This window comes from Anomalospiza imberbis, chromosome 12, assembly GCF_031753505.1.
Source record: "Anomalospiza imberbis isolate Cuckoo-Finch-1a 21T00152 chromosome 12, ASM3175350v1, whole genome shotgun sequence".
Classification (NCBI taxonomy): Eukaryota; Metazoa; Chordata; class Aves; order Passeriformes; family Viduidae; genus Anomalospiza; species Anomalospiza imberbis.
Window position 1 is genome coordinate 9,315,694 of NC_089692.1, and position 114,628 is coordinate 9,430,321.

The 114,628-nt window shown below is 38.2% G+C and overlaps 2 protein-coding genes and 3 long non-coding RNA genes across 8 annotated transcripts in view; 1 reads left to right on the forward strand and 4 right to left on the reverse strand.

Annotated features, from left to right (window-relative positions):
• SALL1 (spalt like transcription factor 1) overlaps positions 1-5,772 on the reverse strand; it is a 24,894-nt gene extending 19,122 nt beyond the window's left edge. Inside the window, exons 1-2 of the mRNA XM_068202689.1 lie at positions 5,506-5,772; positions 4,773-4,923 (exon numbers count right to left, since the gene is read on the reverse strand). The gene's annotated coding sequence lies outside the window, so the exon portion shown is untranslated. The remainder of the gene's footprint in view (positions 1-4,772; positions 4,924-5,505) is intronic.
• Positions 5,773-9,481: 3,709 nt separating this feature from the next.
• LOC137481167 (uncharacterized) lies at positions 9,482-22,653 on the reverse strand. Of its 2 annotated transcripts, XR_011003363.1 has the most exons (6): positions 22,586-22,653; positions 20,573-20,848; positions 18,993-19,170; positions 17,411-17,547; positions 13,473-14,923; positions 9,482-10,098 (listed from the first exon to the last, which is right to left on the reverse strand). It is a non-coding gene; the product is annotated as an uncharacterized lncRNA (long non-coding RNA). The 2 variants fall into 2 exon arrangements; XR_011003364.1 differs by lacking the exons at positions 20,573-20,848; positions 22,586-22,653 and adding an exon at positions 20,276-20,373.
• A 2,169-nt stretch (positions 22,654-24,822) lies between these two features.
• On the reverse strand, positions 24,823-88,273 carry LOC137481169 (uncharacterized). Of its 3 annotated transcripts, XR_011003367.1 has the most exons (6): positions 80,544-81,082; positions 79,077-79,208; positions 48,133-48,267; positions 30,097-31,300; positions 29,486-29,630; positions 24,823-24,989 (listed from the first exon to the last, which is right to left on the reverse strand). It is a non-coding gene; the product is annotated as an uncharacterized lncRNA (long non-coding RNA). The 3 variants fall into 3 exon arrangements; XR_011003366.1 differs by lacking the exons at positions 79,077-79,208; positions 80,544-81,082 and adding an exon at positions 87,773-88,273 and having other exon boundaries at positions 31,129-31,300; XR_011003365.1 differs by lacking the exons at positions 30,097-31,300; positions 79,077-79,208; positions 80,544-81,082 and adding an exon at positions 87,773-88,255.
• A 2,563-nt stretch (positions 88,274-90,836) lies between these two features.
• On the reverse strand, positions 90,837-96,967 carry LOC137481170 (uncharacterized). The gene is made up of 3 exons (XR_011003368.1): positions 96,836-96,967; positions 92,744-92,859; positions 90,837-92,218 (listed from the first exon to the last, which is right to left on the reverse strand). It is a non-coding gene; the product is annotated as an uncharacterized lncRNA (long non-coding RNA).
• A 7,648-nt stretch (positions 96,968-104,615) lies between these two features.
• On the forward strand, positions 104,616-108,335 carry LOC137481173 (uncharacterized). Its single transcript, XM_068202702.1, has 2 exons — positions 104,616-104,695; positions 107,129-108,335. The coding sequence occupies exons 1-2, from the start codon at positions 104,616-104,618 to the stop codon at positions 108,333-108,335; spliced, it is 1,287 nt and encodes a 428-aa protein (XP_068058803.1).
• The last annotated feature ends 6,293 nt before the right edge of the window (positions 108,336-114,628 follow it).

Consider the following 114,628-nt stretch of genomic DNA (forward strand, 5'->3'; position numbering starts at 1 on the left):
GCTGCACGATCCCCTCGTAGTTACAAAACATCTTCAATAACTATCGAGGGGTGCGGGTGGGGGGGAGGAAATCCAATTGATTTCACGTTTTGCGGCCATGACCCCCGAGCCCCTCGGGCCGGGCGGCGCGGGGCGGGCGCGGCTCCGCGGCGGCGGCAGCCGAGGGTCGGGGCAGCCCAACCTGCGGCTCCGCGCCGGCCCCGCTGCCCCGCACGGCAAAGCGCTGCCCCGCACGGCAAAGCGCTGCCCCGCTGCGCTCGCACGTTCACCCTGCCAAAATACCCGCTTCCCGCTTAGCAGGGTGCTTGGGCTTCTATTTATGGAGCTTTTCCCCTTCCTTCTCTTCCTCCTCCGTTTTCTATGTTCTCTGTTTGCCTCTATTTTAACTGAAAAAGCCACACTTCGCTGGAGTTCCGAACGGCGCTCCAGCTGACCTCGCAAGTTCGCCGTTTGTCAGCTAACACAGGTTACATATATTTTAGAAATGTGGGTAATTAGGGGCTTCCAGATGCTGCAGTCAGCTGGGAACTTGGCTTTATGCTCCGATGTATAATAAACTTTTGAGACAGTCCTGGGGCGCAGCTACCCCGGGGCAGCGAGCACCAGCTCTCCGGAATTGTTTCATTATCAATAGCCCGGATCACGCTATTCACCATGGACACTGCAAACCCTGTGACTGTGTGGGTTTAGGTGCGACTGCTTTTGTGGGCATGCTGTCAGCTTCCCCCTTCTTTGCTTTCTTCTGCCTTTTTTTTTTTTTTTTTTTTTTTAATTAAAAAAAAATTCTAATAGTGATTCTCCAGGGGGAAGAAAGAGAAAAAAAGGGAAAAAAAGAAAAAAAAAAGAAGAGGAGGGGGCACCAGAATTGAATCCCTCGCCATTATTACTGACAACTAATAATTGATCATTGCTCACAAACATAAGCTTTTACCCGCATAATTGAATCGTAAGCAATACGGGTTTAGTCAAAGGAAAAAAAATTAGAGGGAAAGAATCTCTCCCTTTTTCTCCCCTAAATCCCAGAGAATCTCAGTGATGAGGACTCCTCCACCCCCGAGATAAAAATGACTAATGCCATAACCAGCCAAGGTGGGATTATTCAATTCAATTCTTTCTTTACACTTTTGCTGCCTTTTGTTTGACCTGATGGCTGGCAAATTTTTACACCTAGCTGTCCCTTTTGAGTTTATTGATGAAGGTGCTTCTGAAATGATTATCAGGAGATTTACAGCCATCACTACCCACCTACGGGAAAAGTAGTAAAATCAATCCCTCAATCAATCAGACCCCTCTGTGCATATCTTTTTAATCTGCTCTTTTAGCTGTTTTATTACAACGCGAGCATTAAATATGTTTGTTTCAAATTTAACACGAATGCCTCCGAAGGACTCTGTCAATTTAGACGTAAATCATGAAGTAAACAAGCTGGATGGAAAATTCTCTCACTCGGGCAAGAATGTTAAAAAACAAGGAGTAAAAAAAATCTCTCGTGCATCAGTGTATGGGCAATTCTTTTGTATGTACAGTCCACAAGGCAGGAAAACAACAAACAGAAAGATAAATATGCAACACTGCAAAAGATTTCCATGCACTTTTACAGGACTAGAGAGTGCTAGTAATTACAAATACTTTCACACCCTCAAGTCTATCATTATTTCCTCTGATATCATTATACATATATATCAGAATATCTTATTTCCTGTGCTAAAAAAAATAACTTTTTTAAATTAAATACCTTATAGTTGAGAAAGTATCTTGATTCTTGATTACAACCTTATTATCGATCCCAAGGTATCACTCTATTCTTTATAAGCCTTTTTTGGGGGTTAAAAAATAAATTAGAGGGTATTTCAGGTAGGCTGCTAAGGTCAGTGATTTGTTACACAGCGGTCATCAGACAGAGTGAATCTATAAGTTCTATAGAGAACCAAGATTTTTATTTGATGCCACAGGGGAAGTTTTCTCTGCAAGCCACATGCCTTTGCGTCCCGGTTTAATTTTTGTTTTAATATCCTAGTGTATCGCAGCCATATAAAGCCACCATGTGGCTCCATCAGAAAACCAGAAGTTTAGAAATGAAGTGACAGAGATTTCTCCAGCTGTAGATTAAAAAAAAAAAATCCATTCTGAGCTACAAAGACATTTTTCAAATACATATTGTAATGTCTCAGCATAGGAAAAACTCTGGATAGGACAAGGGAAAAAAAAGACAATGAAATATGAATTCTGTACATGACAAAAGAAGAGTCATGAATAATTACATCTGATATCAGATGAGATGTAACCTGCAATATCAGCCAACAATTCCTCCACACATCTTGTTTTATGGAAAGTGCCTTTATGCAGTAGGAAAACTTCACAGTTTCTGTCACTGTTCATCTGTATATCTATTAATGGGAGCCTTAGTGTCAATTTTTAATAAAATATTATAGTTATAATTTCTTTATCAAAGTACTACTTAAAATAGTATAAAATATGGAAATGGGAGTAATTTAAAAACAAATTAAGGAGCAGGACCAAGGGATGTATTTTCCAGGATATTTAGGGAAATACATATGTTCTTAACAAGATGTTCCCTTAGGATCTGCTTACCTTTAAATTAAAATTACACAAAAATTCTGTACTCTGTCAAAATATAAACACGAGGACAAAATTTTACAGGAATATTTTATCTGAAATAGAACTTAGAGAAGATTTCTACAGGGTAGTCATCTAATGAAGTAAGACCTGTTGTCACGAAAAGATTTGCACTTCAAATCAGAGTTAAAAAGTACACGTGTTTATTTACATTTTAATGTTTCATTTTAAACTGGAGAATATGTAGTGATTAAAGACTAAACATGCTTCAAACCTCAGGGGAAGTGTTGCCTGTAGAGTCCCGAATTTCTTGCCTAATGAAATGAACCTGACAACCGCTCTCCTTTTCATGACATATTTTTGATTTGAATACAGTGGAAGTATTTGTAAGTACATACATTTTGTTTGCATAATATTGAGATGCCCTGATTAATGCATGGTGTTTACAACGTGAAAATTGTTGTGCTCTCTGCATCAACACAAGGAGCTGGCCTGGCAGCAGCTAGTTGCAATAAAGTAAATGCCTCATGAATAATGTTCTGCTTTCCATGCCTGAGCTAAGCAGAATCCTCCCCATCCACCTTTTGCCCCCAGTTTGAGCCAGCCTGTTAGGAGAACTGGTCTGCAATGGTGCTATGTAGAACACAGCTCTCTGAGTACAAATATGTTTGCTCACAGACCTGCACATGCACTATCTGGGTCCTGTGGGGAGCCCATTTCCTCATGGAGCAATGTGATCCCCAGCCACATTTTTGCAGTTTTCTTCCTATAAATGATCATATAATGTTCAGATGGCAACAACAGCCATTACCTACCTCAAAAGATAACTCCAGGAGTTTCTGATTTCTTAGAAAAATTCCTCAGAAGAAAAGAAAGAGTTGAGCACTGAGCTGCCAGCCAGCTCTACTGAACTATCAGCAGATACTACATCAGTGACCCAGAAACAGCCTTGAAAAGTACTGCTTCATAAACCCAAGATCACACAGTTATCACCCAGAAAATGAGACTCACAGTTTCCTTCCTTACGTAAGAAAAGCTCAAGTAACAGGATTCAAAAAGCAATCCTCACAAAGAGACTTAAAAGACCCTTCCTCAGAAATCCAGAAACCAGATTTGGGGTTAGAAAAATTGTTTCCATCCTTCATATGCTTTATATAGTAAGCCTGGACTTTCATCCTGCTGTACAAGCCATGTCTTGAATCTCACCCTGAGTTACGTATTCTGTGTTTCAGTCCTTCTTCACAGAACTTCAAATTCCCTCTCAAATGCAGTGTCCAGGGCCGCAGAACATGTCTATTTACATCCTTAAGCAGCTTTCTGCAGACTAGCTGGCTCTCCCCAGGACTGTACACAATCATTAAGCTCATCTGAGCTTGCTCCTAGCCACTGACACCCTAGAAGTACTACCTGAATGAGAATTTAAAGCTTGAGTAGGTTTTAGATAATACTAAAGCTATGTGGTGCTAAAATCATACGTGCAAAGACAAATGTAGCCCCAGTCTGTAATGGTTCAGCAATTCAACTGCTCGTCATGTACTGCAACGGGCAAAAAAAGGAGGGAGAATTGTACTTGAATATAAGACAACATGGCACATTTAGGAATTACACCAAACAGCAGTGTTTATTCTACTTCTATTTGTAAAGAAGGATACATCATTTACTCACTTCTGAGACCATGAAAAGACACTTTTCTTTTCCCCAGAAGCTTGCAATGTAAGAGCCGAATCCTAAACATCATCAATGTCACTCATCCTTGTGCAGGAAGCAGAGCATTGACAGCACAGCATGAGCAGTGTTTCAGTCTAGACCTGCACATGAGTGAATTTGGAGCAGGGACTAGCTGTGGTGATCAGACCTGTTCCTGACCACGGTTCCTCCCTGCCCCATGCCTGGATGGCCCTGTCCCACCAGGCTGTGCTGCTCTGGCATTGGCACAAACGTCTGCATGACATGGAAATCTCCTGCATGGGGCAACAATGCGTGGTACAGTAACTTCTTAAGCTGTTCCAGCTGTTTGCAAATAAAATATGCGTCTAAGCCCCCAGTCTATACAAACTGATTTCCAAGAGGAGCTGTATTTGTGTGACTGTGCCAGATCAGGGCCATTACTAACTGCAGAGGAGCATAAACATCTGTAGAGAGAGAAAAGACTTAGAGAAGGCACCAGTGACAATGATGGCACGTAAATCCCATACCTCTTAGTGAGAACTCTCTTGTTAACATGTTTAGTTGACAGTCACACACCTTTGCACTCCCATATATTTTAAGGTTTGAAGTCACTTGTTCTGTCTCTCAAGTTTACTCAGCCTGGCTTCTTGTGCAGTTGAAGCAGCTTCCATTTTCATGCTGCGCAAAAACACAAGCAATACCATAATACATAAGAATAACAGTTTAATGGAAACATAGAGCCAAATGCTAAATGTATTGAATTAAGTGGAATTAAAGAAAGGATAAATATGGTCCATTCCCTCCTCCAGCTTCAGTACTGTCCTCTCCAACACTGTACATATAATCTCACAACACAATAACATTGCTGTACTCACTCTGTGCAAGCAGGATCATTCACTTACTCTTTGTTTCACTCCTACAATTTTCAAATAGCCAAATTCAGTTTCAGGCAGTGCTGTTCTCAAAGGGCTGCCAGACCCTGCTACTCCTTTGCCCCACTGCTGACAGATTGCTCTACAGTGGGACAAGACCTGCCCATGTCCAGCGATGCTCACACTGAGCAGAAGCAATAATTAAACCCTTTTACCTTAATAAAGGTAAAAAGCAAGATGGATGTGAGCCTAATGGGGGAGAGACAGGTACATCTGCATCCCCAGCCAGTGCTGCCACCACCAGCCCCCAGAGCAGCAGCTGCCCAGGGCTGCAGAGTGTTCAGTAACACTTTCTTGCGCTAGAGACTGTGCCTTGTGAGGGGCCTACCTTTAATGTTTTGCCTAGAGCAACACAATCCATAACGGGTGCTGGTTGCCACATTCAGGGGAGCCTGCAGGAACTGCTTGCTGCTGACTGGGAAAGCACTCACTGCTTCTCAAAGCAAAACTACTGTGACACTTTAGGAGTACAGCCCTTTAAACCACCTGTTCAAATCTGCTAATCACAGGTAATCTTGGCTCTTCGAGGGGATTACTCAAAGACAATAAAACCACTAAAAAACCAAAGACAAAAACTGCTACTGGTAATTTGCATCAATTTTTTGTGATGTTATGCTATAATTTTTGCAATAATTGTAACCAGTAACATACTATGTAAAGTTCTCAAGGGATTGACTCCCTGTTCAGAAATTAACTGTAGAATATGCTTTGCATTTCTTATTATTCTGCAAATTAACTGTAGAATATGCTTTGCATTTCTTATTATTCTGCTTTCTTATTGTCATTCTCATAAAATCAAGCAAAGTGATAAATGGAATGTCTAAAAACCAGGATTCTAGAAGCCAGAATTTAATCTGGTCAAATTACACAAAATATATCTGTCCTGGAAGCATATCTGCTTTTAAGGAGTTATATACCATCACAGAGAATACAAAATTCTGCACCTGAAGCGTTGGCACATATCTACAAGATTATATTAATTCCAGTGTAGAAAGCTGACATTGTTGGATACTGCTTGGAAATGTGCATGTTGTAAAACTGGGAAAAAAAGCTACAAAATTTGAACTTAATTGGAAATATTTTCATTTTATAGTAAAGCATGTTGTAGATGTTTACATAGTATTCAATAAATATTAGCCATAAAGCCTAATTTAACCCCAGATTTTGTTAGGTTCAAGATTTTTGAAAAAACCAGTTGTCATCCCAAACTTTGTACCCTTGTAACCGCCAATCCCAGCCCCCATTTAGGTAGGCAAGTCCTCGGTGGTGTGGCCACACAGTCAAGGGCCAAAACTGCCTTGGAGGCACTTGGCCTCAGTGTGTGTCCCTGCTCTGTTTTGCCTCTGGATCCCATGGTTTCAGGATCAGGGGGTTTGTGTGTAAAGCTTGTAAAATCTTAGAAGAATACAAAGGATATTTTGTAAAGTTTCCCTAGAAACATCTTTTTCAAGCCATGTGGTGTTGCTGGGTAGGGATTTAGTCTATCCAAATAAAACCAGTAGCACTTTTCAATGCATAGAGCACAAATTCATCAAGTGGCTCAGTTGCAATATGTTCTAGGTTCCTGGAAAATGGAAGGTTGGATCAAATGCTCTTTTGAGGTCTCTCCAGGCCATTCTATGATTCCATGACAGGGCAACATGATTTTACATGGAACTATATTATTCACATTCTTGATGCTTTATTATACCTTTCAAAATCAAATAATCAATATAATTTGGGTTTTATTGCTGAAAGAATGAAATTGCTTGATTGACACATGATAGTGAACTAATGACATTAGAAGCCCTGGCTCTTTTATTTCTCTTTCGCTCAGAAAAGAGCAAAAAATTCTGGATTTGTTCTGAACAAAATTGCAATACTGCAGGCTAAAACTTTACTTCTCAATCTAAAAACTTTCCTTCTCAATTTAAATTCATTTTAAATTGTTATGCTTTACAAACTTCCAAATGGGATTCTAATTGTTGACAGACATTTTACATTACATGTGTCTATCACTTTGATTTAATATGCATTTTCAATGAAATTTAAAAAAGGCCTCTAAGGTGGCAATTTAACAGCAAGACATGCTGTGAATTTTAGATATAAAAAATATCTAGTTTTCAAGGGTTTTTTGTACATGTGAAAATGGCCCTCCAGAAAAAAAAAAAATCAGAGAATGTCTGTATGGCTGAGTTATCAGAAGCTAATATATCTCCAAGAACATTACCTACTGTTTTAATCAATCACAGTCATCAGAGGCAAACCAGGTTTTACATTTATGCAGCTTTTCAGTAGTACACTTCAAAAAGTATTAACCATAAAAGAAATAGAATGTATTTGGAAATCCTATGTCTGGTTTATTACATCTCATGACCTGATTTAATTTTCTTCTACAGAAAACCCACATTGAAATGTCTGTAAGTAATAGGTACTTGTTGTCAACTTTGATAAGAGACATTTGAAAGGAATGCCAAATGTATTGTGAAAGATAAGGGAACAGCAGCTTTTCTGTGTCCCTAAAAGAGTGGAAACCAGACTTAGGAGAGCACACAACTACAGAACAGACCTGTTCTATATCATGCCTACTTTTGAAATCCTCAGAATTGTAGTTAATGTTTAACCCTAAGCTATAGACATTGACAGCACAGTGGGAACAATTCTCTATCTTTAACCTAAAATTTTTAAACCAAAATATTCACGACTTTTAAATTCTTGCATTTTCTTCATAACATCAATAAAAACACCTTAGGCTGGCTTATTTTATATAAATAGCTTTAGATATCTTATTTAAGAGGTCCTGCAGGGTGTCCCAAAACCTACACTTGATGGCAAGAATAAACATTCATTAAACTTCAAAGGCTGCCAAAAAGTCTAGTTATTTTGATTTAGGGGAATCATTTAAATTAATCCCTCAGCCTGTGTAGAAAATATATAATGTAATCCATTTCTCTGTCTCTAGCTTCAAGTCACACTGGAAAAAAAATACTGCTTTACCAATGTTTTCTGCTTTGAAAAACTGGGGAAAAATTAAGACTTCATATATTTTTGAACAATTCTGGCTTAGTGTCATTAAGAAACAAATATTATAATACACAACTGTGTACTTACATCTCTGGGTAACTGCTGTTAAACCTACGCATACAATGGAGTTCTTCAGTGGGAGCAGTAAAACCAGATTTTATGTTTGTGTGCAAGTGTATATATGTTTCTGTAATTTTTTTTTAACAAAAGAATCAATTTTTTGGAATGGCTTTCTGCCTTACCACCTCAACTCAACTGAGTGCTGCTGTGCTACAGATCTGTTTCTGTAACAGATCTTTTTTTGCTGAGGCCCCCTTAAAATTTGGAAAAAAATTTAGTATGGTGAAGAGCTTGGTTTAAAATTATTTTTTGCTTTAAAATGAATACACTCTTCTTCTGAAAGAAGCATGTAGGGTGTACCGTGTCAAATGCACCGAGGAAAAAAATGAAAGTAGGGAGAAGCTCAGCTATTGTAAATCACTGTAATGCCACTGAGGCCAATTCAGACAAGCTGAGGTTGTGGCCTAATATTTGTGCTGAAATGTTGCAGCTATAGCTGTATCCCTGAGCTGTATAAATATTTGTTGAAAGCTGACTGTTAGGGTGCAAGGGTGGATTGCTCATCAGCAAATAGTGAGGGCCCTTGTCTTTTCACCTTTCTTAAGGAAACCTTCTCTTTTTGAGGGCTGGGAATTTTGACTGAGTACATGTATGATCTTTCTTACTTTGTGCATGGATTGTTCCATGTGCAGTGGAACAGGAATTTCCATCTGGACTTTTGAACTTGCACCCGCCTCAGTGTCCGGCGCTGATTCATGCCATGCACTGTACATGAATGACCAGCAATGTTTACAAAATGAATTAGCTTGACTCCAACTCTCCAGCCAGAAAGTAATCAAAGTGAAGAGCCAAGCTATTTCTGAAATTCCAGCTTCCCTAGCTAGAAACTGCGTGCTCTGTCTTGCTAGTCAGAGTAGTAAAGCAAAATGTACATGTTCTATACTGGAGGACAATTAATAACAGCAGTGATTCTGAGCAGTCGACAGACATTAACTATTCCACCCCCAAACTGCTCTTGTGTGGTAGGCAAGTCTGACTGCAGCACATGGTACAGAGAAAAAAAAAATAAAAAGTGAAAATATCTATATCAGTAAGTGATTATTCTGTGAGTTGTAATATGTTCTTTTTGATCTTTTCTTCTCTCAAATTAAATTTCAGTTAACATTTTACTTCACTTTTGAATGAATACATGTATTCATTGACATATTCAGGAATCTTCTTATGCAAATATTTTTATTAGGGCTACTCATAACTGGTATCCCTAAAATCTTGGAAGTTTGATTTATTTTCTCATCAACCATCCTAATTTAAGCATTTAGGAACAACAGAACTATCTTCAGAATAATCTCATCCTGTAAAATACATTAGCCTTTTCTAAATTTAATATAAAACATAGCTATGAAAGATGACAATGTTACATGATACATTTTGTTTAAGATGGTCTGAAACTCAAAATGTACCACCGAAATTTTCCTCTGACAAAAAAAACCTCCTGAACTGAAAAGCCCACACCCTATAAAGCTGGAGATGTCTCAGAGCCAAATTGTTTGCTCCTGTAAATGGTTAGAGATCCACAGAGGGGGGATATGAAATAAGGCTCTGTTGATTTTACAGCAGAGCATCTGAACCATTTCCCCTGCCCAAGTCAGTTTAAAGCAAAATTAAAAGAAAAATAAACCCCAATTAGCATGTGAGCTCTTCGTTGACAAATTGGCATAACTCCACTGGATATCTGACTTAGGCAGGGTTTTCAGGACTTACCACCGAGATCTCAGCCATGGTATTTTAATGGTGATTTCATGTGGCTGGGTATGAACCTGATTCTTCATCCTTATTCAGGCTGAAAACCAGGAATGCACTACAGAGACATAGATCAGTTGAGAAAATTATTGTTTTCGGGGAGGGAGGGTAAAGTGGTTCAGTTATTCCAAAATTAGCAACTGCTAGTGTGATGTATAGCTCAGGCCAAATGACAAGTGAATGATGCTGCCCAAAACCTCCCCATCTATATCATACCTGCATCCAGCCCCTGGTGACTTTTATTTCCAGAATGAACTAGCAAATCCAGGACTGATAAATGAATGATATCTGAATAAAATAGCTTGGCAGGATATCTTTAACATTACCTAAAAATCAGAGGTTAATAAATAGTTAAATTTAGCTGTAGCTTCTCTTAAGTGGTTTGAACATAAGTCAATATTTTCGTCTTTTGTTGTCTCAGGGTTTCTAAAGGAGCAGAGAGAATTTCATCAATGATTTTTCTACACTTAATAGCATTATACCTTTGTACTATTATCCATCTGTATCCTTATCTAACATGTTATCAACTGTATGAAAATAAGTAGCAGTCCCTTCAGCCCACAGCAAGTATCAATAGGAAGAATGACAGTGGCTAGTTTGCACACTTGAAATGGTTTATTTGTTGCAATCCTGTGCACAAGATGTTTATCAGTAAGCACCAGACAGCCATGCAGAAGAAGGAGCCTTAATTCTGTCTGAGACAGCCTCTTATTGCTATTGATAGTTAGCATCAGTGTCCAGTCTGAGAAATGGAAGTGCTGCAGGCAACTTCAGTCAAGACACCCTATTGATCTACTGCTTCCTCTGCATCCCTGAAGCTAGAGAAGAAAAATAAAAAGGGGAGGAAAAGCCTGCTGTAAAAGGGGCAATGCAGCAGTCTGTGTCTTGCCATCATTCAAAGGGGTGTGTATGTGCATGGATATTCCTGATATTCAGTACCTTAGACAACTGTAAATCACACGCACAGCCATGATAAATATAAATGTCAATGTGTTGGAAATGTCCTTTATATAAGAGGTGTCACTAGAACTACATTTTTAGCATGAAACATTTTTTCTGCTTTTTATTTTTCATTGACTTATTGTGCTTCTGTTATATCCTGTCTAACACAATCAATCTAAAGCATAATATCTGAGAGTCCTATTCATAAATAATACATATTTGGGTCATTTTCATTTGTATCCTACAATGAAGATTTACAAGCCAGAAACAAAACAAGCAACAATGTGTGGAATGCTCTTATTCACTGGATAAGAATATATTACTGTGATCAATTAATCTGCTTTTCTCTGCATTAGGTGGACATCTTTATGGTACATCCATAAGGGTTTATAACTTGGGAGAGACAGAATCAGCTCTAAGGCTCTAACATAAAATGCCTGTACTCAGAAAAGAGAAACTTTTCCAAAGTTTTTTTGCTTGGTTGAGCCATTTTTTTAAAATTTTTGTTGTTTTCCAATAGTAAATGTGTTAATTTTGGCAAACTCAACCACAGCAGTAACTTATCCATCAATGTAGTGTGTTACTCTGCCCTATATTCTACCTCTCATGTTAAATGAAATGACAAATTGACTACAGTAAATCTGGGAATTTTCATAGTGCTATTCATTCAAAGATAGTCTCATTTTACTACAAACCACACAATTCATTCTACAGGAGGGAAGATTGACACACAGAAAGGTCCCAGCTCTGTTTTTAGGGCCAAAAATTACTAGGCAAAATTAAGTAAAAAAGAAATAAAATCTGTGCATAGACATTGCAGGGGAACGAGACAGGTGAAAGGGAGATTCCAGTCGGTTTTAGTTTGCAGTTTAAGAACCTGCAGCCCCTGATGCAGTCACCAGGAGGGCAGGTGCTCTGATCTTGGACCATGTCAGAGGAGCAGCAGTAATGGCCCAACTGGTTATCAATTTTGCCTGCACAGAAAAGAGCAAAAGTGGTGAGTTAAAATCAGCCAGAGCTACTTTAGGAAGCAAAGCCAGAACATACAAGAACTTTGCAAGCAATATAAAGTGTTGGGGAAAAGTGGGGGTGAAAGGTGGGAATGGGAACAAGGCTGCTCACTGTCACAGTCCCCCATTTGCCTCGGAGATGCAGCCCAGGCTCTGCTTAGACTCTGGGCCTCAGAGTGGGTTATTGCATTAGTTTTTCAAATCTGGAAATTTGCTACAAGTGCATCTCAGATAAAAATTGAAATGAGTTTTGCAACTATGGCAAAAAAAGCAATTTTACATTTCATAGACCTTTTAAAACCCTTTTCAATAGAAAATAAAAATAACAGTAAGGGGAAAAAAAGGCTACATTTCCATTCCCGTTTTTATAGTTTGACGTTGCAGATGTTTCTGGGTCAGAGGTGAACATGTCTTTAGGTGTCAAAAGATGCAATAACCTGAGTCAAAAATGGCCCAGTCCCCAGAACCGTGACTGTGTGCCAGAATATCCCCACCTCAGAAGCTTGCTGGCAGCAATGTGCTCCAGGTGTCTTACACTATACAGACCTGGTAGTCATTTTAATATTTTCCATGCTCATGTAAATGGACTTGATGTGTGTTCATCAAATGTGGGAAAATCCCACAGAATTGTGTGCCATCTGTTTATAGGTAAAAGGTCTGCTTTGCTGACAATCCAATGCAAAATCAAAACACAGAATGAAAGCAAGTATGCTTTTGTTTTGTTCTGGTTTGGTTTTATAAATCTGAGGCTTAACGTCATATTAAAAGCCTAACAAAGTTCAAAGGTTCATTCTGTTTGGATAGCAGCACTGTCCTCAGATGTGTGGATATGACCTGAGCTACACAGAGCCCTTAAAGCTGCACCACGTGGCTACAACTTGCAACCCAATGAAACCCTGAGCACACCCAGGAGTCAGCACGACCTACAAGGGGAGGGTGCAAGGGCCACAGCTTGGGTAGCTGGGTGCCCTGATGCCCTGAACCAGAATCCTCTGTGAAACACTAGCTGACAGCATTTCAACACGTGTGCTTGGCCTCAAGTGAGAAACTCAAGCTGAAGCAAAAACGGTAAGGCTCATTCTGAAAAAGCATCACCTTATTTTACATATTACCCAATGCTGCATTTGGTTTTTTGTTAGAATTAAAGCCAGGTTTAATTCAATTAATATGGTAGACGCCAATCAAAGTGTCCAAGTGTTATCTTGGTCTGTTTTATGCAAGACTGTTGGACAAAGGCAGTTATTTCTGAGCTATGACATTAAAGTAAGGCTGTGGTCACAGATATCTTCAACATCAATTGATAGTCATCAACCAGTCAACAGAAGAGGAATTGGAGACCTTTCTTGTCCATGTGGAACACATGCTCACACTTTTCTACAGAGAACTTATAACCAGACCTGGGAAATTTATAGCTGAATATGAGGCAGATGTCAGAAGATGATGTCAAAGTGTTTCAAAGGAGTATTTTCATTACACTAACCAAAGAGTGAGTCTTGGGTGAAAGAAGAGTTAATGCAGCTGGCAGAGGAGAAAAACATCAGAGGAAAATAAACTGATAAAACTGATCAAATCCAGACATATTCAATCTAAAATATCAAATGGAATTCAAGGTGTGCTGGAAGGATGCTAGAGTATTAAATGCTGTTAAACCACCCACTACCTGAGAAGAAGACAAAACAAAATCTCTGTAGAGAGATGCTCTGGCTACTCACTCAGCAAGGTAGGTCGGTGTATCTCCACTGAGATAGGCACCACTGCTTTTCACTGGCTTAACCCTGCCCCTACCGGCCCAAACCAGATATTTTAACATTGCCACCAGCATTGTACTGATATGTAGAAGTTGAGAAAGAGACTTTGAAAGTGCCTGTGGTCAGCTAATTGAGAAAACAACCAGTTCCCCACAGTATAATCTACCCCATTGGCCAGAAGAGACAAGTTTTATATGTTCAATCAGAAAACTGCAACTCCTCCAGTAATGTGGCTGAGATATTTACTTTGAATACTGAGGAATCTTATTTTCAAGGTCAAGTTGAGGTTTCCTGGGTTCAGACTAAAATACTTAGTAGGGCCAAAGAAATATTTACTAGGTTCTAGGGAGCAGGGAGTAGATGTGTAATTTGAACATATTTCAAGTCATCCTGGGAGGTCTTTTTGTTTTTACGTATTTGTGTCTCCTCAGACAACCTTTTTATTTTTTTCCCCCAAAGAAATTGGAAGGGAATAAAATTATGACATTTTTTGCCACTACATTTCAGTTGGGCAATTTCCTGCATTGAACCAGAAAACTTGCTTTATTTGCACCCTTTCCAGTGCATCATATGAAACCATATAGATAAATTTTGTGCAAGGACTGCCATTCCTTGTGTTAAACTAGGAGGAATTTCTGTATGAAGCAATGATTTTTTAAATGTGACCTTTGACAGTGGGAGTGTTGAATGGTCAGTGGTAGGTGGGGCTTCACAAGCAGTTATAAATTAAGCATCAGCATTTTGCAAATGAACTCCATAATAAGTAAATGATTGGAAGATGTGCTAGTGCATGCTGGAGATTAACATCTGAACACAAAAACTACCAGCTAGCCCAGGAATGGCAGTAAAAGGTTAAAAGAAATATTCAATATTATCAATCATATTAAAAAGAAAAAGAGAGAACTTCTTACAGCTGACAAAGGAGCTTGGGAGAATTAATGTGTTGGTGTCAAAAAGACTGAGAAGGAGTGAAATAGGACTACAGTGATTGCCAGAATCTTACTTGCCTGGAGAGATAACATTGGACATTCAGTTTAACTAGGCAGGTGCCAAGAATCCTCTTGTGGGTGCTGTGGAGTGGCTTTCAGATATCAGAATGTACACTGACCCTCATCTTCTGGTACTTCCTATGGTTTCAGAATTGCTCATTAAGCCAGGGAAGCCTTCAGTGAGGTGTGATGGCCTGAAAACAGACAGGAACTAAAGAATCAATGTTTTAAGTAAAACAGCAATTATAATAAGATCTACAGCTCTTTCCATGTAATCAAGTAAATTAGCAGGAGTGGCATAAAGCACCTAAATTGGAGAAAGAGTGGAGAAAGGGGGAGTGGGGGAAAAAGAAGGTCCCTTGGGAGATATATGATAGGATGCTTAGTCTGTGTAGAGGGCAAAAGGTTAAGTGAAAATGAGATGAAGGAATGATCAGATATAGTCAGATCAGAGACAGTTAAATAAAGGAAAGTGCTAACCTAAGATAAATGTGAAGAAACGCTCTTGTGCTGAGTGTGTTGATGTGGCTGTTCTTCAGCAGCTCAGGAACAGGAGAGGAGGAGTTGCCAGTTCCCAACCCACACCAGTCCTATTTGAAGCACTTCCCAGCAAAGAAACAGAAGGGATAAGGACATAAGCTAATGATTCCTGTCTGCTACTCCAATAGCGTGAAAGGATATTAAAGGGCTTCTAATTACATCCACACACTTTTTTCAGGTACCTTTTTACTGCTGGTCTGATATAAATTATCCTTAATGATGAGAACGTCAGGCCTGTGCCGTCTGTGGTTTTGGTCACCGAGAAAGATGTACAAAAATATCAAAACAAAAATACTGAGAATTACTTGAAAGCTCCAAACTTTGTTTGTTGGCTAATGCTTTCCTGGATCAAATAGCTTTCACTAGAAGGGGTTTCCATAATAACAAAATAAAATCAGGTTGAAAAAGGTGCAAACAAATATAGCAAACAAATACTTGGAATATATTCTATATGAACCTTTATCAACTATCTTGGTAGATTATTCTTCGAATACTCAGCAAAAAGGACCTGAGATAAAATATTGCACCACGAAGCTCAAGAAATATCTGTAGTGACCAAGTCTGGAAATGACCACAAGTATTTTGTTCAAAAGCCTTTGGTGGCTTATAGCCTTAGATTTCTAAATGTCAGGAGGAAAATTCAAACTCTTAGAGACATAATTTAGAGTTCAGTCCTTTTTTTTTTGTTGTTGTTTTTGTTTCCTCAGGAGCTTAATTAACATATACAAATAGACCTGGGAATTAGGAAGCTAGAGCTTGAGCTCAACTGCTAGATGCTAATACCTGGGGGTACCCAAACAGAATTCCTGAAAAAAAAATTTTGTACTCTCCACAATTTGGTGCTACAATATTTTGAGGTGATAGAAATTGTGTGTTCTTCACAAAGAGTTTGTTTAATCCCAGAATTCCCTAAATCCAGATGGACAGCCGCTGAGGAATGCTGCTGGTCCAGGTAGCCCGGCTCACAAACTGGAGATTGAGAGGCAGATTGAGCTGTGGGTGGGAGCCCGAGACAAGAGGCCGTGAAGTGCCAACCCTAGGGATAACAAAGGCATGAAGATGGGGGATGCCAGCCATGTGAATGGACACTGAGAGACACAGCAGGAGCCATGAATCGCCGATATTATGGGTAACAAAGGAGACGAGCGACGCCAGCGAGATGATGGACACGGAGAGCGGAGAGCGGGGCAGGAGCCGAAGAGCGAGACTTGCCTTGGGAGACAAGGGGAGAGGATAAAAGGAATAAAAGGTATAAAAGGTATAAAAGGTATAAAAGGTATAAAAGGAATAAAAGGGCGGGGGTTCTTGGCTGGTGTCCTCCTTGGAGGCGCCAGCTCGGGCTGCTCCTGTGTCGCTGTGCCGGGAACAAGTGGTGATATGCAAGGAGACATCTGAGACTGCTATGGGAAACCTGGCGGCACTGAGAGTGGGTGTGCAGGGAGCGGGACCCGCCGGTCACTGTGGCTGCTGCTGGGAAGGGGCTTCGGTGGCAGCAGTGACAGTCTCTGTCCTTGGCAGTGTGGCTGCCAGGGGGTCTCCTGAGTGGTCACACTGGGAAGTTTCCTTAACACTTCTCATTTTTCAGACTAACACAGACCCCACACATATTTGTCAACTCTAAGCCACAATGAAAGAAGTCTGAGTCTGTAAATGAGGAGTTTCAAATGAAAGAGGTGGTTGAGGCATTTTGACCCTAATTCAGTCAAGGTCTGGTTTCCTCTGAATTATACCTGTTTCCTTGTCTAACATCTTAGACACCTCCCAAGTGTCTATCGACAGAGTTTATAAGTGGCATTACACAATGAAGAAGAAAGCAAGCTGCTTACAACTCCCTCTTTCCCCATGTGTCACAAAGCAGAGTTCCAGAGGAAGAGACAAAAGAGTGTTTGGGTCCCAGTTGTGTGCCTATGGGAAAGGAGTGGTGAAAAGAGGCCAGCAGCTCCTAGAAACAGGGAGGGAAGGGAAGAGCACAAATCTTTATGAGCCAGCAAATGATGGATGGCTAAATGCCAACTTGCAGCAATACACAGAATGGGGTTTGCATTGTTGCAATTATTAAAGGTTATTTTACTTTTAATTTTTTGTGGTAGGTGTCCTTACCTCTTCCTTACAGAAACACTTGATTTTCACTTGCTATATACTTAGATGTGCTTGTCATGCCCACAAGGTGATTTCAGTTCTTGATGCCAGGAAACCTCTTTGCTGATCAAAACACAGCTGCACAGACTCACTGGATCTATTCATGGGTGCCACACGACTGGGGTACGTCTGTCTATACCTGTGAAAATAGATGTAATTAATATAACAGATATAATACATGCATGCAAATCCAGATGCTAAAAATGACTTATATAGTAAGAGAAGGTTTTCATTTGCCAAATCATATCAAAGTATCTGAATCATTTAAGCAATATACAATCTACACTTGGACTACTGCTGCAGTACTGACATTGGCACACTCTTAGTCATTTTTTTTTACAATTGAGCTTGTTTTTAGTGAAAGATCCTAAGGAACACAATTTTAAAACATTCTTTAATTAGCTTTTTCCAGGCTGTCACCTCTCTGTGGCATTTAAAAAGCTCTTTCCATCACTTCCCATAAGTTGATTGGACATAGGATGTCAGATCATAAAACTACCCGAATTGCTATTCACTGGACACTGATCTTATGATTAGAACAATGAAGGAGCATCTCTCTATACATTTGATATAAAATTCCCTTAGTGTAAGCAAGAGAACAGAACTTTTTCTTATAGATAACCTTTTTGTTCATTACAGAAATGCATATCAACTCCTCTAGTAACAAATAACAGACAGTTTCTTCAGAATGCTTTATTAATAGATTTTGTATTACAATTTTACCTTCTTCATTTTGACATTTATTTCTCCTTTAATGAGTCAAAATGCCTAGCCAAGAGCTCTTGGCTTTAAGTATGTTCTTAACATCAGCACATTAACTGCCACATTCAGGCTAAAAGGCTTAACTTATCTCTTTGAGATCTTTGTGGAAAAAGAACCAAACACCCCAATTTTTAAAAATTTATGTAAATGGAAACTTCAACTTTAGTGGCATTGGAAGACAATAATGCTTCCTCATCATCATCTGAACATTCAGTATTATAGTTTTACTGCCAAATATCCCAAATATCTGTGATAAGTGCCTCTTCTTGTAATAAAAGATACTGAACAAAAAGCAGTTCAACTGAGATTTTGAAGTCTTGATTTGCAACAGTCCATTCTGAACCCTTCATTTTATTTCCTTTTGTATTGTGCAGGAAAACAATAGTAGTAGCTTTCGTCATGAGCTCAAGCAATACATTTTAGCAGACTGAGCTTAAGCACATGCAGATGGGTGTAACATCATTTTTTTAAAGGATATTATAAATCCATCTGCAAGCAAATTAATGTAAGAACAAAAGAGCATTTTTTCATAATTGTGGGTAATTCTGAACAAAGTTTCAATGGTTCCTCCCAGAAATCTAGATGAAGCAATTGCAGGTTTTGATTATTTTTTAATTCTGACTCTTAAATCACACCAGTACGAGTCCCATTATCAATGCAAGGCAAGAACAACTGCAATAGATTTTCTGTAAATACCCTGACTTTGTCTGCTAGCAGAGGGGTCCATACACAGGTTATGTGTGGATTTACTCTTTGCTCATTGATGACTGAAGGGCCATTTTTATCCTTCTCAGTGTCACAGGGCCAAAGCTCACAGTTCACTTGAGTGTGCCTTGCTGGCTCACAGATACCTGTGTCAGAGAGACTGAATGCACCCCTGAAGACTGGGTCCACCAAAGTAAAGTGTTTCTTTATTCAAGATATCTTTTAGTGGTTATGATATTTCTGACTTTTTTTCTTGCGAAACCAGTAGATAGAATTGGCTTGCTTTCCTGCTTGCCTGTGTAAGGAAGCAAGAGAAAAAATTATAAATTAGTTTAAGAGCAAATGAAATAATTCCATCTGCCCACCTGATTTGACATTTTCAACTCAGTTTCTCTTGTGTATGATCCAGCTCTTCCCAGGAATATGCACTGCTTAAATGGTGGACATATGCTACAATAATAACAATTACAAATAATTACTCTAATGGGATGAATGAGTAATGCCAATTAGTTGATGTGATGACATTTCCATGACAAACTCCAGCTTTATGGAGTTGTTCATTTTAAAATCTAACAGCTTTCTGATATCCTTTGTCAGGCAACAGTGTGACTTTAACACCTCAATTCATAAATCTGTCCTGATACATGCATAAAGTCATGGACTGTGCTCCTACTTAAATCAAAATTTCAACCAACACCTAATGCAGAACTAAGTTTAGGCTTAACTGTAAAGACATAGTCATAATAAAGCAGATGTCCTGATGAATACTTATTAAATAATTGTATTGCCTATTTCCTGAGGAAACTCTAAAATAGAAATGTTGGTATGCACATGTACTTTGTTACACATTGTCAAATCAAACTCTGGTTCAGGACAACACTTTAGCCTGTTAACCTCATTAACCTCAGACATCAAATACAATGGACTCGCAGACATGTCTAAACTTAAACTTAACTATTATTCAGAATAGAAATGTTTTACTGAATTGAGGGTTAAACTGAAGACATGCTCTCAATAGACAGAGGACAGAGCTTCTTGCTGAAGTAATATGTACATGATACTGTGTGCATGAGATTAAAATACTTGGTGTCATAATGCTACTCTTGGAATTAAATATCTGTAAACCTATTTCTTAATGCTCTTTGTTTTTAAATTTTGCATTTGATTTTCTTTCTTTCTGCAACATGACTGTAGAGAGAAAAGAATTCAAAAACTATGCAGCAGACCAGTAGTACAATTTTCATGTTTGCTGACGAAAAAGATTCACAGGCCCACTGAAATAACAGGCACCAACAAGTTTCTGCTGATTCACATACATATATACCATATTCTGTTAGGAGGCATGGATGATTTTCATCTACTGTGGTCTAAAGACACATCAATATTAAATCTGGGCTTACCCCACAACTTGCTGCCACACTTTCCACTCTGCAGTTGACCTGTGATAACCCTTTGCTCACAGAGAGAGGAAGTCAGAAGCAGTAATGGTCCAGAAATCTTCCAGACCTCCTGCAGGGGCAATGTTTCCACAGTCACAGCTTTTCAGAGGAGACAGATCAGTGCTTTGTTAAATTAGGGACTTAACACAGGAAAATGTCTGAGGAAGTCACAAACCAAAAGCATGGCTAGTTTTTGTACAACTCCCAGCCAGACACAACCACCAAGTGACCAGAGTTCTGTACTGGATGTTCACTTACCAACTTGTTTCTCCATGCACATTTACTGCTTCTTGAGCCCATGAAGATTTTCTGGGGGAGCAGCCTCCCCAGCCATTGATGTCTTGGCCAGCCTTGAAGGCCTGGCTGTATCAAGGTGCTCTCTGCTCTACAGTTTTTCCTGCTGCCTGATGTTGCTGTGACAGGCACTTCAGTGCAGCTGCTCAGGCTCACAACTGTCCCACTTGCTCAGAGAGATTCTTCACTCATGTTTGAGCAACAGTGATATCACTGCCAGAGAATGTCAGTCACTGACATCTTGGAAACAGAGGAGGAAAGGAGACAGGCTGGAAACGCCAAGATTAAATAAAACCAATATGAAAATTCTTATCACCTTTTGACAAAAGGCTACAGGAATTTGGAAATAAAGTGTTGTGCAGCTCCACTGATTTGGTAGCTCAGTGAGTAATATCAGTATAAATGGTGTCTTGGAGTATTAAAAAAGGCATCAGACTGGTAACTTCTAGTTAAGTACTGATAGTTAGGTCAGAGAATAGAGCCCTGTATGTATTTCAGAGAGTAAAAAAATTTACCCAGTTAATACATACTGCATAAATTATTGGGCTTTTAAATGGTGAGATTTTTCTGTTTTGTTTTCAGACTCAAATTTTCAAATATTTGACAAGTTCCTAAACCTGCTTGTAAAAATCCCCAAGTTATGAGCCGGTCGGATAAAAATCTGTTCATTGTAAAAAGGGAAGGGGGAAGGGTAGGGAAGGAAAGGTTTGTTGATAAGTTTGCTGCACTATTAAAACATTTAACCACAGCCTGGAGCTCAAATCAGCATTCATGTGAAGCTCCTATTTGTTAGAGTATATGAAAAGTATTAATCAAAATCATGTCTTGTTTTTGAAAGAGATGCACCCCAGTAATTATGGTGTAAGACTAGATCCATTTCTTGAGAATATGGAAAGGTAAGTGATAAACACTATCAGGACCAGTCCTCTGGCTCATTTAAGGAACACACGTCTATTCAAAATAAACATTAAAATAACAGTAGAGAATGGATGAGGGAGAAATCACAGAGGCATTTATCATGCTGAATCTCGGCCCATGTTGACTTGTCTAAATCTATATAAAGAAATAGGCCTGCAAGTGGCTTTGAAAGTGATGGGAACCCATGCTTCAAACACATGTCTTGAAAGAATGTCAGAAACATTGTTCCCCTTTTGGCTGCGGTTACAGATGCTTTCTTGGGACTGCGGGCTCACCAGTTTCACTTGTCTGGAGCACTCAAAAATACATTTTTCCCTGGAAGACAGTCTGCATATGCTTACAATAAACATTAACCAAATCAAATGACTTTCACTTCGGGATAAATACTTTCAAGTAAGTCTGTAAGTGACACTCATAGTAAATTGCTAATAGTTTTTCCAATCTCCTTGGGTTGTACTAACAAACACAATCACTCCTAACATATTTAGATGCAGCATAAATCCTGCCTCCCTCTATATGCCCGTGGAAGGCCCAAGGTTAAATGGATATATTCTGCTGCAGGAACACACGAGAGCCCCTCTAGGTCAGGTGGGTGATGCTACTGGTTTTGTGTCTCTGAACTCTGCTGGCTGGGCAAGAGCCAGGAGAAGCCACCTGCTCACCCTGGACATCTGCCCTGCTGCTGGGGCTGGAGCAGGGCAAAGTTTGCAGCTTTCGGGTCACAAAATATGTAAGTTACAAAACATGGAAACTCTCAGCTCTGCAAAGCCAATGAAACCACATTTTCCTATAACTGTGGCTTCCCCTTTTTGCAGGCTACTCGCTCTTAATGGTTTGTTGTAAATTACACAGTGGTATCTCTAGAGATGGGAAATTCTTTTTTTATGCTTGTGAACGTAACCCATCATGAAGTGATCGTCTAATGGGCCATTTCAGGGTCTTACTGGAAGGACAAGAGTCATACCAATACCTCTCAGCACCCTTCTGCTAAGCCAAAATACAGAAGTATGAATTAGAATTGTGTCTATATCACAATTAAATTAACCCCAAATGTGTTACCTTCAGCAATTTGGTTACTGGAAAATCCCTAGATACAGCTGAGCAAAGCTCCCAGTGGTTTGCTCCACAAGTCCCGAATAGTACTGAAATGTAATCCAATCATTATTAGAAATTATCTGGTCTATTTTTGTGCAATTTTCTTAACAACTCTGAATACCTAAAGAAGTACTGCAGCAGACCGTAAGACCCAGCTCTGTCTGAGAAATCTGCATGTGTTGCATAAAATGTATGATTCTACAACTCATTAAGTCTAATTTATGGCATATGTAATTAAGCACCTTTGAATTGAACCTAGGTCTCTAGAGATAATAACACTTAGAACTTATATAGGGCTTTTCATCTTCAAAGTGCTTTACAAACATTAACTAATTAACAACATAATAAGACATGAAAGACGAAAGTATTTACCCATAGTGCTGCATAGCCTCTGTGTAATTCAGATTTTGATGTTTTTCAGTGTAAGACCCAGTCTGGGTGCACAGAGAGGATTTACCAGTGGTCCCCTTCAGAATCAGAAAAGGACTTTGTGCACATAATATCTCTGAATTCCCAGAGTCCATCCTTTCTTTGCTATTTATTGCTGAGTCAGAAGAAACAGCTTCCAAATGTGAAGGAAGGCATGGAAAATGACAATTCACAGCAGCTGGAGGGTGTACGAGTTTTCAGGACTTTGGAGGCAGAGTAATGGAGTATAATGTAGAAAGGGACTCCTGGACAATTCACTGTACAAAATTTCTGGTATCACCTAAGTCCATATCCTTCCCAAAGGAAATCTAATAATGACACAAAATCTCTAGAGATTGGCTAAAAGACTGGGGAGAAGGCCTTACTTCAGCTCAAATACATTTTTCTATAAACCCTACAATTTTTTCCCCTTTATTTCTGCTCTTCTGAAAAGTCTGAACTATCTAGCCAGTGTACTTGTTAGTTTTTGGTGTTTTTTTATCACTTGGTCTAATTTACACATGGTCTCTTGAGACAGTGTATCTTGAGACAGCCTTATTATCTGAATGAATGTTTTCTTGATGATAGCAATGTTGCAGATGTTATATCAGGTTACTTTAATCCCCCCTGAACATTCCTAATGCAGAAAGATGACAGATAAAATAAAAGGGGAGCAAAGAATGCTGATAGTTTTAGTGACCTATCCTTCAGACATCAGCCTGTGTCAGTGATCATTTTCCTGAGCTCAGAATGCTGCCCATTGTCTGTGCACATGCTGTGCTTGAGCATCACCTGTTCACAGCAAGGATAATGGTTATGGTGGCAGGATCTGCCCAGACAATGCTTGCCTCTGTCCCCACGGGGATTCTACAGTGCCCCAAAAACTGAGAGCTTGAGGACCAGTTGAAGAACATGACAAGCATATAAGGCAGAACAATGCACACGTACCTGCCTAACTCTGCACACCAAAAATATCTCAGACAAACACAGATGACTCAGCAGCAGCAAAGCAGGTGAAGGCCCATCAGAAATTAAAGAAAATGAGACATACCATGGAGCAGCAAATAACATGTCTGTGGAACCAGCAGGCTTTTGTGCTCCCCCACAGATACAGTCCAGAACAAATCCTGAAAGGTAACAATCTCACAGTAGCAATGCCTACAAGAGATCCTACAATAAACATAGGCTTTAATCAAATGCATCACGATTTTTAAATGCAAATGCAGAATAGAACTGTCAAAATGTTTTATCCTTAAATTGTGAATGCTAACCTTCCCATACTTATTATATAGCAGCACATTTTAATTTGCCTGGAGCAGAGTTGAATAAAGCAAGCATCACAAACACAATCAAATGGATATTTGAAAGAACTGCTCTTCACAATAGCTGTGTGTCTGAGCCAAGCTTCAAATGTTGATCAATTGATTACCAAAATCAAAGAATACATTTCCCAAATGAGCTTCTGTGAAGCACTCAAGAGGACCAGAGAAAAGCAGCATAAAGTTCCATAGAACAGCAGTTTTCTCTAAAATATTTACAGGTGCAACTTTCTACTGCTTTCCAGGTTTATAACTTAGATCTGCACAGATCTAGAATGAGGAATAAAACACTTCTGATAAATCAATGGTTTGATTCAATTTCAGTGTGGCAAATTCATTCAAATAAAGACAGAAAACCACAATTTGAAATTATCCAAAGTTATACTTTAAATCTTATATCAAATCATAGTCTCATTGGTACAATTACTCAAATGATATTTTAAATCTTTAATGAACAAAATAATGGAAAAAAAAGTAAAATTAAGCATAAATACTAGTGTTCTGTCCATCTGCCATCTCCAATGAGCTGGTTTCTGCTGTGCCATGCTGCTAATGCTTGTGTTTTTGCCTTTCTTCTGTCAGTCATCTTTGCAGAACCACCGTCCACCAAATGCACATGGTTTTTGCTCACTGACTTTAACCTGAAAAATGGGATGAAAAAAGGAAAACTAACTTTCAATCAGAAACAAACTTATTATTTGCTTGAGCTTTCTTATATTTTATCCTCCTTCTAAAGGCAAGTTTTCCTGTACCACCTCTTGCAGTAGCTTAATCTTATACTGTGCTGTCTTCACCATGATAAAACTTGAGCTGGGGTGAAAATTCTTCAATAGAGCAAAATTTTGCTCTGTAGAGTAAAATTCAGGGTTGTTCATGAGCAATGAAGTTCTCAGCACAATTGTCTTTTCTACCCTGTCTTTGGAAGAGGCATTTGTCCTGAAGAACATGATGGGATTTTGACCCTGTCATGTGGCTGCTGTCTGGAAGTTTATAAGGGAAAAACCTGAAGGATCAAGCCCATGCTTTTGACTGAAATAAAAATTTTGCTCAGCAACAACTTGAAATATCAGTTGAAAAGCCTCAACCTTCAGAATTTCTGACATTTGATATTGAGGTTCTGACTCTTCTAGGATGCAGATTTTATAGCATTTAGTCTTTCCTAGGAGCTGCTGCTTTACTAAGGAGAAAAACCCCACCCACCCACACCACACTACACTCAGTAATTCCTAGAGTAACAGAGATCACACTGATCTACAGGATTTTTCTCTTTTCTAAACAAATAGCTTTCTGGAGCAAGCCTCTGCTGAAATCCTCTTGGATAAACAGAGAGCACTCCAGGACTTACTGCATCTTAAGCAAGTGAACAAATATTTAGCCTTATGATGCTTAGGTGGTTGATTCTCTATCTGTACCTTTCTTTCATCTTCCACCTGGAAAAAAAAAGCGTGGCTGAAGGAACCTGACAGGAAAAGCAGGGGAAAAAAAGAGAAGAGGACAGAAATGGTGGCTGGCCAATGTTAATAGAGAAACCAGAAATGTTGGAGATCAACAAATTATAGGGAAGGGATATTTCGTCTCTCCTTATACTTTTGCAGATCATTTCAACAGAGCTTTTTTTCACTTTAACAAAACAGGATTTAGCTCCTATTGCTCTGTGCAGTGAAGTAAGGAGGACTTTCAAGGATGACAAAGACAACACAGAAAACTTCCCATCATTCTGTATGTCCTCAAGGTGCCAAGGGAGAGGCCCCAGTTTCTGTCTCCCACTGGTATTTGCTATTTTCCCAGACTGTAACTAGAAACACTCTTAAAGCAGCAGGGAGAATAACATTTTATTCTACTCTATCCTTGTTTGCCAGTTAACAAATGACTTTGTGGGGTAAAAACCAGATTTTTTTTTTCTTCCAGTACTGTTATTCCCATAATGCACATGGAGTTTTTGATCCTTCACCTCTGTATCATGTCTCCTTTAGTATCTCAGTCAGCTCCTAATCTCAGGAGGAAACAGCAGCAATTTTGCCTCTGGGTCTTATTCTCATGTAGGTCTGCTAATCACATGAATATCCTTAGCCTTACAACAGGTGATTTAATGGTGTCATAAATCCCATTTAATTCTAAAGAACTGAGGCACAAAGTAATTGCTTGGACAGGAGGCTGGGCACCAAATTCAGATTTCTTGTTAAACTCTTCCAGTATCCCTTTATTTTCTGATACTTCATTTTTTTCTCTTTGCTATAAAGTATTTGCAGAACAGGTACAAAAGGTATCAAAGCAAAAAAAACAAGTCGATGAGAGCAATTAAATGAAAATATTTAAATAGTTAATGGTTTTTCTTCTTCCATATGACTCTTTCTATACAAGAAAGTGAGATGAGATTCTTCCTGTGCTAGCAGATAGCTGCAACTCTGCAGGGTTACTGAAGTGCTAATATTGATCAGACAAGATGGAACATGTTACTGAGGCAATTGGTCAGGCTAAAGCAGTGATGGCAGCACATGGCATGTTATGGATAGCTGAAGTAGCTGAGGATATCTATCTTTCTGTCTATCTACCTGTTTTCCAAGATGTCTATCATCATTGAACTTTGCTACCAAGGAACAAGGGCAGCACTTAATCATCAATAGATAAATACTGTTTATGCCATTAATTGGGGACTGGGTCAGATTTTCCTTGTTTGTACCTTTGCTGCCTTTTCTTTTTTTTTTTTTTTTTTTTTTAGCTCCATAGTTGTGAGACAGTAGCATTTTCTCACAGTCTGCATGTGTTGTTTTGGGACTCGTGTCAGTAGCAACAGCACAGCTCTGTGAGTCTGCCAGGGCTTATTCAAAGGAGCTCCTTTCCAGAAAAACAAAATAGCCAACAGATGAGGGTTACAAAATTTCAAACCCAGTGCCTTTTCATAATATCTGACCCATGGCTTGGAAGCAGCAACAGTGTGAGCAGTCTCTGCACCTGCCCCACCACAGCCACAAGTGTCTGAATAGCAAAGGGAGTTTCCCAGGTTATACCTGCTGCAAACCCACAACTCCTGTGGCTGCATTTTCTCTATAGTTAGTATTCAGCAACGACACTGCAACAGTGCAGGGCTGTGTGTTTGCTGGCATTTTTCTTGTTCAAAGCTTTTGAGAACACTTTACCGAGGCATATAATGCTGCCTTGAAATTGGCTTCTAAACCACATTTTGAGAAGATGAAACACAGGCTCTTGGCTGGGTGTTTTTGCCCTGTGCCATGCCTTGCTTGAGGCAGAAAAGCACCCCATCTCCCCCTTCCAAATCTCTCAGCTCAAGTCTCATCAGTCTGGCTCTGATCATGAGATTCCTCTCTAATGTAGCAGTTTCTCTCTTCCTTCCCCCCCTCTGCCCCCTTAGTTTTTACATTACTTATTACAAGTACATAGATTTAGCCCTCTAATATGGTTTTAAACTCCAAGGAGAATTCATTTATCATTACAGATTCTTACATTAAAGACCATCTTGCTGGGGCAATGTTGGGAATAATCATTGTGCCTTCTTGTTTTTATCTGAAGTATTCCAAAAGGAGAGGTAGTTAGTCTAAATTAGGCAACAGAGTTTTTGCCTTGACATTTGGGAGGTCAAATTTTGCCTGTGACTGTCAACCTCTCAGAAGAGGAGATGGCATTTGGAGTAATCCAAAACTCCTGCAGAGTTACATTACTGTGGCAGCCAGATGAGTAAATCTAGGCTGAAGATCTATTGGTTCAATTACTGCTTGGGGTCAGGACATGCCATAAATTATTAGATATGCAAATGGAAAACTCTGACTGTTGATGAAAGAAAGATGGATGGGTTTCTTAAATACTCATAATTAGTGCAAAGACTAAGTATATAAACTGATGTATAGTTATTTGCTTGTTAAAAACTTCTGTTTTTAAATGTTACCTGTGTGCAGGTAAAAATAATTACTTTTTTAATGTGCATGTCATATTTTAAAAATAAATTTAGGAAATCATTTGAAGGTGTTTTGGACTTCTTCTGCAATGCCCCTTGATTTTTAAAAGCAGTTTCAGAACAGTTCAGAAGATGGTAATTCTCATTCTGTTCTCACTTGCTGTGGGGTAAATCTGCAGCACTGCCCTGTGCTCTGTGAACACACACTGACAATGTATTTGGCAGGAGAACTAATCCTTTGCCTGTGGAGGTAGAGTGTGGAAAGAATGCCACAAACTAGCTCAGGTTTGTGTATCTGCTGGAGAGTGAATGAGCTGGCACACGATAACCTGACCTTATCACAACATGAACTCTGTGGCGTTTCAAGAGATTTTTGTGGATAGGAAAATAAAATGCAATTAAGAAATTGCTCTACCACACCTGTTTTTGCTGTTGCTTAAATACATTATTTATAGTCTTATTCTCAGTGTGATTAAAGTTGGAAGAACTTATCCCTACTTTAGTCATGTAGGAAATCTGCTCCATCTATAAAAACTTGTTGAATTTCTCTTGCAGATTCTCTCTTTTGGGAGAGAAGTTTTTACTACATGTAAGACAAAATGATTGTGAGAGTGAGAATAACGTGAGCTGTTCAACGCCACCTGCTGCTGCAAGGGGAAATATATTCCCAGAGGCACCTTGGCTGAGCAGGAGCAGATGCAGAACCACTGGAAAGCTTGTTCTGCTCCAGAGTAAGTTTGCAGAAATACATCACAATGCATGAAGGAATGCACTTCCCAGAACTGATGCTGACATTCCCAAGCAGTCTGTGGAAGCCCAGGGAGTTTCTAAAGGATCTAAAGCATCACTCCCTGGTTGGTAACTTCCAAATAATTTTCATTTCTGTGACTCTGGATAGAATGTTTTTCAAAACTACTATAGGCTTTCTGAAAGCTCCTATTCACTGCCTAAATATTAATTTCTTGACCACAGCTCTTGCTGTCATTATTATTATTTTAATGAGGTCACATGGTGGGGTTTGAAAACTAGACAGCAAATTAAAAGTTACTCAAGTATTCAAGTAGAGATCAGAAATTAGCTCCTAACATGCAGTTTATGTAACTGATAAAAAAGTAGGAAATACATTTCAGCTATCTATAATATACACCAGTTTGAGACAGAAATATTCTGTGTTTATGCAGGTATAGAACTACCAGAAGCAATGGAAGGTAAGAACCTGCGGCTCACCGTTTGTACCTTAGAGAGTGGTAGAAGCCAGTGATGTTTTGTGGGTAAGAGTGATGTCTTGAGTGGTGGTTGAACTGAGATGATCTCATTCCAGCATGACACCAATGTAATTTGGGAACAACCCCTTGAAGGCAACAAAAGGGTACTGGGAGATCAATAAAAATGAGAGCAAACAATCAGTTTTTAAATCTTTACCTATAAAATTCTGACAATCATTTTAAGTTTGTAAGAAGGCTACAAGAAACACCTCAAAATGTATAATTCATAATTTCTGTGTAGAAACACTAGTAATAAGGAAAAAATATAACTTTTAATTTATTCAAAAGATGTTTTATTTAAAATGTTATTGTTAAAAATTATTTTTTAATATTCATTTTAATCTTATTAGTTCTACTCTGAATCAATCATTAAAGTATCAAAGTTCAACTAACGTTCCATTAACCAGATAAAGTACTCAAAAATGGGTAAAATTTAAGAGAAATACCTGAAATAAAGAAGAAAATTAAGAAAAGCACAAGCAATAACAAATATCATACCTTAGTTTATATTTAAAAAAAAATCCTGTATGTGGATGACATAATTTGTAAAAATGGAATCAAGGAAAAATCCACTTTGAGGAAGTGAAGAACTGAATACATTTAACTTTTTGTGCAATTTCTAAACAAGTGTAAAGTCTCCTTATTGCTGTTCAAGTCTTCAGTGTTCAAATGAGCCTGGTCACTTGGCACAGATTTGTGTCTCTTTCTGGAGGCTGAGAGGTTTCAGGAAAGAATAATGCTAGTTTTACAGAAACATTGCTTTAAACTTACAAGAAAGAAAGATGCTGTAGAAGTTTAGCAGCATATTTGTATTCTTTAGTGTTCTTTATTTCTATACCCCCATTTTCCTGTTGTGACACTCATTTAATACATTTCAGTTAGGTTTGCTATATATAACTGCAATTTTGCAACAATAAAAAAGCATATTTTTCAGCAGATACAATAATCTGTGGAAGAAAAAGTTCTCTTCTAAACATTCTGGACTTGCATAAAAATGTGGCTTATTGATTAGCTGGCAAATATTTTTAAATTTTATCATGATTTAATTTTTATGAAATGGTACAATGGGCCCATTCAACCAACTTTAGTCTCATTCATGTACAGATTTTTTTTTAGATGGACTCAGAAAGGGAATTCTTTACAGCTAACTCAAAGTACATTTTACTGTCTGGTCCCCTCCCCTCAGTGTGCTTATAGCCAATGACAAACTAGTTACAATGTATTGGATGTGCTGTCTCTTCTTTTATTGCTTTCTTCTTTACTGCCTTAACAGAAAGTTTGTAGTTAAAACAATTTTTACAGCTTTAAAGAATGGAAGTAAATTCATATTTTTAGAACTTCAGCCAGAAGTAACCATATTTTCAGCAGCTGAATTTTCATTAAAATTTACAAAAGACCTCTGCCTTCACTGATTTATTGTTGCATTAGGTAAAACTACCCAGAGTGTATAAAATACTGTGTTACTCCACTTGTTGTCTGATCTAACATGTTATCAGTGATTGCAAGTACATTTTATAACCCCGGCTGCTGAATCGAAAAAAAGGTGATACAAGCATCAATCTCCAGGATAAAATCAGAGCTCTTTCTAGCACGGTTTGACCTTACTGATGCCTTTGGATAGTCTTACTTGTCTAAGTCCTTGCAACAATTACCAGGGGACGGTTAGAAAACGCAGCTTTAATGGTGCAGATTGAAATTGTTAACAGCGTCAAAGCCGCGCACACCAACCCCAGAGGTTTTCAAGCACAGGAAAAATTTGAGGAAACTCTTGATACCACTGGAGGAAAGAAATGGAACAGGGCTGTAGACACGAGGCACAGATTTTATTTGCACTCTTTATTGTCTGCATCCCTGAACTCCACAGTATCATTAGCAAATACAAAAAGCTATAAATAAAAGACTTAGACCTCAAGATACAGTTTACTCCAGCTGTAGCTGCCAAATCTTATTTATAGCATGAGGAGACACAGTTAATTACAGGTCACAAAAATGTTAATTTCTGTCATAATGCAAGTAATAGTCTAAGCATGAAAAAGCTTCTTTTTGGACTAAAATGGTTTCTTCTAATAGAAGTCTGTTAATTTGAAATACCATTTCTGTTTATAGAATACAGAACAGGCAAAGAAAGGGTAAATGTGCTTTATTAACCTATTTCATGGTTCTAAGTATAATAAAATTCAAATTAAAATACTAAATCCCATCAATTTTTCCAAAGGCAAATTACTGTAGTTAAATAAGAATTAGAGATGAACAGAAAAGGCTATTTTGAGCAGTTTGGCTATTTGAGTTGTAGCTGCTTATTATTAACATTAAAACAATTTTGAATCAGTGTTTTTAAAATGCTAAATCTTCATGACCCAAAAGTGAATAAAAAGGCCCACCTTATGAACAAACTTAACTGTTTTTGCCCAAGCAAAGAACCACTAATAATTTCAATGATTCTGAAGTACCTGGGATAAGTATTAAGACAAATATTATGTGAAGGATGGGGTTAATTATGCTGCATATAATCCGACTCTGGTCACTCCACAAGTTGTAATTTATTTTCCCCTTATTTGCATTTAACTTCAAAGGTATTTCAGGAAATTTAAAATAACATGATTTGAGCAGTTACAAAGATGATACACATTTAACTTCAAAACTCTGTTTCAAACTCTTAAAAATAAATTACATACAATTTCAGGAAATAACACACCATCCTCATACAACCTGTAATTGTTGCCTCAAAAATAGTAAACTCATTTTTGTAGGGGAAATATCACAATTTAGGGCAACAGTATCCATTTAGCAGGTCTTATAGAGAAACAAGGAAACAGTTGGGTAATTTGCATCAATATGCTAATCTAAATTCATAGTAGAGTCTATCTGGTCAAAATGGTCATATGACTACAACTTTATATGGAAAATTAGCAGACTGGTTTGAAATAATTTCCAACCGCTACTGTAGAGTAGACAGTCTCTTCACTAAAACAGGGGGTGCTTCTGCCTTCTACAGCTTGTATTTATCATCACAACTTTGTTTGTTTGTTTTTTTTTAATTTTTAAATTTATTTTGAAGTGAGATTCTTTTGAGTTTGAGTACTTAGGACAGGCTTATGATCCCTGTGCATATGAACATATCAAAAAATTCCAGCATCTAGGTCAGTACTGAGCTTTTTAAATACTTAACAAACATCTTTTTGTATCCCTTCATGTCAGATTTAATTGTCCATGGTGAAAGGAAACGCTAATCAGAATTCAAGAGAAGTACTCTAAGACATGTATCTTTCAATCCTGGGAAAGGAATGATCCTGGGAAAAGCATATAAAGAAAAAAGCAAGTTTTCATCTTATTTAAAACATCAAAACAAATTGAATGATTTAAAATTTTCATTATTAACTAATGTATGGCTTTTATACACCAGCTCTAAAAGACTGAGGTGCACCGAGGGAAAAGCTCACTTCACAAATACCTTGTTCCTTTCAGAGTCTGGCCTGGGAGGATGGTATTTGAGAAGTATTAAATCATACACTGTTTTCACTACTTTATTCTAGTAGCTTTGAAAAAGATCTCTTTTCTATTCTCTGTTCCATGGTTTCCCCAAATATTCCTAATATCTGTTCACTCTCTGTAGTTGCCCACCAGAGCAGCTCTTACAGGGCTGAGAGGAGCACAGACTTGCTGTGCACTGGTTTATGCTGCTCCTTCCAGCAGCAGCATGCCCAGAGTAACTCCAGTTGTGGCAGCTTGCCACACTGATACCAGCTGAAAACCAGCAAAGATCCACACCCTCAGCTGAGAAGGTGCCTGCAGCTACCAATACCTTTGGGGTAACTTACACTGGGACAAACCACATCAGAGTCACACCCTGAGCTCTTCCTAAGCTGGTGTCTTCCTTGGGGCGGCTTCCTTCTGGGATCCATTCCTGGCTGCACGCAAGTTACAATTAGTCCAAGTCCAAGCTGAGTGTAAGCACCTCTGAAAACCATCCAGGAAAGCCTGGGCCCACTGAAGCCAGCAGAAGCTTTCCAGTTGTTTCAAAGGTGCTCTGATGTCCCCAGAGGGAACAGTTCTTTGCATGCTTCTCAAGTCCACATTTAATATGCAAAACAGATTCTTTGCAACTGAGGTATCTCTTAATTTGTTTTTGTGTGGCCCTATCTAAACAATGATGATGCAATCCCAACTGAATATTATTTGCTATTACCTGTCATATGAAAAGTATTAGTTTTTTTTCATAGCTGATGTAAGCTTTCATCTGAAAATAGAGACCTTTAAGAACATTTTCTGCACAAAATGCACTAGGATATTTGAAAAGTTCTGTAAAAGTGCACATGTAATGTGTAAAATTATGGCAGATTTTGTTTAGAGCAGTCTTGCAAGCAGAAGGCTCGTGGCCCTGCATTTGCAGCAGTGCTGGCTGTGCTGGTTGGCGCAGCTGGGCAAGGACACAGGAAGGCAAGGTCCTTGCCTGGCAGAGCTGACAGCTTCAGTCAGGGTGACAGTCTAACTCAAAGTGACAGTGGGGGCGTTCAGAGGCTAGGAAGGGCAACAGCAGACCAAGATCAGGGTAAAAGTGATTTGCAAGAGCACTGTTTTGAAGGGACCCGGATGAGCACACTGTTGTGATACCTTAAGGTTGGTCTGTTTGCTTTTTAATTTCAGGAGTGTCAGATTCCAGTGTGACTGCCCAGTTTTCAGCAAGCTGATGCAAAGAATAAGAATTTTAGTTTGGAATGGAAAATGACAGAGCAGGAGGACAGGAAGAGCATCTGGTAGGAAAAGCATAGGGAGGAAGTACCTAGAACAGCAGCATTTCTTCCCAGGTTTGGTTACATCTGTAAAATATCAAAGCATCCTAAATAAAGTGTTGTTGGGCAAGTGCTTGGGAGTGACAGGGATGGGCAGGAATGGCAGCAGTACAAGTGCATACCTATCTTAATGAAGTCTTACACCATGTTTGCAACAGCCCTTTAGAGAAATCATAGCACACCATTCTTAGAGAGCCAGTTTGGCACAGCCTCTCCTTATGTAGGAAACCACTCCTACGATCTCCTGCAGGTATAGGAGTGAAATTATCTGCTGCAGTAAATTCACAAGTTTAGCATTCCTTGCTACTGTGACCGAAGGTTAATGTTTTGCTGCTTGACTGAATCAAAATCACCAGTTGCCTATTACATATTTTTGTAGTCTTGCTCACACATTTGACTTCAGCAGACATTGAGTACTCTAATTCCCTGAGTGGTAAATGAAAGCCATGTATGTAAGAGATTAAGTTTTGTTACTGCAGAACAAAGCAATTCCACAAATGGTTTTCTCTTGCAGCTGATTGGGTCACTGAGGGTAGCTCCAGGCAGCACAGGCAGCTTCTGGCTGCAAACATGCTGGGTGACCATCAGCCTGGTGAAAACACAGAGAAGGAGGGACTGCAGCAGTCTGGAACAATTACCTGACTGCAGGGCTACGGCTTCTTTTGGCACAGATGGCTGTGTGCAGCAGATATCACAACATGTGGTGCTGAGCAGTAGCCATTCCTGACACAGATGAACACAGAATAAGAAAAGACTTTTGGAGCGAAGAAGAGGTTTGGAATATTATCTCATTTCAATCCACTTTCAAAAACTACAGAAAATTAATACTATTTTTGGAAAAAAACCTCTAATCCAGATGCTCAATAACATTCCACAAAACTTTATTTTTAATACTCCATAAGACTTGAATGGAGGTCCCTTTTCAAAAATGAGAGCAAAAACCTGAAATTCTTTAAACTGATAGTCTAGTGTATGGCCATGCTCCTATTCAGAATAACTAATTGGATAATTTAGCCATAGCACTGACCTGAACAATGCTACTCTTTTGAAAGTTCACCTTTCTGCCAAGTTGGCAGTGAGTGAATTTGAATGATTTGAAACTGTCCTTGCAAAGTCGTGCCTGAGCAGGGTCATGGAAAGCATCTGTGTGAGGCACGGGGTGGAAGTGTTAACCAGAGATGTTCCATTTGAGAGCACAGGGCTGCAAGCTTCCCACTGAACTATAATGTACTATGCAAATGCCAAAATAAAAAGAGCTAAGGTTCTTTACTGAAAATATGGTGACACCGTGCTGGTTCTAGAAGACGGAAAATAGGAGTCACTGAGGATGAGGAGGTGCACTGTAAGTGCCAGAAAGCAAGCCTGAAAGGTAGAGGGAGCAGGCTATTTCTCTTTGTTATCGAGTGAAATGACTCCACAAATATGACAATAAATCACTGCAGGAATCAATCTGAGTGGAGGCAACTGCTCCATGCTGATAATGCATCAATCAATATTTAATGTTTACACTTTAATTAATCTGCACGTAGGAAGCATTCTTTCAGTGACAAAAAAGTGATGAGAAATAAAACACCTTTTATATCAAACAGGGACGAATGGCTGCCTATCTGTGAGGCTTTGATTGGGCCCTCAATTGATCATTGCAGCCTCTTTCGATTGCACCAGTGTGCAATGTCACATTTGGGTATAGAGCAAACACCGTCTCTTTGAGGGAAGGAGGGGGAGCTTCTGAATCTGCTTTTGAGTGATTACAACTTAATCAGAACAAAGAAAGACTGATAGCAAGGTGAGTTCTTTGGAAAGACTGGGCAGAAGCAATTACACAAAAAGATTTTCAACATCTGCATCAATGACACATATCTGAACAGATTTTTACCGTGTATTACAAATATTGATACCTGCTAAGGCTTTGCACAGAAAACCAATTCAGATGTTGACTGGTAAAACTGCCTTCCCTTATCAGAGCTAACAGTGGAGACTGAGAATTGGTCATTTTGTCACTGTTCTGAATGTCAGGGAAGGGCCAGGTGCTGTGGGGACACCGGAGAAGTCACAATTCCTGCCTCAGAGTGTTTTTCCTCACTGCTCTGTTTAACCCTTGTAAACTCTAGTTCCTTCTTTTTAAAGGGCCTGATTCATTGTTCATTGAAGTCAACTGAATGACTTCTATTGACTTTGGCAGGCATTGCATTAGTCCATAGATGAATGGTATTGAAAGGCACAGTGATGAAAGACAAATGAAAAGACAGTGATACTAGACCAGTAATGTTCAATTATTCCTTTAAAAAAAGGAATACTACAGCAGTACAATCTCCATACATAACTAAAGCTTTCCTATGCTTATGTCTAAAACAATTGTTTGAAATGTACAGACTTTTCACATAATAAATGCAACAGTAGCTATTCAAAATGCAGAGGGATTATCACTCTGGAATTTAGCTCAATTAAAAATATTAGAGATCTGAATCCAGACACAAAATTCCCATATCCTTACAGCAGGTAAAACCCAGGGAAATTTTATGCTATTTTGTGTGTCAAATTTGAGTTATTTTGCAAAGCCTATCATGAAGTTAGGATCGGGCAAGGGACCTATGCAAATATCAAATAATTTTAAGCTTTTAAGTAGACCTGCCACTAATTAAAAGCAATTATAATTTTGGTTTGTTTTCACTGAAGAACTTTTGTTGTTTTACTAGTAAACAAACAGGAGGATTGCACTTAGGATCCAGTCAAAACATGTTGCCAAAATGCCTGCCCAGATTTGGGACTTCTCAGTTTAGGGTGCTCAGACTGCTGGCTTAGCCAACACTTGAACAAAACCAGAAATTATATTATGGTATATAGTAATATATTAGAAGGAATTTCAAAATTATAATCCTCAGTCCTGTAAGTTTTTATTTCACTACTACTGGACAATATTTTTCTGTGGTTCACTGAATTTTTCTGTCTATTCCAAAAGTCTAGAACACTCAGAAACACACCCTGGCATTTTGGAATATCAGGAGCAGCAAAGCATGAATGACATCATAAGACTTTCCTTTGTTGGCAAGAAAGTTTTAAAATACAGTAGCATACAAACATGGGAGGAAGTGTTCACTGAGGACATAAAAGATGAATATGACATTTAGAATGCAATAGTAGGACTGAAGCTAACTTTTTACTTCTGATGTTTCCTCGCCATTCTCACATTTTTTTCCCACAGAACTTTGTACATAGATAGACAAAACCCCAAAGATTTCATAATCTTCATAAGAATGGAGACAATGCCTTCTCACCAAAACCCATAAACAGCTTTTCAGCAGATTTACTACATACACACATATCTACATACAGATTTACGTCTGCAGTTTATCTTTTCCATAAAAACTTCTTCCCCCTTCTGTGCAAATAAGTTGAACAAACTAAAAATATAAAAGGGCAAAGTCAAAAGAGAGGAATGCTCTATTGTAATGCATGGTCAACTACAAATATTTATAGAAAGATGAAAACACTACTCTGAGCACTTCAGGGTTGCCCTAGGACGGCTATAACATGCATAGTTAATGTCTATGGAACAAAAGCAACTTACTGAATGTGAAATCTTCATTTTCCTCATTAGCACCCAAACTAAAGGTAAACCCACAAAAAAACGTCCAAAAAAGAAAACAAAACAAAAAGGAGAAATTTTCACTTGATAAAACCCTGAAGCAACAATGCAAAAGCACTTAATGTTGTCACTCAAAGGCAGAAAAACTGAACAGAAAAAGTGGCATTTTCTGATTTTCTGATGATACCTCTTGCTGCACACAGCTGGAATAGCAGCCCAACCCAGAAATCCCAATCCCAGCCCCCATGAACTACAGTTTCTGTGGAGCTCCAGAGATGCATGGGTTGGTTTGCAGCAACAACCCTGACATGCAGGGACACAGGTCACATACTGTGGCTTTGAAACCCCATCCCTGAAACTTCTGGGGACACCAGTCCCTAAGGTTCTTTGCCACACTTCTGGAACTTTTCCTTTAGTAAAGGAGATACTTCCCAGCCCTGGACCCTCCTGTAAGGGCTACACTACAGCCAGTTCCCAGGCATAATCACTGTCTCAGTTTCAAGCCTAAGCACCAGGGCACTCTCCAGCATCACTTCTGCCTACAGAAGCTGGCATTAGTCCAAATACTTCCACCTTAGTTATACAAATAAGGAGCACCCAGTGAGATCTAAGACTACCAGTCCCTATTTAGCACCAGGACTTAGGCTAGTTTTCCATCTCAGCTTGTCACAGCTGTCTGCTGCATAAAAAGAGTCTGAAATGTACTAAAAAACCCTGGAAACTAATAATTCATTAAGATGACAAATGAAAAGTAAGTCCTATCGATCAAGAGTAGAACTTCTTGGTTATAAAGGAAGCATATATTATTCTGACAGTATTTTCACAAGATAAGCTGAAGTTACAAAGAAGACAACCAATTTGATTCAAATAACTGTCTCTCCTCAGAAACATTCATGATTGCAGTCATCAGGCACAAGTTGGTAGGGTAGTATTACTACTGCCTTTTTGAAAAATTTGGATAACTGCATAATATCCAGGAAACAGGACTATAGCACTAACACAGGCTTTCTGAGAGCTGATCCTATGGAAAATGGTAAGCAAAGGTCTGACACTGAATCCCAGCTCTACTAAATAGCAGCGTGGAAGGATGTGCAATCACACACACACACACACAAGATTATCTCTCCTCCATCACCAGCACTGAAAAGCTCAGGGCTTATTGCACAGCTAATGAGAACAAAAACATTTGCAGCTGGCCTTCCACCACCTGCACAAGGTGAAAATCAGCCAAAAGCCTACAAGACTCTCCAGTTGTGATGAATGGGTGGAAACCAAAGTGTGGCTCAGATTCAAGCCCTAGACTAGTTACTGCACTGTTATACTGTGCCAACAGACCCACTTAGAAGAGGAGGGCCCAGAGTGAGAGGCAGTCTCTGGTATTCTGTGAGGGTAAAATATATTAGGGCAGGCATCAATTTACCTTGGTTAGTTATGTTCTTAGTTATGCTGTATTTTTGTGCTCAGGGGCCTAATTTATAATTGTAATAATAAAATGTATTATGAAGTATAAGCCAAGCACATGCAGGTTCTAATTCTATTTCCTCTCAAAGGAAAGAGCTAAGCTGTTAAGCTCCAGGTTCTTTCAACATTTCCTATTTGCGACAAACACAAAAATCTGAAATCAGAGATGTACCACTGCAAGGCTTTTACAAAGTTCAGGTTAAGCAAGATAAACGTCTGCTTTTTTTTTTTTTTTTTTTTAAATGCTAAAATGATATTTCTAGTTCCTCAGTGTCAGAGCTGTAGCAATGCCTCATTCTGCAGGTAAACTGAAGTTACAGTTACCAATCCAGTTCAGACACTTTCCCCACAAAAGAAAAGTTACCATCCCAAAGCTTCCAGGGTAGCATTTCTACCTACATTCTTACAGAGAGAATTTATGGGTCATTTGAGAGACCTCCCCAGTTCCTCAGGATGGGGACAGCTTGAATTCTCTTAGGAAAATAGCTCTTACTCTGGCTTGGTTGGAGAACTCAATGAACAGCCCAGCTGTTAATGATATATTAATTTTGCCCTTGATTGCACATGAGAACTGGAGGAGAATGTTCCATTATCTCCTTCCCTCTTGACTGGAGCATCCTGTTCCAGGCCCCAGCAGGTGACTGGGCCCAACTCTCCAGGTCCCTCTTACTGGGACACATTTAGAACAGCAGGAAAACAATTTGTATGTCTGTGAGAACAATGTAATGTTAATAGAAAACTATGTTTAATTATTCAGATTGTCAGTAAGTTATTAAAAAATATGTTGTTGAAGAGCAAGACTAGCAACTGTACCATTAATCTACTATTTTTACAGTATATAGTATTTATGCTGTAACAAAAGTTTTAATAACTGAAAAAGAAAATTACTGCAGTCATTTTTACTGTAGTTCCCACTGATAAATGCTGATATCAACAACATATTAATATTGCTCAGCTTATTTAAGCTGAATAACTAATGAGGAAGAGTTAATAAGAATACAACTACCAAACATAATCATGGTCCTTAATCTTATGAAATTGTTCTTTCCTCACATGAGCAGTTAGTCTCACTAATGTCAGTGGCCCAAATTTTGCAGTCCTTAATCACATACTGTTACCTTCAGTACTGTTGTTCTCAATTTAGGATCAAAGCCCATAGTTTGCCGGGGCCATGCTTTCAAGGGAGGATTGGGCCCAGACTTTTAATAAGGGGTTTGGTGGCTTACAAAGAGGTGATTAAGATCTTCCTTTGAAAAAACAGAAAAAGTAGAGTTCTTCTTTTGGATTATAACAGCACAGATAGCCGTAGCTTGCGGATTTCAGAGTATTAACTACTAATCCACAAGTGAACTGAAAGGTTTTTGTTTGTTTGTTTTGCTATTACAGTATTTAAACTTGTCAACCTTCAGTTCTCAGTAAGTCATACTTAAGTTTTTTAGCAAAATATTTTATCACATCTCTGCGAGCATGCCTAAGAGTTTGAGAGATCTCCTGGTTAGAGGCAAAACCCAGGGTAGTTTTCTTTGTTTGATTTGGTTTTACTTAATGAATATCTTGTACTTATTTCTGAGAACTCAAACCATGAAGTTTTGGAAACTAAGCCACAATATAAAAGTTTCTATTTTCCTTAAGTGACATTCAAGTATTGTTTGTCAGCAACAAACAGAAAGTACTTAGTATAATTATTATAGCACCTCAGTAAAAATCAGACTCTAGCCGTAGGTGATTGCAGCTATAAAGTTTCCAGAATAGGAACAATGAGCCCTATGAAACTAATGAAAAAAATCGCCAACTTCCTCACTCCAAAGTCTGATTTTTACAAGGACTCCATTTCTTCCTGGTTGCCAAAAATGAACAGTTTATTTGAATCTAGCTTAGGTCTCCAGGAAAACAATTTTAATGTAAAATTGAATAATGTTGCACCAGTGACAGGATAATAAAGTGGTTTCAAAACGGAGTAATATTTGGGTAGTGTGCCCCACTAATGAAAATGCAGAAATCATATTTTAATGATAGCATAACTAAGATGATAAATATCCATATATAACCTTTGCTGTACCACTGTACTGTAATCAAATAAATTAGAAATCTAATGACTGCTTTGACACAAACAGGTATTTAATGTGCTGAAAATGTACCAGATTTCCCCCCTCAAGTATTAGTAAAATCCCCAAGAAAATTAAAATCCAGGTCATAGCTAAATTCCTTTGAAACTGGGATTTAAATAAAAAAAAAGAAAAAATAAAGAAAAAAATAGAAAAAAATGTTTAGTCACTGTAAGAATTCTTTGTGCTGTTACATTTTTATAAGGTTAAAGCTAAAAATAACATAAAAATCTTTTTAGAGGTTACATTAAAAAATCGACCAGGTATGTTCAGAAACCCATCACACATCTGCCTGTTAAACAGATGTCAACCAATAAATTAATTAAAGCTACTCTCCTCTCAAAATAGAAAAGAGGAAAGAGCTGTTAGGGATATTTATGGGGTGACGTTTGCATGACTGACAAGTTTTTCATTCTTGGCCTCTATTGTACAAACCTCTGATACTTCTCAAACATTTTCTGAAAGGAAAATTAAATCCCTGTGAGAAAGAGAATTTAGTAACCTGTTTCAGGGCAGTCAGATTGATGCTAGAGATATGGCATGACTGTTCATCAGCTGGGAGAAGTGAATTAAGGAAATGAGGTTTCAACAGGGACCTGATAAAAATCCTTGCTAATAACCCCAGCCATCACACTGAGGAAATCAGAGTTTGCATGTGAAATATCTCACTATCCTTTGTATGCTGTACTTCTTTGTCACAATTAGCACCTCAGCTGATCAAGTGAGAAACTTTCTTGGGCTGATCTTAAATCCTACTATACTTATAGAACCTGGAAAAATAAATAGAAAGGCCTTTGAGGAACAGTGAACAGTCCTGAAACGACAATGCAATTCCTTGAAACATAAACATTTCTTGGACTTTAAGGACAAACATTAATTTCTACATTTCTTCTTCCAATTATACAAATTCAATTTTTTTCTGGAAACTACACAATTGCTGCAAAAGGAATTAGTGGATGTAAGGGGTTATTAAACATGGCATTCACCCACTGCTCTTACACGGAAAAGGCAGCTCTCAAAAAACCAAAGCTGATTAATATGAAAGGCAGCTAACCTAAAAACTAAAACTCGAACTGAATGGTGTGTGCTAATCTTTCTCAAATACACTTATGAAAGCTAAATTTGCTGGTATTTGCCATTGCTATGCAGGCTAAATGTTCATGTGAATGATATCTCCACAGTTCTGAGCAAACCAGTAAAAATAGAGAGTTTTGTCCTCACTGGTAATTTTCTCAGTCTCCTGTTCATCCCCAGCCGCCTGAATAGTGAACACTTCACAATCCAGTGTCATTTGTGATAAACTTTGTTTAAAAGCTGCCATTCATCACAGGTAATTTCCTTAACCCTCAAGTCTCTTGTAAGGAAAAGATAGAAATTCTGTGTTATATATTTGCTCTACAGGGTCTTAAAAAAAAACCTCAACATGTTAGCCACATTAATAAAATACTAACCAGATCAAACTCTTAATAGCCAGCCTTAGACTCTCCATTGTTTAGTGATGTTTGTTTGCCAGCCTATCTGGAGACACAGGGAAAATCTTAATAGCTCTGGCCACTCATTAGCAAAGTACCGTGGAGTCCTAATCCCATAAAGATATTAAACTATTTTTCCTTACAATAGCAACAAATGGAGGGAACTCTCATTACTTATTAAGATGTGGTACATTCTTTGCATATTGAGTTTCCTCTCCTACTTTGAACTCTTATCCCCTATCACTCTGTTTCTGAGGCTGAGATCAAAGTAGGTCGGCCTTACAGAGCTGCAGATGAGTGGCCGCCTTTCAGAGAATATTAATGCCCTCCTGAAGGGCCCAGCTGGGGAGGAGGTGGGTTCCCCTGATGGGAGAGCCCTGCCAGCCCAGCCACACCAGGCCACCACTGGGGACACAGCACAGCCCTGCCGAGGGGAGCTGCTCAGCCCAGCTTAACTACGTGGCCCAAATCTCAAAGTAATACTGAGCCCAGGTCTCTTTTGGAACTAGAGAACGGTATAAATCTGAATTCTGGCAGACTGGCACAGAGCAATTTGTTTTATAGCAGGAAAATATGTGACCAATTTTGTATTTTGCATTGAAAAAAAAATTCTGGTCTTTCTGGTTCCCCCTTTTGACTTCTCCAGTTTTACTTTTTACTTCTCTCTACCTCAAGGACTGGTGTTATCAGTGAATTCATGGGCAGCTGGCAAGACAGTGTCCCCCTCCAATCTTTCACCTCCAGCAGGGATCCTGCCATACAGGGTTTCTTTCTTGCCTTCAAATTTGCTTGCAAGACTTTTAAAGGGGAATAACTTTAGAGCTTGTTAAAGGTAAGAGTAAACATGCTAAGTACTGAGACATTCAGTGGGTATCGGAAAAGAAGAAATGTTATATTCATTACAGAGGAAAATCTAGTAATAAAAAGTATTACCTGCATTTATAGCCCTTGTAACCTAATTTTTGTGACAAAGCAAAGAAGTAAAAACATTCCTTTCTGCCTTTCAGTGACCCCTATAAGAAACCCCCCATGGAGTCATTTAGGATAGTAATTTGAGTGAAAATATATGCAGCCTTTACTTTGCTTGCTCTTCTTAAATTAATAACCCTTACTAATAATTAATCTAAAAGTTTCTAAAGGTATTTGCAAAAATGCCCTCAAATTAGTAAGCACTTAAAAGAAATAAAAAATTAAAAGACATTATCCACAACATAAAAGAGTAACAGAACATGGAGCTGCGTTGTTCAAATGTTAAAACTGTACATAAAATACTCCTTCAATATACACTGCCAGTAAAAACCAAAGCAAAGCAGGTCATTAAAATGTCAGGCTTGGGGCAGAGTGGAAAAAATGCTGTGTTTAAAAGAAACACGTAGACCTTTTATAATTATTTCCCCTTAAAGTTAACTGTTAAAAAAAAAAAAAAAAAAAAAAAAAAACAAACCAACAACAAGTGAACCAAAACAAACTAAAAGTAACCCCCAAACAAACAACCGTAGTAGCATCAGAATACAGTCAACTCTAGTCTTAGTCTGGTTCCTAAGCAAGCCTAAGGACACTTTTTGAGTCTTTCTGCAGCTGGATGTCAGCTTTGTTTGTGAAATGTCATTTTCCTTCTTTTCTAAAGCAAAAGCAGAGTGGTGAGTTCAAGCCACTGATATCCTTGTGATGAGTCTGCTACAGCTGAGCAGCAGTAACAGGAGCAGCAAAAACCTTGGGAGCTCCATGTGCATCTGGGGAATCCTTGAGAAGATGCTGAGCTTCCATGCACAGCCCTGTGCTGACTGGTGGACTTTCACATTCACTGTTGTGGTGGTGTTGAGTCCATGCAGAATTTTAGCACTCTGTAAAGAGCTCACAGTAGAAAACCTCAATCCCTTCTCACGTGAATTAAAACTACCCACTGAAACTGGCAAAAGATTGTCAGGACAAAGGAGATGTTGTGGTAGTTACTGGGCAGCTGAAAGGCACATTAATGACACTTATTTGAATTAACCTTTTCTGCATTGGAGTCCAGATGAATCAAGACAGTAGAAGAAAAGCCAAAGTCTGTCTCTTCAGACACAAACTATGCTGCAGTACTGAAAATAAAATGTTGTGTATTGGTGTCACTTTTTTTACTCCTAAGATTTTTGAGCCAGTAACAAAGACTAATGTCCTTCTGACTCTTCAGAATTTAAGGTTTCCATTTCCCTTCTACTGGAAATAAGTGCATCATGGCCCCAAAGCAAAAAAAAAAAATCCATCTCATTAATTTTGTGTATTTTCAGCAAAGTGTTTGCATATGAAGTCAGTACATAATCTTCACTGAACTGAGTTCCTAAACTGTGTCTAAAAGGTGACAATGCCCTAGGAACAGCTCTGTCCAGCAGGTACAATGCCATATTAACTGGGCTAGTGTATGAACAACACCTGATGCACACAGCTAATCCAGATTAATTTTGTTTTCACTAAAGTAGTTGGCTCATAAAGCAGAGATAAATTTGATGATCAAAAAACAAAAAAGTTGTACCCTCAGGCAGAGTCTGGGACTCCCACTGAAGTCCATGCAAGAATACAGGTAACTTATTTTGTCCTCTAATATCTCTGTAGCTCTGTTCCCTGAAGCTAACAAACACCACTGCTGAAAGTACAGGTTGTCACATTTACAATCAGCAATTAAAACCAACATTCTTTTGGTTTCCATCTGATAAGAGCAGTGCTCAAAGTGGAGAGACAATGGAGAAACACATAATAGCACCAAGAAATTCAAATTGTGTTTAACTACTCCTTTTTCTTCAAATCAACTTCTGCAATGCAAATATTGGTAAGTTGGGAAAAAAAGCCTGTAATCATGTTTGATACATGTTATACTCAAAATACAAAGACCATGGGTGAATTTTAACTTTCATACTTCTGAAGTTTCTTTTTCTATTTTCTGGCATTTTATGTGTTATGATCAAATATACCAGGAGGAGACAGAGCAGTGGACACAGTTTTAGACTGGTATAATTGACTCAGCAGGAAAACAAGGACATCCTTAGGCAGCTGTGGTTCCATGACTGTTTACAACCGGTCTGCTATGCCCAATATTCCTCACTAGGTATGATCACTAATTCTTAGTCATAGGCTTACAGTGACAATGAAAACAGCAAAAGCATACTGTATATGTATTTTTGACAGCTCTATGATTTTCTTCTATGATTAAAATGATGAGTAATATTTAAAAAGGATTAAAATTAAATGTTGGAAAGTTGGTTTCTAGCCCCACACAAAGTCTTCAAGCAAAAAGTCAAAATTACACAAATTTTGAATCAGCAGGGTGACTTTCGAGCACTTCAATACTTCCTATAGTTTCACCAAACTATTTTGATCCTGTACCAGGAGCCTAGAGCCAGGCTGAAAGCACCATAGAAGCCATGGCTTGTGACCTATGGCTTTGATGAAGGCAGCACACCATGACCCTGGAGGGCTGGTATTTAGTTATAATGATAGGTTTGAACACTATTTCCTTTCTTATTGTCTACAGGTATTCAGGATGATAATCCCAGTTTAAACAGATTTTCTAGTCTCATGACATCTCTGGAAGTTCTAATTTCCTTAAAGACAAGCAAAAATGTTAATTTTACATGTAATCTTTATGCAAAATCAACTACTATCAACAGTGGAGATTCCAGAGCCTGGAAAGAGGGTTCATTTTGCATTCTTCAACCCAGATAAAAAGAATGAAATAACTTTCTCTGAAAATATTAGCTTGCTTGCAGTTAGTTCATTGTGAAGATGTCAGGAGCTTGCTCTTTACTGATTTATTATATAACTACTGTTACTGTCTTCCTGGCCACAGGCTAACACAGTGGCCAGTTCTCCATTACAAAACTGCCCAAAAATGCAGTTTGAAAGTTCACATTAAATATTTCAAATATTTTCATCAAAAAGACTTATCACAGATCTTCTGAAATCATGTGCCATATTCCAAGAAAATTCCTTAGAAAAGATGATTTTCATGAGCACTTGGCATTGATTGTTCAGGAATTTAAAGAAACTGGCATTTATAGAGCACAGGCTCAATTGTCACCCAAATGCAGGCAATCTGCATTAAGCCATCATTTCTCCACAAACCTCATTTCTAGATATTGAGCAGGAAAGATACAGCTCTACAAATACCACCTACTTACATATTAAGAGCACATCATGCACATATCATTAAATAATACCCGCTCTCCACAAACAGCCTTCCTTCAGGGTTCCAGTCTGCTGTAATTCAGCCTGAGTGTGAACTTGAACAAGTCATGACCATCAAGCTACTTTGATGTTTTTATAATTTCAGAGTCTTTTTTAGAGATCTAATCAGCAAAGTCTCTAGGATTCTTCTCCTGAAACTTCCATTTCCCAGAAGTCCTTATTCTCATTCTCTATTCTAGTCAACTCTGAATATTGTAGGCCTATTTTTTAAATTGAATCACACCTACCTTGCCGGCAGGTATTGTTCCCCCAGTGCTGCCCACTGTGCTGGAAGGGCAGACATTCCTATGGCAATGTGGTTAATTCAAGCCACTGGCTATTTCAGTTTAAAAATGAAACAAAAAGCCAAAAACCAAAACGAAAGGGGGAAAACAAGAAGGTGACTCAGTATAAGCTCTTGGATCAGAGAGTGGGCAGGGAAAGCTGCAGCAAAGGAAGGTAGTGCAAGGCCAAGGCACCTGTGCTCACTGCCCTTGGAACCCAGCACAGCCTGCCTGCCCAGAGCCACCTGTAACCTGTCTGATTTCCCTCCACTGCAGGAAGGGATAGATTAGGAATAGTTCAAATGAACTGGTCAGCTAGTAGGACTGGAGGAATTACAAGCTTCTACCAAAGGATGGTGATAAAACATTTTCAATCAGAACAGCTGCTTTCAGATGTAATGTTTGGCATTAGGAAAAGATGACTTGAGCCAATGCAGGCTACCTGCTGTATTTCAGAAAACGTGCACATGCTCATTTTTGCCAGAGGGCATAGCGTATTATATCTCTACGATGAGTAGTTCATCTTTAACTGGCACAGTTATACCCGGAAAATTGGGCGATTCACACCTTTACTTTCTATTCTGTTACTCCGTGCTGGAGACAACCCATCTTACAAAATAGCCCTGGACCCTGATATAAATGCTATGCTGAGATACAGATCTATAGATGCCTTAGAGAGCATTTTCTAAAAACCATAAGGATCTGATTTACCTTCATTTATGCTGTCATTATAGCACTCCAGTCTGAAATCAGTGTTTTGAGGCAATGGTTAGAAATCTAGCAGCATTTCTGTATGAGCTGTCATCACCATCTGCACCACCACTGACTTTTTCTTAACTGATCCAGCTGAAAAAGAAAGAAAAAAATTGTTAGATCAGTTTGAGTCCAATTCCCTGTGCCTGTGCAAATGCTTCTCTTGGAACAGGGCAGGAGAAGCAGCAGGGGCCAAAGCTGCTGCAGAAACGCAAGTGCAGCCACATTCCTCGATATTGGCGTAGAGAGCCAGACTGACTCAGAGTGAAATATCTTTAGGTGCATTCTAGTCTTTTTTATGATCATCAATTTTTTTTCACATTCCAGATAGAATCCATCCACAGACCTGGTGTTTTTCCGGTGGATTTGTTCACACAATACTTTATGTTGGCAGCTCATTTCTGTCTTAGTCATGTTTTCGTTTTTTTCTTTTGCAGATGTTTACAATTACTCCTTAAAATGTTTCCATTTTCTCTGATCACTGAATGTGAATGAGGTGACATTTTTAAAAATAATTGTAGCTTTTTCTGGCCAGAAACCATGTTCTTAGATTCAAATAGTCTTTGTCTTTTAAACTGTGGTAAAGGTCTTATATCTTTGTAACAGCAGCATCTGCACTACTTTGCCTGTTCCTTTTTTGACAAAATCCAAGTGTTATTTGTCATTATCTGACTGTATCTTCTGTCTGGCAATCAGATGTTTATATGGCTTTTATTTAACCTTAAAGACATGAGGCCTATTCTCCTGGATTTGTGTTGGAAGGACTGCAGAATAAAAGGTACTGCAGCAGCCTAAGCTTCTGAAATGCAGAGGAAGGTTTCTCTGCTCTTCTTTCAATCAAGTTTTTTCCCAATTGTTTTTATTGACTAAAATTTAGATCAAAGTTCTTACAAACAAATGCCTCATTTCCAACACCTGCAATTATATTGCAATGTTTGTAATGCTTCAGTTGTTTTCAGAGCCCCATGTCTGGGAGTCCTCCATGCTTTTGAGAAAATTCAGCTGTTTCTTCTTTTTTCTGCTTTTGTTTTGAAAAAATAATATTTTAATTTGCAGAAAAAGTATAAAAATGTGCCATCAGTTTACCACAAAGGCTTGAACAAGAGAATCACGTAGATATTTTAAAAGATTTTTTTTTTATGTAGTCTCGTGACTTTTGGAGTGCTGAGTCATGGTTTTTGCATGCTTGACATCAGCAATACCACAACTGAGAGAAAATCTTTGTGAAAGATTCCTTTCTAGTCCTCTTGAGACAAAGGGATCCTCCAGGAAAAGACACAGAGAAACAACTGTTTCTTATTCATTATAGTTCCCAGTTAAAAACAAGCTCAAAACCCAACTTTAAAGCAAACGATCTAAAATATCTGCCAAACTATCCCTGCTTCTTTCTTTCACCATAAGGAAAGGTATAAACACATTTTTTTCTTTGCTTTGTTAGGATTATAAAATCATACAATGTATGAAAATGAATCTTGTAGTACAATTTAATATTTTTCAATAAACAGCTTCTTTTCTTGCCAGTTTTCTCCCTCCTTCTTGTCAAGCAAGAAGTCTGGCATTAGGGACAGAAAATTACTTTTTTCATTAATGATCATATGTAACTTTGTGTGTATTTTTTTAGCTTTCATGAAAAAAAATGTACCAATTTTATGATTACTCTCATTCCACTTCATTAAAAAATGTTTTCCCTTAGTAGGAATCAAGTATTCTGAGAGACACGTGGAAATGTCACTTGAAAAAAAATTTAGAACCATTTTGCTCTTAAATGAGAATTTTGGCCCAAGAGTTAGTGCATTTTCACTGCAAGCTGATGCATGACCTCAAGTTTCTACCTGTGTAAAACAATTACAAATATTCCCTACTCCTAATAAAAGAGAAGGAAAATAGGGGCTATCCTTAACTTTACTGATATCAGTAGTAGAGAAATATGATAATATATTATACTAAGTGCAAAAAAATTGATTCTGGAGCTGGGTGGTTTGGCAACCAAAACTAGACTCTTTCTTGAGCAAAACTTCCTATTCATTCCAAATAGTTTTCCTACACTAAGACTTGAGGATAAATTGCTTGTGGGCTTGATAAAAATAGTCAGTATGTGTCTGTATTAAAGTATTTTTGGCATAAACTACTTCAGAGGCAAATCAGGTCAAATTTACACAGCTGTTGTTGTCATGTGGCATTAATTCGATACCTCACTTCAACTGATAGTTGGACTTGCTGGTTTTTATATATTTACCAGATTTTTAATTAATAGTGCCAAGCTGAAAGCCACCAAAAAAATTGGGCTGAAAACAAAACTGAATGCCAGCAAAGGTACAAGCATCCAGATAAATTCACACTATTACCAAGTCTAAATCTGTACTGTGCTATGAATTACCTAATTACATCATCAGAATCACCATTCATGGAGGGCTGCTCAGCAGAGAATATAAAACCTCCAGCACCACAAATCACTCCTTTTCTCCTACCTGTTTGTTGTACATGCACCTGAACAACATGGTCACTACTTCTAAGTATTTCTAATATTTCTAACACCATTACTACTAAAAAAGTACTTTTCATAGACAATTTAAGTACCCATTCACAAATTTGGTTCTACAGAACACAAGACTCTAAAATATGTGATTTGATCTATGCTGCTCCAGTCCTTCAGCTGATCACAAAACTCATGCTGCATCTCCAAACATCAGTAAGCACAAGACTAATTTAAGGATGGCAGAGCATCACTTCATAACTGCTCCTTAAGCATAGTATCCAATATTTATAGTAACTCTTTGTAACCCATGACTTATCCAGAAACTCTTTTTATTACTCTGCTAAACTCAGTTTTTAAAAAAATACACTATATTTTAATTCTATCACAGTAGAAGTATAGTTAATAGAAAATATTTCCATTTTTATGCTCATTTGGACAGGTGGAATTAAGACACCACATGCTGCAAATATACTAATACTAAATAAAGACCTCCTTCTTCTCTCACCCAAATGTGCACATACACATAATGATGATGTTTTACTTGATCAAGATGGGGGAAAAGAGATTATCTAGAGCATTTCAACACTCCTGAAGTGGTTTAAGTTTGCCTATATGAAATCTCTTTTGGGACTACTCTTCCCCAGAATCAAATCCTATTTTAAGTGCCCAAGCCATCAGCCTTTCCCTTCTTCCCAATAAAAAAAAAAAAATAATTCCCTAGAACCCAAAAAAAAAACTTTCAAGTCCTCAGCTCACCTTCTTCTTTGGCTTTATAATGCATCTCGCAAATAATGTACAAAATCTCAAAGGGCGACAAAATTATGTCTGTATATATATCACTTGGTTAAAAAATGCATGTTTAATATAATTTCTGAAAAGAACTCTATGCCTGAAATCAGGATAAACCTGGTATTAAAAATAAATTGTAATATGAGTTCTTGGCTACACAGCTTGTTGTTGTAGATACGTGGTGGTTGGACTGAAAGGACTGTTTGTTGACTGTTTCTCTCTGACACAGTATATTAATCCCATTCCAAGGTGGTCTGCTGGTTGCCTGCAGTGCAGGAGAAAATACAGTTTCCCTTTTGAGGTACAATTTGCTTTCCTTAGAGCACTGATGACTGAACATGACTGGAGCTGGTAGAGGATGTCAGACTGAAATGCTGCTGCTCTTACTCTACCAGAGTACCCAGCTGGGGTGTCTTCTTTATATTAAATCAAGCCTCACATGTGAGGTCAATGAAGCATTTCCCCCAAATCAGATTAGTATGAACCATCAATTTTTTTTTCAGGTTTTTGTTTAGTTTTTAATTTTTTTTAAATTATCTTAAGTAATTAGAAAATTTTGAAACCATTACCACATAATTATAAATATAAGAGAAGCAACTCTGTCACTTGGTGACTGAACATAATACTTTAGTTTGTTATTTACAGCCAGGTCTGTTTGGCCAGTACCTGTCTGGAAAAAAGTTGTCACTCTTGCCAAAAGATGTCCAAGACTTAGACTATATTTCATTGGAGAAAGCAATGTCAAATTAATAGACTGACACAGCTGTAACTTGTTTTGTCAAGTTGAAAAAGAGCAAGAAAATAACTATCTGAATGTGTATAAATAAACAGCTTGCCAACAAACTGGCATTTCACAGATTCTGTTATGTTCTCAAGAAATGGATGAAAGAGTCATGATGAAATGTCAATAGAAATATTGGCAGATCAGAGCTTGGTGAATAGGCAAGGAATGATATCCATGTTAGCCAACATTAATTCTTCAGAAATCCAGTTTTCCCTTTCATCTACCATTGGAGGGACTAAAAGAAAGATTTTATTAATCAATAAAATCTTATGTTGGAGGCTAAGTAAAAAAAAATATTTTCATGTCTCCAAAACATACATACTTATTTGAAAGTTTGGGCAAAGCAGCATCTGCATAGAAATTATGTAAATTGGTCTTCACTTTCTGCACAGATAAGCCCTTAGAAAAAAAATGTTATGTCAGGATAAGGAGTACATAAATTCTAAAAGCTTATCTTTCAAAAACTGATGGCAATCTCATGCATTATCTAATACAGATTTCCTGTTTCATTCAAATGTTAATATATACAAAAAAATTAGGATTACAGGGGCCACAGGAGGCCCTGTGGTTAATTACAAAGCAAGCAATGTCCTTTTTTCATACAGGCAGCCCTTTGGGCAACAGGAAAAAGACAAGTTATTGTTGCTTGTAATGGGTTTTGTACTGTTACATTATTGGGGAAGGTTCTAGAAAAAAACCCTGTGGTTAAAAATGCACCCTGGTCTATACCATGGGAGTTTCCTTGTGGTCAGTTGTGCTAGGATGGAAACAGTCCCTATTTCCTACTTGCTACCTTTTGGGCATTATGCTGGAAAGACAAATTAGTGCAGCTCCTGAGCTCACCAAAGCTGGCTTTTCATTCAGAGGCAAGAGAAAACTTACCATGAGTGTTTTTCCTCACTGAAGATCATGCAATGCTTCCCATCTAACACCTGGTCTAATTTACACTCATTTATATTTAAGGTCATAAGCAAAGAAGGTTGGAACTACTAGAGCCAAACACACTAATGTGAGTTTGGATTTTGTTTTGTTTCTGTTGATTCTCTGATCACTACATCACAAATGTAGTGATTAGCAATAATGTTTTAGGAACCTGCTTTGGTGAGTCTTGACAGCCAGCCTACCTGTTTGGGGTTCTTCTGGAAGAAATGACTGAATGTTTCAACAAACAAAGTTAAAACCCTCTTAAAATTGCATAAGATTTTTATCTGTGAAGACTTGGTTTGGTCAGGGACTTCTGCTTCCCTGTCACAAGGCCACTGATTAATATGAAATTAACTCCATCTATAACTACATCTATTTTTTCTGTCTAGCTAAGGTGGCAAGTTGCTGTATGAAGAACAGTGTCTGCAAGGCCCTGGCAGACAGTACTTCATGTAACTTTCATGACTGCATTTACTTTTAATTGATTCTGCAGTACTGTGCCCCTTATGGAGTGTTTTAAATCAATGTCAACCATAAAGGGGTACTAAACTGTACAAGATCCTTTTTTGGTTGCAGTTAAAGAAAACTTATTTACGAGGACATGAATAAAACTCTAAGTGTGTGAATGTAAATATGTCCAAAACTTTCAGAACTCTTTTCCTTTATTTCATAGATTGGAAAATGTCAGGCATGGATTTTTTTTCCCTTTTCCATCATGAAAAATTCAACAGGGCCCTTTGAATGTTTTCTCTCCCCTTGTGTTTTTCTCCCTCCCAGTATTAACTGCATATGACATTCGAAGTTCTGTTCTCCAATAAGAAAATCAAAGCAAGTAGAAGAGAGGCTCTTTCAAAATTGGCAGTGATCTGGTATTCTCCCAGAACTTTCATGCTAAGGAAACAAGCCCTTGACAAGCTCAGACACGTGTGATTCTCACTAGAAATGAGCAAATCTCAGTCCCTGTGTGCCAGCATGGACATTACGCCTGAAAGCAGTTGTTTCAGAAGAGCTATTCCTTAGTAACTTCATTTACAAATGTTTTTAATTCATTTGCACTTTTTAGTAAGAAAAACAGCTATGGGAATGACTGCCTCACTCCATCAACAAGATGTCTTTATTTTGGGATTGCCCCATCAAGCACTTTTCACAGCCTGAAGTACCTCCCCAGTATCACACTAAACAAGAGGTTTGTTCTTATTACAGAAGAGAAGCAGCAAATAGTCCAAAATCCTTGCCCAACCTGCTATGCTTACTGTATGCAGGTAGTTACAGGACATTAATTTCTCAGTAAAGGGAGGAGAACCCAGGCAGGAATTAGTGAAGTTGCACTGTTTGGTTTCTCAGAAGAGTCTCATACTGCCTGAGTATTGCTGACATAGAACAGATGAATGCACAGCAATGAAGTACAGAATGAGAATGTCACTTGATCTTTATATATTACACTTTTCCTTTCAGATCCTCATAGAAATTAGAAGTGAGTCAGTATGGGAGAAATCTCACCAAGATCAATACAAAAGAAATTAAAGATGGTGAATTAACTATAAAGACTATTAGTACTTATGAGTTATATTGAAGGTAAAAAAGTACACTGAAATGGAAATTAAAGGGATAAACAAAGACAGCTCATTACCTTACTTAATTTTCCCTTTTATGGATATACTTTTAGAAGTTTGGTGGTTTCTTTCCAGTCAAAGCATACGTTCTATAGCTCACTCAGAACTAGAATTTTAATTCTGTAGAAAACTTCAAAGCTCCACATATTATATATATGGCATATCATTCCACTGGCATGAAACAATTTTCCTCTGAGAATGTAGCAGAGAATAAACAACTCAGAAATAACATATTCCTCAACCCTGAGTTTAACATGAATCTTCAATGAATGTTCAATTACACCTGCTCAGAATCCAAAATCAATTGTGATGTCTTTAAAATCTCCATCCTGTATTGGACAGTGCGACTCCATTGCTTGGAGATTTTTCTACAACTGTCCTCTGAAGGGTAAATCCCACTGAACAGGCAGCCTAGGAAGGAAAGTTAATATCACCACAGTACTTGTCTGGCCGTGAAGGGATGGTGCACAGGGACCCTGCTGTGCTACAGCAGCAACAGAGCCAAAAAATCCTACTGTGTTTGCAAAAATAACTGGCTTATTTTTGAGCCAGAGTTGGTTTTTTTATGTCCTGACTCAAAATGAAACAAATCTTTATAACAGTTTGTTGCTGTTGTGTTGGTTTTTTTTTTTTTTGGTGTTTTTTTTTTTTTTTTTTGGTTTTTTTTTTGTTTTATAATAATAACAGAAGTTTTTGTAAACTATTTAGAAGAACGATACCAGTTTTGGCCCCAGCCCAGCAAAGCACATGTTTAACCTTCTGCATGTCACTAGTTTCTGAAATCAATGGGACTGCTTGCAGCCTGAGAGTAAATCATGTGCTTCAGTGCTCCACCACAATAAGACCTTTACAATTGTTTTCTTCAGTACAGATAATTCTAGGAACCCTCAGAGAGCCTCAATGACTTTCACAGATGAAGAAGAATCTCTGCTATAGGTAGGAGGAAACTTTGCTAAACACCTTTTTTCAGCCTTATAGCCTTATGTCCCATTTCTTTGTTAACCTGGTACCAGAAAATAAATCTTGTTGGAGACACAGTTTAGCTAGGAGCAGAGGGACTTGGATGCATTTGTAAAAGGGAGGCCTTTCCAGGCAAACAAAGAAAGGAAGTTGAACATATATAATAAAATAATTGTAGATATGTAAATTCTAAGTGCAACAAATGAAGGGCTCCTTTAGCTTTGATGCTAAAAACAGTTTGGGTTGTTTTTTCCTAAAGAGCAAAAGACTTGCATTGCTGCAAGACTGTCTTCAAAGAAAGTGTTGGGGTACAGGGTTCCATCATGAAAGTTTCATTGAACACTTTTATTTGCTCTGCAAACCATAAGCAACTCTTCAGAGATCAAGCACTGTGGAAAGCTTGGAGCAGGGTGCAGCTTGACTGTTTGCATGGGGTGGGTGATTAACAGTTTGACTTGGAATACTGCAAGTACCCCAAATTACTGCAAACACCTTTGGAACACCAGGACCTATATCACTAAGGCTGATAGCTTTACAAAATAATCATCTCCGTTTTCTCCAGGAGAAAAACCACTAAAATTTGGATAGACTCAGTCTTAAAAGCACACAGGCTCAAGAAACTTTTGAACAGAAGATAGAAATGAAATTGGCAAATTTTTTTCCTAAATATTCTTTATGACTTGCCCAGCCAATACCTAACAAATGGCTTCAGTTTAGCAAGAAATATTAGCCTTCCTCTTCTGAAAAACAAACAATATTTTGTCTTTTTGTGCAACAAAACCCAGAGATTCAGACCTACTTGTTACTGGCAGAAGAGCCCTCTCCTACAAGAAATTAATTTCTGATGAAACCTGTTATGTAAATTTAAGGTGAGAAACCACTCTCAGCTTCGCCTCAGGATGCTGAAGTGTTTTATGAGCTGGTGCTTGCGGTGTCAGCAAAAATACTACTCAACATTTTTCCCCAAAAAACCCACACACACACACACATACACACTCACGCTCTTAGCCATAGAGCAAATCATCCCAGAGTTTTGCAGTGGAGAGCGGAGCAGGTTTCTGCTGAGCACTGGCTGGATTTGTACCTGTGATCTCATTCTTTTCCAGTCACACCTGCATGCACACAGCAGCTCCTGCCAGGCTGCGGGTGAGACTCAGCGCAGGTGAGAGCCCTCCCTGACTCCTCCTTACCTGCAATGCCTTGAGACGGGCTGCAAAAGGGCAAATCTTTAACAGTGCCGAGCTTAACTAATTTACCTCCATGTGTGGGCAGGGCTGCTGCTCCTTTAGCATGGTGTAAACGCCCTGTGCCCTTCCATCTGCAGCTGGGAAGCACCTTGCCCTGCTGCCAGGCTGAGGAAGAATTTGTGAAAAGAACATTGCCTGGATATGCTGATAAAAATGAAGCAGTGCTCAGGGTACTTTGCCTCTGGTGTTTGATTTGTCTGCTTCACTCTGCATCCTTTCTTGAGCAACAACACTGGAGGCTTATCCACACTAACTTCTCCATCTACACTGCTTTTTTTGAAGGGGAGAGATGCCTTGAATTCACTATGAGAGGTAAAAAACTAATTCCTAGCACCCACACCTGCCTGACTTCAGTGATGTATTTCAGCCCTGCACATCTGACATGCAGTAAAATATCAGCATCTTACAGTACCAGATACTAATTAGAAAAAGAAATGTGTTAGATGTCAGGCCTCAAGAAAGCAAACTTAACATTCTGACAGCAGCTGGAGAGTGATAGCCATAATCAAGCATTGTCCCTGCTTAGATCTGTGCCAAACAACCTCGCTTACTTCCAGCTAATTCTCCATCTGAGACGATCTTTCTTTACGATTCCAAAGAAACATGTTGTCAGTTCCCACCTGCTGGCACTGCTAGAAATAAAACCCCAGTTGATCGGATGCAATAGGTCAGCAGAATAGTGCATTGAACTGTTGTTTGTGCTTCCAAGCTGTGTTTCGGGGGATTCACTAACATTTATTAACCCTTTCGCAAATAATGGCTTTTGGTATGCTTTTATAAAGCAGGAAGGTTTCAAGGAGGAAAACACATCTTTTTAGGAATTTCAAAGGAAGCAAAATTTGGGCTTCCTGCCAGGCTAAAAGTTAGATATCATTTGAAAACCAAAATATATTAGAGAAGAAAGAAAATGCAGATGTCAGCCTAGTGACACAGAGTAATCTATTTGCTCAGTGCTTGTATTTTCCTACCAATTTTGTATTTTTCAAAAAGGACAATAAAAGAATTGTGCTCACTGCTAATTAATGACAAGCTGGTAAAAGCATCTATCCATTGTTCCATTTATTTCTTCATTTCCAGCAGTTAACAGCCCTGTTCTGAAATGAATCAATGTCGTTTACACAATGTTGTCACCCCTATTGTTTCTTTATCATCCTTGCATTTTCATAAATTGGAGGTGTTAATGGCTTCTCACAGAGCTCTAAAATGTATGCAAAATGGTAATCCATCCCCTAAACAATTCACATTTAGGCAGGCACCCTCTTAAATACGTTTACTATTAAAATGAATCCTTTGTTTGGATCTAACCCTATCTGTTTGTTTTCTAAACACTGAATCGTAGCAGGTATGCAGAGTCCCATTTTAAGTAGGGACTATCAAGTAACCCTGTCCTTTCAGAAACCTGGTGATTTGTCTATAGAGATGAAAGAGTTTTGGGGTTTTTCTTAAGGAGTCCTATTATGTATCTATGAATTTGCCTGTCAGGTTTTGAGGGAAAAATCAAGGGTTTGGTGCAAAGATTACTAATGCAAGGAAAAGACATTTACTGCCCTTAGTGGTCTTTGGTCTGGGCCTGAGGAACAGCACTGTGTGCTCTCTCAGAGACTGGAAAGGAAACCATAACATTTATCCAGCATGCTTTAAATGCAGCAAACTGTCTTTGCTGATAGCTTTAATATCTTTGTTATTCAGAAGTGCAATAGAGTTAGTGCTTAAGTCTTTGCACGATTGGGACTGTAAAGTTTGTGGGACAGGCTGCACCATATTGTCTATGCAGAGATCTGCACAGGCACCTGGACAGCTGCTTACAACCTTTTGTAGTTTGTATCAACTTAAACGTGCTTGCTTTTAATTATCTTTTAAAAGCTTTATAAGCTTTTTAAAGGAAATTCTGCTCAGCTTAATAGCTTCATCCCTCTGAAATATTTTTTCAATTTCTTTTTGAAAAAGTCACTATCAATGCTAATACTTGACATGCACTTTCCTGAGCCTGATTCAAAGTCATTTAAATCATTGCGTTTCACTTCACTGCTATTATTTCCTTTAGATCAGCACCAGAATGAACTGCATCAAAACAACTTTCTAGGAATTACATGCAGTTAAAGGATAATTTCCAGAATCAAGGTGCAAACCTCTTAAAATGAGATTTCAAACATATTCTGATCTGAGTAAGGTACAGTTTGATGAGCTATTATGCTGGCATAAGGACCAAGATGAAAAAGAAAACATCCAGAACGTTAAAACTGAAATATCTGACAAATAGATGGGGAAGCGTTTCAATAACTTAAAGAAAAAGAGAGCATTGGTGGCAACAGAAGCAGCAATCTGAATTAAAAACTAAACCAAAAACAGTAGTTAAAACATCGTTTGTGTATTTCTGTTTAATTCACTTTTGTTTCAAGTTGCAGAATCTGTATTGCTTAGAAGTGACACTGAAGTTCTCCAACAATGTATGATTGTGTGATCTGTGCTGCTTAAAGGATGGATCTTTGGAGTACTGACACAGAGAGAGAAGATCAAGGCTTGGCAGTGACCGTAACATGCTGCTACACAGCAGGCAAACACTGGAGTCGAGCAGCTGCACCAAGGCGGGTTGTGCTGCCTTTTTCCTTTATGCTCTTGTTTTGACTTGTGTTAATCACCCATTGTTCTAGGTGGGAGAGCTAAATTAAAGGACAGGGCGATCGAATAGAGCTCCCATTCAATTAGAGGAAGCAGGTCACCGCAAATTCTGCTGCACAACGAGGTGATAAGCAGGAATTAGAAGCATACCTGGAGAGGTGTACTATTTAGAAGTACAACAGCCTAATTTTAACTAAGGTTAAATGAAAATACTTTGTAGTCTTCCCAAATATTCAACATCTCTTAGCACTAAACAATGTAAATCTCTGAAGTTTTCCTTTTGCTATCAAGTTACAACATCAATTTTTTAAGGGTAGAAGTGTAGCCTAATGGGAAGATAAAAAAGATAAATAGGAACAAATGGAAAAAAAAACCACCTTGATATTTTGTGCACACTTTTGGGGTAATCTTCAGTGTATTTATGGCAGCCAAATTAGATTGCTATTTTATAAATAAGCACGGAGAGAAGTCTGACTCTGTAGAACTTCCAGCCTGACATGTGGGATGCTGGGGTCCCCCAGTGAGGGAAATCACTGAGAATCATGGCTGTATTTAGACATACTTTCTGTCAAATAAAAAATGGCAGGTTTCAGACACTTCTTATCCATTCTCATAAGATTTCAAACCAAATGCTCTTGGCCATGGAAGTTTTGAATAGACTTTGAATGTGAATTTAAAACTGTCACATCCTCAGCACTCCCGAGAGTTTGCCAAGCATTCTTCATTAGCTTTGCCTAAACTCTGTGGGATCTGGGGATAGCAGCATACACTTGTCTTCTAGCTAGGTGGGCTAGGATTATTTGATCCACAATCATAGAATCCCTAGGTTGGCACAGACCTTTAAGATCATCGAGTCCAACCCAAATCTACTCAATTATGTGAGCTCTTGAGCTAAATTAGTGGTTATACCTTTTAAGGAGTCTTATGGACACATCTGCACTCTGGGGACATCTCTCAGGCTTTTTATTTGATAAATGTACCAGGAAATCCCTATGTGGGGTGTGGAGTACACCTTTCCTGGCTAGAACAACACAGATTGAAGGATAAAGGGTCAGTGTCATAGCCATGTTGGAGTTAATTTCTCTTGATGTGATGATATTAAAGTGAATCTTCACAAGATGTGATTTGGAAACAGATATCAGCAGTTCTCCAAAGAGCAATAATGCACACAGTCCAGGGATACAAATAAATTAGAAGTACTATTCTCCAACTATAGCTAGAAATGACACAGTTATTTGTGTATAAACCTGTCCTCTTCCTGTGGCATAATGCAATTTTTGAGGCTTTCAGGCTCCTACACTGCCATATCCTCTATTTGCCATACTTTGTCCTGGGACAGATCCCTGTGTTTTGTGGTGCATGTGAAGAGTGGACATTTTTGATCGAAGCAAGTACTGACAAATTGTATGTCAATTAGTGAAAGGAGGAAAGAGGCAGATCTGGAGCTGGTTTCTATAGATTTCATCTTACATATTTTAAATTCATAGAAATGGACAATATAGTTTTATGTGTGTTCCTTTTTTAATCCAATGAGCATAACCATCAAAGATAACCTAAAAAATCAGGATTTCCTATTACCTCACTTAAATATGATAGAATTCTCTCTACAACAAAGCAAGCACCAGCATTTCTCTGTTCTGAGACTGTTCTAAGTCATAGACAGGAGGCAAAACAATCAAATATACATTGTTGTTTGCCAAAAGAGTCCTCAAGTATTCTGCAACATATATTTTTCAGAGGTATCACCTGAAAAATTCATCTTTGAATAAGATTGAAATGTGAGGTCTAGCAAGGTATTCTGAGTCTGGATTTTTAAAATCTAATTCTGTTGCAAATGTAAGTACTCTGATTGTTTTGATTTAATCAAAACTGGCTGTTAAATCTCTAATTCTAATGTCTTTTCAATCTTTGCTCAAAGTGACACATATGTACTCCGTGACTGTGCATTGTGAAGGTAACAACTTGTTATTTGGCCTATCAGTTGTTGAATATTCAGCCCCTTGTTGGAATTGTTCAAAATGTAAAACTATTTCTGCCTTTATCATTCCTGTCTCTCAATTCATCCTTAGAGATCTTTTCCAGAAAACAATTAAGAAAAATACAGAGATGTTGTATTTTTAACTTCTGAGGCTGAAGGTTTCCAGACTTGCTTTGTAGTTGATGGAAAAAAAGAATAAGGAGGAGGAAGAATAAAGTATATATTTTATCTTCTAATGATAAGCCAATATTAAAATATACCTGTTTTTAAATACTTAGTCAACAGCTTAATACAGAAATAAAATAGTCCAGGTGTATTAAGATAACCACAGGAGTTACCAATTCCATTTTTTATGAGTACTTGATATTCTCTGAAAAATGAAAAATTAATTAAACCTCACAAAAATTACTTCTTTTTTTTTTTTTTTTAAGCAAACATCTAAGTTCATCTTGTCTTTAGACCTCAGCATAATCAGAAGAAACAATTTTAGTTGGTGAACTCTCTTCAACTCATTGGGGAAAAAAATATCCCTATTTACACAAGCCAGTTAAGGCTTATACTTAAAAGAATCACCAAGAAACTAACACTAAAATTTCATAATAAGCATTAAGATTTTCAAGTAAGGCTATCAAATACAAAATCAGACCATTGTAAATAAGGCCATCTTAGCAATTTTTCAGAAATAATTGCCAACCCTCACATATGTCACATCCAGCCATCTACATGCATGGCCAGAGTGAATTGGGACCGTGTCAGCTGATTATTTCTGTAATCAAACACCCCTTTGATTAAATGAAGCATTGCTTGAATATCATTGAATGGAATTAAACAGAGAGTATTTATTAAATTGTTTCTAGCTACCATCACTGTTGGGAACATTTAAAGCAAGTCTTATTCATATTTGTTTGGGGGTTTTTTTCATTTATCATTGACAGCAGCTGTCATGACTGGACAAGTCAGTATTTTTATGTCATTTGTGTACGGAAAAATACTTGAGCTCTTTGCCTAACAAATCCTTAACCTCTCACTGATAAATTATCTACAGAACTTAGCCACAGTTTATTCACAGTAAGTTTCATATTCTATCCAGCAAACTAGAATAAAACATTCTTAGCCAAAGGATGAAGAGCTCTGTGCATCTGGTCTAAATCTCACTGAAATCAGTAGAGACTCTTCCAGACTTTGGTAGGCTCTGAATGGAGTTCAAGGTGTACGCTAGCTTTAGGGACACATTCTTTTGGTGTTATTTTTGTGGTCTTGTGCCACCTACCCAATAGGTTTGTTTGCACTTTCTGGGCTGGGATGGGCTGTGACTCCAATGAAAGGATCATGTCTACTCTTATTTAGGTTTGATTAACATCATTAACCTATCATGCACTGGAGCAACTTGCAGAGCAAATTGGCCAATTTCAGCAAGCCACATAAAGAAAAGAACAGCTTGGATTGTCAGATAAACATACCCAGAGGTGCAGTTAGGATCCTGAAATTATTAGGTGAATGATAGGAAGCCAAAAAATCAGTGAGCCACTTGAGCAGAGAGTATAAACATAAATATCCAAAAGCATGCCACAGTACATGTGTATTTTATGTTGATGTGCCAATACATTATCTGCTAAGGGTTTATTTAAACCATTTTTGTATTCTCTGCAATTCATTTATCTGCATAAAGAAGAGCCACTAACAGGACAGTGCCTTATGAACAAGCAACCCTGTATGTTTTCCACTGCTGTTTATAATTCTTCATGCTCATATCTACAATTCATGAGCAAATTGGCTCGTGAATGTTTCCATAAAGGTTGAACAAAGTATGGTGCTGTTAACACTCGCACTGTCATGCACAGAATCAAAATGCGCCCACTCTCATTCTATTCATCACAGCTCAAAGACATTTTGGCAATGATATTATCCAAATATTATTAAAACTTTGAACCCTGTCCCCATAAATTATAGCAAAATGGCTTCAGAGCCATTAGGCAAGGAGGATGTATGGGCTCCAGTTGCTTTGGAGTAATTATGTGCTTAAAAGGAAGCGTGGCTAAGCATTCTACCAGTAAAACGAGAAAAGCTATGATCATTTGTTACTGTTTCAGTGCTGTACACAGTATTGCTCACACAGGTCAAGCCAACCTTACAGCAGGACAATTATCTGCCTAGAGAGACCAAACATCTGTTATTAAGTACGCAGAGGCACCACTGCAGCATGCTAGAAATCTTGTCCACTTCATTGGTTTGGCTTACGGTAATGTACTTCAAACACTTGGCTAACTCTGTACAACATCCCCCCTTTCTTATTGTTACTGCAACAGTTCAGCTTTGAAATATGCAGTACCTTCACTCCCCCATTACTTCCTTTAATATGTGCACAGCTGTTAAAGATGATGGTGTAACTTAAGATGAGTCGCTCTTTCTCTTCTCTTTTTTACCTCTCTCTCGCCCCCTCTTCTTTCTTCAAAATGTGTTCTGAACATTCCTGTACATTTTTAAGTTACCCACTGAGAGTCACTGTGGAGAATACAAGCGATGCAAAAGTGCAGGGATACACAGTTTTTACATTATAAAACAAAAGCTTCTTGATTTCAAACATTCCCTAAGCTGGCTGAAGAGTCAAAGGACTCCTTTTTACACAATGGTTATGAAATAATGTGTTTAAAACAAACAACAGCACAAGGAACAGACACTACCTCCGTGCACTCACTGACAAATGGGTAGAACGATCCTCTCCTGCCAGGCTGATTATTCACCTGAAGTGAGGAGATTCTGAATTTGACACAATTTGCTCCACTTTTTAAAAGCTCTGATGTTAATATACAACTATTTTCCCCCTCTGATAGAAATTGGAGATGTAAGTGACACATTTGCTTTCACAGGGCATAGCAAGAAATGTAAAAGAGTAATGAATGGGTGGCAGAGATGTCAGGGTTAGACATTAGATCTATCTTATCTGTCTTGGGTTTTTCTGAGCAGCCTATCACAGTGTGATAATCAAAACTTTGAAGGAGATTTTAGGTGGGAGAACTACAGAAATCAAAGATCCTAGAATGTTTTTCCATGCTTTGAGGAAAGCTGTACTGCTTCTGCATTTGCTCTATGCACACTGTACTATAGAAAGAGGAGCTGATACAACTGACAGATTTATGCCATCCTGAGATTCTATCAGCACACACTTATCTTTAAAGAAACCCAGATTTCCTTATGTTAAAAGCAAATGTGAATAATACTCTGGGGTGAAAAACACAGGTCCACACTTCTGCATACATAGGTAGAAAAGCTGAACATGATCACAAGAGCTTAAAACAAGCCTATGTGAAAGATGACATTATTGTGTAATCCAGATTATTTTGTCCCTTAGAGAAAAAAGCTCTGGAGGAAAAGGCATACCTCATCACTATGATGTGTGGCTCACTTCAGCCATTCCCATCTACATTATGCTCCCTTTTCATTGTCTGTTCCTGGGAATAAAAGGCCAGTTAGGCAGAGAGTTTGAAATTGGATCAGCAAAGTATGTCTTCTGTCTGAGCTTTATATTCACTCATGCCTAGCCTCAAAGGAATTGCAGAATCAATTCAAAACATAAAAATATTCTAATTAGCTTTTTTATCATATTTAGGATTTTGAAACTCAAATATATAAGGTAATTTTAGAAATACATTCTTTAAGATTTAGACACATTTTCCATGAATATTTATCTGATTTAACTTTGAATCACTTGATTACATCCTTCTGAGTCCCTAAAGGCAATAAATAAACATGATAGGGCAGAAAAATGACATTTAAAAATTTAGAGTCCCACAGAAATCAATGGGAGCTTTGTTTAAAAACAACAGAAGCCTCTGGTTATGATATAAATAGTTTTCTGTCTCAAATCACTACAGTTTATAAGTACTCATGATAATCCAGGTGTTTGTTTTCAAAATGGGGCCATGAATTTACTGATAAGACTCATCCAAAAGAAGAGTTTATACATGTCCCATACATATTTACTTCTTTACAAAATGGCCATTTACACAGTGCAGATGTATAAATTAAAGATGCATCAAACTCAGCTTTATGGAATATATCAAACCAAGCTCATGAACTCAGTTTTTTCTAATTCATTTAAATACCATTTGCAACCAAGCCGGATAATTTAAACCCAACTGTAAAATAACACTGTCAATATGTTCACAAATAGAGGTGCCTAACTTTCGTGTCAGTGTAAGAGAAGTGACAATAGCTGGATTAGAATCACTGAATTGTTTCATTTGGACAAAATCTCTCAGATTATCGAGTCCAATCAGCACTGCCAAGGCCACCACTGAACCATGTCCCTAAATGCCACATCCACATGTCTTTTAAAAATGTCCAGGGATGGTGACTCCACCACATAACTGGGTTCTTCCAATGTTTGCAACCCTTTCAGTGAATTTGGGGTCTAGAACTAGAAAATGAAACAGGAGAGAAGAAACTAGGGCTGTTCTACAAACTCCTACATTTTTTTGGAAGACATGCCTTCTGAAGAATGAGACAATCAGTTGTTTGGAGTCTGTTTCTGGATCGGTGAAGGCACACTGGTTGCACTTACATTGAAGGTTACTTTGAATTCTCTGGGCTACTCAGTGGGCACCAGTATTCACCTGGTGATGCCTCACCTGCCAGCTGCAAGTGTACCACCTGTGAGGAACTAATCAGCATGAGTAAAGGCTTCAAAAGAAGTTCCTTGAGATCACTGGATAAAAGAAATTCTGTAAATGCAAAGGTGGATAGAAAGAAATCCCATGCAAAGAAAATTTCATAAATATTCAACCCTGATGGGTGCTGCACACAGTGCATATTAATTAATGCAGTCTTGCAACTCCCTGCACTCTTTCTATGTAACTATTGCCAATTATCACAGCACTTCATAAAGCAGACACCATGTTAGCCTCTTGCACAGCTCTCCATGTAGCCTAGTGCTTAACTGAGAAAGTCTGCCCATTCAATCTTTGTGCTCAATTATACCATTTTTCTTTATTCTCTTTTGGAAGGCAAATTACACACACCCGGTCACTTTATATTTTTTGTACTGTGATCAAAGGTTTTTATAAGAAATATTGCATTCTATGTAATATATTAAAAAATACAACCTGGGGTATGAGAGAAATCTGTGATAGCATTTCAGGGTAGAGATCAGAGTTTATACAGCAATAGTTCCTCAAAGAACCTTCTTCTACCTGACTAACTTGCCCAATGCCAGCCTCAACACTCTTGCCATGCTCCCAAACTTCTCTAACAGGCTAGTGGAACTTTATTCCATCCCTCAGTTTTTTTTTTAAATTCCATTTCCGTATTTCATTTAAATACTGATTGCCCCAGAGATATAGAGCTACTGAAATATATTTCAAGCAAAGTTTTCTTTATCTCAACAAGTCTCCAGGAAAAGAGGAGAAACCCAATAAAAAAAAAAAAACAGGTTAAAAAGGAGAAGCGTGGGAATGAGCTTGTCAAAGAGGGTTTTTGATCTGTCTCACAAAATATTTGACTATGTGAGGAGACAAGTACAAGTAGATGAAATTTTCTGTATAAGAAAACTCCTCCACAGTCTAGTTTCAAAACAAAGAAGTACACACATTAATGTCAGCCGTTCTGTGCCAACTGATTAATTTTTGTAATCTTGTTTTAGGTTTCCTCTTCAATTGTCAGTTGTAGTTTCTTAAGAAATCTGCACGCAGCTGCATTTTTAAGCACTCTCTCTACTCAAATGAACTAATCTCTTATATTGTACTTGTCAAAAAAAAAAAAAAAACCCTTTCAGTATTCTTTTCCCCTCAGAAGGAATAATTTATGGCAAAGAACATTTTCTCAAGACCTTTCCTCATCAGGAGGACATATGTGAAACTGTGGGCATAATTTTGCACTATCTGTTGCCTTCTTGATAACAGTTTGTGTTACTAAAGCACTTCTTTATGCAGGTGGATGATAAAACCATCCTTCAACCTGAAGGAAAATATTTCCTCATGCAGCTAGGATTGCACTTCCAAACTGCTCAGAAGAACAGATATTTTTGCAAACTTCTTTTAAAGCCTTCCTATGTTGATATGACAAAGTCACTGCTTCCTGGGAGCAGCTGCCTGGTACTGCATAAGGTATAGCCACTTTCAGTTTTTGTATGTAAAAAAAGGTTCTCCTGTGACATAAAAAATTACTCCAGGTTTCAAGTAATTTCAAAGCCTCCCTGAGAAATCTGAATATTCTTTTTGCTGTGGCAGCTGTTTTTTCTCAGTGCTGGATGGTAGTGGAGTTGGAAAATAACCTAAACAGTTAACATGCAATGAAACTTCAGTAGCCTACAGGGAAAAATCTTTCAGCCCATTTTTGAGAAGACAAACATCCAACCAAAACATTAACAGTTTCAGTAAGCAATAATCACCCTGGTTAGCAATCTAAGCAGGGCTTGTACAGACATGGTGATGAAGCTAAAATCGAATATTACTATGGGCTTTCTAAGTTTAGTTGGTAGATTGAATCAGGAAAAGTGCCTTGTCTAGACAGCCTCAGCTTTGTAAATAGAGGAAAGACCCCATTCCCTGTTTATCCAGTCCTTTTATGTGTTCACCTGAAGACACAGACACACACACACATTCAAGTTCACTCCAAGGTTTAAGAAAAGCAATATATTCCTTTCACAAAATATATTAGACCCTTGGATTCAAAATTATAGAGATTTTCTGTTGGGCCTTACAGCAATTCTTGTAGTGTTTATATAAGAGTGCTTCTGACACTAAATTATTTGCAAATGTTCCTCTTTTTGGGGGGGATTTGGAGCCAAATCATAATAAGCAAGAGCAGATTGACCCAGATTAAAAGATACAATTAGTCTGTCTGATTAGTAAACCTAAAAAGTACTACTTACACTAAGTTATTGTTTTTATGACAAAAGAAGACATCCTGGCAGAACAATAAAGTCAGTGCCATGGAGAAGAACCTTGCAATTTACTCCAAACAGTTTAAAAAATTCAGTTTAGAGATACAGCAATTCAGTAGTGCTGAAATATTATTATGCCAAAGGTAAGTAATGACACAAGTAAATACATTGTAACTGTATATGCCTGACTCCTTTTCATACTGAAGCCATTTTTTCTTCTGGCATGGGTGAAAGTTTAATAATATGCAAAATCCCACTGAATAGATTAGGCTCTTACAAAAAATTGGGGTTTTTCCCTGTCAGCATTCAGGTCCAAACCAACTTCACTTTATAGCTCGTGTGGGACCTGTCTTGGTATAAATTGAAATGAAAATTAGGTCTTTATGTGTGTAAATATATACACATGTATATTTTTATTTACACAGATGCAGAATTATAAAGTTATTCCTTTAGGGACCCAACCTTAAAATATTATATATTGGCTAAATTTAATGACAAACAATGCACCAGTCACTGCTTGTGGAATGGAGGAAGGAAGAACTGAATCCATTTGCTATCCTATAAACCGCTATGATTAATTTAAAAAATACAGTAAAAGTATTATACTCTGTAAGATATTGTAATCTGAACTACTTCCATTCAAGCACCCCATAGTAAAGCATCATTCCCCTTTCTCCTGAGCCTGAAAGGTGTGTGTTTTTTGTGTGAACCTGTCACTTGGCTTAGCTCTGGTTGCACACAACAGTCAGTAAAGTGAATTGTGGTCACTAAGCATGGGCATCAATGCTGGACAACGAGGCATCTTCAGCAAGAATTCTTCCAAACGTGGAAAAGCTGGTGGTCATTGCGACCTGAAAAGGGTGTACCCTGATAGGTTACATTTCATCAACCAGCTCAAAGCTGGCAGTTCCACTATTTGGTGCTTCCAAGTCTGCTGAGCCACTTGCACACCAATGCTTCTGGTTTTACACACTGGCTTCCCAAATTGTTTATAAAATACAGGTCACAGCTAGAAGCCATGTCCTGTTTCCCCTTACAGCAGATCTCTTGAGTCCATAAAAAAAAAAAAAGGTAGTGGGTTTGTTGGATTTTTTCCTAGCTACACTGCAGGAACTTTGAAGAGAGGCCATCATCTGATTTTGAATGACTCAGAATAGCAGAATCTCCTGAACAGCTCTCTCAAGTGGGAAACAACAAATTTTGTTCCAATCTCTCTCCCATATATGCTGATTTTCCCTCATTCTGGGAGGCAGTTTCCCATCTGCTGCTGAGTGCTATGGTGCTATAACTGTGCCCATACTCTAAGCAGTTTCAGGATGACTGAGAAATGTGCATTTTTAAGACTAAAGGGAGAAGGAAAAGCCTGATGTCGAGACAGGAAGCTGATGAGTCTTATAATAGCTGACTCTGCTATACACTGTTTTTGTGAGAACAGTAGATGAGCAAAAAAATGACCTGCAAGAGATAGGAAGAAGCCCTGGGAAGTGGTTGCTGAATATTTTGAGTCAGAGTTAAGTCTGATGCAAAAAAACCCCTTATTTTGGGCTACTATATTCATGCTTCCAGTTTAGGATTATTTGTGAATGTCTGTCTGTATAGGCACATATTATGGCACATCATGTGTACAGGTAGCTATGTGAGAAATCAATCCTGCCCTGTGTGTCCATCATCAATACTTCATGTGGGTTTTTTGTTACAGAGTACATTTAGATTTATTAAGTGCATGCCCAGATATTATGGCAAATGACATCAGGGCATTAGAATGAATTGATGACTCAAAATCATGACTGCAAAGACAACTTTGATGAGTTTAAAATAAGTAATAATAAACCGAATTGAAGACCAGGAGCGTAAAAGGTTTTGCCTTCACTCAGTGAAGTTTCACAGGGCAGCTGAACTAATGTAATTATCAGCTTCAGAAGAGTGGGTTTGCTCCATCCCACCTAACCAACCTCAGCTGAACATCCAGTTAGACACTTATTCAAACCTTGCAATGAGAAGTTTTAATTTCTGCAAGCTATAAATTACTGTAAATGATCCACAAGGCAGAAACAACACACTCAGACCAGAAGAGTACTTATATGATAAGTCCCAAAATCTAGCTCTCTTGTTCAGAAAGTCCAGTGAGCCCAGGTAGTCATGATTCATCTTTCCAGACTGCATTCAACATGAATAATGATCACACAACCCTCTGAAAAATAAGTATTATTAATAATGGTATTGATATGTGTGCCATTTCTGGCACTGTGAGCTGGGCTGATGCTCCTGAGCCTTCCCAGACAGCAGTTCTGCCTCTCTTGAATTTTCCTGAACCATAAAATTCCATCTCTAAACAGATCATCCTTTGAAATCTACCATCTACTTTTCAGTTTTCCCCTCCTGTGTTTGTAGGACTTTTCTTGTCCTGGTTCAAGTAGCTGTAGAGGAAGCTTCATAGCTGATAGAACTTTCTTAAATTATTCTTAATGGTGTGCCAAGAAGTTTCAACTTGGGCCATTCCTTCTCCTTATACTTCCCCCTTTCAAATCCTCCATTAAGTGAAAACAATGTATTTTACAATAAACATATCACTAAACACATCCATATATAGACTGATTTGATTATTATTGCAGAGCAGCTCTGATTTTTCCAAAGCAACTTATCTTAGTCATCGCTATACAACACAGAAAAAGTCATAAAAATGAGAAAGTAATAAAGAAACTCAAAACCATCTCTTTAACATTCCTCATTGACAACATCTTCTTTATGTATTCTACTTTGTCCTAAGTGTTCCTCTAATGCTTTAGTAACTTGCTATCCTCTGCCTACCACTGTAAGTGAGCCAAACAGGGCACATGCTTAGCAGGGCAGATTTTTTATGCAATAAAGGAAGTAAAGTATCCCCTGTGAACTTAAACTGCAGGCTTTGGGAGATAGGAGAAAAGTCTGGGAAAGTGAAATGAGAATATGCTTGAAACACAGAGTGAATATCCATACTACAAAATGACTATAGAATATATAATTAAAAGTTCTTGGCTGCTTGTCTCATCCCCCTTGAAAGCTGCATTGTGACACAGGAGCCAGCAGCAACTCTAATTGTGTCACCAGTAACAATGACAGTTATTATTATTTTTTATTATATGCAAATTCTCCATTTGTTCCTGCAGCTAATATGTCCTTTGGTACAGCATAGGTGAATTCTGTTTTTACTGGCAACAACATATTCCCTGCTGGGAAAATATGACCCATCATGGAAAAGGCTTAATCTTGAAATTCAGCTATTTTTTGTTTCTTGGTGGCCTCTAATTGCAAGCTTGAGGCAGTGCACAATAATTATCAGTCTGCAAGCATGAAAAGGAGTAAATGCCATTCAGGCTATATGGTTGCTTTGTGCACACAACGTGTAAAGAACTCTGCCATGTCAGTGGTGGGCTGGCAGCTTTCTTCTTCAGTGTAATGGCAGTGATTCAGCTGGTAAGTGGATGAAAAATTGCAGCAGGTTTCCCTGTTATGATTCTTTCATGCATCTCTGTCAATGACAGTTTACATTCTGGGATTGAGATCATTTGTTTCCTGTTTGCTCACAGCTTCAGGCTTTTCTTGTTTGCCACCATGGATTTACAGCCCTCCCCCCCAGAAAACCACATCTAAGGGGTTGAGGGATTACAAGGCTTAATACTTTACAGCTCAGCACATGTACAGAAAGTTGGAACTACTGTAAAAGGAATGATGACTAGATATTCCTGTGAAATAGATACATACATGTGTGCAAATATGTATGTCTATGTAGAGAGAAGCCCACAGAACAGCCCACAGAGTAGTGAGATGCTAGACTAAAAGGTTCATTAGCAGGCTGTCTTCTCATAAACTAGCAGGCTAAACCTCAGAAAGAAAAAAATTAATACAAATAACCTTTTTAATATGTTAATATGTTTTTCCCCTAATGCTACTTGGAAAATGATAGCAAAGTAAAGTGCACACTTCAGAAGACTTCAAAAAGTCAGACCTTTCTGTACTTTGATGAAAAAGATTTTGCTTTAGATCCATAAAAAAAAAAAAAAAAAGAGGGCATAGGCACAAGCATGAACAACCTGACACAGTGCTAATCATACCTGCCTAGTAGGAGAGACCCCATGTGCCAGATCTGAAATATTTTGCTCCCATGCTTCTCTACCATGGACCCTCCCAATGCCCATCTGAAGCAGGGAACTGCTACTACCTCCATGAACCAATGTGCAAATATGAGCACAGACAGGAATGCTAGGGCTTGCATTTAACTCCTGCTAAGATTAACTGGAGTTGATTTCAGCCTTGAAAAATACAACCCTAAGATGGGTACCCTCAGAAAAAAACATGAGGGTAAAGCAGTGAGACTAGAACAGAGTGGTGAGTGTGTAATTAAATGGAGACCTGAATACAAGTTGCACAGAATAGCATCTTTCTTTTTCTTTATCTACGAAAGGAAATGTTTGTCTTTATCAATCTTGTCATGGTCAGCAAAACTGGGTGAAATGCAGAGTTTATTTGGTAAATGTCACCTGTTTTTTGGTTTTTTTTTTTTTTTTTTTTTTAATTCACTAGCTGCTCAGAAGCAGTTCAGCTTTTCCTTGAAAGAGTATTTGTATTCAGAGAATTATTTGTGGTTGCCAGCTTATTCTCAAGCAGCTCATTACAAGCATTCACTCTGTAAGTACTTGGTTAATTTTGATTAGATAAATGGCTATAGGGTATGTTTCTGTCCCTGACTAAATCTCTAAGTGTTCAGTTTCTTGATTAAGTACTCTTTGTAAACTTAATGTTTAGAAATTTACAACTCTGCTTCTAAGACTGTTCTTAAATATTTATTTAATATACAGTCTTTCAAACACTACTGCCATAAGAAAATAAGCTTTGTAACAGCAGTTCTAGCAACAGTCTCTGGTGAGTGAAGTTTCACAAGGGGCATTACTTGTTTGAGAGAGTACAACTGATGTCATCCTACTTGAAAAGGCAAACATGATGTATTATACAGGCTAGCTGTAAGAAAACCAGTCTTATAGTCACAATGTATGATATGAACCCCTCTGAACTCAGTAGAATATTTTAAAATAAAATAGCATAGTCAGATTTTTATAAATGTTTCTGGATATAGACCACAGAATCAAATCCACTGACCTGTCCTTGATCCTTTGCATGGTTCCAGAGTTGCAAAACAGTTGTGAAACTGTGTTCATCAGTGAGTTTACTACTGCTTACGCCATCAGAATGGTTCAAAGAAGCTTTTTAGAAGTAGTCCTAGGGACCTAACTGAGACAAACCACTGCTATATTAGCCCCTTGTTTCCATCACATTCACCCACATTTACTGTCAGTTGTATATAGGAATTCTAAGAAGGAAGATGTGACCTTTGGGGGAAACACTATTAAAAGATCTCAGAATCAAGTACTGAATTAAATTGGACTTTAAGTATCAGTTCTTTATGTCAGATGAAATTGAGTAGAAGAACCAGAAGGAGGCAAAGGCCAAGCTATAGCCTAGCAGAGGTGGGCCAGCAGAGGCAGCCAGGGAACACAAGTGGCAAGAAAGGAAACTAAACTCCTTCACAGCAACTGTGTTAAAGTCACTGTTTGAAATGCCCACCCTGAGCAGATTCTCCTGAAAAGAAAGGCAGGAAAAGGATAACCCACTTTGCCAACTGAGTCAAGCCACAGTCTCCATGCAAAACTGACACTAAGTATTTTACTCTTTACAAATAGTCTTTATAATTGGGATTTTTAAATAATCCTTCTTAAAAGGGATTGCAGCTGTAATCAATTTGTGGAGGGCTGTTTTAATAAGAAGCTGCTCGAATAGGATTAACTATGAGACCCTAGACCTCTTTCCTCCAGTCCTTAAACTCCTATTTGAAACATTTAGATACCCCATAAATTATTTATTGGTCTTACAAGGTGTCATCAAGCTAAGAAAATGATGCTTGACAAGTTGAAAACCGTAACCATTTCCACCAATTTGTTAACAGCCTCTCCCACATGGCATGTAATGTCTCACTTCTGCCTTGTCTTACAGGAACAGTAGTTACATTCACCCATTGCACCAAAAGCACATGTGGAGAGCTGTCAGACCTTGTGCATTCTGTTTATTTCAGGAAATGTTCCAGAAAATAATTTATAGATAGCTTGAAAATAGAATGTCAAAGTGAATTTCCTTTTTCTTGTAAGGTTCTTAAACAACAAGGGAACAGAAAAAACAGAGTTTTTCACTGCCTCTGTCTACCAAAAAAACTCCCTCTGTGATTTCTGAGGTGTACAGATCAACACACATATAGGCATGCTATAGAAAGAAATACAGGGAAAATCTATGAGGGCTTTTGCCAAGAAAAGAGGACTCATCCCTTCACATCTCTCAACAGCACTGTCAGCTAAGGTTGGAAAAAAGGCTACTGGAAATTTTTTTTGTTTTTTTTTTTTTTTTTTGCAGGGCTTCTCCAGCAACACTAGTTAGTGATGACTGTTAAAAAGACAATGAGATGAAGACATATCTTTTCTGCAAGGGATCTGGCTTAAGGATCACTTCAAGCATGGGGCAATCTGCATTTAGCAAATATCATCTTAAATCAGTCTTTAAAATTCTGATTATCTGAGAAGGATAGAAACTCACTGCACCTGAAAATAGGTTTCTGCTCATCACTGCTTGTTGTGGGAATGTAATACAAGGTTTCATGCTTGCTTTCCTCCGTAGGGTCTTAAAACACTAACTCCCATGCTGGCAATGTTCAATCATTAGTTACAGCAGTTTTGTGGGGATCCTAGGCCATAAGCACTTTGTTTAAATAGTTCGTTAGTTTGTTTTACTTGTTTGTATTTATTTAGGTATTTACTTTTTACAACCAGCATGAGATTATAGATTTGATCCATGGTGCAACCAATCTTTGTACCATGTGCCAGTGTATCACATAAAGCAATTTAAAAACTGGTTAAACAAAGACTTCAAAGTGAGGAGCTCTAATTTATTACATGCTGTTTATTTACTGTATTATTCTACTAATACCTGATCAGTCAGCCTTCCACAGCAATCATAAAACTGTCCATGGGACCAAGGCTCATGGGGGAGTGACCTGTAGTCTTGCAAGTGTACAATTTCCACAGACAGAATATCTGAAACTAAATCCACTTAAAAGCACAGAACTGGGGAAATTACAGATGCACACAAATAAGGTTTTGTCTGATCTACTTCCTGATATAATTTCAAGTTCACTGAACTTCTTTGATGTTTGCTCATTTTAAGAGACAGTGACTGCTGAAAGCTTCTCTTCCGTTCAGTCGTGGTACATGGACACAAAGGACAGCAACAACTGCCACCATTACTTATGGACAATCATGTACATCTGACTGTATCAGCTATTTAAACATTGGGAATGGGTGTGGTCATTTAACGGAAAATCCCTCTGTGTCTTAAAAAGGGAGAAAACAGAATATGAAGTGAAAAAGGAAAAAAAATATTTTTACTTTCAAAAATATTTAAGCTGTTTGTTTCTGACTCCTTATAGACACCATGAGATTGTGGTTTGATTCTTTGTACAACCCATCTGTTTAGTATGAAGCAGTGTTAGTGTATCATGTAAAGCAATTAGACAAACTGGCTAAACAATGACTTCAAAATGTGAAGTGTCTGGCAGTCCTGGCTAAAATATTTAAAATACAATACAGTGCCTTTTCCACAAACTGCTCTATGAAATAGATAACTCCCAGCAGACTGAAAACATTAACAGAGACGTCACTGAAAACACAAGCTTAGATTTAATGCAAGAAAATTGCTGCTGTCTTCCATCTGATTTTTAGATGCTTATATATGATTTTTAAGCCACTTTAGCACTTTAAAAAGATGTACTTCCACTTCATATTTACAAACTTGGGCATGATTACCTCAGATATCGGGTGAAAGCAAATAGTGTTTTCCCATTTTCCTTTGAAAATCTCGACTTTGACTGTTAAAGCACGCTGTCAGCCATATAGCTACTGTAAATCACAAAAGGAAAGCACAACTTTTTAAAGCTGCACTTTACAGGTGTGAAACATTTTATAAGAAATGTTTGAATATGCAGAAATATTTGAATATGAGTTTTTCCTTCTTCAAGCTAATTTGTAGAGCCTTTATGATTGTACAGCCCTGCTCATTCATGAACAACTACGTTTGTAGTTTTAGGCAGATGCACAGAAGCAAATTAGTTTAAAAGACATAATTTAGCAAGGGGAAAATGAAGAAATTCTTGAGCTGCTAATAGAAAAGCACATTGGCCTAGAAACCCCTTTTTGTTTATAATTTCATAAACGGAGTCAGTAGCCTGAGACAAGCCTGTCACATCTTTGGCACTGAACAAGGGTCGGTGATGGATAACTGACCTCCTTTCTCACTTTTATCAACAAATGTCAAAAAAGGCAAACAACAGCAATGACATCCTGCCCAAACAGCCAAGAGTGTTTCATTTTCTTTGCACTTCTGTTTCCTCTGTGCCTTTAATCAGGGCTGGGGGATGTAATTGCTCTGTCTGGGCACAGCTTAAGGCATGCTGTGCAACTAACAATTAGTTTAGAGACTGAGATCTATAAATTTTGAGAAAAGAGTAAGAGGATTTGGTGTGCTTGAGCTATCCTTTCTAATGAAGAAAAATATCACACCGGAAGGGACCCAGAGTGTTATCAAAGCAACTTAATATCATCTGGTAGTGATTTGTAGGCCCTCATAATCTATTGTGATCATGTTGAAGGGGGAGGAAAAACTCCACGTGTTCCACTATTTATGAGATTTCCCAAACGATGGCCGCCATCTGTGCAAACGGCACTAATCTCAGCCACCGTCTTCATGGCAAATGGCAAATGGGATTGTCCGAGGGAAGGGAAACACTGCAGGAATGTTGGGCTATTTATTGTTTATAAAAATAAACCAAGGGGACTAAGACATATGCGAGGAATTTATATCACACAGCTGCAAAAGCAAGTTGCCTCAATAGGCAGGGTGCATCGATGATGCAATGGGACCACACCGAAAGATTTTCCAATTAATCTTAGAATATACATGGCATGCTTGAGATACTGATTTGTCCCCATCTACACCCAGACTCACCTTACATGGATATTCTTAAAGTAATTTCTGAAAACAGTTTATGTAGACAGAAACTGTTTTATTATGTGAGTTTATTAACTAAATAAATATAAACAATGTCTAAGGACAGTCTGTCCCCAGAGAATCTTACCTCTCTCAAACATTCCCTCATTACTCTCTGAGCTAAGCAAGCACAATGCAGATACTAATACTCAGTGTTAGTGAACCATGCACACCAAGTTCCTAAGATTTGAAAATTCCTTGTTTTATGGTTAGCAGTCTAACCCCACTAAAGCCCTTTCCTAATTTCTTAATGAAGAAGACCAAATCCATCACAACGAGAAACAACACTCAGCGAGCACAGAGTCAAGGAGTAACTAGATAACACCAAAATGACAAATGGTGTCAGAGCAACCCCACAATGTACAGTATTTTAGTGTTGAGCCTGCACGACAGCATCAGACAAAGGGGAAAAGAGAGCTGATCAGAGACAAGCTTCTTGCTTTTGTCAAGCTGGTTTAGCAGACATGCTTGACACTGGAGAGACTCTTACTTTTTTAACTGTTAATGGGTTAATATATGTACAGCAGCCTCGGGGAAATTCTCTTTCTAGGTTTACATGCTTGGAAACAGCTATCTTCACTTTTCATTAAAACTGCATGCACTTTGAAACACCTGCCTTCAGGAAAACTCCCAAGCTGATTGACTCTAACATGAGAATTAATTCAGGTTGCTTCAGTGTGTGGACAAGGCTACACAGAACAGTGTGTCAGAACTAGGCTTTTCCATAATACAAACTGGCAAGGATTGCTCTTTTGGGAGTCCTGCTCAGCTGGAATTCAAGCACTTTGTTTGACAACAGATTTTCAAGGTGTGTGTCCTTTTTTTAAACAAACACAGGATGCTTGAAAGCCAAGGTACAACAGTGCATATATACATATATATGAATGAGAAAAGGACAATTCCTTAGAAATCCTTTGCTGTAACTTGTGAGTGTTACTTACCCATGCTAATGCCAGAATTTTCCAGCTAGAAAGAAGGAAAAATGTTTTGTTTGATCAATATATTTCAAAAGAGTGATCATAAATGCCACTAGTAGATACCAATTGCATTCCCTGACTTCTGGGAGACTCTAGAATTTGGGTCTTTTCTTGGGGGGAAAACATCTCTACACAGTCATGAGATGTTCTAGGTCAGACACTGTTAATGTATGAGGTACACATTTTTTAATCAAAAAACCCACCCCCAAATGGCACTCTTCACTCCAAAACAAAAGGCTTTAACCACTCAAAGAACAGTTTCTGTGCTACAGGCACACTGTGCATTGATAGCACTGTGTCAGTGAATGATTTTGCTGAAGCCCAGGCCCCAGCACTCTCACTGGTTAAGGTCCCAGCTTTCCTGCAGTTATAGCTGATCTATAAAACAGCATAAAGACTGTTTAAAGTCATTAGCGAATCTGACAATAAACTCACTCTTTTACAGGCAAGAGACAGTTGAAAAACAAATTCAAAGATATCTGTTGTCTTAATAATCACTGAAATGCAATCTTGGTGTTGCTCAAGGTGTAATTACCTGACATTTTTCTCTGACAGTAAGGCACAGAAGTTCTTGTATTTCCTTTAAACACTGACTGTTCATTTCTGTTCCTGTTCTGCAGTTAGTCCTCTTCTGTGTTAAAATCTACAGAAGTGGCCTCACAAAAATCTGTAGAAGCACAGTAAAGTCAGGGAACCTTCACAGTTGCCACCACCTCTAGAGAAAATAGAACTGCATCAAAAACAGGCTTCATTTCTGATCAGATTCTAAACCAATTTTAGTTAGAGTACATGTAAATTCCTAAAGCTTACATTAGGAAAATTCCTATTTCAAAGAATGCTAAATCTATCTTGTCCAGTAATATAGCCTGAAAAATTAAGCTGGGAACATTTGAATATGCCTGTCTTAGAACTGGACTGAGTCATTTCACACGAGCATGTGAAATGATCAGTATTAAAACAATGTGCCTGGTAGAATTTCCTTGTGTCAATGTCTTGTCCTTGACTATTTCCTTGTCTCCCTCCTTGCCAGTATGTGATCACCTGTTTGAATACAGAGATATAATTTTAGGTTTGTTACCAAACACATAGTTGTTCCTAACACAGGTAGGATTGGTATGCATGGACATTCATGGTTGTCTAGCAGATCAACCAAAGATCAATGTGCATGAGAGAACCCATGTTCAGCCTGCAGGTAGGTGCTCTTATGCACCAGCCCATGGTCCAACACGGCAGAAACAGCTCCAGCATCCTTCCTCTGTTTCTGCTGGCAGTGGAAGTAACCGACCGGATGAGTGGGAGCCCACCTTAGCTCAACCTCTCAAAAGGAAGTCTCCTGTATTGGGACACTGCTCCCATCTCCTGCTGCAATTTACTTCATTCTGGAACTGTTTATGAAGTCATACTATAAAGTTTGTTGTAAACTGATCTGGGTTCAAAAGGTTTTATAAAATGCTGGTGGCAGATGTGAGGTTGGCAACAGTCTCCTAAATCAGTTGTGCTACATGAGAGATAGAGAAACTTTATCTAAGGTTTTCTTTTCCCCACCAGCTTTTGTGTATCTTATGTCACTAAATTCACAATCATGTCACAGAAGTGATGGGAAAAGAGTTGCAGAGCTTGAACCTTACCAGTGAACACTCTTTCCAGAAGGAAACTTTACACTGGCATTCGTTTGTAAAAATGTATGCAGATGACCCAGGTAAACCTAAGTCCCTAGTTTTCAAAGACAGAAACAAAAATAATTTGTGTCCTTGTTTAAATGCATGTCAGGAAAGTACAGTCATGAGGATTGAAATGATGCCTGGTTTTTGCTCCCACTCTCTCAAGCACAAAACAATCAGAAAATAAAATTCACTAATGGATTGCTTTTGAGGTTTCATTTAAAACATCTTTATAACTCCAGTGTACTTCCTACTCCTACTTACTCCTGCATCATCAGTCATGCACAGTACTTTATAATACCATGTTTGTCACTCTTCTGAAATGTAAAGGTATATGCTACCTGAGAGTTTTTTCGGGCCTGCTGAGTGATTTATACTATGATGAAGTCTTACTATGATGGGAGGACAACAGGCCATTCAGTAACTAAGTTTTTCACTAGTTATTTATCAATCTTTCAACACATTACCACATTTTTCCTATTAAAACACACAGAACTATCACCCAGGAGCTAGCAAAAATGGTGACATTTTGCTTCTGCTCACAAAATGTGTTCTAAAGTACCTGCAACCTAGAAATATAAAATGCTTTTTACTGCACATAGTAAGCATAAAGAGTTTCAGACTGCAAGATGCACAATTGCTTCATCACAAAATGAGTAGAAACATTTAATTTCTGCAGAGCCTAGTCATTATTTGTGAGCTGTGTAACATGAGGAGACCTACACAGAATTTCCCCCAAATTAGCAACTATGTATGTCCAAGTCAATCGAGAAATAGGACTTAGAAAGCCTTAAAAACATATTATTTGCAGTACTATCATTCCCCCTGTTTTAATCAGGAAAAGATTAGGCTAAGAGACACATGTACACAATGGGGATCTTACCTTTTACTTATCTGCCTGGATGCACAATTTGAGAAGCCATCTGTCCCGTAAGACAACAAGCAAATATCTTCACTGGTTTTATGCTGACAATTTATTTTTGTGATCCTAGAGATCCTCTTTTTTCCATTGGGTATTAAATAAAGCACTTTCTGAGGAAGGTGAAGGTTCTAGTCAGGCTCTTATAGGCTGAACAGGAATTGCAGTTTAAGCAGGGCAAAGGCAGAGCTTGAAGTTTACCTACATTTCTATTACACACTTCTATAAAACAGGGGCAGTCTTCTATTTCTTTATAGAAGTATATCTGTATATCTTTAGATATTCTGTATTTGCTAAACACATATGATTCACTCATGAAAAGGACAGTTTTCAAGCCCTGGAATCGGACTTGTTTTCTTTTTTTAAATCTGATATGTTACGGGCTAAGCTGTTGTAAGGAAGCATGAAGGAGCTATATTTATTTGCACCAGCTAAATATCTCATTTGTCAGCATTCTGAACAGGACCAGGCTGCAGATCCCCTCCATATTCACAAAATGAAAATTAATTGTCCCTCCCTCCAAGCCCCCTGTAGCATCACAAGCCAATACTCCTCAAAGGCCACGTGAGTACCATCAATGTCCTACGATGCAATTTAAGTAAAACACCAATGGACAAGATCTACATCTTCACAGAAAATCTCATGAGAAAGGAATTTATTTTTATAAATTAAAGCACATCATTTAGCATTTTTTATAAGCTACATGGTTTTCTTTTTTTAGTTATATAATTTTGGGTTATATGACTAGCTAAAAAAAAGTCTATAATGAAGATTAACCTGGAATAGACAAGATAAAATTTTTGACTGTTTTGTATCAAAGCCACTTGAATCCAATGGAAACTTGAGGAGTAAACAAAAAAACTTAGTCTAAACATTAGAGAGACTGAAATTTAAACATGATATAAACTCATGTTACCTGTAAAAGTCCTGCAATGGATAACAAAGGTATTTTTATGCACCAATCATCCTCAGGTGTTGCTTTGATCTTTAATATGCTCCCCTCTCATTCCTACAATCTGATACCTAAAAAACAACAAAACCAGTGGTGGGGAGGGAAGTGGAATTGCTGCCACAAACCTAAAAATTTAATAAATGAAAAAGCATTTTGAGATTTAAGATAATCTTAACAATATGACCACAATATATCATCACATATAATGACAGACTAGAGTCAGGGGTCTGTGTCATCCCAATAGGGGAGAGGAGGATCCTGCAGGGACGAGCTTTGTCCCAGGAGCTGCTGCACTCCCAGAGGAGGTGGCTGTCCAGACAGCTGCTCTGGTTGTGGGGCTTCCTCAGAGTCCAAAACTCTGTGGCATTTGTCCCGAGAATGGTGAAGTGTGGTTAGAAGCTAAAGCTACTTTACCCTTCTGAGGACAATATTTTCTGCTGGGTTTCACACTCACTGTGGAAGGGATTGCTTTACAAAATCACCTTTCCCTTACATTGATTTTCTGGTTGCTTTGCCTTCCTGAGGTTTTGTGGAGTAGAAAGGATCATGTAGTATTGAGCTTACAATAAACAAGACCTGGAAAAGGACTCTGTATGACATTAGGAGGAAGAACATAAGCTGATTTTTTAGATCAGGCAGTAAAATTTAAAAAATAGCAGATTAGCCTGATGAAGTGTCTTTTTGTTCATATTTTCCTATTCTTAAAAAATAAAACTATTTTTCAGGTTTCAGAAAAGAAGGAAAAATATCAAAGTAAGGAATGTTCTCAGCATTCTTGAAGCAAGTGATTCTTAATATTACTACTTTTTATGGGAGTGACTGTCAATCATCAATCTTCAAAACTGTCATAAACACCCACACATGCTATTTCAAAGATACCTAATGTAGGATATATAATACCATATTTCAAGCTGGATTCAAAGCTTTTCATCTATCTAATAGTTAGGAACAAGGAAAAACACAAACATCAAATGAAATGAAATGTATTTGTTGATGCTAACTGCAAATGTTCATTTTATAAAAATTAAGTCTATTACACATCCATTTAAAAATAATTTTTCATGTCTGAATGATGATAGGGATCCTGAAATGACTGCATCCATAGAGAACCACTGATCCAAGCAGCTGATCTGCCAGACAGGACCAATATTAAAGTGCATGTCATGGCTTACAAATTTCCTCATTTCTTAAAGAAATCAATAAACTTTCACAGATTTCATCCCTTTGTGACCTGATCTCAGATACCCATCAAGAATTTATAATCCACAGAAGCAGGGAGGGGAAATTCCATAAACTCCTATTTGTGGTAGGCACCCCTCCTCCAAAACAACAGAAATAGTCACCACAGTTTCTAGACCTTTCCATATTCTGTTAGCTAGGTATATTGAGGACAGAAAAGATGCACATGACAGATTTTTACCATTTTTAAATTATTAGGAAAAATAGTCAGAAATGATGTATTGGAGGTGCACAAGGCAATAAATTATAGCTTGTTCATGCTGCAATTGAACCAAGAGAGAAACACTGGGCAAGCAAGGGATGGTTGTAAGCAAGGTCTTCATGATCCCAGGATGATTGCTTGGAAAGAACTGCAAAGGAACATGGACAGAATGAAGTAAGGAGAAATTATTAGGACAGAAAACTTTTAAGTGCTTTGCTCCTTGATCATCTTGGATGCTTAGAGAACCATATAGAGTTTCAGCCAATCCAGAAACTTTACACACTACTGCAGTGACTGTTGATTGACAACCAAAGGGACAACACCTATGTATGTAAAGTTCATCAAACAGCCCAAGGACATGGCCACAGGACACTGAAAGTGTTCAGAGGTTCCCTAGAGGGACTGGTGATCTCTCACTGAGCTTTGTTCCATCAGGCCAAGAACCTCACAGCATACAACCAAACCTGAGGTAAGCGTGGATGCTAAATAAAAGGTGTTGCAGCAAATGTCACAGTCAAGATGGCCACAATACACGACACAATTTCAGAAAGCTTTAAGCATTCCCCCAAACAGAGGAACACCATATCACATCAGAAGGCTTCAGCTGTCTGCCCATACAGAACAACATCATGTCACTTTAGAAGGTTGCAAACACCTGCTCCTCTTTTCTTTAGCTCAACCTTTTATCCCCTCACGTTCATGCATGGCACCTGTGTGCCCTCTGCTCCCTTTGGTGGTTGCTCAGAGCACCTGGGCGCTCCATGGCTCATTGCTGTCAGTGCTGCTCACCTGCTTCTCACAGCTGTGCCCACTGGGGATGAGGCTCACCCAACCCCATCCCAATCACCACAAACTGTGTGCCTACAAAAAGGAAACACATTCAAACAAATTTCAACCTAACATTCTCATTTTATCACATCCCTTAGGCTGAAAAAGTTTAACAGTGGCTGGAGAGCACAGGAATTGCCAGCAAAAATGTGGGAGGAGCAGCTGGGCTTGCCTCCCTGTGGCTGGGGCAGGTGGCAGGGCCACACTGGCATTAAGTGCATCTCCCTGCATGGCAGGGAGCTGGTACATTAATGGAATTTCAGGCCCACTAAAAATACTGGATATATTTCTCAGTCTCAACTCCGGCTTTCAAATGAGTGCATTATTTATTCATTAGTACTACATTCAAAGTGCTGTTTCCCTTGTTACTTGGTGAAATAAATGAAAGAATAGTGATATCACTCTAAATCCCAATTTACAGCTCTTGCAAGCCCCAGATGACTGTATCATAAAATTCTCCTTACCCTCCCCCTCTCCACTCCTTTCTGTCTTGCATCTCAGAGAAGAACTGCCCACTGCAAGGAGCTGAAGGCTGACCTGGTGGCCTAACCTAAGCAAGGAAAATATAATAATGATCAACAGATTCCAAATGGGAGTAAGGGCAGGCCTAGACTCAACACTTGGATCAGAGGATTGGGTTCTACATGTAAGGTGCACATGCAGATAGATTTTTTTCCTCTGGACCTTACAGACACAGTGCACATATGTGGAGAATATTTTAAATTCCTTGTTTGCTCACTTGTCTTATGAAAAACAAAATATATATCTAAAATATGTAGACTTGATTAATTTCTAAATCTTGATTTTGATTTTTTTCATTGGAAGACACACCAAAATATCTTTGGTTCTCATGTGCTGAGCTCCTCATGACTAACACACAGCTCAGGTTTCATAAGCTTCCTCTGGCCAAACTTGCAAACCTGCTGTTATAAGAAATTGAGCAAAATACAGGGAGATTAAATAGTGGGAGGTTTTCAAATCTGATAGGTTTAGATCAAGCTTCAAATTTTATATTCAGGTACTGGCCTTTTATAATTATGGGAGAATTCTAGCTTTGGCTAGAATTCAGCTCACACTGGCTTTGGGATCCTAATCCTGCTACTTTTGACACATCATACTTGTAAGGAGAATCTTAACCCCAAATGCTTAATATAGCAGACTAACAAGATTTCAAAAGTTTCCTAAAAATCTATGATTTAAAAAACTATTTTAAACCTCATCTGGTGATTCTCAGTATCCTGTCTGTTTCACACTTGGGACACAGCAATGTGGAGGTATGGGGGTGTAATTTTTCAAAGGGCTGTAGCTGTTAAGCATCCACTTCTGACCAATTTCCATAGTCACTTAAACTCCAAGGAGCCCTGAGTGTCATGGGAGAACAATTCTTAAAGGCAATATTATCTATCACCTCTCACCTTTCAGTTCCCTTGGAGCTGCTGTTGACTGCCAAGACATTCGAGTTACTTTAGTACCAGGAAACTTGAATTTTTATCTCCCCAAATATCCAGGCTCCCAGGAAACAGCAGATACTTGTCCCACACAGATGTGTATGTTTGTAAGGGTATGGGAAAGAGGGAGTGCAGATTTGTGTAAGGCTGTGACAGACTGGAGATGGCTCCTGCCGTTCACTGAGCTGTCTAAACACACCCAGCTGCCTTCAAACAGGCAGGAAAATACCAGCACTACCTGCTCAGGAGAGGCAGACACGTCACTGTGACTTGAGAAGAGGATCTAGTGGGACAAAAGCAAATTTAGTCCTTTCTGTCTGAAGAGGTAACTCAAAAGAGGCTAAAGTAGGCAGAGTTAAATTAAACCAAGGTCAGAATGTAACCATTCCTAAGACAGATTTAGGCAGCAAATCCCAAACTGCTTGAGGACACAAAAACTGGTACTTTATCTTGAAATCTATCATGCACTATCTGGCACAGCGTTGTTCCAATTATGAAACAATTCACATCTCAGCTGACACATGTAATGAAGCTTGCTACTTGCCTAGTATATCATTTAAGTAAAAGAAAATAGGGTATGTTTTATCATGGTCTTTCATATCTTTGTCTATTGTTCTGCAATACATTTGCATACCTAAAGGGCCTTTTTAATTTCTTTCCCCTCTCCTAATCATCTGAGGCCTATTTAGAAGTGTTCTGTATCCTGTAATCAGGCAATTTATACAGTGTGCACCCTTAGGCTACAGCCATTACAAACAAGCTGAAAAACTCCTTTACAATAAATGATTTAGCATGGGAAGACACCATTCATAATTAATTTTTTTCAGTTTGCATTGGCAGATGGTCTCAGACATTGAAACATGGCCTATTGCCCACATCTTTATTCCAAAGAGAAAAGGGCAGCCTTGGAAGAAAAAGAAAAATGCCTGTAAGACTGCTTCACTTTGGGAATAAACATGCTCCCCACTTTTCATGAATTTGTGCATGCTAAAGACTGGATTCAAAGATTGTGAAAGTCAAAGGAAAATAAATCCCATTAGCTTCTGACCAGGACCTGAATTAAAATCACAAGGAAAATATTGACTTGAAGGACAGTGTGACTTTTTTTCATTATTTTCCATAAGGGTTATTTTTGAGGCAGCTTAAACAGACATATTGTGAGGGTGGACTTGAAAATGATCAGCTTTGGATTTCTGCAAGCTGGGTACTCACTGAGGCTACTAGGCACATTTTTAAACATGCGTTTTCATGCTTCCACAGAAGGACAGCTGATGACAACTTCTTTCTCCATTTACTCATGTTTTTGCTCACTGTTTACATGCTGCTTTTCAGTACTTTAAAACAACTTCTGATGCACTTCTGACTTGCTGGCATCACTGCAAACTCCCCTGTGCTACCACGCTCCCCCAGACTGAGATCCAGCCAAGGAGACTGTCATTTTAGTGGCCCGCACCAGTGTTTTGCTGATGGTGATAGGATAGTCCAAACCACTGCACAGCAAATCCCTAATTTAAGAGGAAATAGACTTTTCTGTGTCATGACTCAGAGTACTCCGACCCTCTCTTTGGCTCTGAAAGAAAAGAGCAAGCTGCATTTCTATATGTGATCTCTAGAATGTGATCTAATCAAGTCTCACTGAACTCTGCAATGTGTTGAGTGCTGGTAGGACACCCAAAGCCACTGACTGCCCATTCAGGATGGTCTGGCTTGATTTACACACACACACAAAGGCAAAGTCCCTGGATGAGCTTGGAGCCATAGCACAGGGATTACAAGATGCTACCTGAAAATGCAGTTAGCTTTAACTGCATCTCATATTTGTATCTAGTCATGCCTTTGCTTGCTGGGAGGACACATTTACCACAACCTCCTAGGGCCAGCATCAGATAACGCAGGAGAGCTGACCTTGCCAAGAGGTGACACGATGTACTTTAGGCAGGGGCACTGCAAGGAGTGCCTATACACAGCCAGATGCTGCTCACCAGGTCTCCACAGGCCTCATGAAGTTTTTGCTGTTGACCTCAGGTAATCTTTCTCCAAAAATGTAAGAATCAGCTGGTACTAGCACCTACAGGCATTACATGTTTACCCATTACAGTTTCCAAAGGAAAATGAAAATGGTAGCATCCCATCTCCAAACACTTTCCTGCCCTCTGGATGTGATCCTCAGCATTGCCCGACCTCGGAGGGCAGAGCCAGGCCCAGGGATCAGCCGGGGCCCTGCAGCACACACAGGCACCTCCAGGCAGCACGGGTAGGGGAAAGAAATCTATACACACTTTCCACTGTGCTAAATCTTACTGACTTCGGCTTTAATAGGGTTTTGGGGATCACCAGAGTTGCTTAATGTTGCTCGGGTCTTCTCTTTTTCCCACTGTGCCAAAGCTGGCTTGCCTGACAGATGTGTTGAAATGCCAGTGGGAAAGCTGTTTTCACTCTAGTTTCAACCTGGCTCAAACCATCAGTTTCACCACCACACCACAAGGATTTGTGAAAGTCAAAAAGTTTCATCTGATTTAGAAAAAATAAAGACTTTGAGTTTTCAAGTTTTGTCATTTATCACGTGTCCTAACTATCAGTCCTATGTCAGCCGAGAACTGAGGAAAAAGCTCCTTGAAAATCTCTAATTCTGAAGAAATAATCAACTGTTGTTAAAATGGTATTGTTCTCTCTGCAATGCAGAACCATCTGGATTCTAAGAGAGAACTAGGAGGCACTGGATATGCCACTGGCCCAGGGAAAAGTACGTTCATAAAACCAATCTGCTTCCTTCACATGAATACATTGCTCTCACTGTTTCTTGCAGTTGATGCAATACATGTTTCTGCCTCTCTATGAAATTTCAGCAATACCTGTATTCATAATAATTGACTGCTACTGATCTTCAGAATGAAAGCATGTTTATTTTATTAATCAGACCAAGTCTTGAGGCCATTAAAAGGTTGTTTTCTTAGCACTTCATTATGTATTCAATAGAGATGGTAGCCAAGGTGTACTTTTCCCTTTCTGCCACAGAATAGGAGCATTCTCTTTTCCCACTTTCTCTCACTGATAGACACTTAAAATTCAAATTACAATTATACTAGACCATAAAAATATACAGGTAAGGCAGATGTTGTGAGCAAGCTACTTGACAGAACCTCTTTATTTGTTTGGATGACTTAATAAACTGCAGAAGCTGAGGTCATCAAAAGCTCTCAATCATGTTGCAGTCTAGTGCCAAAAGCTGTAACAAAAACTGATGATGTAAAACATGTTAAACATGCCAAACCCAAATTTCAGACAAGCCAGTCTGTAATAAGACTATTTTCTTCTTGAACATTACATGGCAGTGTGCTCAGGTTTATTTATGCTGTTCTTAATAGGAATAACCAGAAAGCCGGTTTCACTTGCTCAAGGCTGAATGCAAAGACTGTTTTGTCATGAAACAGCTTGAGATCTATATTGTTTTCAGATCCGGTTAGGCAGAACACAGGTATTAAAATTGGATTTTAGAAATTCAGTTTCATCAGTTGTAGAAAAAAAAATCTTTTCTTAATAAAAAATCCTAATTGTTACAATATTGGGGTGAGAAAGAAAAAGTACATTTATAGCCTTCACCATTTTTTGCCTCTTACTTTAAAGCCCTATTACAATTAGTCAAGAATTCAATAAAGAAAGCATGAAAGCATTAATTGTACAAAGAAAACCAAAAATATCAAAATTGGTTGATCAGATAAAATAAAAAGGTCTTAGTCAGGATTTCAGATTGTGAAGAACAATCTACAGGCAGAACATGTACAAATTGCTACATAGGTAAACTATATTGCAGAATATTAGGGAAAGAAAGTAAATAGAAAGGAGAGTAGAGGCAACTCTACATGGTTTTCCTGGGACACCACTGTGGCAAAGCCGAAGGGTCAGATTCCAACATCTAACACACAGCACGTACTGCCACACAAGTCTAAAAAATTCTGCTGACACTCGTAAATTGCCACATGTTTGGATTTCCAACAAGATCACACAACAAGCTGTGTTACTGCAAGTCATTATTTCCTTTGGGGGAAAAAATGTCTCTAGTGATGTTAAAAGTCGTGGCAGGATGTGCTATAGTGTCAGGAGAGCTCACCAGGGAGCATTCCTGCCTCAAGGCCAGGAGGTTGGATATAAATTCTGCACCTGGTTAGGGGCTGGGGGGAATGGGCTAAAGTTTATCTCAAAACTCTAGAGAGTCAGTGGCTGTGGACAATGCCCCACTGGCAAATCCAGAGAGTAAAGGCAGGCAGGAGCAGTGCAAGATTCTCATGGCTTGCACATTTCCAAACTCTCCTGTATGGAGAGTGCATCTGAAAGATGCTTATGTAGCACTTGCATTTTCAAAGGTACACACTAAGCTATAATGAGCTTTAGAGATTTTTCTGTCAGAGTGAGACCCATGTTAATTAGCTGGTCGACATTCCCCAAAATCTGAGACCAAAGAACTGTGTCTAATATTTTCCCATAAATACATGGTTTGTATCTGTTGGGTTTTTCTGGAATAAGGAAACAGAGGAAAATGACCAGAAACACTGAGTCAGCTTGCTATTTTTTTTTCCAAACTGATTCAAAAGATGCTTTATATTTTAAGATGTTAAATAAAAATATTATTCTTCCTATACACATAAAAAAATACAAGATATTAATCTGGAATGGCTTAAAACAAAATATTGATGGCCTGCACATAGTTAATATCTTGCCTGTTTGTCTATGATATTGGCTTAAAAACACGTGGATTTGAGACATATTTTAGTTTTTCACTTCCTGTTGATGCATTGCTTCAATGGCCTAAGGTTAGCAGGCAGCATACAAGACTGTTACTGAATTTTCCCAGATTTGAACACAGAGAAAAGGGGAAAAGTTTGACTTTATCAACTTATCAGTGCCTAGGATAGGTAAGAAGGGACTGAGTTTCTTATGTGAAACGGTTTTTGAGTTCCTTAATAGAGTCAAAATGAAACATCTTACTCTCCTGAAGTGATTTTTTGTCTCTGTAACTGCTGAGAGGCAGGAAAGTGCGGTCCTGGGGGGAGCTCACAGTCACCAAAGTCTCCTGCCATGGACACACTGGCTGACCCAGCTAAACCCAAGCAGATCTGAGTCCCAGCCCTGTAGCCCAAGTTCTGCCAACTCACATGAGGCCAGTGCTCACACCTGCAGGTGAGGACTGACTCAAGGACGGGCAAGAGGCACCATGGACAGGTTTGAGCAATCACTGCAACAGCCAGTAGCACACTGCACTAAAATCCATGGAAAGAGAGTTAAAAAGCCCCCAAATCACACTGAGCTTCTCAAATAATGTCCATACATAAATCATTGCAAATCAAACAATTAATACTGTCTTCCATCACCCCTAACACATCTTATTAAAATAAAGTCTTATACACTGACTTGTGACTTCAAGTGGAAGTAGAAGAAATACTATGAAAATAATGCCATGATCCTCAAGATACATCTTAATTTTAAGAGTACTGCTTATTTCAGTCACATGATCTTATTGAAGTTTAAAAAAAATATTGTCACAAAATCCACTAAAAAGCAACAATAAAGTCATTAATGAAAAAACAAGAGAAATTTAAATTAATACTTTGGTTATGAATCATATGTTATCTTCTCATAAAATGTCAAAGTTGACATATATTTATGCATAATATTTACAACGCAAAACTGAGTTGAACAAAGAGTTGTACTAAAAATAAAGTCTTAGCTTCATTTCTTAAATTCTTAATTGTGCAACCGGTAATGGGACATAATTTAACAGGACTGTCTCAGTCCAAAAAACTAAAATTATATACTTGGCTAATAAAAACCAGTTTTCCCTAAACAGGCATTCAGAGGTTTGACCTTTAACTACATTGAAAGTAATCCAAAGTATTCTGAATTTATTGGACTTTGGAAGAGCAGTTAAGAGGTCCTGATTTAGAAAAGCCCATTTTAATCTTAATTTGAACCATGATACATATTTAAAATTTAATCAGGCAAAAGTACAATGCAACCATCAATGGGGTTGAAAATAGGAGGATTTTTGACTCTTAGTGGCGTGGCCAGCTCTTCACAGCCTGATGCACCATGGTTACTCTGATTTAGTGGTATTTCACACATAGTTCCTCAGCAGATGGAAATGATGAGAAGAAAAGACAAAGGACACAGTCTAACATTTTATGAAGTAACCTTATGAAAGTCTTGAAGAACATTTTGGAAAATAAGCATGCACTCTTTTTGTTTTCATAAAAGTGATAATGGCTTTGCAATGGGGGAATCTTTTTAAAAGAGGAAGGGAGGACACGGTAGATTAGCAATATTGTGAAATAATCTGAAATAATACATACCTAAATTCCTCATTTTTTATGAAGCCCATAAAATATTGATGACAAAAGTTTTGACTTGAGCCCTGCAGATGTAGATGATGACACCTGTAAAAAGAAGTTAAATAAGATTCTTATAATGGTCTTATGTTCACAGGAACTAGTGACATGATTATATAATTGTTTGAATGAAGACTAATATAATTTCTTTAAGTTTGCTTGGGTTTTCTTATCTTCCTTAATTGAGAGGTGGAAAGAAAACATGCTTTTTAACAATAATCCTTGCACAAAGCCACACACAACTTACACGCAAATATACATAGAACAAATATTATTATTTTGCAAAATGTACCAGACTTACAATCCTAGATCTCAGTCTTCCAGAAACTTACAACCTAAATTACCTTATGTTCATGAATATGAACTTAGTCAATTAAAGTAGTTATGTCTTTTTTAAAAAAGCAGATGCATGGGAGCAAGTAAGGACTTAGTAAAATCACTGGGGGGAACCCCAAACCCAGCAGCACATCTAATCTTAATTTAACTAATAGGAGTCAAAATACTGTGAGTCAACTCCCTGCTCAGTATAAAACAGCACACCTTCCTGATGTGAATGGAGCTATGTCGACTTACACCTACTGACACAGTAACCCAAAAGATGTAAAGGGAAATTCTGATCCTTAACACATTCCAGCAACTTCCATCACTCCAACTCACTGTAATATTGTGATTTCTGAAAATGTAACCATCTGGGGCAGGAATGTGAAAATACTGATTATTTTTTCCTGTCGGATAACTTGTTCAAAACACAGACGTTGCAAAAAATTTCTCCATATAAAGGAAGTTTATTTTGGAGAAATTAAGAAAGAGAAAGAAATGATTAGGCACCTAAGGATTTTTACTCAATGATATTCTAAAAGTAGTTTATGACTGCTTTTGTTGTCTTCAACAAATAACATTTAAATACTTCACGCGAAAGAGAAGCCTAAGGATGTTTCACCACAAAGTAGCTGATGCTGTGGGGTAACACAGCTCCTTGAGACATCAGAGTCCTCAGTTCAGCCTCTGCTGAATTCAGTGCATGGGCAAAGATCTGGGCTCTTCTGGCATATGGTTTAACTCCTGTGATGTGAGGATTCCGCCTATACTCAATGACATACAAGTTGACCATGCAAAGTGAAACATTTGTCAGGATAAGAATCAGAGCACACATCATCTGGTAGAAGGGCGAGGGCACTCTTGAAAGGCAGGGAGACTGAGATGTGCTTGAGCCAAGGCATCTCCTGGCATTTATTTGGTAAAAGTCCTCAAGTAGCAGGGTGAACTTAGCCTTTTATTTCCTCGGCTTCCATTACAATGCACAGGCCCAAAACATTTTGAAATATCAAACCAGTTCATTTGACATTTTCAAAAGTAAGCATTTCAACATTGCATTGAAAACATTTTTGAGTTTTGTTTCTACTCAGACTACTTGTCAAATAGTTTCAACCACTCTGAGCCTTTTCTCAGCAATAAACATTACCCTGATTTCCCCCAACTCCTTAGCTTTGCTTTTCAAATGGCCAAGCCACAGCCCTACTGATACTTGGTAAAATTTTTGTTCTGTTTTATTTCAAATGGTAATTTAAGTACAAGGCTTCCTGTAATCTGCAATGCAACAGACTGCTTAGTCAACACCAACCCTGTGAATGCTTAGGAGACCCTATGGTGTTTAGAAGGAAACAGGATATGTAACATTCTGCTAATTGAATAAGACAGCTTTTATTACTAAGCAGCGTCTTTCCATTTCCCACTGAAGTCAAGATATTTACATACACCTAATACTTCAATTTACAGGCTATAAACAGCCAAGTCATTGCAATGCAATTATTAATTGTTAGTGTATTTGCATGGAAATTATTAAGCAGGTAATATTTTAAAGGAAAGAGCAGCAGCTAGTTTTGGCCTCACAAGACAATTTGTTCAGTGATTTATTTCCTAGACCTCAGAAATATCAGACACATCAGGTTTACACTGGTATAAGATGACTAAAATCCAGAACAATAAGTTATTTCTATATGTTTAGATGTGTAATTTATATGACCCTTAGCTGCAGGTTTGAAAGGACACTAGAAAAGCATGCTGAAATGAAATGCCTGGATCATTCAGACCCACTGAAATGGACAATACAAGTTTCAAGGAATCTCTGTGATCTTTTAGTCAGTGTTTTCATTTAGAGACATAGCAGGAAGGCCAGTGTTGTACCATAAAACAGCAGGCAAATTGCTCTAAAATGTATATTTTGGGTTATTATCCTGTTTTGAATGTGTTGAAGATGTAATGATATCAAAATATATCTTTCAAGTTTCACTGAAATCTCAGAATGCTGTGTAAAAAAAAAAAAAAAAGGCAGACTCAATATAAATGATGACATAGGAGTACATATATTTAGGCCATGTAACTAGCTGGAAAGACAAATTAAAACTTATCCTGACTTAAATGCTCTCCTGAGCTTAAGGGGAAAGTTTTAGCTAAGCTCAAACACCTGCTTCTAAACATAGAGCTGACTATTTCTGCCTTTTGCCAAATGTAAACATTATACCATGTACTAACTGTAGTAGAAATGAAAGTGCATGTATTTTTGACTTGTAAACAGAAATGGCATTGATAGCTCTTTAAAGAAATAACCTATGTAAAACTATGAAAATTTTAAACCAAAATCTGTCTTTCTAGGGAATAAAATAAAGAGGTCATCATTACCTGTCATCATAGGTGTGTGCTAAAGCCAAGTGAAATCAAAAGGCAATTTCACAGTGTTCAAAGAACTGGATATTTCAAATCCTAAACTTCAGTAACAGTAGCAATTCCCTATCATCTGCCTAAGCCTGAGTGCTTCACAGGGGTAAGGAAAATACATTTAATCACATTTACTTTGTTAGTTACCATGCATTTTATTGACATTTTTATGCTCAAATCCTATGATCTATCCTGGAAGGAAATATTGCAAATATGAATTGTGCCTGGAAGTCACTGAAGAATACATGAGAAATGGTCATAAAATCTGATTCTACAAAGGCTCAGCCCCAGGTTACAGTCAACAGGCTTGGAGACCTCACCAGGGACTGCAAATGGGGAGGAAGACATTTTTATGGCTGAATTGTACAGAAACATTGTGATTCTCAAGGTCAGTGTGATTACTCCAGAACTTCAGTGAGGCACACAGTCTTAGCTGTTTGTGGGATCAAGACCTGACATTGCCACTGGCATATTCTCCAGAAATTTACACTGCTATGGGTGCTCTAAAATCATTATTCAGAATATGCACTTTGAAAATAAAATTCAATTTGCTAACAAATTTCAAGGGCCTGTTAGATACTCTCCTAAAGTTTCTATCTTCAAAGAAAAGAACTATAAAGTTCAAAGATTACAAAGAAAGGAAACAAGTTACATTTCAAACTACTTGTGAATGAAATTTAAAGCTTGTTGTTTTTAAGTTTTTCTTGTCATCATTCATTAACTCATTTGCTCATTCAAATCCTCAAGAGAATAAAACTCAAATCCTGACAAAGTCACCACACCAAACATTATTTTAAATTTTGCATGTGCTGCTCAAAGCCTTGTGCTCAGAGCTACAGGAATATGTCTAATCTCAGAGTCAAACACGGCGCAGCTCCTACCTTGACTGGTAACTGTTAGTAATACGAGCAAAAGACATTGCACTGCTGGTGCCAAAGCTTTGAACAAAATTACTTCCTTTAACACACCACCACCTTAATTACGTGCTGGGGAACATAAAGCAGGTCAGACAATTTGTACTGGGACATCATAATTCCATCAGTATAATGCTGACATTGCTAAAGATTTATGAACGGAATGTCGCAATTATTTTTTTACTAAACATATCAAGTTTCACTAATGGGGGGGCTGGAAGTACTAATTAGCTTTTGTTTTGGGTGGGTTTTTTTTGCAGTGTATCATATAAGATGTGGGGAGCAGAGGGTGGAAGGGAAGGATCTGTGACAAAAACAAGCACACACAATTTACGTATGGCCTGTAATTCAAGCAGACGTTCTTACATAGGGGCTGCAGGGATTAAAGCCTTTCTGCACATAATTCTATTTGCTAACTAGCTTCTTTCTGCACAAAACTTCCAGCCTATGACAGAATTTTGTTAAGCTACATTTCTTTAAACATGAAAAGGAACAGTAGACAAACAATCTTAAAAAATTCTGTTGTTAAGTCTTAGGGTTTGGCACTTTGACTGGCTTTAAGCAGTTTGACTGGCTTTAAGCTTTAAGCAGCTGGGGGATTCCATTGGAATTATTGTAACTGCATCCAACAACAATAACCTTGGTTGGCAGAGTTTCCTTTGGATATTCATTCAAACCAGCACTTAACTACTGTTGGCACATATGCATTGGTACTGCAGGAAGAAATTATACTCATGCTAAATCTGAAGGATTGATATTTAAATAATATCCAGACACCCTCCCTTAGTGACCACGCTCAAACATTTGTCAAGATAAATAGACAGCTCTAGAGAGAAAGAGGTAAAACCAGCTGAGTGTTCAGTATTGTAATTCTATAATATGGCAATATCACAATATGATGGCAATACTGCAGGCTGGGGGCAGAACATTGCAAAATTAATGGTTTAACACTTGCCTGATGGACACACTGCCTCCAGAATAAAAGAACTGGTGGAACCATTGAAGAATTCTAAAACTTTCACTGACAATTATTTACCCGTATCTAAAGAAAACAGTTGCCCAAGCCCATTTTCTCAGACACATCAGTGCAATTCCATTGCGACACCACTGTGGCGACTCAGCATTGGCACCAAGCAATGTCCAAGTGTGTCTTCAGGAAAAATCTTTTCTGCAAGGAAATATAATAGACAAGGATAATTTTTGTAGCAAGTAACTGTTCAAAAGCAGATCTCTGTCTTCCTGCTCTTTCTTGAAAACCTGTGTGGTTCATCTCTAGCTAGACTTAAAACCACAACACAAGTATGGAAGGAGAAACAACCATGAACTAATTTTTCTAATACTCTGTCATTCTTTACAGATGTAAAGACTGTAATGGTCTCTTTTAAATAAATGCTTTAAAATAAAGCTGTATCTATGTGGAGACAGGCAAAAAGGAAGGGGAACAGGATTCAGTTTATGATCTGGAGCTGAAACCGAATTTTCACTGTCCTATCTGTCATATTTTTAACTAGTTTAATATATTTAAAAATGAGAAAAGATTCTTCAAAACTTACCTTTTATTTTATAATATAGCTGATGTAAACTGTGTTTTTGATGGATTTCATTAAAAATCTAAATTCTGCCCCACCACCTTCTGCAAATAACTTAAAACATTTAAAATATATAATTTCAAGGACATCTTCACCTATATTTACATGTAACAGACTGACACACTCTAGTTCAGGAATATTTTGTATAAACATCTCTTACGGTCTTACAGCTTCATGAAGAGGTTGTCGATGCACAAATGCTGTGGATCCTTAGCAGGATGCACCTCAGTGCATTTCTCTGTTTCTCAAATTATCTTTGAAATAAAAACATAAGCCAAGAACATGATCCTATAAATGTGACAGCTAAACATAGAATCCTTAAGGCTTTAAAAGACCTGTAAGATCATCGAGTCCAATTGTAAACCCAACACCATGTTCAACATTAAACTATATTCCCAAGTGCCACATCCACACACCTTTTGAGCTCTGTAAAGTGGTAGGATAAATTTCTGATCTCAGAATAAAGATAAACATTAAACCTTTATCAAGAGATTTGCTTTCAATTATTCTCATATTAGAGTGCTTCCAAAGAAATCTGGAAGGCATCCAAATAGTTTGGGATCACTTATTTTCTTTGAAAAGGCTTTTAATATGATGTTGATCATAGACACTCCCATCTTCTTGTGCTTCAAATATGTGACAGCAATGAAACCTTTTTTTTAATGCCAGCCAGCTGCAGCACCTGCTCTTGTGTTCACTTTTCATATTTCACTTGAGATTTGAAGCTTTGTATAACAGGGCACATTAACTAATTGTAGTCTTCTTATTTAAGCTTTCGTCTTCATGACACTGAATATAAAATGGAGAATGTTACTGAATCCTCTGCTTAGGAGTATCAGTATGAGTACTGCACAGGAGGGCTTTTGTCCTATATCACTCTGGAACTGCCTTAGAGAAAAGACGGAAAAAAACCAACAAATTCTTTTACAAACAAGAAGACAAATCATACTTATTTGTCACTGGGTAATATCATACATACTGATTCACTAATTTATTTTTTTCAGCATGTCCAAAACAACTGATCCTCAGAAGTTGTGCTTAGTCAAAACAGTAGCATCATCAGGACCTGACAGTGGAAGCTTCTGAGAATAAGACAGATGTTCAGAGATCACCACTCAGCTGTGAGATGTTCTTCAGTGACAAGTACTGCCAAAGTAAAACTCTGCAGAGGAACTGTCTTCATAATCTCGAGGGAGAAAATTATCCCCAGAGCAATTTAAAAATGAAACAATGTAGTCTGAATACTTTTAATCTTATTCATGTTTCTATTTTGTTTCTAATCTTTGCACGCTTTTGCATCAGATATTGGAAGGATTTTTTTGTGTGTGTGCGAAAGCTACACCAAAAATGACATTAAGGTGAAACTACAAACCCATCTATTTTTGGTAATATAAGGCAGAAATTGTTTCCTTATTCATTTGCAATCTGAAATCTGCACTGAATCCAGTTTTGCCTACACAAAGCATTAGAAAATTTCATATGGCATTTTTATAGCATTTTCATAATCTTTCAGAATTATTTTTAAGCACTTGCTTTAAAAATCTGCACATCTTCACTGAAAGAAAATGAGTGGGAGAAACAGATTTCTTCCTTTTTATATCATAGACTAATATTTTCCTCACACCACTTTTAAACACTTCATTGGTGAAGAGAAATTAAAACACAGGATAAAGACACAATGTTGGAAGAGGGAACACATGGTGACATGCCAACATTACTGGTAGGAACAAGAATTCAGAAGTGTAAGAGGAAGCAACAATGCAGGGCACAGGAACAGCCCCAAATGAAACTTTTCTTCTCTGCAGCTTTAAAGACTATTACTTGCCTGGATCAAGGACTTGTGCCACCAGTGGCCTTGATAAGAAACATATGGATGCATTTTACAATAGTGTGAGGATGCGATTCTGGTATTATTAGATCAGTCGGCAGCACTCCCCCAGGCAGTGGGCATATTGTGAGCATAATGGTATTAATTCTACTTCATTTACTACAGCTTAGTTGTTTCCTTTGCATCAAAATCCTCATAATGAAAGGAGAGAGGTCAGAAAGTTTTCCAGTGTACTGAAGGTCCACTGTAAGCCCTTTGGATGCACAGTCCTAAATCACTGTTACAAAGGAGAAGTTATTTAAAAACAACAGGTGACACACATTTTTGCAGTTGAAGGATTGCTCATGAATGGAAGGTTGAATGGGAAGAATCCAATCACATACATGGAGTATGAAGGATTAGTTTGGTGACAAAATCAAATCTCATTCTAAAAATCACATACGTGAAAAACAGATATTTCACCCATTTATAGTTGCTAGACAAAGGGATTCTGAACTTTCTTCAACCTTTCCCATTCTCAGCTACATCTTTTTCTTAACTGAAAGGATTTTTGCAGTCAAAAATCTGCAATGCCTGCTGTATACAGAGTTTGCAAAGATTTCTAATGAGCACAAAACTCTTAAAACCTCTCTTCTTTTTTTAGATAAACATATTTGATCTTTCCAGTCATTATCATTTTAACTTGCAAAGTGACATTATGCCAAAAAGAAGGAATTCATAAATTAGTTCCAATTTAGAAAGTTTTCTTGTCATTGTATAAATGACAGATCTTTAAAAAGACGACTTAAAATGAAATGCAATAAAAAAAAAATTCACTTTTGTGTCAGGTTTTTCTTTTCTCTCTCTTTTTTTTTAAGACTGAAAGAATAAAACAATGTGCTATCAGAAAAGAAATGAGTGGTACAAAAAAATCACAAATGTGCATGGACAGGAAACTCATTTAAATTCTCAGATTGTTTAGGAAACTTAAATTTAGTTGGGACAGTAACAAAATAAAATGTGAGTAGAAAACACTTTGCAAAGTTAAATTCATTTTTCAGCAGAAATTAATAAAGCAGGATTCACATCCAGCTTCTTATTTCAAGCCCTGCTGGTGGCTGGAGCTATTGATGTTTGGGACCAAACCTATTCTCCTGAAGTCAACTAGAAGTTTGCTAATTATGTTACTGAGCCAATGTCACACCAATGCATTTAGTTTTTATTCTCTTTAGGGACTGCAAAATTTAGATGCAAAGTTGGGTTTGGCCTTCAAATAGCTTTAATGTTTGGGAGTACTTGACTTGAATTCTTTGAGCAGAGTGTATTACTGTAATGAACTGATGATTTGTGCAGAAAAAATCATGAGCACAAGTGATGCCAAGGTGACAAACAGACCAGAAGCTAATGGAAGACTTCACTCAATGAAGGGGAGAAAACAAATTTAGGGTTGTGTGTGAAGATTTTCTACACCAGGAAAGGAAAACATCCAAGTGAGACACCACTCCAGGCAGTGACCACAGAAAACTCCTGGGGCTCCTGTAAGTGGTTCTTCAGTGGATTCATTACTTCAGCTCATTCTCAGCCTAAAATGGGATTTATCAGGGTCCCACTGTTCTGGACTTATGGTTCTGGACTTACGGTTGGAAAATTCATCAAAATACTTATCAATGTACTGCAATGGAGCAACTTAACCACACAATCGTTGACCTATAGGAAATAATTTCCTGACATCATCTTGTTTCCTGCTAATTGTCCAGAGCTACACACAATTCTTTCACTCTAAGATCTACCTGGCATCATAACATTTACTTCCCTTTTTAGTAAGTACATGTTTGGTTCTGTAATACTGAAATTTTATTGCCCTGTTCTTTCATTTCTAGGTGTCTTTGCTGAAAGTTTAATAACTTCCAAACAAATATTTAAAATTAAGTTAATGGGAGCTCTGTATAACACTTCAGGTTTGAGTATTCACTTCTTAGTGAGATTCTATTACTATTTTTGCTTCAAGTTTTAGGCAAAAGAATTTTAGATAAGAGATCATTACTTTTTCTCACTCAAGAAATCCCAGCACTGTCTTATATTGTCTGCATCACCACACTCTGTGAAAGGCAAATAAATTAATTTCTGAGGCATTTTCACCTTTGGCAGCTCTGTAGAAGCTTCAGTTGAAAAGCAAGTCTTTAGGCAGCTTAATGATAGCAGCGTGCAGGTTAAAAAGTACATCTGACAGAAGACAGTAGATATCAAAATACAACAAAAGACTCTGGTGTTTGTATCACAAATAGGAACATAGAGCTAAGAGAAAACCACTTGATGTGCAGATCTACTGCCCTAGTGCTGGTCATTTTAACAGAATCTATTATTTCTATTTGAGACAATAGTGATTGTAAGACACATGATTGTAGGACACCACTTACAAACCTGCTTCCCTAGTGGGGCACAATTTGTTTTTCAATGCCTTTTTTTTTTGTAAAAGAAAGTTGAACATAGAAATTTTCTGGATATAATGCCAAACTGTATTTCAGAAGGAATTGTTAATTCCTGAGGTGCATTTCTCCCAAGTGGTTCTTGGCTACAAGCAGGTTCCCTGGTTAATTTGACCAAATGCAGAGGATTGTGGCAGTCATGACCTTGAGGCACATATTCCCCTTTCAGCATTGCATGTGAAGAGAAGGCCAGAGCACCATGGGATCAGCTTCCAGTTAGAGTCAATTCAGTTATTTGAACATTAACAACTGCCAAAGTATAAAGAGTTCAAAGCCTTTCATGGGTTGTAACTTCATTCTTAGGAATGAAGAAGTATGTCTGACATCTCAAGCAATCAGCCTTATTTTGGGGGTGAAATCTGGATCTGAGCCTATCCAGTACAATTTCAAGATACTGTAACTGCAGCTGATAGAACTTTGACATGATTAGAATGATCACTATCCCCACATGCAAACTTTTTTGTTTTTCATTTTTACTTTTGTAGTAGACCTCCTTTTACTACTTTAATGCCTACATTTAAGGCAGAAAGTGAAATGATATTTAGGATAATGTTTTAGCATCTGTTTCACAGTAGTTTTTATTGAAACCATAAAGCACTTGCATGCATAGAGAAAAGAAGATGCATTTTAGAAATAAAACTATTAAGTAACATTATCTTGCCATGGTTCATTCCCACTGGGATAGAAGAACCATTTGAAAAGCATAACTGAATTCAGTTGAAATATAATAAATTCTTATCTCCATCTTACCCACCTTTCCACACTGCACGCTGATCAAGAAAGTAATGAACCATGAGTGTTTGTGTTTAGAAGCTTTTGTCTGATCATATGTTGTACAATACCTTTATATTTCCCCCCTACTATGTAAAGTAGAGAGTAACTTGAATATAACAGCTTTCTCCTAGAAAGGAGGATGAACATATACGTTTCCATATCTAATATGGAAATATACAGTCCACCAGCAGCGATCAATGTCACAAATGGATGAAGATATGAGGAGAAATGAAAATATGCCTTTGCATATCATGGCAAGAACAAATGGTCTCCAAGCAACAGAATGAAATGGCTGCTTGTATCCAGCAGAAAATCACAGAAATACATCTCCAAAGCAAAATTTACAGAGATAACTTCATTGTCATTTTTCTGGGGGCCAAACCCTAAGTACCGCACATATCTTGCTTTGGGAAAGCAGACACTTACAGGAACCACACAGATATGCCTATTAATTATCTTGAAAAAGATTGTTTACTGATTCTTTCCAAAGAAGATAGAAACTGTCTTATTTAATGACTAAATATAGCTATAATAAATTCAATAAAAACATAAATGCAATATTATGAATAAAAAATTACCAAATAGTTAATTGAGAGTTAAATTAGTATGTACTTTGAAATATAGGCCCCATATCCATTTTGTAAGTCACTGGATCTATGAGTGAGCTGCAGACTCACTCATCAGTGACTCTGATCACTGATGATCAAAGATGCCTTTTGAAGTATATTGGTTCTCCTATCACCCTTATGAACACTGCCTCATATAGAAAAGTAATATTAAAACCCAAGTACACAGTAGGGAAGCACCATTTCTGCTTTGCAGATGGCCAGTTGAGACATGAAGAAATTAAGTGATTTTTCCAATGTCAAACAAGAAACCTGCATCAGAATGGAGAAAATCTAGGCCTTCTGAGTCTTGGCTGATTTCCTGAACAATCAAACTATTCTTCTGTTCTGGCATGAATAAACCTCTGGTTGCAGATTGGATTGGTGAAAGCATCAGTTCATCATGGGATGAAAAACAAAAAAGAGAAGAACTATCTGACACAGTACAATATAATCTGTACAGCAGTTTTCTTCTCCAAAATTATATCCTGAAATCTAAAAGTTAAATAACACAGCAATGAAAAAAAAGAGAAAAAAGAAAGGCAAAAGAAAAATTAAGTATCTTAGACAAAGAGGAAAAGATGTTTCAACTGAGGCATGAAAATAAATGTAGATAATAATTACCACTCATGCAATGCTTTTTATCTTCAAAATGCTGTATAAATATTACTTTAAAAATCCTCACAACACCTCAGGAGGTGGGAAAATATTAAGCATAATGTAATAAGTTATATCCTCAACTTTCATTCTAGAAAACCAAGCTAAAAAGAAGGTTGGGAGGCTAAAAGAGTTTAAAGCACCTGAGCTGGCCACATTCTACAGAAAACCTCCACTACCATCTAAGAGGACTGTGGTTCTCACAGGCATACATGAGTCAGCTTTAATTAATCCAGTTCAGACTCAGCACAGGCTCAGCAGCCAGGGTCCAGCAAGACTTCACAGCCCAGCCCAGACTCCAGCAAATCCTGCAGGATAGTTAGCCTGGATTGCAGGCAGTGGGATGGGGTCACTCACAGGATATGAGCTGGCTCGTTAAAAACTGAGTACCTTGTACAAGAGGCCATCCTATGTGGCACAGGCACATCCAAGGCTGGGGCTGTGCAGCTGCCTCTGAAGTTTTCTCCTTTGGCTCAAAGGCAACCAAGCAGGAACGCACAGAGGCTGTTTCACAGAGGATGGGGCTGCAGTGGAGATGGAGCTTTTCCACCTGCAGAGCCTGCCAAAATAATGGAAAAGGGCAAAAGGGAAGGTGGTAAGACTAATCAAAGACAATGTTTTGAGCTGAATAAAACACTTAACTGCATGGAAAATTCCATTAGGTTGATTAGATACTTGCCTTAGGGCCCTCTTAAAACACCTGTTAAAAAAAAAAAGATAGCTATTGCAACGCGGCTTAAAAATATTGGAAAAGCAGGAAATGGAGCTTATTAGAGCTCAAATTAGATCCAAGATTTATGTGAAGAACAGTTGGCCTCTTTAAAAGGCCTGCTTAATCCCTAGATGGTTTTTATTGTTTCTATTATTATTATTTATTTATACAGTGCCATAGGTATACATGGCACTTTACAGACAAATAAAAGAAAACATGGGTCCTCCCCCAGAGAGTTTACAGTACCTGATCCAGCAAAGAGTTAAGTACATGAGTAACTTCATTTGCAGGACTTACCTCCCTTGGAACCAATGAGATTTTTAAAAAAATCAATTTATTGACATGATTATCTCTTCCAGGTCAGACCCTCTCATCTCAGACATTCAGTCTGAAGCCACAGGGGAAGGACCCAGTCCATGGGAATAACTACTTGAGTTGGGCACTAACTTCTGCTGAGCAAACCTTACAGTAAGATTTAGTTCCAGGTAAAGATTTTGTTCCATGATAAAGATAAGCCAAAGCAAAGAATGAGGGAAGCTAAGCAGGTTTTGTACTGGTAAATTGGCTTCAGTGAAAGTCTATTACTGGTATTTGTAATATCTTCTCAATTGAGATAAAAAAGTTAGTCACTGATTGAGGAACAGCTCCACAGCAAGGCTTGATGCACCCCAGGGAAAGGGGATGTTGTGCTCCTTCTTCCTGCACCCCAGTGTGACAGGGCTGGCTCAGGGACAGCTGAGAGGGACAGAGCTCTCCATCTGCGCTCTGGGGCTGCTGAATGGGAACCTCGCAGCACGTGCATTACACCTCAGGTGCAAACTCCAATAACATTCTATGGAAATGTGTTTTTTCTTTGCAAAAGAAGCACTTCTGGCTCCTGTTAAAACCCCACTGTTCTGTTGTGTTTTGTCTGGAAGATGAGGGGATCCTGTTCTGCTCCTCACTGTCCTGATGCCCCTATTTCTGTGAATGGAAAGTTGGAGCTACCTCAAGCCACTTCTCTTTTGGAGAGTAGTAATGACTACTTCAAATGTGCAACCCTATTTGCCTGCATATAAACTTTTAATAATGTTCATTAAACTTTATTAGAATTGTTCGTGCAGCCAGATCAGGGTTACAAATTAAAACCTCAATCCTGCAAACACTTATGGAGCTTTATTCATGTAACCAAAAGGAAAAATTTCTCTTTCTATACTCACACACTTAAACTGAATCTGAAATGTAAATACAGTGCTATTTATTTTCTTATCCTCTGGCATTAAGGGTAAAACCATCCAGGCAGGAAAGAAATTATATGTTATTGGTCTTTGAAAAAAGAAAATAACTCCAAAGCCTTTTTGAAACTGCATTAAAAAAAATATCATGTGGGAAAAAAATATTCTATTGCAACAGACTTGGAAAAGTCAATGAAAAAAGTGAACTATGACTGTAGGTACATAATGATACACAGAAGTCTCTAGAAGTGTTGCAAGGAACTTTATGGGCAAAAGGATCAGATAAAATCAGGGCCTGATACAAGAATCCAGTGAAGCTGGAAAGAATTTTCCCATTGATATGCTTAGAATCAGATGTACTGACCAACAAACTGCAGGACTGCAGGTATAGGAGCAGCCATAAACCCAGAAAGAGTTTTTAAAGAAAACAGAAATGAGTGTCATAAAGTCAAGGTCAAATTCCATCACCAACATAAGTACATGTGTGAGAGAATTATGCCTCTTTTAATGCTAAGTACAGTATTTATGATTATTTATTTATCTTGGAACAAAAGGTAAATTAATCCATTTATTTTAAAAAGGGTGTTTTTATTCCATTGAGTAATTTCCTTTGAAAAAGAAAAATGTTTCCTAAACCCATTAGCAGTTAAACCTGATTTTTTTTGCTGTTTCTATCTGAGATGAGGCTGCATATCATTATTCATGCATAATCTGATTTAAATGGATTCCTTGTTTACAATTTTTTTGGTGCATTTTCTTATATAATCAAGAAATAATATACTCAGGCATGAAAGAAATATGCTCTATTGTCTTTTTTTACAATTCATTGGAATGTGCCATACATCATCTTTAACTCCCAATGACGTTCAAAACAGCCTGAGGAAAACACAAATAAATACACATATAAACAAGGAGAAATACACTAATAGGAAAATCATTTAAGGCTTGTACAGAGGTACATTAAGCATGTGTAATATAAGCAATGCAAATCGTGAGCTGAGCCCAAATTTTTGAATAAGCACAAAAAATTAGTTAAAGTTCATCCAGCCAGGCTGATAAGGGAAGTCAGAGCAGTGCCCAGAGTCACTGCCTGCTCCCCTACAACAGCCAGATGCCAAAAGCTCAGCCCTTCCATTCGCTGCCTGCCTGTGGCAGGACCCCAGCACGAGGAGCTCCCTCTTCTCTAAATTCGAGCACCCTCCAGTGTGCACACCCAGTAACATCCACACACCAGTAAAAACATCCCCACACCAGTAACAACACCCACACACCAGTAACAACATCCACACACCAGCAACATCCACAAAGCAGTAAAAACATCCACACACCAGTAACAACATCCACACACCAGCAACATCCACAAACCAGTAACAATATCCACACACCAGTAGCAATATCCACACACCAGCAACATCCACAAAGCAGTAAAAACATCCCCACACCAGTACCAACATCCCCACACCAGTAAGAACATCCCCACACCAGTACCAACAACCCCACACCAGTACCAACATCCCCCACACCAGTACCAACATCCCCCACACCAGTACCAACATCCCCACACCAGTACCAACATCCCCCACACCAGTACCAACATCCCCACACCAGTAAAAACATCCCCCACACCAGTACCAACATCCCCACACCAGTACCAACATCCCCACACCAGTACCAACATCCCCCACACCAGTACCAACATCCCCACCCCAGTACCAACATCCTCACACCAGTACCAACATCCCCCACACCAGTACCAACATCCCCACACCAGTACCAACATCCCCCACACCAGTACCAACATCCCCCACACCAGTACCAACATCCCCCACACCAGTACCAACATCCCCCACACCAGTACCAACATCCCCACACCAGTACCAACATCCCCACACCAGTACCAACATCCTCACACCAGTACCAACATCCCCACACCAGTACCAACATCCTCACACCAGTACCAACATCCCCACACCAGTACCAACATCCCCCACACCAGTACCAACATCCTCACACCAGTACCAACATCCTCACACCAGTACCAACATCCCCACACCAGTACCAACATCCCCCACACCAGTACCAACATCCTCACACCAGTACCAACATCCTCACACCAGTACCAACATCCTCACACCAGTACCAACATCCCCACACCAGTACCAACATCCCCACACCAGTACCAACATCCTCACACCAGTACCAACATCCCCACACCAGTACCAACATCCCCACACCAGTACCAACATCCCCCACACCAGTACCAACATCCCCCACACCAGTACCAACATCCCCCACACCAGTACCAACATCCCCCACACCAGTACCAACATCCCCCACACCAGTACCAACATCCCCCACACCAGTACCAACATCCTCACACCAGTACCAACATCCTCACACCAGTACCAACATCCCCACACCAGTACCAACATCCCCACACCAGTACCAACATCCTCACACCAGTACCAACATCCCCCACACCAGTACCAACATCCTCACACCAGTACCAACGTCCTCACACCAGTACCAACATCCCCACACCAGTACCAACATCCCCACACCAGTACCATGCAGCCCAGCCCCGGGCACTGAGCCCGTCCCACGCCGAGGGCTGGCAGTGCCGGGGGAGCAGAGGCTGTCGCTGACCCCAGCGCTGCTCCCTGCCAGGGTTCAGGGAGCCACGGACCTCTAGAGAGGGCTGCTAATCCCGAGAGGATAATTCACAGCAGAAACATGGTAAAAGTTTTTGGCTTGCCTGCAGATTCCCCCTTTCTAACCCTAGTGGGTTTCCTGTCCTCACCCTAATTCCCTCCTGCTATTTCCCACACATTTTTCATAGTTCTGTACCAGTGAAGGTCTCAGAACACCTTGAATCAATACAACCTGCTTGATTCTTTTCCTTTTGACTTTTCATATTTTTTTTATCATGGGGAGTCACAAAGCCTGCAGCCTTTCATCCTGTGTGGGCAGGCAGCTCCCCTGATATGTTAATTGTGAGGAAAAAAGGTCAAAAACACTTCTCCCTGCTCAAGTACAGAAAAATGTAAGTGAATATGGAGTACAGTAAGACTCAAAAGGCTATGTCCCATGTAACCCATCAACATTTATTCCTGAGCTTCTTATACAATATAATTTTGCTACTTCTATTTTGAATTTTCTGTACATGGAATGACAGGCAAAAAATTTAATGTTCAGAACACTGGGACTATTTAGCCTGCAGTAATTAATAATACTCTTTCTTTTTTGTTTATGCTTCATAATAATTGTCCTCTTCTCCAGTAGCTAGATTGGTTTTTATTTATTTTTACAATTAAAAAAAATATTTGCAGTTTTCATTGTTTTTTGCCTACATACAATAGTATGTTTTGTGGCATTTTAACAAATTAAATTTCACATGGTCAATTTTACCAAACTGTAATTCTGCAAGAGTAGTTCTCATATTCATGTACAGGAAAGATGAAACAGATATAATAACTCTGGAGGTAGTGACTGGGTTGTAAAGTTTGACCTTATGAAAGAAGTAATGTGATGACCATTCAAAACTAAACTGTTGGAGGTCTGTAGTATTTTAGGGCCTGTCACAGTGTCCCTCTGAATGCTGCTCACAAATATAAAAGCTGTCTAACCTGTCTTGCAACTAAAATTAAAGTTTATTCCAACTAGTCTGTTCACAGAGCCAGATTTTAAGGGCAACAGTGACTTGGCAAAACCCAGGTCAAATCCATCTTTTCCATTTCAGAATTTCTCTTTCTATCTAAGGTTTAACAAGAGAGAAAATACTTTATAATAAATTTGTTTATAATTAAGAGGATACACTTGCCATCTAAATGTCTGATTTACACCACTATAGGCTTTGCCAGAAGCACCTCCCAATGTGCTGAAACTAGTCCTACTTCCCAGTGAATACTCAAGAATTTCAAAGGTATCTCTGTGCCCACCTTCTGCAAAGTTGCCACCTAACATCTTTCATTATGTTGACTGAAATCTCAAAAACTGATATTTTACTGATGGATTAGTTTTGATGCACAGAGCCTTAAGCAGTGTAGCTGCTTTGCAATCTGAACCATGCACTCCCTCAAGAACAATGATTTTGACCACACTTTGCAGCCAAATCTAGCCCTGTGGGTGAATCTGAGGGATACAGGTGTCTCTGGAGGCAAATCAGCCATATAAAAACCAATATAACCACAGAAAAAAATATAAGAAAACACTCCCAGTGAGTTTACTAATAGGTTTTTGCAACCTGTCTTTTACATTTAGATTAACCAATAAATTAAGAACCATCACTGTCAATGTTTAGGCACATAAGCTTCAATGCTCTATTTCTCAATTACACAATTTTCTTGGATATTATCTCTAATCAAAATACCCTACTTGCTAATTCATGCCCTAACATGACATTTTGAAAGAGGGAGTTGGATTCCCTGCCTGGTTTACAATATAATAAAAACTGAATGCTCATATTTTAACATATTTTCAAAAGGAAAACTCAACTTACTTTTAACCCGAGAATTGTGACCTAGTCCCTGGTTCACTATCCCCCTGGTAGGCACTGGGGGCTGCTGAGAGGTCCCACCAAAAGCCTTGTCCTTTCCAAGCTGGACAAGACCCAACACCTGAGCCACTCATGGTGGCACTTTGCTGAGCCCTCTCCAGGCTTTCAGCGTCTTTCTCATTTTCTTTGCTATTTACTAATACACTACAGCAGCTATCCCAAGCTATTGCCAAGGTGACTGGCAATACAGAATCCCAGAAGCCAGTGTTGTCTTCTGATTAAAAAGATGTTTTTTACTAGGAAATTCTAGCCTGAAGTCTAACAGTGACATACTGTATTTCTGAGTTTTCTCATTCTTACCTTTGATATTTATAATGTCTCCCCCTTTTCTAGACATGTAATAACTTATTGACTCACAAGTCACCTGAGAAAAGAAGTTGACATAGTAACATTGTTGTACTTGGAATTATTAGAAATAAGGAGAGATGGTCGGTATTAAAATATGATCACTGACTTGAACTGCATAGAAAAGGCAGTTAGAGAATAATTCCCATTCTTGTTCTCCCAGGAGCAAAGCTGCATATTCACTTTTGGTTTCAGTTCCAAATTGCAGGAATGTTCAACTGAAAAAAATGCACCTATTTTCAATTATGGAACTCTTCTGTGTCCTGACTGCCCTTTTCCTGGGGTTTAACTTAACTGCAGCAGAGAGAGGCTGGATGGGAGCAGTGAGAGATGACATCACATCTGTCTGAATTAACAAGGTTACAAACAACTACACTAAGTTCAGCTGAATGGATCAACAAATAAGCAGAACTACTCTTTCCCATTGCTTCCCAACATAAGTCCCAAGAATTCCAGCCTTTGGCAAATTCTCCTTTAAAGCAAGATTAATTAATTTCACGTTTTTGTATATATTAATACCTTTTATAGGTCCTTAACCTGAACAGTCATTTAACTTTTTATGTTTTAATGTATCATATGTCCTTAATAAATAACTTCTAGTGTTGTTTCTTCCACCTTATTTTTCTCTTCTGCACACCATACATACTTCAACATATACAAATGCTGTGCCCTTTCTCTCTATAAATTATAAAGGATTGTCTATATTAAAGATATTCTACTCTGTTTTATTTAATTTCACTGATTAATACTTTCATTCACTGACCATGCAAATACTTTGAATGAAACTAATGAAAATAATCTCACAACTGAACAACAATGATTTCAGTGTTTTTTGCACGTACAATGAAAATATTTTCTTAGTATGCATCACAAGAAACTGAGTCTGGAAAAATAAGTTCTATCCCTCACTTGGTTACCAACTTCTTTTTTTTTGATCTTGACTGGGTAAAAGACATCAAGCTAAAACTTGGTGCTCAGGGTTCCTCACTATTTTATTCCAATCTGCTGTGTGAGGAACTGAGGCTGCCCTTCAAGGATCCTTAGCCCAGCAATGTGACAATGGCAGAGTGCTTTGCCTCCTGCCTCTCCAGAGGAACTGGAGAAGAAATTTATCCACACTATGTTAAAGAGCCGCTGAGGATAGTTAAGAAGCATATTTTCTAGTGTTGAGGTTAAGGAGTTAGCTGGATAAGAGCCAGGATTAAAAGAGCTGCAATAACTCAGGGTTGTAGGTCTCAGCTGATTGTCCACAGGTTTGGCTTAGTTCAAAACCACCCTGAATTTTGGCAATACCTAGGTTCTGCCTCTTCAAACCTCATTAACAATTTCAGTGACCTGACAGTTGCAGAAACATCGCCAAAGCAGCATGCACAAGGAAGGAAATGTGATGTGAGGAAAGATAAAGGGCTTTTGACAGATGAGCTTCTTGATCAAGCATATACAAGTAATAAAGGCTAGTTTTAAGACTTATGTGACCTGGTCTGACAAGAGTTAGTGAGTAAATCTCACTGGTATCTCTGAGAGAGGAAACTGTAAGAAACCCCTTATTTGAGATTTGTGGTACTGAGCTGAATGTTTTGAAAGTTGACTAAAAAATTTGTCAAAGTCTCAGTTTCTAGCACTAACAAAAAATAAAGAACTGAACCTGCTCCCTGTAACTGATTTCCTACTTCATTTATTTTTCCTTCCAAAGGCTCGGGCTTCCGCTCCCCTCTTTAGATAAACCATACCAAAAACAGGTGGGTAACATTGCAATAGCAGAGTGCAAACCTGTAGCTGCTCTCTGAAGAGAACCTGGTATCAGCCACACTCAGTGCTAAAACTTGGAACATCTCATTGGACACTGGCTTTTTGAAAGCCCCTCTGAGGCTGCAACACCAGAGGGGAAAGATTTAACAATTATTGACTGATATTTAGTAATTTTTCTTTACCAAAATTAGGTGCGAGACTGCCAAATCCTCCAGACCATGCCTTTCCCTACACTTGTTGCTAAGAAAAGAAAACTGCACCAGATCTTTGGCTGATACAAACAGGAATAACATTAATGTCTCTAGGGCAGAGCTACAAATTGAAATTGTGGAGTAATTAATTCAAAATATTGTGATGGCTCATAAAGGATTCTTACAAATTAAATTAATCACAAGTTGTCTTACTTCTTCTTTTAATTTTTAAAATATTTTCAACAAATTAAATTCCCCAACACTCTTTCTAGCTGCCTTTCCTTGTCCTTAGAATTCCAGTGGATTGTAACAAAAGGGAATAACTGCAGTAATTTTTCAATGATGTTGTAATAAATCTTGGTATATTGAATGGTGATAACAAGAAAGATGAAACTGAAGGGTATTTTCAGTATTAGTCAATCTAGGACACAAATTTTATTTTCTACAGCTAATTTTCACAGTTCCATATTGAAGAATGTAGAGAATGGGATTCTTATAACAACACTTTAACAGCTATTGGTATATAATTAATCACACAGTAGTTTCATGACTGACCTCTAGGAAAACAGGAACAGATTTTTCATTATTTTTCATTTCTAATGGGCAAACTGAGTAAGACAGAATAAAATACTTTTTCCAAGAGTCATAGACTAAACTGGACCAAGAGCAGGGGTTCTCGGATCTGTTATTTCCTTTAGCTCATATTGCTAAACCTTTTTTCCTGAAGCCAGAGCTGTTGAGGTATTGTGGACTGCTTATTCTGCTTTTTGGCAGCACTGCTAATTCTGTGTAAAGTGGTAGGATTTAAGGGTATGACTTTCACCACTGCTGCCCATATCTGAAGTCCCTCTTTTCATTTAATATTAGATAACTGAAGATAACATTCATAAAATCAGTAATACCACATAAAATTACCTCTCTTTGAGAAAAGACTTGTTCCACTAAAATACACAAATGGACTCCAATGCCATAATTTTGTTAAAGAGCCCTCTCAGTGTTAGCATGCAAATGACACCAAGAAATTAGAATTCTTTAATACAAACCTTTCAGTGCTTTACTGGTGCCATTAATGCCCCCCTCTGTTCTCAGAGGTGACAGAGAGATGGGAGAGAGAGGGGCACGTCATAGTCCTGTGGCACTAAGGACCCCGAGCTGGCCCCACACTGAGCACTTCCAGGGCCAAAAGCACCTGCTTCAGAGAGACCTTCTGCCAAGGATGGATTTTCTGGGGCTAGCCTGAAAAATACATTCACCATTTTCGCACGAGACTGGTTGCTGCTGCCCAGACTGCTCCTGTGTAATTTGGAGGATAATCTGAGCCAAATGAGGAAGATATTTGCATTTTGCAAATGACTGGCAGTAGTCTAAACAAGAGATTAAGATGACTATATAATTTCTTTGCTCCTTCACCAGAAACAACTGTGTTTATATTTACCAGAAATCTCTTATGTGAACATTCGTTTCCAACTAAAGCTGTTCTACCATATGGATCAGCTACTTTACTTTCTCAAAATAAAAAAAAGAGGTTAATTTATGATGGAATATTTCTTTGACTATTTCTATAGGATGATGGGGGACACAGGTAACCATAAAGTTCTATCTGTACAAAGTGAAAATGTCAGTATCTGCAAAGCCATGAGCTTTTAATTTGAACTGTCTTGTCATTGTATTCATGAGCTGTAAGTTAACAGACATTTAGAAAGAACAAATACATTATGATAACTAGCATTAATATAATGAGGAAAAAAATCCCAATTTGGATACAGAACCAGCAGACATGAAAAAACAGAGACAGGAGGCACAATGAAATGGGTCTAACACACTAAACCCCTCACCATTGTCTTATTGATATGGTGATTAACTTTATCAGCCATACAGCAATTGTTGTCCTTGTTTATTTTTTGTGTTGTCAAAAGTTTTCAAATGCAAAAATGTAAAAGTCAATAGGTAAAGGAAATGGTGAAAGTTCATCTCTGTGAAATTAAAATTAAAAAAAAAAAAAAAAGGGGAAAAAGGGAAGGAAGGAAAGAAGGAAGGAAGGAGTTTAAAACCTAGATGTTTAGACAGTCCTGCAAGCCCCCTTGTGACCTTACTCTGATATTTAACAAAACATTAATCTTCTTGCCAGCAATTATAAAGAATACA

What these genes read in the sequence shown, in the direction of transcription:
- LOC137481173 (XM_068202702.1), top strand. Translation starts at nt 104,616, where the DNA reads ATGGCACTTTACAGACAAATAAAAGAAAACATGGGTCCTCCCCCAGAG. An exon ending in CTGATCCAGCAAAGAGTTAA is followed by an intron (nt 104,696 to 107,128) that starts GTACATGAGTAA and finishes TCCCCACACCAG; the next exon opens with TACCAACAACCCCACACCAG.